The sequence below is a fragment of the Thalia democratica genome, chromosome 4 (genome assembly GCF_965202585.1).
Source record: "Thalia democratica chromosome 4, ktThaDemo2.hap1.1, whole genome shotgun sequence".
NCBI lineage: Eukaryota > Metazoa > Chordata > Thaliacea > Salpida > Salpidae > Thalia > Thalia democratica.
Genome location: NC_139168.1, coordinates 36,774,348 through 36,918,526, shown reverse-complemented (window position 1 = coordinate 36,918,526; position 144,179 = coordinate 36,774,348). Strand labels below are relative to the sequence as shown.

Genomic DNA, 144,179 nt, shown 5'->3' with positions numbered 1-144,179 from the left:
AAACCGTTTTTTATTTTTAAGTAATTGAATATTTTTTTTCTAGTGCATAACTTAATTTAAAATTATAAGAAAACACCTTTCATTTCTATTTTTTAAGGCAAAATTGTATCTTACTAAATTAAACTGAAATAAAATTATATTGTAGTTAGAAAGTTAAAGTTTAAAAACATAAAATAGCGTAATGATAAAGACAAGAGTAGACTTTAAAAATTAACTAGATATTAATATTAAACAACTTTGCGGCACAAAAAAAAATTGTTAGATTAAAATCCAATTAAAATAAACCAGCGATAAAAACTAGAAATAAAACTACACTTTTCAGAATATTTACGGAACCAAATAGTTGAAAATTACATAATATAAAGCTTTTAAAAGTCTGTTGATAAACAAACTTTTTCTGTTTACATAAATTGGGTCTTGAAGATTGAATGCATAAGGCTTCTAGAAAATGTAGCTGAAAATATTTCCCCGCTCTCATTAAAACTGAAAAGTTCTCTTCTTGGTAATTTCTTGAACAATCATGATTGTCCAATAGCAGACAAGTATTTCGCAGGTTTCTCCGAACGATCATCGAACCAGCTTTTTATGATTTTCGAATCATGCTGATCAATTTTTACGTGAAACCTTTAAGATGTTACTCCCAGGTAGTCACTACCACAGTGACAACTAAATTTATAGATGAAGTTACTTTTTTATTGGTTGGGAGAAACATCTTTGTAAATTCCATTTAGAGGTCGATCAGTATACAAAATTGTTCTTTAACGAACAGAGCGGAAAATCTGTAAAAAAAACTGATAAATATTTTATTTAAATAATGATTGCGAAAATTCAACTAAAAATATTCAATTTAGTAAGATAATTTTTTTACACTGGAACACAGCATAATTTTTTGTTTGTCTAGGTTTAGCCTACTACTTTAGTAAGAACTTACGTTCAAACACTTTTTAAGCAACACAAGTTTATTAAATCTAGTTAACTACGGAATATTTTATGTTTTGATTTAAAAGTTTTAAAACTCAGTGCGATACTATATGTTTTTAATTATTTCGCATGATAAAGAATCTAAAGAACAGAAAAATATTTACTTTCATTTTTGAGCAATTTATATATGTTTTTAGTTTCAAAACTTAGTTTGTCCAAAATACAAACAGAATTATTAAAATTAATATAGAAACAATGTTAATTAAGTATATAAAACAATGTTAGAAATAGTAAGTTTTTTGATAAATTAATTATAAAGTTTTAATCATTTATTTTTATGTAAGATTTTTGTATAAGATTATGTAAGAAGTTGAACATTGGGTTAAAAGTGCGAAAATGTGCGCAGGTGGAAAGAAATATCTAAACTTTTAAAAATTAGATAGAAATCTTAAGATTGTTCTGAAATTGCGAAAATGTACGACAGGATAAATTATACAGATGCGAAGTTACGCGGAAGATTACTGTATACCAGGGGCGTCAGGTGGGGTGTAGCACTGCCGCAATTGCACCACCTTAAAAATTTTTAAGGAAAAATTAAGTATTTATAACGTTTTAGTTATTTTTTAGAACAAAATCTCTTGCAAAACTCCAATTTAGAAAACGACCATTTTGTTCACTACACTGCCGCAAACTCTTAGCTGACTGTCGCAAATGAACTCAAAAAAGCAAAATTTCTTCAAAAATTACCGCAAAACCAATATCTTGCGGTAAGTAAGCTAAGTTGAAAATTCCCTAAAACAGTACAGGTTTAAATATCATTCCACAAGCGATTGTAAACAAAAATTGAAAACAATGCTAAACAGAGCAAAAATAACTCGAGCAGGGACAACTCGAGCACAGGCAATTCGAGCAGAGGCAACTCGAGCAGGGACAACTCGAGCACAGGCAACTCGAGCAGAAGCAATTCGAGCTGAAGCAACTCGAGCAGAGGCAATTCGAGTAGGGACAAATCGAGCAGGGACAACTGAAGTAGGGGCAATTAAAGCACCGGCAACTCGGATTTTTTTTCTGGACCATCTAAGAAAATTTCTACGCGACGCCACTGCAGTGTATACCAATAAAAGTATAACTCGCTATTCATACTTAGCTTTAGAATTTATTTATGTTTAAAGTACTAATACAATACACTATTGTAAAATACTTTTTACGCAACAATATAAATTTCGTTTTGGTTTAATACAATTTTCTGTGAAAATTTTCACTTTTTCATAAAATCACATTACTAAATTTTAAAAAAGTTTTGAGGATCTTCAATTATTACTGTAGAATGTGGTGACTCTCAGCTTTAAAACTAAAGTTACGATTAAGTTTGATTTTTAACCTTTAATTGAATTAAATACACCTTAGCTGAACTTTCAACGAACAATTAAAGTATTAAAACTTTAGTTTGAATTATTGTTTATTGAACGATAAAAAAGCGCTCAAAAAGTTTGGTCTAAGGACCTGGTTTACGAAAAAACCTTTAGGTTATTTTACACCACATGCATTCACAGTTTCTTACAAGCTAATTGAAAAAAAAAATTCTAATCTAAACTTTTAAACCTGAAGAAATAAAACAATAAAATGAAAGAATAGAAAAAAAAACATAACAAAAGTTAACTAAATTATGTGTTTACTTTAAAAAGTTTTATTCATAATGTACTCAATAAACTTGTCCTGGAAAGACGTTAAAAGGTATCCAAGTGGTGTGCGACTCGGTAACCGAAAGGTTTTTTCGTGCACCAGGTCCTAGGACCGAGTATTTTTGATCGTCTTATGTTGTCGTTCAATAAATATTATATAATAACATAAAAATGAAAGTATAGTCTAGGCCTAAAGCTTAAAAGAATAAAAATAAAAGTAGAGAATATTTTTAGACCTGAAAAATTAATTTTAACTTAATTTTAAAACGTGATAAACAATACTATTAACAGATATGAAAGTACTTTAAATTTAGGTCACAACTTTTTTAAAGACGGTAAAATTGTGATAAGCTGAAATACTTTTACGTTGAATTTTAACAGTATTTTATGCTGAAAGTTATTTTTTTTTTAATATTGTTTGAAGTACTTAAAGATGTATATTTTTGAATTGAATAAATAAAAATAATATACACATTTTATTACTTTTAAAAGAAAATATCTCAACTATGAACTCAACTTACACACTACAAGCTCTTAAAACTTTCAATTTTGATTTAAAAAAGTTAATACTTGACCTAGACACAAAAAAAAAAGCTTAACGCAATTATTGTATTACTACTTATTGTATAGTGAGAAAAATAAAATTTAAAAAAATCTATTATATAAGTTTTTTTCTCATTTTTTTTAATAAGAAATCAAGGTTGTCTAATTTTTAATTTAAATTTATTTTTTTAACTGTTTTAATTATATTTTTTAATTTACATTTACAGGATAATACTATAAATTTAAATTCAAGATTAGTTTATTTAATTTAACACAGTTTTTTTTTATTAAACTGAAGACAACATTTGTTCCTCGTTTTCAAGAACTTCTCTGGTGTAAATGAATTTTGACATACAACTTGTGTGATCAATACTTTAGTACTTATTAGCTTGTTTAAAAGTTTTTTCCGATAAATTATTTCTTTGTAAGTTTAGCAACAAAAAGATTTAACTACTAGATACTTGTTTTTAGAACTAGTAGAAATTTGAAATATATGTATATAGTGTGCTGCTAAAACATACCTGCTAAACTTTCTTCCTTAAAAAGTATGGGCATCACTAACTCAGACTAGAGCTGTCGCTGAATCAAAAAAAAAAACTTACACAATGAATTTTCGCGTTGTACCGGATAGTTAGATTTTTTCAATTACGGCAATTATTAAACTAAACTTAAATTATGATATGGTATATGAAACATATAATGCTATATTTATTTTGTAGTTTCTACTGTTAATAAATAGTTTTAGTAAACTAACTTTGATTGTTTAAACATTTTATTATATATATTTTTAGTTTTACATGTAAGAAAAATCAAACTATTTCCGTTTAAACTCAATCTAAACAATATTTACTCATAAGTTCTTAAAATTTGTCATACATTCTGTTACCAAACATAAAGTTTATGAACATTTAAATTCTTTTAAAGTTATATTGTGACAACAAACAACTAATTTTATTGAACAAATATAAAACAATAAATAAAATAAAAAATAACAATCTATTTTCTTTCTTGAAAATTAACGAACTTTTTGTAGAAACTTAAGCAGTCAAATAATCGAAATGATTATTTGACTGCAAAACAAACGTTTTTACGAAGGGAAAATGCCAGTACAATCGCTAAATGTTTATCTTATAAAGTTTAAAGTAGTTTTGTCAAAATACATAAAACTAATTACATGAGACCAATGATTTTACATATTAAAAAGGTCAAATGATAGATTTTTATATAACTTAACTAAAAGTTTTAGTAACGATTGAATTTATGTTTCTCAATAATAGTAAAATTGACACTTTTTATTTCTAAATTACAAATAAAAAAGTGATACTCAAATATAAATTAAAGAATATTTAAAATAAAACTAACTTTTGTTTTCTTTTTTTTTAAATCTTTGTTTGTCGAATTTGTATTTTATTACGTCACTTTTTATCATAGTATCATTCAATTATACATTTTATTTTAGTTTATTTTATAGTTACTACATTAAAAAAAAATCGTATATATGCATTATTCTTATTAAGATGATGCTTTTGTTATATTAGCTTAACTCGTTTAAAATTATATTATGATTTTTTAAACGATAATCCCATTTATTATCGATATTTAGTGCGTACCTCTTGAAATGCGTGACTTATCTATGTCCCTACTGTATTTTCCAAATTTCAAAAAAATACTTAAAAATTTAATTATACTAAGAAAGTTTTACTTTGTTTGAGTTTGTGTTTAATTTGTGTAAATAAAATAGTATAATAGTTTAGTTTTTTTTATTTCAACAGACAAAAAATATATCAAAACTTTGTAAAGATATTTTATAATCTTTTATATTTTTGTTATATTTAAAAACATTATACAAAAATATGTTTGGTGTATATTTTTTGGTATATTTATAATTTTTCAATAAGATTGTAGTCGTATTTTATATATTAGTTGTAATCATTATTGAAACTAGTTGTTAAAAGTGGAATAGTTCTAACGATATTTTGAGTAAAATATTTCACGGTTAAAATTCAACTTAGTAAACACAGAACACTTTTATAAAGTTCATACGTTAATTGAAAGATGTTTTGTTAGCCATTCGTAAAGGAACAGCTGATTTTTGAAAAAAAATTATTTCCTAGTTACCTTCAGGAAATGATAACAAAAAAGATAAATTTCAGAAGGCTGTAGTGTAAGCACTAATTTATTTTTTTAATTCTGTCTAACTACTTTTTAGTATACAGTCAGAAAAACAAAATAAAATTATGAGTCAACAGAAATTGATTCTTAAGATTCAAAAGTTTTACAGTAATGCTGTTTTCTTTTGCTTAAACCTATTTTACTAAGGGTGTCTTTAGAGAATAACGTGAATACTCAGAATTTAAAAAAAATTGACTTTATCTAACTAACTTTACAATAGTTTTATATTTTGATGTAAATAAAAAAGTGTAATTACTGGGAAAAAGATCTTTTCGTAATGTGGAATAATAAGGTTTCTAAAATTAATATTTTTCTATATTTATTCTGCAGAAAAATTAAGATTACACGTGAACAATAATTTTTTAATTTATGAACACTTTTAGATTTCCAGCTATTAAAAAAAAAAATTTAATTAACAACAAAGGTGTAAATATTTAAAAAATATATTACAGCTTTTAATGACAACCAAGCATCATCAGTAATATTCGAACAAATTGTTGTTAGGTAAAACTATAAAGCTGTTGAGAAAAAATGTGACCTCTTTTCTGCCCAAAATTTACAGATTAAATTTTCAAAACATTACCAAAAAACTACACCTCTTAATGACCAATTAAATATCTTAGTCACTCTTAATATTCTTATCATTTTTAAACGACTATTATTTTTATAATTTTAAAGCAGTTCTTGACAAAATATTTTCTGCAAGTGCGAGAAGAAAGTCAGCAAAAAACAGAAGTTTTTCTTTACTATTTGAAGTATCATTGTCTAAAATAGAACTTTTTTTTTAATCTTAACCCTGATATTCTAGAAATACCTTAAACGATATAAACGTTAGACAATATAATTACAATCATAGAATATATCTGATAATAATTTTTGTTGTTTTGATTACGTTTTATAAAAGTTATTAATTTTTAACCAAATTAAAAGTTTTCTTAACTAAAGATAAAGTAAGTTTACGGTTAACAACGAATTTTTTCAACGAAAATTTAGAGTCAAATTCTTACTTTTTAATATTGCATTTCAACTAAGCTTACATAACAAAGCTTTAAAACTTAAAAAAAAAATCAGATTAATCATAGAATATATCTAGAAATAATCTTCTTAAGCTATTAGAACAGAAGTTTTAACTATTAGAACAAAAGTCAAAGTTTTATTAACGGGTGGAAAAGAATTACCAAGCATCAGGGGCGTATCTAGACTTTTTTCAGAAGGGTTGCTTATTTTTCTGTTCAATATCAGAGTATTTTGTGCAGTAGTTTAAAATATATATCTGTCTAAAATTTCTCCGGTACATAAAAATCTTATAACTATTTTTAAATACTATAAAAAAATAGAATGTAAACCTTAATAAGCAACCCAGTTCTTAAATTTCCAGTAAAATAGTTAATATGAGTCCTGTTATTACCCTATAAAAATTTCGATTTACATTTTATTGCTAATATGTATAACTAAATATTTTATACATGACAAACTAAAAACGAAGTAATCAACATTAGTAATTAACTTGAATAAATAATAAAATCATACTCTATGAAATGTAAATAGATTACTTAGTCAAACAGCTCCAGTCAAAATAGTTTAGTCAAAAATTAAATTGAAATCAAAAACAAATTAATGGCAGACGTAAATAACTTTTTTAAAACTTGATAAAAAGTTTAAAAAAATGTAGTTTTTTAATCTTGTAAAAATAAAGACAACATTTGGTTTGTTCAAAAATTTTCAAAGTTAGGAAACCCTTTGAGGTGCTTAATTATTCAAAATCAACCTTTCAAAACTTTTAATTGACTAATTATGTATTAAAAGTCTCCTTTGTCAAGTTATGCAAATTTCGTAATTATAAAATTTTTATATAGTTTATAAACTTTTTTCTACATAAAAAGTACGTCATTTTTGACGTAGTTTTTAAAAAACTTGAACTAAACCTTACTTGATATTACAAATCTAACTAACATATCTAATAAACATATAAATGGTAAAAAAATTAAAATAGAATAACTTTTATTTACGTTTATTCTATTTTTCAGGGGTCGCACAGGAAACCAGTCAAAAAACGCCCTTGCTAAGAACTTTTTATTGTATAACTCAAAAAAAATTCTAGTTTTTACCTAAAATATCAAATAGTTAACTTTTGTTTGATCTTTTATTTTAACAAATTGTTTTTTATATACTACTTTTTACTTGTTAAAAAAAACTTATAATTAAGTTTTCTGTTTTCATAAGACTATTCATTTTATGTTTACAAAATTTAGTCGTACGAAAGTGTTAACCAGGACTGTTTTAATTATTTAGAAGTAAAATTTGAAATTGGCAATAAGTTTAGAACAAAGTTCAGGATTTAAAACTTTTTTGAATGTTGCAGGAGTTTTTATTTTCTTTACGTATAAATTTTTAAATTTGCTTTACTACTTGCAAACTATATTAATCATTAAATACTTTCGTCTTTAAATATTCTACATAATAATTGTTTTTAACTTTGTTTTGTACTGTGTTTTCAAAAATTTTTTTTTAAGGAACTTTGAATTTTTGTGTAGGATGTGAAGAAAGATTTATTCTTAAAATTTTACATTATGTTTATTTGGTAAACTTTAAACATTAAGTAACGAAACTTTTAGAATCTAGATGTAACTCAAATATAAAGTAAATAATAATTTTTCTGAGGTACCGTGTGTAAAAAAAGTATTTTTTTCAGAACTCGTAAAAATGTCTAGTTAAACACCTTTGAAATTCAATAGTTATTTAAATGATTGTATCAACTATACAGATCTTCATTGGTAGCCAATATATATTCTTTTTTAACTAGAGCTTTTCTGTTAATTTTGTACTGCGTATAACGTTACTCTTTTTTGTGTTTTCTAGTGTAAATGACTCAAATTTTATTTTTTTTAAGCATTTACACAACAACTAGGAATTACAATGAGGACATATATTTAATTGTTTTGCTTAAAAATTGAAATTAATTTGATATTTATTAATGTGTTTACATCATAACGTGGGCTTTATCTTTGTTCTAAAAAAATATTTGCTTAAAATATGAATTTGTTACCATATTCATATTTCATGCAAAAAAACAATGTCATTTCTAGTTTGTCTTACATGACATTCTATTAATTCCAGTCATAAATCTATTTCACTCACCATAGTTAACCATTGTTCTTTAAATTTTATTTGTAACTTTCGTGCATAAGTATCATTTCAATTACAATTCAGAAAAAAAACCTTGTTGAAGTAAATATAAAAATGTCTACTTACTTCAACAAGAAAAAAATTTAAACCAATACTAAAAAGATTAAATTTATTCAAATCACTTATTAAAGTCAATAATAAAAATGTAGCTGTTGACATAAGTTTATAAAAATAGATTTTCTTTTAATTAAATAAAAATAACATACTTTGAACTCGTCGAACTGCGATAATACAATTTTTATTTCTTATTCACTCGTACGAGGCAACTTAAAAGAAGTTAATCTAAAACTACTTTTTAAAAAAAAATGACAAAACAGTAGTTCAGATAAAATATGAAGATACGAACGGAGAACTTTTTATTGCCATATTAATCTAATAAGTTTTTGAAACACGAAGAAGTTTTATTTAAGATAACTAATCTAGAATCCCGTTTATAAACTCTACGTAAGTAAACTAACTTTTTTAGTTTAAGCAGAAAACTTAAAATTAATTTGAGAATCAAAACTTTTACAAGTATAAATTATTCAAAATTTTTATTATGTAAAACAAAAATATTATGTTAAACGATCTATGTAAAAATAAAGTTCAAAATTTCTTCTACTTACCTTGAAAAAAAAAAGAATATTTGCAATGTGAACAAAACTTTCTATAAAAATAAACGAAATTAAGTTAATTTTAATTTACAATTTAATGTTATAATAATAATAAAAAACTGATAACTAAAAAAAATCATTAAACAAAAACTAAATTAATTAATTAGCAAGGTAATACAATGTGTATAACATAAGGTGATAAGTATTTATTAATAGCGTTAGATAATAACATTTTGAAAAATGTAATAAGACTTCGATTATAAAAAACAGATGCAAATTGCCTTGTACTTAAATCTTTACATACTTCTAATAAAAATAAATTATGTTCTATTTAATTTTCTTCAATAAAGCAAATTTTGTTAATTGAAAGGAAGAGTATTAAGCATATCTACTAAAAAAAGGAACTATTAATTAACAGAGTAGATATATTAACTATAGGAACTAAAACTTAGAGAAAATACTAAGAGCTGTATTTTTTGTATGATAATTGTCTAGGATATTTCCTATTTATTATACTATTAATAGTAATTCAAAATACAAATTTATTAAGAAGAACATTTTAATTTGACCTAAATTATCTTACCACTCGTGGAAACTTTAGTTCTGCTACTGGATATTACTAAACTCATCATCACTTAAATCGCTTAAATGAATCCCTCCTTCATCACTTGTGTCATCTGAATATTCTTCATATGATTTAAAATTTTCCTGATGTAAAGGTTTTGAAGGAGAAACTTTTTGTATTTTGTTTAATCCATTTCCTAATATATCTGATTTCCTTTTAAGTGGCACATCGCCACAACTAGCTGGTTCTTCTTCAATCTTGGTTTCCTGATCAATGCATTTACTTAAAAAACTATTACTTTCATTTTTGTAATAACTATAAGGTATGGCTTCCTTTAAATCTTTGTTATTTAATGCATAATTATTTGGACTAAATGGTTTATTACAAGGCTTGTCAAAATTAAACTTGATCTTTTTTTCAGATTTAATTTTATTTTTATTATCAAGTTCTTTACTTATATCTTCTTCTAATAAATCTTCGACTGAAAACTTTTTCCACAGTGGTTTTACTTCGGACCAATCAATATGTTCCTCATCAATCAACTTATCAAATGGAAACTCTTCATTCATCAAATATTCAATTTTACTAAAATCAAACATTAATCGCAACTTATCTTCATTAGGATTCTTGCCATAATACAACAATGAATCAGCATGTAATTTTTGAGCTTCAGTAACTGAATGGTAACCCTCATTTTCCTTTTTTAAAGTAGCTTCTTTTAAGGAACATGATTTTTTTAGTGCGTTTTTATTTAAAACTGGGTAGCTTAGCATTCCTGGAGTAGTTTTAGACTCAGGAAGTTTAGAAAAGCTTTCAGACTTCATTTTGTCTTTTGATTTTTTACTTGAGAATCTTTTATGGCTTTCTGAAATTTTTGCCATACTTTCTGAGCCATCAGTGCTACCAAGAACACTTAAAGAGTCTTCTCCACAAATCACAGACACTTTACTTTCTAAAGTATTTGGAGTCTGACGATAGTTATGGATGTTTTCCATTTCTTCTAAGTCATTAACTTGGGTTTTTTGAATTTTTAAAGAACTATTAAACAAAACATTTTGTTCTAACAACTTATACTCTTCAGTAGAAGGTGTCTTACTTTTATCTAGGTGGGTAGAAAGATTGCTTAGAATATTCACATTTTTATTTCTTTCATGAGAGGTTGAGCTTGAACCTTTTATACTTTCATCTACGTTACGTGAACTTGAGTAATGTACTTGTTTTATTTTCTTTTCATTTTTATCTCTAATTTTATCACTTAATTGGCAATTCATCTCTTGTAATTTTAATGATGGCATATCTTCATTACTTTTTGGTAAAATTGAATTTGTAGTACAATCATCTGTAACATCCATTTTTAAAAACAATTTATAAAACTTGCTATTTTAAAACAAAAAACAATTAATTAATTAATTAAAAGCACATGTAAAGCTTTATTTAAAAGTTTTGTGAAAAAAACTCAATACTTCTTTTTTTCTAACATTTTGTTTAGAATATATAAAAAATAACCTTAATATATGATACGTATCACATTTTTTTATTTAAATTTCTATAGCTTTTTGTGGATAACAAAAAAGTTTTCATAATAATGTGCACAAAAGTATCTTTTGAAATTTTTTTTTTTTAATTAACAATAATGGAAGGAAAAACAATTGACTTTACATTATCTTGATGAATTTTTATACTTAGTAGTCAGGTAAAAATTAAAAAACTATAATATTCTTAGTACTGTTATAAAACAAATACTTTGTCATAATTCAACTTTCCATGGTTATAAAATTTTTACATGTGATAAAAACGTTATTTCAGCAATAAACAATTAAAAGTATTTACATTTATATCTAAAACTTTTAAAAATAACTACATCTTAAAAGTTAGTAAAATATTTAGATTTATTTTTTTTTTTTTTTTCTGGTTCAATGATATATCAATTGAGCTTTCAAATAAGAGACAATGATAATTTTCAAAACAAATGTTGAAACCAGCACGGTCTGAAAATCTAATTGATATGGAATTGAACAAATAAAATTGAATAAGACAAATAATTTAGTTTTATGAATTATTTTTTTACTGTTTGTGTAGCTTTCAAAAGTTTAAGCTAAAACCCTAATAACTTTTACTTTTTATAACTTCTAATTATCAAACTTAATTTACTTTATTATTTACTAGCTAACTTCAGTTATATAAAAAGTAACTTAACATAAATGTTTAATACTTTTGTTTAATAAAGTATCTTGTTGCCATTGTATTGTTATAGACTGCCTAAAACAATAAAATATTGAAGTATGCTTTTATTTTACTAATAGAAAAGTTCAGCTTTTAATAAACTTTAAAAAAAACAACATTTAATATTTTTAAGGATACAAAATAACAAGATTAAGTTATAAAGAAAAAAAAACATAGATTTTGTTTAAAACTATTAAAAATATTCTATATATACTTTTCTTATATATAGAATAGTTTAATTAAAACTTAGTATTAACTTTAAAATATTTATTGTAAAAAAAAAATAAGGTCATAGGGGAGTTGGAGTACCCTTTATAAAGGTTTACAATGGCTCTTCAGTGACAGCTTTAGTATAAATGTTTGTCAGTTTTTATAAAATTGAAAAACTTTAACTAACTTTTAGTTGTTTTTAATTAAATGGAAATCTAATGTTTTTTTTCATTTTAACACAATTTATCTTAAATTTTCAAAAAGGTTCTATGCACTATAAGAAAATATATATTCTTATTGTATTAAAAATAATATAAGCATTTTATGAACAAAAAACAAAACTTTAAAAAAAAATTGTCTTCTTTTTAATCCTTAATAGAATTACTTACTATTTAGTTTAGATTGTAGTGAAAAAGTTTGAGAACAATGGACTAAAAAAAATAGAATATATATTTTTTTTTAATGACTTTCCATAAGGAGCTTACTTAACCAGACTTTGTACCCTTATATCTAAAAAACAAATTTCAATGATAAAGGGAAACTGTTAACTGAGTATAAGATCTTTAAAATGTAGTCAACATCTAATAAAAGTGCCAATCCTTCCATTTACCCTTTAGAGTCATAAAAATTGTTTAGATGTGTAATTATCTGTTTTAATTAATCAACATTGTGTGTAATTAAAATTTAGATAAAGTATTAACATTTACAAATTTTATAACTGTAGTATAAAAATAGAAAGCTTCTATATTATAAGGAGGATTACTAAATTGCTACAAATACACGTATATTACTAGTCTGTTTTAATAACTTTTTATAACTTTTAATTATTTGTTCAGTACAAGAATTTTTAAGTCATTTAAAACAAATTTAATATATGGCAACTGAAGTTTTTTAGTTTATCTTCAGTTAGAAAAAGTTTTAAAAATGTAAAAGGAAAATAAGAAGAACAAAAAAGACAAAGTTTTTTTTTAATGAAAAGCCATTTATTAATCATTAGGTGTTTAATAAAAAAAGTATATTAAAAGTTATCAACTTACTTAGTACTTGCTAATACCAGGGTTGCCACTCATTGAATCAAAAACACTGTCTTGAGTGACCTTAAACTGTCCTGAATTATCCTGAGTTTTTTTCAAATCTTTAAAAAGTTTTAGCAACTTTTAAAAATTAATAAAAATTTAGTTCTGTCAAAAATTTTGTAATTTGTTATCAAATTACAAAATGTTAAAACTAAATCAATTAAATCTCATTCAAATTCAAGAAAGAATTCTGTCCTGAGATTATCATAAAAACCTAAAACTATCTGAAGTTTTTTTCTTTTAACTGTCCTAAGTCAGTCTAAGTTTAAAAATAAAATTCCAAATACCCTGTGTTATCCTGAGCGTATGGCAACTTTGTAATACTAACTTAAAACTGTTTTACTTTTGATTGTTTTAACTTTGGTTAATTTGATATAGGGTTGCCACTATCTTTTTAGAAATTTTATCTTTTTCTGATTTCCTTTAACATTCAGAACAAGATCTAGTTTTTTTACTGTATATAAAAGTAATTTCTTAAACAATATATTTTGTTTTTTTTAAACTCTAAGTTTTCATGATTTTTGTTCAAAATTATAGCTTTTTTTCAAAAAAAAAATTTTTTTGATTTCAGATTTTCCAGGTACAATGTCTTCCCTACCTTATTGAATTAAAAAAAACACATCATCTATAATAGCTTCAACTTTAATAATCATTTATATTGTAGTTATATACAATATAATAAAATAAATTAAATCTTAACTAAAAACATACTTAATTTAATTTTATTTAACTTAAAAAAAAAATATTTTCATTAACTTATCTACCTATAGTTTTACATCAGAAAACTTAATTGGTACAATTTTTAATTCTAATATAATGCCAATAAAAATTAAGAAACCTTATGTAACTTTTGGTGGGTTAAAAAAATATTTGTTATAATTTTATATTAGACACAAAACTGTCTGATGAATATCAATTTAGTTATGTAAAAATTTATATTTTTTTCAGAACAATTACTTGTAGACTAATAATGCTTATATGTAATTTTATTTTTGAGATTTTAGATAACTATACATACATTCTGTTTTAAAATAAATTAGTTTACAGAATATATTTAGCTTTGAGTAATGTAGCTAAACTTCAATTGTATACATGTAACCTAAATTCCAATTTTGAAATATAAGTTTAAAATATTACTTTTGATTGGGTCGATTGGCATTTCCACAAATTTTTTCTAAGCTAATAAAAACGCTCAAAAAAATAAAATCCCCTTTAGTATACAGTAAACTAAAAACATAATAAAACTATAAAACCAGTGCAAAATAAAAATATTAAACAAAGAACAAATGGAAATAACGAAGTAACTCTTCGAATAAAAAATTAGTGAAACTATACGATAAAAATTTTATTGCAAAAAGTTTATATTCAAAACTCATTTATATCGAAAATTTAAAACTGCAAGACATAAACTGGTAACTAAGAATTTTTTTTTAATAAATTGTGCTTTAAATGAGAATTATTAGTTTTATTTTAATTCTGTGTACGGTAAACTAATAAATAACTAAAAAGTAAAATAAAATTACAAATCTAATAATAAATTATAAATAAATCTAATGTTTTTTTTTTAACTAAACCAAATATTTTAAACTTATAGTTTGGAAAAATAATTAAACAAAAAAACAAATGCAAATAACAAAGAACACTTTGAAAGAAATTAGTAAAATCGTACAATAAAAACTTTATTCAAAAAAGTTCATATTCAAAACTCATTTATATCAAAAATAAAAATTGCAAGACACAAACTGGTATCAAGGATTTTTTTTTATAAGTTGTCCTTTAAATGAGAATTATTAGTTTTAATTTGATTCTGTGTAAACTAACTAAACTAACTATGTGAACTAAGTAATCTAATAAATAAATAAAAAGTAAAATAATTTAACAAATCTTATTATATACTTAATCAATATTTTTTAAATTATATTAAATATTTTAAACTTTTAATTTTTCATAGCTTTAATAAATTTTAAAGTTGCTGATTTATCATAGAATTTTATTTTACAGCTATCGAGAACTAAAAAAATATCGAAAAAAAAATTGCAAGACATAAACTGGTAAAACGAAATTTCTTTTTAATAAATTAAGTATTAAAGGAGAAATATTAGTTTAAATTTAATTCTACGTAAGCTAACTAAAAAACTTATTAAATTTTATTAAACTTTGTTCAGTTTAATAAAACCTGTAAACTTTATGTAATTATTATAAAACTAATAATCTCGTTTGATGTAGTTCAAACGATTGAATTGCATTGTTAATAGCATTTAAAAATTTGTATTGATCATTCTTCTTCTTATTAAGTCGAGAAATGATATTGTGATCTATAAAGTAAAAAGTGCACAATTTAACATAGTATATAAAAACCAAAAAAGTTAACAAAATGCAATAGATTTTAATTAAAATTATTTTTAGTAACTTATAGTTTGGAAATTTTGAAAATAAGTAATTGTTAATACTAACTAACTCAAACTTATTAATTCTTTAACAAACTTTTGACTATAAATTTTTATAAAATTATATATTCTGAATTGTTTAAAATATAAATAAAAGTTGGTCCATTTATAATAAAAAAATTGTTCTCTAATTAGCAACTTTGGTTGAATTCTACATAAAAAGTAACACATATTCAAAAATTTGAGCTACATAATTACGACAAAGTTTTTATTACCGTCTCACAACTAACTTTATGGTAGCGAACATTTAAAAAGACACTAAAGTTGATGTAACTTAAATTGTAAAGCTTTTGTCTTAAAAGATAACAACCAAAGGTTTTAACTTATTGCTAAGTATAATAATATAAACTCGAACAATTTAGTATTTTATATTCAAAACAAAATTTCACTCAAAAAATTTAACTAAGTTATTGATTTTAATTTAAAGTATAAGATTGGTAAAACATAATATTAGACTGATTCTTTTCTATTTGAGTTACTTAAATTATTGCTTTTCTTTATATCTTAAATATAAAAACACTTTTCCGTTCATTAAAATGCTTGTCAAATTTTTTAGAGCCGACATTTAAGTGAAGAAATTAGTTGCGTTAACCAGCGACCAACTCGCTGTAGGGTAGAGACTAGAGACTGTATGCTTAAAATGGACTTCAACTTGTTTTTCTTTACCCTTAGCCAGCGCATGCTTGGTCATGTTCTAAAGAGGGGTAAAGATCACAAAGTATTTGCTATATTTCGAGATTGTCGTTGGTAAATGCAACTGCAGTCGTCTAATACAGTGCTTATTCACTTACCCGGACATCACTTACTGCATTATATGTAGCAGTTATAATATTATATAAAAAAATTGAATATTTGTACTTATTCGGAATTTTGTTTTTTGATAAGTGAATAAGCACTGTACAACGTTTTAAGAACTTAGCAAACGCTAACCTAAATGTCAGCACTAGATAGATATTTTATCTTAATATGAATGCCCTGTAGCTATCTAAGCAACTAATAACAATTTAATATATTGTTATAGAAGATATTAAAACTAAACATAGGAAATATTAGATTTATTAGTGTTCTTAAGTTAAATAACTTTTTTTTTTGTTGTTAGAAAACCTTATATGATATTTTATTATTATTCTTTAAGCTTATAGCATATAGTGAACACTTTATGCTATAGCAAAATTAAACTACGTGCAGGAGTTGTGTTCTGGTAGATCAATTCAATACTTACGATGTTTTATATGTTATACTAAATAAATTTTTGACAACTAAAATACTCTTTTGATTATGCCTAACCTGATACAACCTTTAACTAAAATATACATTAAACTAAAAACTACTTGAAATGAAACATAACCTTACAAATTTCAACTTATAAAATCATACAAAAATTGATATTAAAATATTCTTGTTGCTGTAGCAACAAAAATATTTTAAAAATCACTTTATGTTTTGCACTCTGAAAAGAGGTGCATATAACTATAATTTTATTTTTTAATTTATAAAAAACTTTCAATTAACAATCAAAGCAACTTAAGTATAATGATTCTAATTTTAATAAATTTTACTTAAATTTCATAGAAAAGATCAAAGGAAATTTTTAAATTCTACAAATTTTTATTGCACAGTACACAATTTTGAAACGTTTTAAGATTTACAATCAATAAAAACTTTTTTTAAACTAATAGAACTAAAATACATTCATGCAACTAAGTAAAAAAATAGCGAAAAATAAATTATGACGTAATGATTCAAAACTGTGTATAAAACTAATATGTAAAAAGCTATAATATTTTAAGTACATTATAATGATATTAATTTGTAATGATAAAATTTGTAACAGAAAATAATTACAAATAAATGTCTTTTTATGTATAATTGATATTAATGTGAATATTCATATATAATTATTATTATTATTATATATATTCAAATATTGAATAAGGCCTGAAGATCCCTTAAGGGAGAAACATTGTTGCCTTGTAAATAAATAAATTAAAAAAATTAATGTGAATTGATAAATTCATTTATTTTGTAGAAAATCATTTTAAATATTATGAGAACTCATTCAGGTTTTTATAAAATAGATTAACAAAACATATTGATTTAAAACAAAAACAGTAAAAATAGAATTAAGACATAATATAAAGTTATAATTATTAGGATTTTATAAAACATAAAAAAATTTAACATGTATTCACGTATCCTTAGAAAAAAGCAGGTTTGTTAAAACTGAAAAAATCAGCTATTCTAAAAACAAACTTAAAAATAAATATAAAACTTGTTGTATGTCGTAAACCAAAATCATTTTACTGAAACATACTATGTATAGACTCATTATTAAAAAATAATTAAATTAGGATCACTAAAAATAAAATACCATAAAATTATAGTTAACGGAGAGTGTTTAGGTATTCTAGTCCATTCTTTCCACAAGTTCTTTTCACAAACGGGCATTTCAGTTCTTGCCAATTGTAGTCATTGAGAGAGTAGAATATCTGCCTTGTCATTGACTGGATTTTCTAGGACTTTTTCCTCAACAAGGTCATCTTCTTCTTTTTGAACTTTTTTCAACTTTTTCTCACATAACTTTTGTCAAAGTCTACTTTCAAGGATCTTCATTATGATTAAAGTGAACTCCTTGGCGATTTAAGTTTTCTGAAATTTGACCTCGTCTTCTGGTGGGTCCATGTTAAAAATATTTTATTTTTAAAAAGTCTGAAATTTTTTTTTAATCAAAATGTGTCAAATTTACATTAACTATTATTTTTTGAAGAATAACATCAGACTAATTTTTTATCAACAATAGATGGTGATTTTAAAACAATATAATCATCATATGTTAATCTTCAGGGCTTTGAAAAAAAAATAAAATTAAGCCCAAAAAATCTTTAAAAAAGGTGGTAACACCATATGTTAATCAATTAATTATAAAAGTTACCTCATTGAATTGTTGCTAAAAAACTATATTATTTAAATCATACAATTGATTGGTTTAAATTTGACTTGGAGATTTGTCTTTATTTAATAATACAGTTTTTTTTTTGATTATTAATGCTTGTGCATAAACAATTTGGTTTGTTACCTATAAAATTAAGTATCTTAAATTCTTGGGTATAGAAAACCTGCATAAAAAATTTTGAACCACAATTAGGGTGATAAATTCTACCAAATAAAGTTATTGTTGTGGGATATATATCAATTAAATCTTTTTTTTGGCAAGTTTAGCAATAAACTTTTTTGTTTGTTGGTCAAAGGTTTTAAAAAAAATATATTTTTTATTATCTGCTTTAAATTAAAACCATTTACAGAAAAAATGTGCGTGATTGTAACTATTATGGGTTACAATCGTTTTATTGGATATATCACTGGTTAATTGTCTTCAATATTAAATGCATTGGTAGAATTTAAAATTATCTCCATAGCCCTTTTAGGTTTAAGTTGATGGCTATGTGAGCTACTTGTATAAGTTTGGTTATCTGGAGTCAACAATGTAAAACTGTTATTAGAAGATTTGTTCAAATAGTCTGAAGGTAAACCTGAAGTTGTTTCAGTTGCAACAAATGTATTAAAAGAGCTTGAGGTATTGGGAATTTTTATAGGTAAAGAAATAGGTGAGTTATAAGTATTGGGAATAGTTTTATTACAGCTATCTTTACGTTTTAGTTGTTTTTTGTGTAAGCTACTTGTAGAAGTTTGATCATTGGAAGTCAACAATCTTAAATTATTTGGAGAAGATTTGTTTAACGAGTTTGAAGTTAAACCTGAATTTGATCCTGAAGTTGTATCAGATGTAAAAATGCATTACAAGAACTTGTGGGGTTAGGATTTTTTTTAGGTAAACAAATAGTTGGAATAGTTATGGATGTAGAAAGTGGTTTAAGTGGAACAAATAACGGATCAGAAAAATTATCAAGTGCAAAAGGTTTTTGTTGTGTTTTAAATACTTCAAGGGGGCTCTCAAACGTTGCAATTGAAGAGTTTTTGCTTCGTTTACAAAATTCTATAAATTTATTAACTTCAAAAATATTTTCAACTGTATTTTTAAAACCTTATCTTTTTTGTCAACTCCTTTGAAAACTATCTCAATCTCTTTCTTAGCACTCTGTAGAAAACAAAAACTAAAATCAATAATATTTTAAAAGAATTTCAAATAAAACACTAAATTAAAATTAAAAACATAAGCAATAATTCATTCTTAATAAAAGAAAAACATAAACTAAAACTACTAACCATTTTGTGTTAATCAATTTAAATTGTATTTAAAAGCTAAAAAAAAATATTATAATTTTTTTATTCAAACTAAAATTAAACAAAACAAAAGGAACACTTTAAAATTAATTATACTCAACCTCAAACAAAAACTTTATAAATAAACAACAATTACTCTCATTACAACATCATAAATGAGAAAATAACTGTTGTTACTTTAATTAAATATTTAGCTAATTGTTTCTTGTAACTAATAAGGAAGACTAAAAAACTAAAAAGAACAGGGTTGCCACTCTTTGAGCCACAAAATTTTCCCTGAGTAACCTTAAACTTCCTTGAGTTTTTCTTAATCCCCCGAGTTCCCTGAGTGTGTAGCAACCATGATAGAATTAAAGGTCTAATAAAACCTTTCAATACATATTAAAAAATTTCTGAATACACTAAAAAAAAAAATCTTCTTTTGTAAATCTTCAATTTGTAAACAGCCTTGCCTTATGCCTTATGTCAACACATTAAAATCATATCTATAAATTGTAATACATTTCGTAGTATTTTTCAAATTTTTGTTCATATTTTATTTTACTTGTTTATATTAGTTTACATTTGCTTCAGGTTTATATTAGTTTACATTTGCTTACATGTTTTACATGTTTATATTAGTTTACATTTGCTTACATGTTAGCATCATCTATTGCTATAGAATCAGTTATTGCCAAGTTGTAAGCTTTTGATTAGCTAAAAAGTAAGTTGGCTCTGATTGGCTTAAAAGTTAGTAGTGGAAATCTCAATCGACCCCTTTTGATTTGTTGAACTTTTTGTTGCACCATAGTAGTATAGTATTACGAGCATAAAGTTAATTTTATAGGCAAATTTATTAATTTTTCAAAAAACATAAAACTTTAATGTGAATTATTTTCCTTATTGTAAAAGCTATCTAAAAAATTTTTTTTTTATTTTAGGGAACGCACCTTTGTCTTTAATTAAAAAAATAGTATTTGGTTTGGGGTTGGAATTATTTCATGGGGTCCCTCCAAAAATAAAGGTTTTTTTTTTGTTTTTTTTTATCATATGGTATTAAAACCAAAAATAAATATTTTTTTTCATGTTTTATGAAAAAAAAAAAAAAATATTTATTTTTGGTTTTAATACCATATGATGAAAAAAAAACAAAAAAAAACCTTTATTTTTGGAGGGACCCCATGAAATAATTCCAACCCCAAACCAATTTTTTTTTTTTTAATTAAAGACAAAGGTGCGTTCTCTAAAATAAAAAAAAAAAATTTTAGATAGCTTTTAAGATAAGGACAATAATTGACATTAAAGTTTTATGTTTTTTGAAAAATTTATAAATTTGCCTATAAAATTAACTTTATGCTCGTGTATAGTATTCCGATCCAAGCAGACGAGTCTACATTAGGCTTTCAATATGTGATTGTGGGTAGCCATAAAAGCAATTAAACATTGGTATGCAAACAACTTTTAAATTATTTTTTTTGGTATCAGTCTTAAACAACATCAGAACATAAATGCTGAAAAGTGTTGTATAATTTATATAGCTTATTAGATAAAAGATAAACAAACAACTGATAACAGTTATATTTTATTAACGTAAAATTAAATATGAACAGTTCTTCGTAGTCTATAAAGTTTATAACACAATTTGAAATAACGAAACAAGATAATTGAAAAAAGTGTACAAAATGTAACAAAACTCTATCCTTAAATATACAAAAATATGACACAAGACAGTACATGCTTCTTATAAAAGCAGCAAAAGCAGAGCTTTCTAGTAGCTATCATTTAGATATCTTAACAATAACTGTTGGACAAACTTTCTTACGTTTTAAAGGGTAGTTTTTCAAAAAACATTGCTTATGCATTAAGGTACAGAGTTCGTGATGTGTTAAACTTACATTAAAAAAACAACTAAATTTATGCATTTGTAAGGCCTGCAACAAACAAACTTTGCAGTTTCAATATGCGAGAATGCCAAAAAACACAAAATTAGACACATGCTTTCAAACAAATTTCAAAATTAATGTATAATTAATTGAAATAAAAAGATAGACGAGCCAGTAAAAGTATGTATTAAACTAAGATAACAAAGTAAACGTATAAATATAATTAAAATGTGTTTTTGTCTATAAGTAAAACTGTAAAGTGAAATGCATATAAGTGTTATTTTAAGAAAAACAAGCGAATATTTGAACAGACTTTCGATCAATCTTTCTTTTTTTTAGTTATATTTCGATGTTTAGCTGGAAATGACTTAACTTAAAAAAAATTAATTTTCAAAGTTAATCTAAGTTATTTATTCTATTTATTGTATGATTTACTTACTATTGACTGTTTGTATTTAACATATTTTTGAATCTAAAGACTAATAATTGTTTTTAATACAATGTTTTCTACTTCTGCTGCATTACTATTCTATTAATTCAACACAAATAGAGTTTGAAAACATATTGAACAGTTTTGACTTTTGCATTTTTTTAAGTTAGAACTTTGTATAAATCATCTTTTATTTACTAAATAAATTTAAAAACGATTCTGACCTTTTATAATTAACCTCTACAAGTTTGTAGTTGTAAACCAAACGTCTACATATAACAACCACCCTTATCAAGTATTAACGCAATTAACTATAACTATTAACGAGAAACTAAACAATTTATCAAGTAACTAAGAATCATTTAACCGTATAAAACATAATTACCAATCAGCACTCAGACCCGCCAACCACAAATTCAATCTAACATACCAAAAAGCAAATATAACAACAAAAAAGCAAAGAAAAAGAAAAGTTATTTGTTTTAACCCACCTTTTTCCCAGACAGTAGCCACTAAAATAGGCAAAGAATTCTTAAAATTAGTATAAAATACTTTAACGCAAACCAGCCATACCACAAAATTTTTAACAGGAATACACTTAAAATTTCTTATAGCTGCATGGAAAACTTCAAAACAAAAATTCTTAAACACAATAACAAAATATTTAACAACCTAAACCTCAAACAGCAAGAAAAAACCTGCAACTGCAGGAAAAAAATGCCCTTTAGACAATAACTGCCTTGCAAACAATATAATCTACCGAGCTACTATAAAAACAAACAATATAACAAAATTTTACGTGTGTTCAACAAGCACAACAATAAAAAATAGATATAGTAATTATAAAGCAAGCATTGAAAACATTTCAAAAGAAATAGTACTGAGTTATCAAACTACACATGGGAGTTAAAAGACGCAAACAAAGAGTGTAATTTAAAATGGTAAATATCCTGCAGACAAACAAAACTGAATAACAAGAAAAAATTCCATTTAGGGTTGTTTTATATAAAAAATAATCATAGTTTTAAATCTAAATCTGCAATGAAAAAGAAATAAAAAATAAACCAAAGTACATTTACTGTTTTATACTTTGAATTAACTTCAGTTTACATTGTTGCAAAAAAAATTCAAACTCTAAATTTTTTTTTATAGTGTTGGAGCTTTTATTTTTTAACTTATTCAGCAAACTTAATTTCACTCAAAGATCTTGTCAGTGCATTTGATTAAAAAAAAAAAAAAATGTCACGGTAGGAAAGAAAGGTTTTAATTACGCAATTAGGTAGTTTATGTATGAAATTAAAATATCCCTATTAGTTAGTTAATGACAATATAAACCAAAACAAGCTGTTATCTTGCGACAAAAGCTAAAGGAAAAACATACTTTTTTAACAACAACTGTAAGTTAAATACTATAAAACTCTGAAATTAATAGCTTCAAGAGCACACACTACGTAAGTTAAAAATAAAGTAAAATTCCAAAAATATGCTTAATAAATAAATATGTTCGTGTTGCTTTGTAAATTAAATTCAATATCAATTTACTATTTAGTTGTAGATAAAAAAAAGTAAACATAATAGAATGATTGAAATAAAACATAGTTTTAGCTTCTTTTTTAACTTTAGATGTTTATAAACAGTAAGAACATATTCTAGTGTGGCAATGCTTTACTATTAAAGGTTATAAAATTTAATGTTTTCATAAGATACTTAGTCTATGGAATATCATTTAAATTTCGAAATTAAATAGACTTTGATTGTACTTACATGCTTTGAGTTTGAAATTTCAAGTTTACTAAAATATTAAAAAACTATTGACTTTTCCTAAGAGTTTTTTTAAATAGTGGTTACAAAATAAACTTTATATATACTTTTAACATGAAGTATACTAAAAAACAACAAGCTTTAATTTTTAAACTTAGCTTTTAAAGGACAGGTGTAGAAAGTTTGTATCGTCCCTCCTATCAGACTTCGTAATTTTTTCACGATTTTCTCAAGGTTGCAGGTGCTACAAATACTGCATGTATTTTTAGTTTCTCCAATGTGATGAACTTTCAAGACTGTTTTAAAGTTTGCATTATTATTTTTAAGTTTCAGGTATATTTTGATAGTTCTGTTCTAATCTTTATTTTTAGTTTTAAAGCGACTGTTATGATTGTACCATCTTTTCTACCGGATGTTGATTTAAAGTAGTTTTTCATTCTTTTGCTAAATTATTGTTTCTTTGTGTATGACGTTTTCAACGAAGCATTTGTATTTTAGGTTGCAGTTACTCGACAGCTGGACAGCAGCTTGTTTTCATCTAAATTTTGGTGTTTTTCAATATTTTTTTCTGTGTTTTCGGATTATTTTTTTTTAATTGAAATTTATGCAACTGGTAAGATACTTTGTAATTGTTCCTGTTTATCATTTTTATTAGTTTTTGCTTCAATTTGAAATATTAGTCTGTTAGTTGTAAAAATAGGGTGGATTAAAGATTTTTTTCTGGTCAGTGCTGGTTTTTTTTTGTTCTTGTGTATCTTGATGTAGAGTGTAGACAGATCAACGAAAACATTGGCGAGCGTTGGCAGTATCTAAACCTAGAATTTCGTGTGACAAAAAACTAAAAATTTTGCAAGAGTTAATATCTTCGTGTTGCGTCTTAAACTTAATTATAACTAACTTAAAGTTTAGTTGTAAATGAATAAAAATAGTAAGATTAATAGAATAAATTACATAATATGTATATGTTTCTTTTTGTCTATCTAAATGTTGCTTGTGGTCTGATGATCGAATTGGTATGACTAAAACTCATGTTAACTTGATGTAGATAGGTCAGGGGTTATGTAATTAATTTATTGAAGTATTTCTACCTTATGTCATTTTAATAATATGATTAATCAGAAACATTCTAAAACCTAGACCTTAGTACTGCAATCTGCATCTGACCGGTGCAAAATTTATGTCGTTCAAAATTGATGCTTTGTCTAACTTGTGGCATCTCGCTGGGTTTTATGGCTTCTTCTACATTCGTTTTGCACCAGTGCGGACCACAGTCGTGTTCACTTTTCGAACTTTGTCCTCCTCGTGGCTGAACTCTGACAAAAAGTTCCCTGGACAAAGACGAGAGAAACAAGCGTTTTTTCATGACTTTACCTTCGGGCAAAGGCATGAACAAACAAAGTCTCATGGCTCTTTTCTTTTTGAAAAAGCCATTCTTACAAAAATGACACCCGTGCATATGCTACTCGTTCTTTTCAGAATAACTAACTAACTCTACTGTACTTAAATCTTTATTAAGCTGTTTTTATTGTTAAACACAAGTAATGAGTTTAAAAAAAAGTATATAAGATTAGAAAAATAATACATGATTTTTTTTTTGCTTTATTTAAACAAATTCAGTTGTGCATAAGTATTAACTTGATTATAAATTTATTTCAAACATTGAGCAAATTTTTTGCTACATAAAACCAGTTTTATTTTAAATTTAAGACTAAAAATTATAAAATGACACAGTTTTATATGACTAATTTGAAACTAAAATTTTTATAGAACTCAAAAAGAAGCTTAAGTTTAAACTAGGAAGTACAAACTTTTAATAAACCAATCTAACATTGTGAACAGCTATTTTAAAATATTTTTTAATTCCCTGATAAAAGCTTTTTTTAAATAGCTTAAATTTATTATTCTTATTTTGAATGTGGCACCCGCTGAACCTATATAATTCCTTTTTCGTTTACTGAGGTGATTGTTGCTTTATAATTGTTTTTTTTATTAGGGGAAATATATTTTTACTCGATAAATGCAAAGCGTTTAATTTCCTTTATCTTTATCCTTTTTAAGTTTTTTCGGTTGTGTTTTTGGATTATCTTTTTAACTGATATATCAATATTTAAGTTTGAAATTAATTAACATTAAATTTAAGTTTCCAAATTACATTTTGAAACTTGAAAATAACAATATTAATTTTAAAATATACTATGATATAATTCATCAAATTGAAAAACAAAAACCCACACAATATTTGTAGCACTTCTATACTTAAAAAATTGCGATCGCCAAAGCCGATAGAAGAAATAATCGATACGAATTCTATGTGACTAGATAACCGAAAGGTTTTTTGTGCACCAGGTCCTATGACCAAATATTTTGAGCGCCTTTTTTTGTCGTTTAACAAACTATAATATTTTTGTCTACAATTGAGAAAACTGCTCTGTAAAACGTATTACTTAAGTTGTCTATAACGTTTGTATCCTACATGTTTGAATTTTTTTTTCTGTAGGTAATATTTTGTACCTTCAGGCCAAACCTAAACTTGTAAAATTTTCGATAGCTACGTCATAATTTAAAAAATTGTATTGCAACATCTTTAGCTCAACACATTTTAGCATATGTTCATTTTCATTAAATCATTGTTCACTTTATGAAATTTTAAGATTCTGAGCAAAAATAAATCAAAAACTAGCTTTTTGTTATTTTATTATTTTATTTTTTATTTAAAACTTTTGTGGCTACTTATTAATAAGCTGCAACTTCTGAAAATTTAAATTTGCGTAACAACACAAAAGCATTTAAAATACTAGACTTCATATATATATATATATATATATATATACAGACTTTTTATTTTTTTAGTTATTTTCGTTAAACAGCTTCTAATTTTTAAGCAACCGATTAAAAGTGAAACGTTTAACTTAAAGTATGCATGTTTATCAACAATTAATTAATGTTATATACCATTTTTTTCTAAAAGTAACGATTTCATCATTCGTTACTTAATTATCTACTTGACTTTATTAACCTCATCTCATGAAATCAATTTGATTTTGTTTTGTTTTCAAAATAAAGATTAGTTCTTGTTTATATTTATGTTTTTTGCATCTCAGTATTTTAACTAACCTCTTAATTAACATCCACTTTCTATGACTTTAAACATTTTTTTAAAAACTTTAGCTTAAGCATTGATAAGCTCTTAGAGCAAAACACTGTATGCGGAAAAGTTACTTAAAGGTCAGTCTGAATTGCATATTTGATGAGTCAGCATTTAAAAAACGTTTAATTTTTTTGATACCCTTATTCTTTACCCAATTTAATATTTAAACCCAATTTAACCAAACATATTAAAAATTAATCAAAAAATTATGTTTTTTTGATTGAAATAAAATATAGCATTAAAATAAACCTTTTTTTGCTGACTCAGCAAATATACAAATCAGACTTACTTTTAAGTATATTATCTCTGTCTGTATGCGTATTGCGTTATATAACTTAAAAAAACTAAACAGTATAAAACTTATTGCATTTTTTTCAGCCTAAAACATTTTGTTTACGTAATTTCAATTGACAATTGCTACCAGATTTAATATTTGTATATATATAGGATTTTATAAATATTTACATACTTACGGACATTATTGTTTAAAAATATTAAATTAACTAGTAAAAATATGTACATTAAAAATGCAACATCAAATTGAAACAACTTCACCTGTCGTAACTTTGGCTACAAGGATTAAGTTTTGTATTTTATATAGATGTGTGCATGTTACAGCTACGCTTGAAAATTTCTTAACGGAATTATTAAAAAAAAATATATATATTTTAAGCTTCTGAGCGTAAAGTAGTTTTTAGCAACATAACAACAAAGTATTCACGAAAATAACTAATAAGTTTAACTTTTTTTAATTTTTGAAATTTAACTGTATTAGTTTTTTAAAGTTTTATATTTTTTGTGCTTTTATTTGACTGTTCAAAAATGATTTTTGTTTTTACATGTTTTTACTGTTTTTTTGATAAAATAGTTTCTACAAAATGGTCAAATTACTTGTTTATCAAAAAGTTACTATAGAACAAAATGGTCGTTTATAAACTGTAAAAATGAATGATGCAAATAAAATTTGTTGAATATTTCAAGAAACACCCAAGTATGGTCCCAATAGATTTTGTAAATTTACCAATTATTATTTATGATAAAATTTTTAAATAGTTTTCTACTCTTCTGTTAAAAAACATTTTTTTTGTTTGTTGTTATTTAAGTATTGCATTCCTTATTTTAAATCTTTACATGCTCTAATTGCATGCATCAGAATCTCAAAAAAAAAATGTAATACAGTTAAACTAATAAGCTTAAAAAAATATATAATAAAAACCACATTAAACATTCATGTTTTTGATGAGTTAAGATTGCTTCTCATACTAAGATGAATTAAAAAATCCTGCACAAGTTGATTATTATTTTTTTGATTTATAAAAATAATTAGGCTAGTTTGAAATAGTTAAAGATTTACTTAAGATTATCATGATATTAGACATGTATAATGATTTTCATTTGATTATGTGTCAAAAATCTATCATAAACAATTTTTTTCTAATAATTAGGATTTATTTTACAGGGTGACCAGTAAACTTGGAATCTAGGAAAAATCTGGAATTTGACAATATAGGCCAAAAAAACTTTAAATTTAAGAATTTGAAAAAAAACTGGAATTTTCAACAAAAATCACTAAAAAACCTAAAAAAATCTGCAATTTTAAACAATTTTACATTTTTAGTAGTACAATTTTGTTTTGACATGAAAAATATCTCATAGATAATAGTTTCTTCATCATCAAATATTTTTTTTGTTGAAAAACACAATTAAAACATGTTTACAGTATAATTTCAATGTTATTGTACTATGTAACACAGTTTGTTACCTAAAGTCATAACTAAAAATAGACCTAAAAACATGTTTTTACAGAAACCTGTAAGAAATTCAGAAAACCTTAAACAAATTTCTCAACACTTTGCATTTATTATAAGACACAAAGAAAGTAGCATTACAATATCTTTTCTATATTTTTCACATTTTAAAATATTTTTAAACCTTAAAATTAATTTATAAATGGATAAAGAATATTTTATTTTAAAAACCTGGAAAAGACTTTCATAAAACCTTTTGCAAATCTAATAAAATGAGTTTAGTTACTCATAAGTTTCTATTAAGTAAAAGGTAGTCTTGACTTATTATCTCTAAAAACCATTTTGCAGTGCAAAGGAATCATTCTCATGAAACATGATATCAATTATTCTCAAGTTGAGTTTTATTAAAGCAACTTCATTCATGTTTATCAGTGTGTTTTAAAGTTTTAATTTATTTTATTAAAAATACTATGACTAACTATAAGTTATTCCCTAAACTAGTTATATAACTTAAACTATAAGTGTCCCATCTAACAAAAAAAAAACACTTTCAGGTGCTACATCATCAGGCATATTTGAAGTTGTAGAATAACTAAGGCCTACTTAGGCTTGTCTTAAGTATTTCCATATTTTTTCTAAAACTGTGTTAATTGAAGTATTTTTCTAATCTCTAGTCAATTTTTGATTATTAAGTCAACAATTTTATCTAACAAGTATTTAATAGGAACTCAGACTCGTATAAAGTTTTGATTATTCATTCAAATTTTTCAGCTCCATACTTGTATTTTGTTTTTTATAAAAAAAAAAATTATATATAGACTGATGAATTTATTTATAGACTAGTTATGTTTATATATCAAAACATAACTGTAGTGACATATTAACTTTTCTAATAAATTGTCATCTTATATCAAAAACTAATGTACAGCAGCATCTTGTTGGCAGATACACTTTAAAAATTTTTGTAATAAAAAATAAATAACTCATTTTTCATTTACACTCATTTTTTTAGATTTTAAATGTGAATCCTGAAATTACCTAACAAAAAATAAAAATAAAACAGTTGAATAAAGCATCCAATTAAAATAAAACCAACATTTTTTTATTCTTTAGTCTTTTACTTAGATTTTTTTAAACTTTTATGATAATAATGTACTTAATAAAGTTTTCTATATTGATTAAAGTCGTGTCAAGTAAAAAACTAAATTACTAAAATTAATATATATTTACTACCTATATGCTTAATTTAAATTTATTCAGTTTACCTACAATTAGAAAATTAATTAAATGTGTTTGAAACAAATTAAACAGGGTTGCCACACTTAGGCTAACTCCTGTTAGGTTAAAATTAAAAATTCCCATGTCAAGTCAGGCTAGTTTGATTTTTTATGTAAAACTCAGCTAGTTGTGTTTTTGAGGAACTCTGGCTAGTTTTTTGTTAGATTTAAAATTGTTTTTAGATGATTCATGCAGTTTAAAACTTTTAGACAATTTCATACATAAACAATTACAAATATAAATCATTCACCTACCACTTATGGCAAAAAAAAAAACAGTTTGAATGATCAAAATTGTTTTTTTGTTTATTTTTTATCTAAGTTTTTAATTTTTTAATTTAAAAAAAATTCCTTGCGACAGAACTTTCTAACTATTGCAAGGAACATTTCCTGAAAATTTGAGGTAGTTATCTCAAAAAACTTGGGAAAAGATAGATTTTTAGTGAAATAGTCTGCAGGGTTCGTGCGCGTCAGGCTAAGTCAGGCTAAATCAGGCTAAATCAGTTTTTTTGAAAAAAGTTGAAAAACGTCAGGCTAAATCAGTTTTTATGTTTAAAAATTTGAGAATCTCAGTTTTTGTCAGTTCAAATGCATGAAATTTTTTAAATTAAGATCAAATTGAGATGTGAATTTATTTCTTAATAAAGATTTAGTTATTAAAGACAAAATTAGTCAGTATTTGTAAAAATAAGTGCTTTAAACCTTTTGTTGAATCTCTAAAATTATTTTAAGAATCTTCATTATTTTGTTTTTAGTAGATTATATACGTCATAATTATAAAAATTCATAAAAAAGTACAGTTTAAACATTACAGTTTAGTTCAACAACTTAGCTGTTTGTCTGAATTTGTTTACATGAGCTTTGTTTTTCAGAGCTTAGTTGGTTAAACTGTTTTAATTTCTAATATAAAGGCTTTATAACAAATACTTTTTAGATTAATACTCTTAGCAGTTTGTTAATATATTTTATTTTCTGTTAATTCAAAGTTATTAGAGATATATTCACAAGACTAAAACTTAGCTTAAAGATATAAGTTTCATAATTAGTAGAATCATATTTTGCAAGTTAATGAGTTGATAGTAATTTTTATTTTACTCTTTTTAAATGTTTCAGTTTATTATAACGCTTAGATAATTTTACGTTTATTTTTCGTTCAAAGACATTTATTTATTATAACAGTTTTAAATATAAAATTATTTTTAATATAAATGTTTTTTTATTCATTCGTTTATAAAGATTTTTTTGAATAGTTTATGTAGTAACATAAAAAGCTTAAACTGTTTTTTTAGTTTGAGTAGTTATTTTAAAAATTATGTTGTTAATGAAAAGATAAGTTTTAGAGTCCAGATCATGTGTTTAATACTTATCTTTATGTATTCGTTTTAAAGGATTCTTTGAAATAACTTATGTAATATCATGATTAGTTTAATTAGTTATTTTAAAAATTAAGATGCTTTAATGATAACATAAAGTTTTTGAGAGATGTGTTTAACTACATTTTGTTTTTCTTTTACAGACTTATTCACATTTCTGTTTTAATAAAAGCTTCTGGTCCAGTCATGTAACTTATAATTGACGAATTCAAGTACTAATTGACACTAACCCTGTATATGGGTGATAAGCGGTGGATGTAACTAAGCCCCAAAATTTAATAAAGGTATGAATTCATTGAAGCAGAAATTATAATGACCAGTTTAAAAATATTCAAGTTGCTGGGTAAGCGATTGATAGATGTTGAAAATAATTTATTTAAATTTAAATTTTCTTCAAAAATAGTCTTTGTGAATACTTTTATTGCGTTAATTTGCTAATTAAGACCCTCCGATACCCAAAATGCCTTCTGAAGGTGATTTTTTCTACTTTGAAAAAATGTCAGGCTAAATAGGTCTCTGTCAGGCTAAATGAAAAGGAATTTTGCGCACGAACCCTGAGTCTGTTTACGCAGTTTTAGTTTTAAGCCTCCCATAAGGACACCTATTGTAGTCTTCAACTTTTACCAGCATGTTGTAGCTTAGTAAAAACTAAATAAAATAAGATCAAATTGTGAAAAAAGTGATTTACCCCCCTCAGGGTTGCTACTTTACCTGGAAAAACCTGGAATTTAAGAAATTTTGAAAAAAAAACCTGGAATTTTATGCAAAAATCACCAAAAAAACCTGAACTTTTACAATTTTCACATGTTCAGTAGTAAAATCTTGATTTGACACAAAAAATTTATCATTTAAATAAAATTTTTTTGTCATTATCAAAATTTTTTTTTATTAAAAAGATATTTAAAGTAGCTTTACAGTATCTTTTCTATGTTTTTGTACTATTTAACACAGTTATTTCTTACCTTAAACTTGACTTTAAACTACAAATAGACCCAAAAATGTGTACTTTTAAAAACCTGGAAGAAGTTTGAAAAACCTGGAAAAACCTTGAAATAACAAGTGGCAACCCTGCCCTATGCCCTTAAGTTATCCCATCTATTGGCTTTGGCAATTGCAACCTTTTCTAGTATGCAAGTACTGCAAACACTTTTCATTCAATAATCTATTTCAATTTGAAATGACATATTAAAACCACTAATCATGATTGATTATTATAAATTTAAGTGGCTGCAGTTGTTCAACAAAGTTTTGAACTTTATAGCCCTGGTATAGAAGAAAAATGTATAAAACTTAAAAGTTACTGTAAAAAGTTTAAACTTTGTTGAACAACTGCTGCCTCTAAGTCACACTAAGGCAATGATTAAAAAAGATAAGACCAAAAATACAAATTTTAAACACATTTTTTCGATCTACTAAGTTGATGCATGATGCACACTTTTAAAAAATAATTGCACTGAAGGTGGCAATTTTTTTTGAGATATTGTAATAAACATTAAACTCAGATGGTTCAAACTAGTTTTTATTGCTCAGTTTAAGTTTTGATCACTCAAACTGTTTTTTATTTTGCCATAAGTGGTAGGTGAATGATTTCTACTTGTAATTGTTTGTGCATAACGTTTTTCAACATTATACAAGTTTACCACTCTAAAACTAAAAAAGACCAGCAGGAGCATTAGTTTCATCAAGCTAGCTTAAGCTGGCCTAAGCTTATAATAAAGTTAAAAAATAACATTTATTGACCTAAAAACTTAAAATTATTAAGCTTAAATACCTACAAGTACTGAAGTAGGACAAAGGACTTAATAACAGCTTATTTTTTTATTAAAAAAATATGTTTAGTTATAAATTAATGTGTGTCAATCTTCATATGAGAACTCTTCTTATGTTTATGTTTGCTTAAAAAGCTTTTAACAAAGCTGATTATTTCTCATAACTTATGTGAAAGTTTTTCATATAATTTAAAAGTCACTTAACCCTAATAACATACTTGTTTTGTACAAGAGACAATATTAAGTGAATAAAAACTAATTTTTAACTTTCATTGCATTACGCTGTTTCACTGCAGAGCAGCTCATCAAACACAATAAAAGCAGCTTATTCAAAAAATAAACATTGTTTGAGACCTGCTTTAGACTGATACTAAAAAATAAATAGTAAACTAATATTTTTTGTCTCTAATATAAAGTGTTCATACTACTTTTGTTTTAGCTTTAATTTTTGTTTTTAAATGTTCTTAAAAAAAGAAAAAATTATAATACTTTATATCCAATATATTGAAAAACATGTATAAAGCTTATGTGATGTAAAATGTATAAAGTTAACATAAGCTGAAATTATGTCAAAGAAAAAAAAGTTATTATGTTTAAGTTTGAACCTTTAAATTAAACTATACAATAAGACTGACATACCTTTTATTTAAAATTTATCTTATAAGTTTTAAAAAGTTTATAATTTTATTTTAATTAAGTAATATTTATTTATTAAGCTTTGGGTAGTTTGTACTTTGATTTCAAATAATACTTTGTTAAATTATGTTTTTGATTGAAGTTTAAAAGAAAACAAAATTATTAAAGGTATTTGAATTTTTAAAATGACTACTATCAAATTTATTGTTGAAAAAATTACAATATTAATTTTATTGTTTTTCTTTTATAAAGTTTAAAAGTTTTCTGTAGTAACCAACTTGATTTTATTATAACAGAATATATAGTTTTTTATAAGTTTTAATAAAAGATCAAGTGGATATGAGTGAATCACCATCGAAACAAGTAAGCAAAATTTGTGGTTACATAATATTACTAAAAAAGTAACTAAAGTGATTAGAGTAAATGTTAAAAGTAAGAAAAATATACAATATTACATTATGAAATTTATTGGTTTAAAAAATTATCTGCTTCAAAGCAGATTTTAAAAACTATCAAACTATAAGAATATGGGTATACCAAAAATAAATAATAATATTAAAGTGAAAACTATGAAAATAGTAAGTACAATTAAAAGTAATTTTCTTTAAATATCATTTTTATAATATTTTTTTAGTGTTTTTAATATTTTTTGTGTTGTCTTTTGATACAATTTTTTTTGGTAATTTTATCATTAACATTTATATTCTTGCTGCTTTTTATGTTTGATTTACATATTAACTGATCCAAAAATTAATTTAATGTTTAGTTTTTTAAAGTTTTCTATCTCAAACAAACCCAATGCTGTGCCATAAATAAGCGCTTTATTAGTTAAATTATTAGTTATATTTAAAAAAATAAAAACATTATAGTCACTACTCATGTTTTTTTTATGAAAGCTACAATATAATGAGTTTTTCACTTTACCTATAGAACAATATTATTTTTTACAATAATGAACAATTTTATAGTTTTTTTGCAAATATATTGATTACTTTTTCGTATACCTGTCATTTTAATTGTTTCCACAGCTTTACATTTTAAAAAGCTAGTGAAGTTAGTAAAGTGATGCTGCTTATAATAGAACTATTTTGTATTATTTAAGTTTTTAAACATAATTCTTATGGTCAATAATAAGAGAAAAAAAATTGCTTAAGTTGATTAAAATTTAATTACAATTGATGTTGCATTTAGCATGATATTGTACACACTATAAAATTAAATTTTCAAATAACTACTTTAATTTCAAACTACTTTATTACATATGTACAAAAAGAACATTTTCTCCTATTTTTATCTGTTTCCTTAGTAGTAAATAGCTTAAAGTTAATATATGTATTTAATTCTCGAGTTAAATTAATTGTATCTGAGAATAACTTTTAAACAAATGTTATCAAAAATAGCTATATTTTTAAGAGTTAAGAAAGTTTTTTTAATTGAAAATTATAAGATTGTTCAAAAGTTTTCATATTGATATTTTTTCTGATAAGTACTTTATTTACATTTAATTAGTTTGCATAATGTTATATTGAATAAAAACTTGTCAGGTTGAAAGGGACAGTAGATCTCCATCACCCCGCAAGGAAGAACCTCGTTCTCGTTCAGGAACCAGGTCGAGATCGCGCTCTTACTCCAGGAGCAGGTCCAGAAGCCACAAGCGCTCGTACAGCAGATCGCGCTCTCGCTCCCATAGGCGTTCAAGATCGCGCTCACGTGGCGGATCTCGTTCTCGTCGCAGGTACTCCAGATCAAGATCTCGCTCATATGGAAGGAGGTACTCAAGGTCACCCATGTCTCATAGGAGAAGGCACATCGGAGACAGAGTGAGTTTATCTGATTTCAATTAATAATTTAGTGAGACATAAATATTTGTTAAAATAATTTGTCATATTTGGACTTTTAAACTAGTGGTTGGCAACTTTTAAAAATAACAAGCCAGATTTACTATAAAATCATTTACGACCTATTTTAATTTTGAAAAATACTCTTTATAAAGGCAGTTCTAAATAATTAATCATTAATTTAGCAATATAACATTTGATATAAATATGTAAAAATTACTTGTCTACACAATTTGTTTTCAAGCTGTAAAACAAAACGTGGGTCAGAGGTTTATGCTTAGCTGTTTGCTGAACTCTAGTTTCAATAATACTTGACTATTTGAGTTTTAAAGGGTTAAATTTAGCATTTAAAGACTTTATCAAGATGTATATTGTAATAACATTAATTTAATATTTCTAAAGAAAAATAGTTTTAACGTAGTAATCTAACTAAGTGATAATTTGATGTTATTTTATCTTAAGGTATGATGCTTACAATCATTTATTTTTTCTTGTTTTTTTAAAATATTTTTTTATGTTTTTTTTTTTTGAAACAAACTATCGAATCAATTTATTCAATGTTCTTGCGTTTATTTTAAATTACTGATATTTTATATATATTTTTTTAATTTTGTATTTTTTTAATAATTTGTTAAAAATATTTAGAAGTACCTGGGAGACAGAGTGAGTTATTGTTGTATTTTACTGTGTCTAAATTTAAACATAGAGTAGTATGGGCGAAATTAATATTTAAATAAAGCTTGAAAGTTTCTGTACAAGAATTATTTCATTTTTACATAAAACAAAAAGCCCAAATTTTTATTGTACAACAAAAACTTTATTTCTGAGCCTAAAGTACTTCTAATATAATTTCTTAAAATGTAGAAGTTTTGTACTACCTTTATAAAAAAAAAACATAATTGATTATTTTTTTTGTCCTTAAAATTTAGTTTTAAGGTTTGAGGTGCAATTAAAAATAGATAGCAGTTTGTATAGAATGAATTGAACTTAATTAGTTAACTTCATTGTATTTTTATGGTTTATCTATTCGTTTGCATTTATCATGTTTTAACATAATTTTAAATGAAGTAAGTTGATATCAGTTTACAGTTCAAAACTAAAAATCCTAATAAAGCTTGTTTTTATTTTTTACATTTGTTTAGATTATAATAATAATTTACATTTATTTAACAGTTGAATCCCACTCCAAGCAAGTGCCTCGGAGTTTTTGGTCTGAGTTTGTACACGACCGAACGAGAATTGAGGGCTGTTTTTGAAAAGTATGGCCACATCGACTCTATCAACATCGTTCTTGATCAAAAGGTTTTTGAGTTGAAAGCTTATCTAATGCCACAATTGAAAAAAAAAAAAGTTTTTGTAATCAAATTGCATATTTTTCATCACACGTTTTAGCTGTTAAAATGAATTTATTTTTACAGCTATCCAATTATAATCAGCTAATTTCCTGCTTCAGTAGTTTAATATTTTGAGATGGTAGTCTTGTTTATAGCCATAAGTTTTTTACTAAACCTACAAAATTAAGTTTTATAACACGTTTTACTTTTCTGCAGACCGGCAGGTCACGTGGTTTCGGCTTCGTATATTTCGAGCACCAGGACGACGCGATCGAGGCGAAGGAGAAGTGCAATGGCAAGGAGCTGGACGGCAGGAGGATGCGGGTCGACTTCAGCATCACCAAGCGCGCTCACACCCCCACTCCCGGCGTGTACGTCGGAAAACCGTGAGTTTTTGTTTTTTACTTGAGCAGTGCTGCCAAAAAACCTGGACTCCCAGAAAATCGTGGAATTTGACAACTTGGGGATAAAACCTGGAATATGAGAAATTAAGAAAAAAACCTGTACTTTTTTTTTAATGTCGGAAAACCGTGAGTTTTATTTTTAATTAAAGTTATGTTTTTTGTATATATTTGTTTTTTTGAAACCTGGACTTAGTGGGTGAACATGTAATTTTACAGTTAACATTATTTAATGAATATGATCGAAAGGTACGAGCCACCCCGCCATGGGTACCGAGGCGGGAGGTCGCCAAGTCCATACGGAAGACACCGCAGGTCTCCATCGCCATACTACAGGGGCAGCAGGAGATCCCCGAGCCCGTACTCGCGCAGGAGGTCCCCTTCCCCATACTACCGCGATCGTTAGTTTGTTTGTAAAATGTTGATGATGGCGTTTTACTGTCACTCCATCATTTGAAAACATTATATTCAGTTGTTGGAAACAAAATAATGCTAAGTTAAATTGTACTCAAAACGCATTTTTAAAACTCAAATCTAAAAACTAAAAGTCTCAATCCGTTAAAGTTAACACAGTTTAATTTTGCAGGCCGCTACTAGATGGGTGAGGACGCTGATTCAACTCATACAGAATGCACATGCTGTTATGATGTAGTGTTATACTCTTCTTTCGACCACTTTGGCTCTCTTTTAAGCCAGGTCGTAGTTAATATTGGTTCGTAGAATAAACAGTAGATTTTCGATTTTAGTTCTGTATATCAGTTAATAAAAAAGTTAATAGTTTTGTTTTTCCGATCATTATTTGACTTTTTTTTGTTAAATCTAGTTTTTATTTGGCAAAGTGTTGTCATCTTTAATTTTAAACACGTGTAAAAGTACTTAAGGTATGTAAATAAATTTCTTTCATGTTCTTATTATTGTTGTGTATTTGCTGAATTTTAAATTAACATGTTATCTAAAATTTCAGCTGAATAAAATGAAACTGTTAAGAAACTCTTATGATGCTTGAAAAAAGAAAAGCTCAAGTTGCATTTGAATTTGAAAACGAAAACTAGAAATGAAAATTTACTAGAACATCAATTTAAGACATATTTATTTTTGGCTTTAATTTTCAAAATGAAAACTACAACAAAAAGGATTAAGAGAAGTATAAACTTGAGAAACCCTTAGCTTTTGTGATAAGGGGTGTATTTCAAGAAAGTTCGACTTGACAATAATTGAAAAAAAATACTGCTCTGTAAATATAAAAATCAAGTTTGAAATATAATGATCATTGCTAGTCTTTTAAATAAGGCTGTAGAAATGATGCCATGAAAGGAAATAATCTGTTTGTTACATAAGTTAAATTGTCAGTGCCAATTTTTGTTGTAATCCTTTAGCATAAACCATAGCTGGTTTCAGAAAAAAAAATTATGTATTCAGACTAGACAATTGATTTTGAAATACTATATTTGCTTTTTTTTGATCTGTAAGGTCATGTAGGGATTTTTATCTTACTGTAAAATTAAAAGCATGTTTTTATTTTCGAAATAAATAACAAAATCAGATTCAAATTATTTTATTAATCAATTATCAATAATATTACACGATAATTTAAATAGTACAAAAAGGATTTTAAAAGTTTATTCTAGGCTAAATTAAAAAAGTTACATAGTTAAACAAACAAAGGTTTATTTAATTCGACAAATAATAAAAAAACAAAAAGTTAACATGTAATATTGCGTTTAGAAAAAAGTATTTTTACACTTAATAAAAAGAAAAATAAATTTTCTAAAAATGTAACAAAGTTCATAGCCAGCGGTCGGCAAATTGCGACCAACCAAGCAAAGCTTTCAGTAACGTGTCTTTTAATAAGAAAAACCATGCAGGGGATTACAGTTAAATTTTTTTTGCAATAAAAGTTTTCAATAGCACTTTAGTAAACTACTTCTTTACCTCCGATATATTAAAAGTTAAGACAGACTAAATGTAGCTATTTTTTGCTTTTTAAAGTTTAAAATAAGTCAAAAAATCCTTAAATTTATATCAAATTTAAGGCTTGAAGCAACTTCTAAAAACACCTTTAAAGCTTTTATACAAACACTTTTTTTGGGTGACTTCAGATTTCCACTACTTTTTTTGAATAGCTTGAAAATCATTTGCATAAAAGTAGCAAATCATACTTGCTGAGTCAGCAAAAAAAAAAATTTGAATTATAATAATAACATTTTCGTTTTTAATTAATTTTTTATGTTAGGGTAAGGTTGGTTAGGGGTAACGGTATAATTAAGAAAAACCTTTATATTTTTTGCTGACTCAACAAATATGCAAATGATTTGCATGTGTTTCAAGCTACTCAAAAACAGCAGTGGAAATCTGGAGGTACCCCTTTTTTTAAGGTTTTTTGTTCTTTTAAGTGGTAATATAGAAAAGTCAAAACTCTTTGAATACTTAGAAGAAGTATATTATTTCTCTATTAAAAAACTGCTATTCTTTCTGAAAATTTATTGGTGAATTGTTAATATTGAGTAATTTTTAAACTCAATTTTTTAAAGTGTTTCAGGTATTTTGTGTAGATATCTGCAATCAAATTATTGACAAAAACTTGTCAAGGTTGCTAAAAAGCTGGAATTTGAAAATTTAGGCCAAAAAACTGTAACTTTGAACAAAAATCACTTTAAAACCCGAAGTTTTAAACAATTTTTACATAAAAAGTAATGAAATTTCGGTTTGTCACAAAAAACCAATAATATAATTATCTTTTTTGTTATTAGTTTTTCTTATTATTAAAAAACTTAACTGTTTACAGTACTTTTTCAATATTGTTACACTTTTAAGACAGCATTTTTTCCTTAACTTAATTTTATACTAAAGATAGATCCATAAACTTGTATTTTTGAAGACCTGGAAGAAATCCAGGAATAGTAATAAATTTTTGGAAACCCTGACTTGTCGGATTAAAACTTCTAAAATATTTAGAACAGGAAAGTAATAAAATTCATTTTGAGAAAAAAAGATCTATCTATATTTAACACTTGGTTTGAGTTTATACTAAGAAAATTTTTTTTATAGTTAATGACCGCTTGATCCCCCTTTTAAGCCCACTTGGCACATACTTTAGATCTATCCCGTTCTCGTAAAAGGTTGCCGACCCCTACTTTTATGCTATTTATAAGGTTTAGATTTATAAAAGATTTTAGATTTATTTTTATTATATAAAAGAAGAAAAGTGTGTTTTAATCAAAACAATACTTGTATAATTATAATTGTTTATTGAACAACAAAAAAAAGCACTCAAAATATTTGATCACAAGATCTGGTGCACAAAAAAATCTTACGGTTGTCGAGTCGCGCACCATTTGTATACCTTTTAATGTCTTGTCCAGGAAGTTATAACTAGTGATGTACCGGACTCACTATCCGGATCCGGCCGGATATTGATATGGAAAAAAAGTCCGGTTCCGGCCGGATCCTAACAGATATCCGGCCGATTCGGATCTAGTTAGTAAATAAGAGCATACAGAAACAAATCTTTTAAAAACAAACCCTTTGTAAATTAAAAAGAGTCATATTCGTCAGTTAAAATTAAACACCTACCGTGATTTGCTCATTTTGAACACGTGACTAATTTATATTTGTTTACATTTAAACTATAAAATAAACATTTCAGAAATGCAACTCTTTACTTATGTTGTAAAATTAAAAACTTTACTACCAAATTGTTAGGCTAATTTTAAGGTTTTTTATAAACTCAGGATAGTTTTTTTTAGATTTTGAATGAGTTTAAGCTGATCCAGTTTTCAATATTTTGTAATTTTCTAGTTAATTTTGTTTAAGAACTTGATTTTAATTGATTTTAGATTGGTAAGGCTATAGGGGGTCCTCCTTGATTTTTACAAGTTGATCTTAATAAATTTTAATCTTAGCTACCAGATATTGTTTCTGTGATGTACTTTATCTTTCTATGAATTTTCCTTATACTAAATTTAAAGTCATTCATAGTTTTTTTTATCACAAAAGCTTTTATAGAAATGAAATTTTGAAACTACAAATGTAAGCTCTACTTTTTATGTGAAAGCTAGTGATGTACCGGACTCACTATCCGGGTCCGGATCCGGCCGGATCTTGCCATTTTTGTCTGATATCCGGATCCGGCCGGATCTTGATATGAAAAAAAGTCTGGATTCGGGTCCGGTACATCACTAGTTATAACACAGGACGTTATAATATTATACTTATAAAGTTTTTTCATTAAAATATAAATTGGTATGTTACTTTCTGTTTATTTCGGAAAATATTTAATTGACATTTTTCTGTTACTTCATCCTAGCAATAAAGTATCTAATGTTGTAAAAAGTCAGTTATTGTTCTATAATAACTTTAAATTGAAAAGAAAGTTACGCCATACTTCTGAAAAAAAGTCAGTGAACTAACTTTTCTTATTATCATCAAACTTATGTTATAAAACATCGGTTTCTACTTTATGTTTGTCAATAAATTATCAAAATGTTAGAGGGCCTTTGTATAGTTGGTAATTAATAAGGGTTACCATTAATTGAGAGCTATCACATTTAAAAAGATAATTGTATATAAACTTTAGATTTTTTCGTCTTAAAATGTTGTGCTTGATTTTTAGGAGAAAACACTGTGTGCCTCCGTTAATGTTTTAAACAACAAATTAAACTCATAATCGAAAAGAAGGACCTTCACGTTAAAAATAAGCTTAAACTTGAAGTTCTGATTGCTTAAAATTATAATTAATGTCTACTTTATTTTGTAATTTCACAAATAATCTGTTTTTGAACTAGTCTAAAGGTTTTTAGCTTAGCACTAAGTAAAAATTCAAATTAGTTAGTAACTAGTAAACTCAACTTAAGCCTTATTTATAATATTTTTGGGTAAACTATATACGTACGTGTAGTACATGACAAAATACTAAACAAAAATATATTGTTTGTTTAAATATTTTTTAGTAAGTTTAAATTGGCGGCCCTAAATCGCGCGAGTATAAGTTGAAAATAAGTAATTCAAATTTGAAATATTTTAAAAAGATTAAAAAAAAAACTATACTACGTAGCCTAATATTTATCATAATATTTTTAAAGCTTATTTAAAATTTACTCTTAGAACTAAAATCATAAATGTTTTTTAGTGTTTTTTTCTTTCATAGAATGAGACATATCTGATTAATTTTAATTAGTTTTTTAGATTCAAAAGCTTGTCAATGTGAAGTAGATTTTGTTGTATAAAAATACGTTCTATCTAGATTACTAATTATAAATTAAAGAAAAAAAATCCTTACAAGGTAAACATTGGGTAAAACTATTTTTGAAGAAAAGAAATAACCGGTATAAGCTCTTATTTACTTATCTTATCTTTGCTCTTTAATCTTATTGAAATTTACTAAACTTTTGTATGTACATTTATAATCTACTAATGTGTCGTTTTCATTGTATACTAAGTTATCGACGAAAACGTGCGAAAACATATTTGTTTCAAAGTCTAATTAGTCGATAAATAAATTTAACTAACAAAATTTTGAAAAAATGATTTGCAAAAATAACATTTTGACGTATTTTTCTATCAGAGTTGATCTTCTAATAATAAAGATATAAACATTTTATTAAATATTTTTTTTTAGATAGCCTCGCACCAACTTGCAGAACTTTAGTTGTGAAGGGAATTTAGAAATTAGTTTTGAAGCTTTGTATTTTTATAGAACTTTGGATTTTTGTTCACTATTGAAAAAAAAAAAACTTCCACTTAAAAATGTGCTGTGGGTAGGTAGCTAACAGACCACCAAGCAGAAATTTAGTCCCAAAACATATTCTTTTAGCTTGAAAACAAACTGTGCAAGTTAATGATGCAGAGGACTTTTATCAGAAATACTTTGAAGTGTGATCTTAATTAAATTTTTAGTACGTTGTAGTTCATATTAATTGATCATCTCATTACAATTTCGCGTCAAAATTTTTATCTTAAATAAATAACACAAAATCACAAAAGAATGCGGTCTGCAAAAGACTTTGTTTTGAGTAAATCTTGCCCATTGACAAAAAGTTGTTTACTTTAAAAAGTTTAAACGAATTTAAAAGAATATAATATATGGTCTAAGACTAGCGTCCCTAGAAACTTTTCGGTAGAAAAATCTGCTCAAAACATTTAGCTTTATAGTTTTACTTTCATAATTTTTAGTTTATATTTCGGCCAATAGAGTTACCTATATCAGAATAGTATGGGTTCGCATTTAGCTACTTAATCCTTTCACAGTCATAAAAAGTTAAAAATTGCTTGTTAGTAGATATATTACAAAAATGTGTAACTTAGGATAGTATTACAACTTAACAAACTTAACTAGCTGATAACATTAGTTTAAAAATCTTTTATAGCTACTTTAAACAAAAAGATTTTTATAGACATATATTTTTAAGTTTCATAGTTATAAAACAGCTTAGTAAAAACAAAACTTCGACTTCAGAAATTTGTTAATTACAATTTCAAACATACTTGCTTGGTTATGTAAAGCTGTTTTTCTTTGAACTAGAACACGTATGTTCTTAGATTTTCTGATTGTTCTTAAGATAAAGTATTACAAGGATTAAGAAAAGTTAAAACAAATTTAATTGAAAATGAATGGTATATACACTATACATAGATAATTGTTACGCAAAATTAGCTTTTATTTTTATTTTGGCTGAAACTACTTTTATTTATAAGATACATTTTTAATACATATAATATAATTTATAAGTTTATATTTGAGGTTCTAAATTGAACAAAAATAGTTCTCAACTTATTTAAAATTAAGGAGACGAATATACAAGATAAATTATTCAAGATTTTTATTTGCAAAACTAAGTTTCACCCTTTAAGGGATCTTCAGTTACATATTAAATCTTATTCAAATAGGTTATTAATATTAATCAAATAAACTACTTATTTAAGATTTAAATTGTAACTGAAAATCCCTTAAAGGGTTAAACTTAGTTTTGCAAATAAAAATCTTGAATAATTAATCTTGTAAATAATTTTTACAGTGAATAAGTATTTAGCTAATATAAATTGTAAATATTTTCCCAAATCATTTTTTTGCAATATTTATTAAAACACAGATTTAAAAGAAGAAAGTTAAAAAGCGAATATAAATTTAAATCAAAATTAAAATCAGTTTTCTATTGCATCTATGATAAGTTTCTAACAAGCATTCTACTTCTTGTCATCAGTGCCAGTTATTGCGTCAATTACTTTTTTCGAGATCAATTGCTGTAATAAAAAGTAATTTTGTTATTTTTTCTGTGTATTTCATACCAAAAAATCTTGTTTTTATGCTAAGACTATTATTGTTAATAAACCATTTTAAGAAGTATTGTTTTTTAATTTCTTGGAAATAAATATAAGTAAATTAATATGGGTAGCTGTCTAAATTGCACGAGCGTACAAAATTGCACGAGTGCACAAAGTTGCACAAAGATACTTTTGCACGAGGGGATTAAATTGCACGAAGATACTTTTGCACGAAGACACTTTTGCACAAGCAGACAATTTTGCACGGAGAAAATTTTGCACGGTAATTTTTTTGATTTTTTTATTAAGTTTATTTTTTTTTTTTCTATCATTGTTACCCCTAACCCTTACCCTCGGTCGGTAAGTATTTTACTTTTAATTCATTCTTTTATTATAATTTTTATTAGTAATTTTTATTTATTTTTATTTTTACTATCACTGTTACTCCTAACCCTTACCCTCGGTCAGTAGTATTTTTTTTAAATTCATTTTTTTATTAAAATTTTTATTTGTAATTTTTATTTTTTTAATTTTTACTATCACTGTTACTCCTAACCTAACCCTTACCCTCGGTCAATTACGTTATTTTTATTATTATTTTTTTGTTTAATTTTATTTTTTACACTCGTGCAAAAATGTAACTCGTGTAAAACTTACCTTGGTTCAAAATCATCTTCGTGCAATTTTGTTCCCTCAGGCAGCTTTGTGCCCTTGTGCAAATTTGGCTTCGTGCAATTTATCAACTTCGTGCAATTTTATCTTTGTGCAATTTAAACCCGTTCCCAATTCATTTATAAATAATAAAACATTCAACATCAATAAAGACATGTATAGAAATAGTTTAGTAATAATAAAGTACTGTATTAAAAATAATCGCATTTAGTAAAGTATAACTAGATAAAAAAGTTACTACTTAATTTAGATAAATCTGTTGGTTATAAAGAACAAAGCTAATCATATAATCTAAATAGTTAAAAGTAGGGCTGATAAGCTAAAATGTTAATTTATAAGTAGTTTCATACAAAATATTGAAAAAAATTAAAATTAATTAATACAATTAATTTCATAATCTTTAAAAGTATTTAGTATCTAATAACTGAAATGATGAAAAATCTTAGTACAAATCTTTCGTCTTATAAAACTAAATGCAATGTTTTTATTTTTAATATAAACAAGTAATTAAAATTATTGAAACAAGCAATTTAGAGTGACAAAAATGATAGTTTCATACAAGTATTGATATAGTAATTTGTATAACTAATTTGGCAGTAAAAAGTTTACACAATGGTCACGAGCAACTATAAATCTTGTTTAGTATAACTAATGAAAAACTTACTGGGAAGGCGTACACCATGAGGACGATAAAGGCAACTAGTAGTAACAGCAGAAGAAAGCCGATTATGAACCATTTGTACTTTCTCCATATTATGTATCTAAATGACTTGAATGGTGAACTGAACCATGCAAATGAAGTAGCTGGTCGCCTGTTGGTTTTAATATAAAGACATAAAAAATGTTGAATTATATTAAAGTCTCAAAAAAATTATATTAAAGACTTTATACTAAGAGAAACACTGCTTACAGTTACAACTATTTTTCACAAACTAAGTCTACACTTTCAGATAAAATTTTATTCGAAACTAAAACCACCATTCTGTTTTCATTTTAAATCGGTGAGAGTAAGTTTAGTTATTTAAAGCCTACTCATTTCAAAAACTAACCAGCTTAAAATAACTATAAGTAATATTTTTTTAGTTCAATATACTTTTGATAACAGAGCATTAAATTCATACTACTTATGCTTTATAAAATATTTTTTATTAGAACAAACCAAACTTTTTAAGAGCTTTTAAATAAAGTTGTTGACACAAAAATGTTATTCAACTTTCAACTAGCTAACTGATTTTAGTTACTCTTATACTTTTGTTAAAAGTAAAGTTACTAAGAATAAATAGACACCTAAAGAAATTATTGTTTTTCATCTAATTAATTTTTTTATAATTCGTTCAAACAGACTTTGGTTTTTCTAATTTTGGGTTCATGTTTGGTTCGTCTCTTGCTTTTGCACAAGGCTTCTCCTCGTGTTCCTCTTCCGTACAAATCTCAACTGACATTTCCAACTTGCCCTGTTAAATTTTAAAATCCAATTTTTTTTTAATTTTACAAGTTTTTTAAAACAAAAACAATTATCATGTTTAGCACCGATACTTCTTTAAGTAAGTATGTTACGTATTCTTTAAAAAAACAATCATAAAAAGTATATATGTACAGTTTTAATGAACCATCTAAGATTTACTTTTCAGTTTGCTTACTATGTATAAAAAAACTTAAACTTAAGTGATATTTATGTTAATTTTTGCTTTAAAATAAACAAAGTAAGTTTAAACTAAAATAAAAATGGCTTAAAATTTTTTTTTTTTAGCCCAAGTAAACTCAATACAGAATCTTTGAAAACTTACAGCTTGCACTTTTTTTCCGTCTTTGTCTTGCTTGTACAAAGGCCACCAGCCTTTAAGAAGTTTTTGGTCGAACAAACTGAGAATATCCATTTTGCAGTTTCCCTGGATGTCTGGCACGTTTTCAATTTTGCACATCCTCTTGAATTTACAGCATTTTGCCATTTTGCACAACGGTAAGCTTATTTCGCCTTTAAAAAATTTAATATCATAAAAAAACTTAAATGTTTAAAATGAAATTCAAAAAAGATTACCTTCAAGGTAAATACTATTTAACAATTGCTATTGTAAATTTTTTACTAATATGTTTAATATAAAATTTGTTTAGCAACTTGGTGCAAAGTTTCTTACAGTATATATATGTTTTTAAATACTTACTAATGTATTCATTAGGTCCAAAAAGGTCGTTATCCCACGCTTGTATGTTCAAAACGGGTGCAAACTTGGTAACTGTTTTGTCTAAAGACCACAAATGCTCTTTTTTAGTCACGTGGACCATTCTTTCTTGCGGTAGGTAGTCAATTTCGAAAACAAACCTCCAATTGAACATGCCAGTTCCGTCTAACGACCTAGTTTTAGAAATAGTAAACTTGTAGTTATTTGTATATAATTTCACAGAAAATGTTTTTTTTATTTTTTTTTAGTTCTCATTGTTTGAGTCCATAAACTTTTTCTTTTACTGCTTAAAAAAAGCACTAAAAACTAATTTTTGTTATTAAAAAAAAACTAAAATTCTAAGTTGTTACACGAAAGCAACAAATTAACTTTAAATAAAACTTGTATAAAAACTTAAAAACTTAACTAAATCGTTTTTTATTTCCTTAATATTATGCAAAGTATATATTACTCTAAGTCTAATGCAAACATTACTAACCTGTAATGTACATCAGTCTTTTGCTTCTTGTTTTCGAGCCCGCTTATCCACCCTTTCATGTAAATATCAGACATTTGCTCTCCCGTGAATGAAGTGTCCATAAAGGGAATATCAGTGCAATTCCAAATCACCACACGTACGTAATACCTGCACGTAAAATTATAAATATTAGCTTCATTTAGTTAGCAGTTACTTGCAAAGTTCAAGGTGTAAAACCTTTGTATTCACATTTTTTAATAACTGTAATGTGCTTAAAATCTAAGTAGATTTCTAAGACGTGCTTAAAAGTCGGTTAAAGATAAAAATTCGTAGTTTTTTAGTGCAAAGTAGACTATCACATTATATGTACAAAATTAAGTAATTGTATCAAAGCTTAGTGTATAGTATTATAAAAAAAAATAAACGAAAATTTGAGATTAAGTTCTGTATTGATGACTGAAAATTTTAATCAATAGTATACAATTACTTTGATGGTTTTCTCGGTTCTATTGTAAATGCACTATGAGGTTCACCGTGTTCTTTTGGAAACATATCAACCCACATTTGCAAGCGACCCTGAATACAATTAAAAACAATTAAAATGCATTAATTAAAAACAAAGTGCTTGAACTAAACCAAACGTAAAATTTTTTTAAAGAAATAAGAATTTTTTTAGATAAGCGTTTTAAAACTATTCAAAACAAGTAAAATATTCAAAAGTTTTTGTATACATTTATAAATTTCTAAACGTTATTTAAAATTAAAGAAATTCAAAAAGTCTAGAAAAAATTGTAAACTATTGTCATTAATAAATTAATATACATACCATACTTATTAATTTTCTAAATGTAGAAAAGTCTTAAAGTATTTCTGATTAATTTAGGAGTTAAGGTATGTGATGAACAAGTTATATACTACAGATAATAAGCAAATATTATCAAAAAGTATAAGTTAAAAGAGTTTTACCTGTTCAATGTTAGGCATAACATTCGTATATAAAGGTCTTGTTTCTACGTGCTCATCAATATGCGGAAAAGTTCTCAAAATATAAAGCGAAAGTCTTTCCTCTGCCTCGCCCCAAAATTCGTTAAATGCCTATTGTTTATAGATTTTAATTGTTAGTCTATTTCAGTATTAATTTAACTCAAAGTAAAGTTTTTCAAGCAATTATTCTATAAACATATAACATTGTGATAATAAAATATGATAAGCTTTTTTAATTTACTTTTTCAGATTCAAAGTCGCTTAAGTTGTATGTTCGCTTGTTGACCAGTACACTCGTGTTTCCGTTCCATACCGGATCGTCCCAGCCATTTGCCCTGCATCTGTCATCCAACCATTCTTTCGGCAACTTTTGATCTCTCCAGACAAAAGGGCCAGACCTGCATCAATATTTATTGTCTTTTGTTTTCCTTAACTTGTCTTACTCTTTAGATAAACGAAATTTATAATTTTTCGCAACAGTTTATGCGTTTTATTACTTGCATATTTTTCTGCTTCAATTTTTTATAAAAATTACAAAATTAGATTGATTTTTTAAAGACTATTCATCTGATCTGAAAATAAAAAAGAATTTATAAATTACTTTTTTTTTACATACTCTAAAGAAATTTAATAAACTAACGTGTAATAAGATTTAGGCAGTCCACACCACGCCCTATACTTGGTGTAATACCTGTTTTCAAGGTCAATAGTGGTCTGCCCTATTTTGTCGTCAGTTCCTATTAAATCCCAATCAAAAACTTGAACTGTCAAATCTTTTTCCATCGGAAGCTTGACATTAAATCTGAAAACTCTGTAAACAAAAAATCTTCATGTTTTCTTCGTTTTTCATTTAAGTTTTTTTTTTGTACAGCCTGTACAGTTTTTATTTAAGCTTGTTAAACGTTTTAATTTGCATTTTTGCAAAATGAAAATTACATGCTCGAAAAAGTAAAGTTATGCAAAAAAGTTCTGCAAACCTTCCAAAAGTTGGTTCAAGCGTATTAGCGATGTAGTTTTTTCGATCGCTGATTTTCTCTCTTCCATATTTGATTTTTATGTAAGGATCAGCTAACCCATTGTCGTCTTGAGGCGCAAGATCAAACGCTCTTACAATGTACACAATACACTGGACTTCCTGTAACATATGGTATAAACTGCAAAACCATTAATAATAAACTTTTATTGTCGTGAATAAATTTACTTACAACTGGGTCAGTAGAGGGAAGATTTTGAAAATACTTCGGAGGCATTTCAATAGTCGGATCAGAAGGCAGACTATATATACGGAAAGTACCCTGAAATATAAAAAAAAAACGTCGGGTAGCTATAAGCCTACAAAATTAGTTCTATTTGGTACATAAAAAAATATATAACTATAGATGTTAATACTAATGTGAATACGGTATGTCATGAAATGCAAATTTTGAAGTATATCTAGAAGTTAAACTTATGATGAATGTAAGTAGACTATTGTGATCAGAATACTAAAAAGTAAATTACTATTTTTATGCAGAAAAGTTTATTAAATTTTGTACAAGTAATAATTATCCTTTTTTTTTTCCGAAATACAAACCTAATTTAGATAAAACCACCAGTAACATTTTGAAATTACCTTGTTTTTTAATAATGGAAGTATTTATTTTGTTTTTGTAAAATAAAAGTCATTGTAGAAACATTTAAGGTATTTGATAAGTTAAACTAAAAATAAGTTGTTAAATTTTTGTATGTGGTAGTACTATTAAAGCAAAACATTACAGTTAGTTTTTAAGAAGCGTAAGTAACTTAAAAATTTTACATCTACACATTGATACAAACTGCTTGAAAAATCTTTTTTTATAGAGACGCATACCGACCAGTTTGAAAAAATAGTTTCATAAATTTATATCAGTTTTTTTTTGGAAAACTTCTCACTTTGAATTCTCCTACAACTTCAGGCTCCTCATCATCGTCATTTTTGCCACGGAACAATTTGAAAGTTTGAATTAAATCACTGAATTCGTTGTATTCTTCCTGGTTTTCTAACGGTCCTTTGTAGACCTTAAAATAAAATATTAATCATAGATCCTTTTTTATAAGCTTTAAAGCATGCAGTATTTTCGAATTTTTTTTTCAAGGAAGCTAGTTGTCCAGACTTATAAACTGTAAAAATTTTATCTGTTTAGTACAACAGTAAGTCGTTAGTGTATTTAAAAGGTTAATAAATTTATAGCTAATTTTACCAAGTATATATATATGTATACAAATACTTCTAAGCTATTTGATTTTGTTGTCCAAAAGTTGGAAATTTTAAAAAGAAAAATTGTTTATAAACTTTCCAGCTAAGCAGTTTAATCAATTTAAAAAAATAACCGTCTATAAGTGCTTTTAAATTTCAACTGTAAGTAAACGTAGTTAAATTAAAAGTATCTGTACGGGTAAAGTTAAAGTCTGAAAAATAAATCTAAATATCTAGATACAAATTTAGTAGGAAGTTAAAAGAAAAATACCGCTTTTTTAGGCGATAAAAAGTTTAAATTTATTTAAAGCCTTGTCTTATTTATAAAAAAAATTGCTTCTAACATCTTTAAGAAACAGTATACTTTTTGTAAAACCTATATTTTAGATTAAGAAAATATACATTTTAAAAATTATAACTGAAAAATAAAGAAAGTATAACAACAGGTAAAAGTTTGTTGAAAGTTTTATCAGTTAGTTATTACAAAAAGTAATAACATAAAGCTTATTAATCATCTAATAACTTTTGTATTTAAGGCTTCCACTTTAACTTTTTTAAAGTTTTGATTCTTCTAATATATTAGGTGATTATAAATTTCTATTGTTCTTTTGATAGGTCAAATTCAATTTGTATAAAACTTTTAACAAAAAAATAGTTAAGCTCTCTTGAAATACCGTTATTAAGTCTAATCCAGAATCTTCATATGTTTTTTCACTGTCACCGGTTGACGCGTAAAATTTTGACCACCAATCAATTTCGTCTTCTCTAATCGTCTGTTTATCAAAAGTTATTTATTTTTTCCTATAATATTACAAAAAATAGAAAGATTCAACTTACGGGTTTCGCTTCTTTAATAGAAAGTATGCTTGAAAGAAAGTTCTGAAAAAAAAATTATTTGGTTTGGTCAGTTGGTTTGGTAAGTAAGACATAAAAAAGAACTAAATTCTAACCCCACTGCTTTCCTTGGTCGCTCCTACTTTTTCAGTGGGAAGATCAATTTCAATACACGTTTCTGGAGACAGGTCATCTAGGTCATCTAAATAAGGTTGTAGAAATAAAAATAAAATAGTTATTGAGCAACTTTAAAACAAAGTCAATTTTTCAACTAAAAAAAAAGAGTTATGCGTGAGAAAAACACTTACGTATTACTTTGAAACATATTTTTTGTAATAAATTTCAAAAATTATTCTATAAGTAAAAAACTAACCAAATCCTTCATCAAACTGAATCTGAGCCTCATCTTTAGTCTTAGGAGGTTCAATTCTGTATTTTGAGCTGTTAGTTATAATGTGTTGGCCCACAGTTGGCCTTCTGCCAAACTTACGGTTATCTTTGACTCTAATTATAATTGGTGGAAAGTATAACTCTTTTACTGGTAAGTTCTGTAAAACAGTGAAAACGTCTAAACGAAATATAAAAACTACTGTAATAAAAAGGAATTTTTCATAGAAATTTTCGAAAATTTTACACTCAATAAAACAGTTATTGTTAAATATATAACTTTTAGTAGTAAAAATAATATAAATCTTACGGCAGTAAGGAAGAATAAAGGACCTTTAAAGTTTGGATTCTTCTTAACCTTTTTTATAATTTTTGTTCTAATTTCTACATCGGCCAGCTGTTTGATTTTTAAAAAAATAACAAATCAGGTTATTAAAGACTGCAAGGTTTTAAATTTATCTTAATTTTGATACATTAAACAAAAGTTTCTTTAAAAGCTAATAAAAAGTACAACTTTTTTAACAAATGAGTTGCTTTAAAATTTATTTGTATGTATAGTATACTTTTGTTAAGTTTCAAGTCGTTACATCATAAGATGAAGAACGCATTATTTTTGAACTAAATTTTATAGATTAAAAAAGTGTGCCGTTAATAAACATGAAGTCATTTTATGACCAGAAAAAATTAAACGAAACCTGTATGAGAACGCTAGGAGAATCGACACTGAGAAGTTGAAATTTTTTCATGCTCCTGACTCCCCATATCACGAATTCTAACGCCGTTCTCTGCAAAATTGGTCTGATTCCGAAGGGAACCATCAGAACTTTCTCCCGTCTTCTCGGCAAGGCCGGAAGCTCGAAATTCTCGTGTTTCTGTTGAAGTAAAATTTGATCATGACTTTATTAATGCAGTTTTGGTTTGACTAACCTATAACTAGAAATATTTCTTAGAGTATTATTAGAAAGGTATGGTTAAAAAAGAAAAAAATTGTTTATGTCTTAAACTAGTATTATAACTTTTAACTACCCATTTTTTTTAAGTTGCATACTCTTTTACCATATATATTTTGTTTAAACAAACTTAAAACTCAAACACTTTTTAGAGCCCATTTATTGCATGTATATTTTAAAGTTTACTGTCTAAACTTAATGTAGTTTTGTCAGTTAAAAGTAAACACCCATCAAAAAGTGGTTTTATTTACATATTTTAAAAGTTAAAACGTACCAGATACAGTTCAAAAGACGCAAGAACACTGCCACCAAACTGACTTCCCTTGTTTATAGTGTGCCATTGTAGCTGGGGTTTAGTCTCATCCGTTGGGTCTAGTTTTAAAAGGACCTTTCCATACGCGCGTCCCATAAACTCCATTTTACCCTGATTAAAAATAAATTAAATAAGAGTTACTACAAACTAATGAATCAAAAGACAAATGCAAAAACTGAAGAAAAAGTATACAGATTAAAAAAAAAACTAACTTGTAAAAAAACTATGATAAATTATAGATTTAAAAAAGTTACACAGTATTGAGTAAAAGTTTGCAGAATTTTTATAATCTTTTTATAGTTTTAGTCACTTTAAAAATTTTTAAAATTTTTTTCTAATTTCAAGTTAATCAATAAGTTTTAACCAGCTCATTTTTGTCGTAAAACTCCATATTGACTTCCGGACAAAAGAAATCGAGATGATTTAAATCTCCAAAATAATTTATATCTATAATGAGAGACTGGTCCCAAACAGGATTTAAAGTGTGTTCAATATACTTTGTCTTCTTCGTTTCATTCAGGAAAGAAACATAAACAAACGGATCTAGATTAGTCGAGTATAGTTGAAATGTTAAGCTTATTATAATAATTGACTAAAGAAGTAAAAAATTGTTAATAAAAGTTTTAAATTAATGTTGAAGTAATTTAAAACTGTTACAAAACATATATATTTAGCTTTAATGCTAAGATTGCTGTTTTTATTGATTACATTGTTTTGGTAATACATATAAAATATTAAACCTTGTATTAGTTACCTTTAAAACAGTTTTAACTATAAGATATGAATAATTTGCTAAACATGTAAAATTTGAATAATCGATAGTTATTCAAGTTATTTACCTGAAAAACTATCTTGATCCATAGGTAGCATGTCTCTGGCTTGATAAATGTAAGCTCGAAGTTGTAGTTTAAACGGCTCACCATAATCCAAAAACACTTTTGGAGGAGGTAATTTTACTGATTTTTTACCACCTATCATATTGATTTAGATAATAAAAAAGATTCGTTTGTTTATTTGTTGTACTAAAGACCGTTTTGAGGACAAAAGGCTCTTAAAAATAAACACTTACAAGTAAGTTTTAAGTTGTTTACCTTTTTAATTTTACTTGCTAAAAATTAATTAAAAAGTAAATTTAAATAAGCCAATTATTTTTTACTTGGTAAGATGTTGTGCTAAACACTTATTGCTAAGCTTTAACTTAAATTAAAGTTCTCATAAATTATTATTCGTGCTGTGAGTTTGACTAAACAAATTATATGCTTTAAAATAATAAATAAGGATTAATTATCTAATTTTCATTTTTATAATTAGTTGAAATCAGGAAATTAATACACCAAATTCAAAGACGTAATGTAATAACTATTAAATCTCGTTTAAAACTTGCGTTTTAATTGGCGCTTTTTCTTTTTCCCATCAGGAATTGCTTTAACCTTTTTTCCTGCTTGAGAAGCAGCTAAAAAATCTGACTTTGCACCTTCTTCTCCGGTGTCTAACTCATTCGAAGTTAAATTGTCGTCCTTTGCCGAACTTTTACCCTTCCGCTTCTTAATCTTGTCCTTCCACTTGGTTTTCTTTTTGTCTTTCTTCTCATAATCGGAGTCGTCAGATCGAACGAGCGGAGTGACCGGTGCCGTGAAAGAAGGACTCGTCTGCTTGCTGACCAACGGACTTGCTGATTGGCTGGCGAACGCGCTGGTTGGAACGCTGCGGGGGGAACTCCCTTGCTTGATCGGCGTTAAAGGTTTTGCTGGGGCGCTTTGTGATTGCTGTTGGTCGTGGGAAGAGCAAGAAGGAGATGATGTTACCAGCTCCTCTTCATCTTCTTGAGATTTTACGTCATCTTCTAACACTTTGCCCTCTGTTTGTTCTTGTTTCCTTTGCAACTCTGTTTAACCGCGGATAGTGGTGAGTAATGGTAATTTTAGAGTTTGCACTCACACTTCATGTCACAGAAGGAAACATCGTTTTGGAAACTTATCAAGCATCTCAAGTTCTGAACATTTGCAAAATAAAACTGTCAAACATTTTTTAAGCCATGGCAACAATGCTGATAAAGCTCAATTCAAGTATAAATCGGACAACAACATTTTCTTATTAATATTATTTTTTTAAATTGCATTCAAAAGTTCCAACAATAAAAACAACTTGTGTCTATGAACCCGTGAAAGTTTTGAAGTCTCAATATCATGCATTTATTTGCTTACAACTGAAAACAAAATAGATGTGCATACCAAATAAAACTACTAAAAAAACAGGCATGACTAGCTATGAACTTTTTGTAAACGAAACATTTAAGTTATTTTTCACGCATAACAATTTTTGTTTTCAATTCAACCACCTTTATAACTACTTCGTGATTTTTAGTTTTACTTAGATAATGAAAAAAATGTATACGATTTTATTGTTTTTGTTTTCTAGCTAGTAATAAAATATAGTAGAAAAAGAAAACTTTAGTTGATGTTCATTTGTTGTAGCTGTGTACATCTATCTATCTTTCTTATTTAAAGTATATACAAATCATATGGTACGAAATTAAGATTACATTACACTGATAAACTGCTGTAAAAGTTTCATGCTGGTTTTCGATGTGTAAAACTAGATATTTATTGAAAAAAAAAGGCGAAATATTTTTTTTTTATAATTAAGTTCTGAGTAAAATCAACACCAGCTTAGAAAAAAAATTAAAAAAATTAATAAGAATTAATCAAGTTTTAACACTTATGATATCATAACACATGCTTTAAGAAATTATAGTTGATTTTCAGTATGGTTTAACTATTGCAGGTTAATATAATTTACTTACCAAAAGAAAAGAAGCCTCCTAAAACATTGTTTAATATAAACAACTAAAAAAAAAACTGTTTTACTTCTATAAAGCGACAACAAACATTGTATTTATATTGTAAACAGAGCAACTGAAAATATTAACAGTAAAAACATTAATAACTAAATTTTCTTTTTAAGTAGTAGCTTTGAATTTTTTTAGAACTTTGCAGGTTTATTTGCTGTATATCTACTAGGTTTTTATGAGATACGCTGACCAACCTGATGATTCTTCTTTAACTTGTGGTGATATTATACCTTCTTCCTCTATTTGCCTCTCTTCTCCCATAAGCAGAGATTGCTCGTCTTCATTTATGTCCATTGCTTCAGCACTTACGATTTTCTAAAATTATGTATTAAAAAGGTTTAGAAATAAGATAAATTATTAAATCTTAAAAAAATCATGTATATTTCAATTTAAAATAGTTATTGTTCGTTTGATTACTTTCAACAACACAAAACCTTTTCTTTTTTCTCCGTCGGGTTAAGGTTGAAAATCGCCGCGGATCCAAGCGATCTCTCTTCGCTTTGTATTGTGATCATCTTCTTCATCCAGTGCCTCCGGCGCACAAAGTCCAAAGCGGACGGTTTGGCGTGAAACTGGCTGCCCATCGACGTACCGTACTCCCAACCTTCTTCTGCGCGTTGACCAGCTTTCTGAAAAACGAGTGACAGCGTAGCAATTTGCTGATTTGCTTATTTTCTCACCAAAAACTTTTGAATTTCAAAGAAAGCTAAAAGTTATTTGAACAAAACTTATACTGAAAGCTAATCAAAGTTGATCTCTTACAATTTATTAGCTAAATGAGCTTGAAAGTTTTATGCTACCGTTTTATATCATCAAAAGACTTAAGTAAAATTTTGGTCAAGTCAGCACAGTACTTTAGAAGTTGACAAACCTCATCTCTTCTGATGGCTTTCTTATCTGTAAGAGTTCGTTGCCGAACCCACCTTTTTCTTCTGTAAATGTGGTAAGACTTTTTTTCTTTGTTCCAGCTAATTTCGCCTGGATCATTTATTTCGTCTGCTGTGTATTCATAACCTGTTTGAAGTTAACTTATTAGAAACTATAAAACAGTTTACAGAGTTAGTCAAAAAAAAACAACACTTTTCGTATCAACTAAAAATATTGCTACTGGTGACTGTACAAAATTTTCATTATTTCATTTATGTTATTAGATGTAACAAAATTTTAAAATAATATAGAATCAGTATCTATAAGAAAAATACTGAAATAAAAGTTTTATAATATCTAAAAGTACTAGATTTTTTTTAAGTAAAGACAAATCAAGATTTTAGAAGACTCAATATAAGAAAAAACATTAAACATATATGTTTTGTAACACCTATTGAATAAATTTAGTACATCAGCAAGTACTTAATTACAAATAAATAAGGTTTGAAAAGTTGAAAATCATATACTTTTGCATTGTTTTATTTTGAACTGAAAATCAGAATGAAATAAACTTTCACTAAAAAAAAACACTAACTTTAAAAAGTAAAAGAGCGTTAAGTGATCAATGTAAATTAAATTATTTTAATACCTTCTTCGTCAACCTCGTCAGTGGTGTTTATCCACCACTCAGTTGACCATTGCCACTTGTTAGGACATTTTATGTCATCGAGACTTTCAATTTCCTTTCCCTTGCTGCTTTCAACTCTCATTCTGTTCCAACTTTCCTCTCCATCTTCAGCTTCCTCTATTGTTTCTATTTCGTAGCACTCCTAATAAGTGTAATTTTTTCTTAGAAATTTTTCGAAAAACTTTTGTTTAAAATACTGTTGAAAAATAGAAGGGTAACTTATTTTATCGGATCAAAGTGCTAAAATACTTTTCTAAAAAAGTATAAGAAGTTTGTGTTTCCTAAAAAAAAAAGAAAAACTTTTTAAAGTATGCTATAAAAAAAGAAGATACATGGAGAAACTTAAAAATTCGTTCAAATTAAAAAAACATAAATAATCATAAAATATTTGTTTAAATATAAGTATACTTATTCGTTGAATTTTACTCATCATAAGAAATGTAAAAAAATGTTCAAAATAGTACAAAAATAGTACTTTTAAACTTATTATTAGTAAAAAAGCTAAATCGCTTTCTTTTTAAAGTTTACTTACGTAGCACTTTTCAAAAAGTTTACCTCAAGAAAGTTGAACGCATCACTTTTTCCAGCGTGCGAGAAAGCAGTCCTCTCCTTCGACATTTCCCAGTCGCCACCCCATTCCCATCCGGTTGGACACGTGAACTTGTTTTTTGGCAACTCGATCTTTTAAACAAAAAAGCCACTTTATAATACTAGAAATGTCATTTAAAAATCGCCTGGAAAACTATAAGTTTTAGGCAGTACGTTTTGAGATATACAAAAAGGATCTTAAAAACAGTTAATCAAAGTATTTTGTTATAACTTACATCCCCAGTTATGTCGAAGTAACCGTCCGCAGTCCAACCTTTTACTGGTATTTTCTTTTCGACTTCATACTAGAGAAAGTTTTGATAATAAAACTTTTTTTATAAAAACTAAAAAATAATGCTCAACTAATTAAAAAAAAGTTTTGTAAACGTTGTTTTTTATTTATGTTCGTTATAATGATATCTTTGGATAGGTTTAGTTAAGTTAGTTCTAGAAAATAGATAAAGCTGTTGTCAGAGGGTATTATTCCTTAAGCATACAGTTATAAAAATTTAATGAGGAAGACTAAACAAAATAATTAACATTTAAAAAAATATGAAAAAATAAACCCAAGTTGTTTAAAATCAAGCTTCAAAAATAAACTAAGCATAGTATAATTTGCATTTATAAATAATTTGATAAATAGCTCTTACTGTGCTTGCGAAAACAGACATCTGAGCACACGTATCTAATTTGAACTCTGACTGATCAGAAGCAAGTCCCAGCCAAGCCATAATGCGAGCTCTACACGGCACTTTTTGATGCTTTTTGCTTGTTGCTTTTGGTGTTGGTATCTATAAAAAATTTAAGTTGTAAGCAAAGTAACTTACTTGAGTTAGATATCTTTACTTAGCTACTGGGTTTTTTAATGAAATTAAAAATTTTAGTATATACTTTAAATACCAATTATATCTTTTATATGCTTTCGTTGCTTTACAAACATCTTAATTTAATATGATAAAGCGTTTCATTATAGTGTATTTTGAAAATACGTGTTCAAATTTTTGAAATACCTTAAAAGTTACATCTTGTGGTGTACCGCATTGCTTTCCACAAAACTCAGGTTTCGCATTCGAGTACAATATTTCATTTGCTTGAATTCTAAAAAAGTCTTTATATAAAAAAATAAACTTGAACACGGTTGAGCATCTACTTATAAAAAATATTTTAGAGGTTAGATGTGCCTACCTTTAAACTAGAAAACAATCTCACTTTCTAAACAATGGAAAGAAACAGTAATTTTAACTAGAAATTAAGAAAATGTACTGTAATCAATAAGTTAGTAATGAAAAAAATACTATTTTTTTTTCAACACTGAAAGTTTTTGAAAATATTCATGTCATTCACTAACTTTGCATATGCAATTCTTTCATCATCTGATATCATCCAAATAATTATGTCCGGTAAACTATTCTGTGGCTGCAAGTATTATCTAAAGTTTTATATTTGTATTTGAAATTTTTTTGATTTTCGTAAATTAACTTACAGTACACCTTACTTTGTGCATTTATTAAACACAGTTGAAGTGACAGGAATATCAGTGCTTTAGATTTTATCAAATGTATCATTTAACCTCATACGAAGAAGATACTAATCTTTCGTAGAAATCTTCGAGAGCGGAAATAGCTTCCTGGGCATCCGTGCAGCTCTCCCTCAAAACTCTCGCCTCCATTCCCATTACTTTGAACAGCATGACTCTTTGCTGCCACAAGCGGATGTCCAATTGGTTAGCCATCGGGTTGCCACGCGGTGACGGAAAAGCAATACTGAAATAAAAGCAACTTAGAAAAAATAAATTACTAGTTAAATTACACTTAGCGTTAAACTCCGAGGCTTTATAAAGCAGAGAGTTTTTTTAATACTTTTTATATTGAACTCACGCAGTTTCGACCAAAACCATGTCCAGAGTGTCAACGATTTCCGCTGCAATTTGTACTTCTGGCTCCTCGTTTTTCACCAAAGACTTGATATAGTCGAGTTCTTCACGCTAGGTTTTAAATTAGAATTAAGCAATACACATTTGAGAAAAATGCGTAGTTAAACAAAACTAACTAATCGCTCGCAAAACCTCAGTATTAGATTTTTTGAACAAAGCCGGAATGTAATATCCTCCCACTCAGACGTGATCACAATGACTGGTTTTTTTGCAGCCCAGGGAATGAATCTAAACTTATGACCTAAAAATTGTTTAATTAAGCAGAATCAATAAAACGTATATTTAAAGGTAAAAACTACTAGTTACAGTGTTTGAAATCGTTTAAGTTATATTCTTCAAATCAATATATTTTTTTATTTCTACAAAACAAAGCAGGTATTAAAATTATACCAAAAAAAAACTGTTATATGTAGTTATGGAAGTTGAAGAAAATATTTTTGTGAATTTTAAACCAGTTTACTTATATATCTTGATTGTACAGAAACTAACTGTTTTGAACAGAACGATTATATTTTTTCAAATCAATAACATTTTTTAGTTCTATAAAACAAAGCAGTAATTAAAATTAAACCAAAAAAAAAACTGTTATATTTAACTATGAATATTGAAGAAAATATTTTTGTGAATTTCAAATCAGTTTACTTATATATATATATATATATAATGGTTGTACAGAAACTAACTGCTTTCAAATATTTAAACCGCTTATTCACAAAACAAATTATTTTTTGTAATATAATAAATTTTCTTATTTGTTACAATCTTACAAACAAAACATTTTTTTAGATATCTAAGTTTTAATGTATAGAAAGTATTGTTTTTATTTTGCATCACTACAAACGTACCATCTGACATGGTGTTCACTGAATCAGTGCATGATACAAACGGTGGGCCGCCTTTAGTTTCGAACTTGTTGCCAACATTACCGATAGAAACTTCAAATTCTACATCTTCGTAAGACTTAGTCATCATGCCAGCCGACTCGAAAGCTACAACCAGCCTGTACCTCCTTCTTCTCATGTATTTCTGATAGTTTTGTAGTTGATTTTAAAACATACTGTTGTTTGTTTGATAATTAAAGTAAAAAAAAACATAATATTTTTTTTTTAATAAAAAAACTGATGCGTTTGAGTTTTGAATACTAACAAGGTATTAAAAAATTTATAAGAAAAAACGAAGTGTATAAAAATCGTTATTTGTTTGTATTTTTAAATTTGTATTCGTCGAAGGATACTATTTTTGTAGATTTTTTCAAAAAAAAACCCTTGAAACCAAACTTTAAAGCTATAGTTTTTACTGACAAAAGTTCTAGGTTCTTTTCTATAGTTTTAAAACATTGAAAATAAACAATCATACTTAAAAAAAATTATGATGTCTAATATCTGAATTCAAATAATTAAAATACTGTGTAAAAGTTTAGAAAATTTTGCTTCAATGTTAACGATAGATTAATAGCTATTAGTTTTAAAGTTATAATAAAAATATTGAAAATATAACAACTAAAAGTTTCTTTTTTTGTTGTAGAACCAAACCTATAAAAATGTGTTTTTAAATTTTTTAGTAATAGTTGAATTTTATTACATGTTACACATTACTTTTACTACATCTATGTGATGTAAACTCAATTAACTTTCCCACAAGAAAACATTTCTACGAGTTTTAATTATTTAAAAGATAACCTCAACATCAAGCATGGCTTCTTCAGGTATCGGCTGAGCTTTGGGAGTTGGTTCTGAATCTTCTTCATCTAATGATGTCTTCAGCTCGACTAGAACTCGTCCTCTATACGCGCAACCCTCTCCCTTTTGGTGTTATACAAATAATCATTAAACAAGTAAAGCACGTTTATATGAATTATCATAATACATTTTTGCACCCACTTTTCCAGCATTTAGGTCATCTAGACTTTGTGTCACTGCAGAGAACTCCCGTGGTGATCCATAAAAATTAACAAAAGTTGGCCCAAAAGTTGGAAGAAAACCTACAAGGTTGTAAAAATGTCAAATGTACATATTTTTTTATCTGAGCCTGAAAAGAAAAATTGTGTGAAAAAAGACAGTGACTTGATGACACTAATTAAAGTTTTTTATCTTTTAAATGTTGATGATATTAGTTTTTATGTCATTAGCTTTAAAAAAACTGTTCTTTAAATTTAAAAATAGTTATATTTTGGACAGTTAGTTTAAATTTATTATTTTTATTTGAAGATCGTTTTAAAAGTCTTGGTTTCCAGACTACTTGAAAAACTTAAACAAGTTATAGATCTGGAGTCCAGACAGCACAACAAAAGTGACTAGTTTGTTGAAATGGTAATAATGTACAAAAAAATTACTAAAAGTATGTTAATCATGACTACTTTATTTACTTACAATTTTTAACAAATAAATCTTAAGAAAGTATCGTTTAATATAATGTTGAATATATACTTTGAAATTTTATTGGATTTCAAAAGTCGTAAAGTTTTCACAATAACCATTTACTCTACTCAATATAAGGTTAAACAGTAAAAAAATATTTTTATAAATATACTTGATTCCTTTTAGAAATAATTTTTATATAAAATATTAAAATTATTAGGCTCAGGTGTGCACATAAAATTTCTTAACGCGATCTATTTTGAAGAACTTTTGCTTATTTGTAGTACATAGTAATAATATAGACAGACTATAGTGTATAGTATTTTTAAGCTTTATAGAAAATACAAAAAAAAGATACGTCCGACTTATTAAGTGGTAGGTAAATAATTTAATAAAAATTTCACATTGAACACCTTTTATTTTACTTGTAGTTTTTAGTTTATTGTCGGTCGCCACAATCGTCCACTTTGGGCCCTCATCAACTAGAAATACGAAATAAAACACAATTTAAAAACTTTTTCTTAAAACATTTGGTAATAAGGCCAAGATTTTAGAGCATTTAAATCTTTAAATCAAATAAAAAAGTTCCGATTATAACAAAAAATGAAGAGTTTTTTCATAAAACAAAAGCGGATGTTTTCAAAATGAAAAAAATCAACTATAAAGTTAAAACTTTAAGAAAATGTCTTAAACTAAAAATGTTTGATTTATTTTTTTATTGGTTGATAATTATATTTAAAAATTTCATTTATTGAGCCTGATTATAATTTATATACTTTTAGTTTATATCAAGAGTAAGAATCAATGTTTTCAACTTAAATTTAAGGAAAATACTACAAATATTTTGATTCACGAATTTATTCAATTTTTCACTTAAATAATCAATGAGATTAATTAGATCTTCAGTTACAATGAAATTGTTAATAAAATAGAAATTGATTTAAAATTTAGTTAAAAACAAACATTTTTATCTAGTAAAATCAAAAACAAAAATGTTGGTTTTTGAATTTTTTAATCATTAATCAAGTAAATCTTAGAAGATTGTAAGAAAACTGGCTAACTGAGAAAATATAAATGAATATATCAAAATAAATCTTTTATCATGTAGATTTTGATAAATTTAAGAAAAAAAAATCTTTATATGCGACTCTTTTTATTTTCCTTATACTGTTTTAGCCGATGTTACGCCGTACATACCTTTTATTTAAGTTGCATCAATAAGTTAACTAAAAATTTATCTTTTTAATCATAAATCATTCTGTTCTACGTTTACTAAACATCTTTAATCTATTACACAATAAAAAATTAAAATAAAAGATTAACTTTTAAAAATTTAAAAAATATACAGAAAAAAATTGGAGAGCTACTATATAAAGTCTAAAAAACTTTGTTGTAATCGGAATTTTTCTATTTAATTCAAAAAGCTCAGTAGATACAGTCTTGGGCTACAATAGAATTTAGTATTTGTAATGATTTGCAAGTACTAACATTATAAAATTTTTCATTTCCTATTTCCAGTTTAATGTGATTTGGGCCAAATGTGTCGTATGCTTGTAAATATCTAAAGAAATCTAAAACTGTTTTAGTATAAGATGAAAAAGAAACACACTGTTGTATTAAATTTATATACAATAATAATTTTTTATTTCAAAAATGTTATAGTCTTTACACTCTGCTTTAGAATAGCTTAAAAGTAACTCCTACGTGCAAACAGAAAGCCCTTTAATTGTAATTTAAATTTATAATTTAAAAGTACGGGGGCTAGTAATTAAGGGTTGGAAATTGTTATTAAAATACCACGATATTTTTTAAAGCTATATAGTTTCCAAAAATAAATAACTGTTAGTTTATTGTATGTTTGTTATATGTATTTTTCCTAATTGAAGTACAAGCAATAAGTTTTTGAGAAAAAAATCATTATTTATTTCTGGAAGCTTATTGTTTACCTTACCATAGTCAATAGTTAAAAAAAATAAATTAAAATAGTTTCATATGGTCTTTAAGTCGTATGGCACTTTTTTAACCTTTATTAGCTCGCTGACATGTAAATTTACATGATAAAGTTTTTAAAACAAATATTTTACCTCCATATTCGTCATCATCACTGTCACTATCTGCGTAGAATGATCAACGAGCAAGCATCAATTTCATGCCAACAAAGGATCAACGAAACATCACACCAGAAGCAAACCGTGAAAAAAAAAGTCATTACAAAGCATGCAAAAATCTAAAACAACTTTAAATAAGATACAGTTAGTTTAAACAAAAAATATTTATTAACTCACTCAAACATAAAACGCTATAAATGTTATATATCTTAAAATTGTTGACTTTCAACAATCGATGTTCGGGTGATTGAAATAAATGTAAAAGTATCATGCTCTTAAAATTTCTTAAAACAAACCGCTATTTTGTAGATCATCGCAAGCCCCTGGATTTGAAACAAACCGATATTGTTAGATTAAGAATAGATGGAAAAATGAAGTAGATGTATTTAAAGAATTCAAACTAGTGTTTAAAATGAGTAAATTTATTAAAAACATTTTTAAAAGCTCTTCATGCAGGTGCAGTAAAAAATAATGAAACATTTAAAAATAGTTTTAAATTTTAAATAATTTTATAAATATAAATTTTAAATCATTTAAATAGAAGTCAAAATTATTAGAGTAAAAATAAATGTAAGTTTAAAAACATATTTTATTAAATTTTTTTTTTCTTTAACTTTATTAAATTAAAAAAAAACTTCAAAGCTTAAATAATTTTTAAAATGTTTGTATTAGTTAATATTATTTAATTTAACAAAGCTGTAATTAGAAATTAAAGAATATAGTTTTAGTTTTGTATGCATATTAATAGATAGCATTTTTTGACCAAAATGAACAAACCAAAACATAGTATTAATGCATAAAAAAACTATGCAACAAAATTACTTATAAAAGAAGTTATTCCAGTTTGTAAGGTTTTAAAAAATATTAAACTAACATAAATCATCTAAAAAACAGCTAATGTTTGAAATGATAGTTCTAATGCTTATTTATTTTATACCATATTTACACGCTTAAATAGAAAGGCATGGTAGTTTAGTGTTTTAAAACAGTGATAATTACAGGACTTTAGTGCTTAGTTCAATTAAGCTCGATCAAATTAACTGATTCAACCTATAAAACTATGTAAAATTTTCAAAGCTCTTGTTATTTATAAATTTTTTGAACCTGTTTCTTCTCCTGTCGATGATATTCTTGATATTAAAATATTTGCTGCTCCAATAGGTTCAGCGTTTCCGACTCGATCCCTTTTTTAAACTAATGTAATTTGAAGAAACAACAGTTAAATAAATTATTTACAATCACACATGATTAAATTTATTAAAGTTTTATAAATTAACTTTACACTGTTTACTTGTTGCTATATGTTGTGAGTTATTTGAAAACTTCTGCAAATTTCAACATTCAAAGGTTTAAAAAACACTAAAGTTCGAAATAATATTTACTTAATGCATAACTTGAAATTTTTTGTTTAATATCGACTCTATAACATTTTCTAAAATTATCTTTTAATTAAAAAAAAAAACTTATTTTGCTTTAGTTTATGCAGTGGTACTAACCAATCTTTCACAACCATTTTAAGTGAGTCACACATAGAAGGGAATTTTAATGGAAGAGACAATTCTTCATTCCATGAGGGAGAATTACATTGCTGTATTACTTTCGTCTTTGTTTTTTTACCTCCAAAACTATTGTTTAAATATTTTCATGAAGTAAAAGTATAAACACTATATACATAATATTATATACTTTTATATTGATTAAGTTTTTTAGTAAATGATTCCACATTTAAAGAATTATTTTAGTAATTTTTTAATATTTTTGTTTTAGTCTTCACAGAGTAAAATTACTTATCGTTTTTGTGATATATTTGCTAAATGAAACAATTTTACAACAGCTTAAACAACTATAAAAAAATAAAGATGTACCTAAGACTCAAATAGGGATCAACTAGTGTGCTTCCTGTTAATTCGGAGCTTGCTTTACTTGAAAATATACCTTTGATGTTTTGAAAAGCAGCTGAGTCCACTGTGAAAATGCATTCGTTAGCTTGTATCGGAATAAAAAGTCAATTAAATAAAAAAAAAAAGTTAGATTTTTGTGAAAATATTACAACTTTCATTGGTTTGAAGGTTCAAGTGAAATAAAGCAGTTTAGAGTCAGCATACAAGCTTGTACTTTTAAGCGGTTATTATGTTCTATGTTACTGCTAAGATACAAAAAAACCTTTCAAATAAAATTTAAAGCTGTGCTTTTGTGATGTTTTAAATAGAAACGTTATTTACTTTGAGGAAAGTCTTCTCCTTTGTACACGATCAGCTTGAAAGTGGCTGAACGAAGAGCAGCTCCAGCAGGTGTAAGTAAATTTCTGATTGTTTATATTTCTATTATTGTTTTCAAGTTTTGTGGTTTTATCATAACTTAAATAATATTTTAAAACTTAAAATACAGTAAATTTCTTAATTCCTTAAAGCTACTGCATACTGTAAAAAAAAGTTGTTTTAAATTAAATTAAGTAACAAAATTGTGAAATTTTCTTGATGATTACAGTTTTATTACTTTTTTGTGCAACTTTCAAAAAAAAAACATAACAGTTTAGAGAAAAAGTCTTCTTCAGTACTTGATAAGAAACAATTTTATGATTAATTAACATAGTAAATGGAAGAAAAATAAATAATCAAACCCTTCTACATCTTCATCGTCTTCATCTCCTTTGTCATCCTAAAGAATACTTATGTCTTAAAAACACTAATAAGTATTTTAAAGTATATATTTTTTGGTACACTAGCAGCTTAAGTTTTAACTTACTAATAATATTTATTTTCACTTATTTTCTACAAATGCATAAGGTGCACAGAAACGATTTAATGTCTCTGATTTCTATAAGTTAAAGCTATCTTTAATTAAAAATAAATCGCCATGAATTTTTTTTTAATTTAGTACAGCATTAGAAAGGTTTAAAATAAAATTGCCAGTTATAAACAACAACCGCAAACGCAAAACGAGAAATGATAAATTTAAAAGGTCTCACTACGCTTATTACAAAGTTGCGTACAGAAAAACTAACCGGCGGATGATCACCAGCTCCCAAGACACATATGGTTATTTTCAGGTATCCCTTCGGTGTGTTGGTAGTGTCCTCAGGCTCAGTAAGTAATATCCATTTACGAACGTAAGCGTGATCTACAAAAATTTTTTTGTATCTTTTTTGTAATTCATTTTCAATTAATTTATCTTACATAAAACACTCAACGTAACTCGGTTAAATAAGTTTAGAAAAAAAATCTTTTTTTTAAATAAAATTGTTTTTTATAAAATAAATTGAACAAAAATGTAACCTCCTAATTTTAAATTTTTCCTATACAAAAAAAAAATAATGGCAGCAAAAATATCAATTGACTAATAATTGACTGCAAACCTGGTTGGTCATATACACTTCCGACGTCAAGTTTAAAAGAACCAATTAAGGCGTCAGATCTCATTTTCCTCGAGTTGTTAACAGTAAACTCGAACATAGTCTCATACAAGTCTTTTAAAGATATGTGGCTATACTGGAACATTAACATCTGAAAATTTATCATTTTTCAAAGTAAATATTTTCTTTTAATTCATGGTACTCTATACAAGAGATATATTAACATGTTTAAAAAATTTTACTGTCCACAATAAATAAATAAGTACTTCATTAAATTCTGGCGATGATCCTTTTCTGACTCTCGTAGCTTTTGTACGCTTACCGCCTTTTACCTTCACAACTGGTTTTATGTTTGACCCGCTTAATTGTCGACCACATATTATTTTGACTCTTACTTGGAAATCTTCTGGCTTCTCTGATAGAGTAGAACGATCGGTTCTGGATTTGGTACATTAACTAAATAAATAAACGATAGAAAAGCAACAAGAAAAAATTTCAATTAGTTTTTGTATTTTTAGGCAACACTTTACATTTTAAGCATACAATTATTAAACAAAGTTTGTAAGCTAATGTTTGTAATTGATAATACACAAGGTTATAATAGAGTTTTTTTAGAAATACGGTAGAAAACTGTTTAAAAAAATTATTTAAGCACTAGTTTAACACTTACCTTATTTTTGAAAACACAATTAAACTTGACTACTTTTTTCTAAATGACTTATGACAACATGGAAAAAAGCTATTAACTTATTAGTTGGCTGCCCAGAGCTTCCTGATGGTTCCTTAATGGATCCTTCTGCAAAACCTTCATCCTTATTTTTCGTGTCGTTGTTATCACCTACTGTTGCGTTTCCTCCTGAATTATTTAGATAAAAATAAAAGAGTTTTACTTTTAGATAATTATGTTGAAAATCTAACCTTTTTCAAACTCTTTTTTGTCACCAGCGTCTGACGCAGAGGCACCTACCTTGGTATCCTACAAAATGATAATAAAAAAGTAGACATTTTGCTTTAACATAACAAATTAAAATTAAGTACGATCGTTGTAAACAATAAAGTAAATGTATTTCACTATGTCAGCCGTTTCAATATTTTTTAGTTTTCTAAAGCATCGAATAAAAAATGTTACAAAACTTGACTACAAAGCAAATATGATAAAAAACAATTATTATAAAATTATTAAAGTATGCAATTGCCTTTATTAAAAACAACAGTTGAATTTATTTTGTTGTTTTCAGCATCCCTTTTAAAAAGTTTGGTAATAGAAAAATTGCTTTAAAAATCTAAACAACTATCCAACAAATTGCACTTGATAATACACTTCTATTAAAAAATGATTTACAAATTAAATTTTTTTAGATATTTCAATAGAAAAAATCTTTAAAACAAACCATTAAAAAAATTCAATTTCCAAAAGTAAGCTTTAAAACAAACTATTTTAAAAATTTGTGTAAATAAGGTTTACTAAACATTCTTTAAAAAAAAGCTTCTATGAAAGGCAGTACCTCAACTAAAAATAAACTTAAATTTTAATTCGATTATCCTTGTTTGTCATTATGTATTAAGTGAAAAATAAATTAATTATTTTCTTACATTTTTGCTACTTTTTAACTTTTTTATTTTCTTCATACTGAATTGTTTTTTAGATACATTTTTATAAACGCTGGTTTTTTATACACAACATTTATTTCTAACTTCTGTTTACAAAATTAAGCCTAAATAAGTCATAAACTAAAAAAAAAGTATTTAAAAACTTTGTTTATATTAAAAGGTTTTATATTTAAAGAGTGTGGGCATAATACTTTCAAAAGCACAACTAAACAGTTATATGAATTTTTAAAGAAGTTAAGTTGTGTTTACTTATTAGGAGGTTTAAGTAAATAGCCTTTGTTTGTCAACGACCATCAAATTATTTTTAAGAAAACTTAAATACAGTTGTAAAAGCTTACGACCTGTTATAGAAATATTATTCTAAGCAAATAGTACATTTATATGTACATTAAAAGCATGGTTACCTCTGCGCTTTCAGTAGAACGAAACAAATCAATCTTGCCTTTTTAAAAGAAGTACAAAAATAAAATGGTTAACTTTTGAGTTGCTTTAAAGTGGTTGATTCAAAAAAAAATATTTATAAGTATAAATTTTAGAACGCAATTACGCTACGTAATATCCTTAAAGTAGCCTTAAAGGTTGCCCACACGGTAAGAGTTGTCGGCGGTACTTTTAAATTTATGGTTTTCTTTTTGAGTTTTAAAAATATTAATAGTGTAGAACTTATAGTTGTTAATATTAACTATTAAAAAATATGTCACACTAAATTTTACTCGTATTTAAAAATTTAGAATTGATAGTGTATATCAACAACAAAGTTGAAATAAAGTCTTACACTTTTTTAATTTAAAAAAAGTTAAGACACTTTTATTAACTTTGTTTCGAATAAAGTAGTAAATTCTTTTATAATTTTGCAATTGTATTTTTATTAACTTTTGCTAGGTGAATAAAAACACAAGTATAAGAATAGTAGACTAATAAAAATAGTTAGGGACACAATATTTATAAATAAAAGAAGAACATTTTCACGTAAAAAATAAACTAAATGAAGTAAAGCATTATAATTGATTTAAAAAAGTATGAAAGTAGTTGTAAAAGTATGAAAAAAAAAGAATTTGATATAAAAAATAAGACGTTACCCATAATAACATTCTCGATAAAATTTTCAAAACTTAAAAGTTAGGAAAATAGCTAAAGTGATGTTAAATAATTGTGTTAATGGGTAACGAGGAAGTATGTTAGATATTAAGATTTTAACAAAACTAAATTAAATTAAATAATCTAACTTTTTATAGATTAAAAAAAAAGCTTCAGTTGTTTTTTTTTAAGTTTTTTTTAACAACGCAACGCTTTAGTAGACTGATAAACAATGATTATAATGAATCATTGTATCCTGAATTTTACTCATAGTTTTTAACATCATGTATGAAATATATTTATAGCCATTTAGTTAATTTTTATTAAAAACTAACATAAAACTATGTTAGTACATTTCTAAATTTTTGACATGTTTTTAGCATATAAAACGGTTTAACTTATTTAAAACTTGCTGCATTTTGCTTGCATAAAACATTTCAGAACTAAATACAAAGGTTTAATGAAATGTTAACGTTAGATTTCTTACTTTAAACTCAGTTAGAAAAATAAACTAACAGGTATGACTTTTCCCTTTTTACTAACAGGTAAGCTTTTGCCACTTTTCAAGTTACCAAATGTAGTCGTAGTTGTTCCAACTAGCCTGTTTTAGTTACGATTTATAATAACTTTGTACTTGATAAAAACTTAAAACTTGTTTAATCTCCTGCTTGCTAACTTTAGTTTTCAAATATAGTTGTTAAGCTTTTGATTGAAATCTATTTAATAAACTTAAAAAATATTTTTGATTAAAAAAAAATTGAAAATTCTCAATTAGCTAAAATATAAGTAACAAAGAACTTAATACTTGATTATTGCCTAATTGCCGCTTAAATATAAAAGTTTAATAATGAATGGTTTATATCTTTCTTTGATTTTAATTCTTTATTATGAAAGAAACCAATTATTTGTTTATATAGAAACAAATTTAACTTTTTTGCTTTTTTATTATTAACATCTTCGTCTTTCTTAGCTACTTTTTTGTCCATGTAAATATAAGTTCTAAGACAGCTATAAACAAAAGAAGTTTTACCAACAGACCATATTTAATAATAAAAATTTTGATAACAAATGCTCGTCACGATTATGAGCAATGTCATTTTTTAACATAAATATAAACAATAAAGAAGCTGAAAATGTTATACTTTGTTAACCATACACCACACTGTCTTGAAACTAAAAAAATCTAGAAAAATATTACTTCAAGTACTAAACTAAATGTAATTCTTTCTAATTTTTTGCTTTTTATAACTACACCCATGTTTACAAGTATAATGGATTTATTGAAATATGGTTTGGAAAGTGATTAATTGAAGATTTTTTAATGTTTTTCAGAAAATTTTTTATTTATATAAACACTTGAAATCGTTTTGAAATTCTGCAGTAGTTTATTTAATAACTTGAATTTCTAACTTTAACAAATTATTAATCTGTTTTTTTTTGCATCTTATTTTAAGTAAATCGTAACTACTAAAACTGTTTTAATCTTTTTTCATAACTATAAAGTTTTTTAATTTCATTAAGTTCTTTACTAGTATCTTAAAAGTACCAAATAATAACGTTATGAATAAAGTTTGTTTAGGAAAGCACTTTATAACCACTTAATGTGTTTCTAAAAACTTTGTTGAACTTAAATATTTAAGCGCTAAATTAACTAAGTATGTCTTGTTTTTAATGAACTTTAAGTTCAAAAACTATTATTTACCAGTTAAAAGATACTTCTAAATAAAATAAATATACATAAAGTTTAATTTAACAAAAATTTTTTTTTAATGTGATCAATTAATACCATTTTTTAAATGTTTTTAGTTTTCAATGAAAGTTTTTTTTAAATATTTTTTCTTAAAAAAAACTGGCAACCACAAAGAATTAGTTAGTTGGTTAAAATTAAAAAAGAGAAACTTGAAACCTTTACTTTTTCCTATAATTTTAATACCTAATATGGTCCATTACAGCTAAAATAATCTGATGTTAAAATTAATTAGAAAAAGATTCGTTTGCATAAATTTAAGAACTGACTTGTCACGCATAAACTCATCTTCATAAACATGAAACTCAACAACGTCACCTGGCGACGGATCCCCATTTACATCGAAGATCAAAGTCTGTTTTGTATAATAAGTTAATTGTATGTTTTCAAACATTTAATAAAAGTTTAAAGGGGTTACTTTAGATATAATGTAGTCTTAAACAAAAAATTAATCGAACAGAAATTTTTAGACCAAGTAGTGCTTTTTTATCAAACATAAACTTCAGATTTTATTTTTTTATTGTTACTATATATAAAGTGTTTAACTACATTTTACAATAACTTAATTAAAAACTGTTTTATTTCAAATAACTTACTTCATTAAAGTCAAAAAACGGTCCTTTCAATGGGGATACTTTTGTTTGCTTCTTTATACCTTAAATTTATAACTTGATTATTTTTTGTTGAAACAAAGTTTAATAGTTTAGTTTAATTTATTAGCTTATTTAAAAAATAAAAAAGTCAAATAAATTTATTTGATATCGTTTTGCAATCTTCACGACAAAAGTCAGAAAGTAAAAATAAAAATGCAGTTTATTATTGTTTATAGATGTATAGAAAATTAAATTGGTGGCTTTAAGCTTTTGAATTAAAAACGTTTGTTGGAATTTTTTTCTAAAACTTATTTAAAAACATAAATATAAACATTTAGAAAGGATTATTACTCAATTATGCATACGAAACAATTAAAAGTTTTTAAGTTTTTAATTAGACTTATATAATAAATAACACTGTTAATTTTAAAATAACTAACTAGAATAATGCTGGAAAATTTTTCATTTATTAGAAATCAAAACTTTGGTTATTTATCGATAAGATTATGTATTAAGGAATAAAACGTCTCGAAAAATTAAGTTGATCAAGCTAATAAAGTATAGACGAATACTTTTGAAGTGTTATATATGTAAAAATCATTTAATTTTTTCTAATTGTTCATAATGAAATAATATAAACTTTAACTGTCTTTAAAAGATTTGTTGTAAACTATTACGAGAACTAATCACATATATCTTGAACTCTTTTGGTTATAGAGACAACAAATTATGCACGTTATATATTTAAAAGTGTTAGTTATATATTTTTGTAGTTCGTTAACTTAGTTCTAGTGGCATAAAATAAAGAATATTACCTAAAAAAACATACTATTTAATTTTGTTACTTATTTTTTAAAGTTTTTATGCTAAATTTTTATTCATTTTGATTTAATTTTATGTGTTTACCCCATTCTTGATAAACTTCTTTTATTTTTAGCAAAATTTGGTGTGCCATTTAAAACAATAATGATATTTAAAAGACATGTAAAAAAAATTATAAAACAAGAAATAGATTTAACATTTTTTATTATTAAAGTTTTCGTTTTACAGATATAAAAATTCAAATTTCACGATAAAACACTTTAAGGAAAATAATTATTTAAAGAAGTATTAACAACAAAATACTAGTTTAAGCTCCATAAGATGAAAACTGTTTTGAAATCATATCATTTTGCTATTTTAAATTACATTGTTTGTTATATTATGAAGTTTAAAAACCGTTAATGTTACTTTTGTATAAAATAGGTTTTCTTTTCTCTTAAACATACTTTGAATTTTTACTTTATTAGTATAGGATAGATTTTTCTGTTTATAATATAAGAATGATATACGTAGAACAAAAGCTTAAAGATAAACGCTTTTTTAAAGAACTTAAAAAAAGTTAACAAAAATTTACAAATAAGAAGTTAGAAAATCAAAAGTTAAGTGTACTAGTCATTTATACTAGACTAATAAAACTAATAATTTTAATATACTATAAAATATTTAGCTTTGCTATAAACTTTCAACAGAAAACTGTTATTTTACAAACGAAACTGATAACAACAAAAAAAAAATCATACATAGTTTACCATTAAGAAACTATTTAAAAATAAAAGTATATCTAAATCTACCTTTAAACTTGACAACTATGTATGGATCTTTTATTTTTGCTACTTTGTTTGTTTCCAAATTTTTTACCACAATTTTACAGTTTGACATGTTTATTGTTCAGGTTATCCTAAAAATACTAAATAACAATCTTTATTACATTTTACTCACCTAAAAACAATTAAATATTTAAGCGTTTTCTTTGAATAAGTATTTCGAAATAACTATTAAGAAAGTTTGTTGAAATTTAGTCAATGATAATTAAACCAAAACTTTCACTTAAAAAAAACTTTCAGCTCAGTTAGTAAATTCGATGTAGCCCAGTAATTATTTACACCTTTTTTCTTTATGTGCATTAAAACGAAAGTATTTAAGGTTATTGTATTTTTAAATGCTATTAATGTTTGCTAACTTTTCATTCAGTGTAAAGGTGGTCGCCTGTTTAAATAAAAATAATTTATAAGAAGTTACGCCCAATACTAAATCGAAGTAGTTTTGAAATATATACAAGAAAACTTCTTGTTTATATTAGCTTAGAAAATATTTAAAATGACATTAGCAAATTTAAACATTACTGTTTTAAGTTGTAATGAAACAAACTTAAACTAGCCTTAGTTGTTTTATATAATCTATCTAAAATATACTGAGACTTCAGAAAGAAAAAAAAATCAAAAGTAGTTCAACAAACAAGCAGTTTTAATGAACTGCATAAAAGTAGGGAGTTGATATCTACGACAAGACTTAAAATGAAATTGTATTTTTAGCCCTGTCAACACATTTAATCTTTAATCTTTAAAACGTTGTTGAATAATTTTTTTTTCATTATACTGTTTTTTCACAAGTAATGATAAAACTAAATTTCTGTAAGATACTAAAAAATACTTCTAAGAGCTTATCAGCTGCAAAATTCAAAATTATAAAATAATTAGAAGTTTATAAAACTATTGACAGCTCAGAACAGACTTAAAGTAACAAACATCAATAGAACCAAAAACTAAAAAGTTAAAATTTAAAATAGTTATACTTCCACTTTTAACTTTGTAAAAGCTTGACTAATATACATAATATAGAGTGCTTACAAATTTTTCACTTGATAACGGAAGTAAATCATGCTTGTATTAAAAAAAATTTACAATATATTTAAAAGTTAATTTTTTCAATACAATAAAAAACTTTATTATAGTTTAACCTTAAAGTAAGGTTATATTTAGTAAGTTGTTGCAAACGTTTACAAAGTTTAAAATTTATTTATGTAAATATACTTTAATAAACTTCATATTTTGAATAAAAATGTTAAAACTAAATTTATGATGTTTAATTTAGACTGAGACTGGTTTAAAATTATTTTATTCCCAAAAAAAAAACTATATAAAAACGCATAAGTATTACATATGTCACTAATTTTTAAGTCATTTGTAAATTATATAGCTATACAATTACCTTTTTAGTGACTAAAACTGAAAAAATAATCAAAAAAGCTTATACATACTAAACTGTAACATCTTACAACAGTAAATTTTAGTAAGCAGATTTTTTTAGATTTGAGTTTGTCAGAATCAATTTCTAAAAAATTTTTTTTAATAAGACTTGGTTATAGTTACATTTTGATACAAATTTATAACTGTAATAAATTGTTTAAAAATAAACTTCTAAAACATACACTTTCGTATGTAAAAAACAGTCATTACAAAATTTATTTGACAAAAGGAAATTTAGTTTTATATATACGTTATCAGCTTAGTTAATATTTACAAAAACTTTGGAATATATAAGAGAATTTTATAATCTTATACTACAAAACACGTAGTGTTTAAAGTTATAATAATTAAAAAATCTCTATATATAGTAAAAGTGTTAGAATGTATGAATAATAAAACTAAAGTTGTTTTAGTGTTGTTTGTGAAACTGATTAACTCGTTAAAGTTATTATTGAAACCATAAATTCTTTATACGTTAACACTTAGATAAATTATTTACTGTACCAAATTTAAAGTTTAAAACATGAGACAAGCACGTTTTTTATTGTAGTTTTTGAAGGATTAATATTTACTTTGATAAAAGTTTAAATGATAAAGATCAATAAAAGTATTGCGATTTCAAATTAGAAGCTCTTTAAAAACACACACTTTTTAAATTAAGTCAGAAAAACTATTGACTTCCAAAATATAACTAAACACAGTATCACATATCGTTATCAGAGTTTTAGTTGTATTTAGTACTAATCTAAAACAGCTATAACTTTATACTTTTAGTCTGATACAATAAAACAAAATTAAAAAAAAAAGAGTCATCGCAAAAAATAAAAACAAAATATATATATGATAAAATAAAAAGCTAGTTTTATTTAGTTATTATATATTACCTTTTTTGCTTCTAGCTGTCTAATATTACTTAATATCTGCAATAAATAATTTTAGAAACTATTAATCATGCTTGCAATCAAAAAAATTAGTTAGCTGCTCAAAACTATGTTTAATATTTTAAACAGTTTACTTATAAGCTACTTTATAAGTTTATTTTTAATAAACTCGATAACTATTTTTGATGAACTAGATAAACGAAAGGCTTTGTTGTACAATAAACAGTACTTATAAGTTTACAATAATTCAATGAGATAACAGTTTATAAAATTAAATAGACAAAGTTCCTTAGCTTAAAAACATTATTGTACACTTTAACTTACTTTGCAAAATAAATAAAGAACTTTATTATAAAACTAAAAAATAAACAAGATTCTGTTTTGCGATACATTTATTTAATTTAACAAAGTAGTAAATGCTTATTGATTCAGGAAGTGTAAAAATAATTATAAATTATATTAAGAGAAATAAAAACAGACTAAGCTTACGGTATATTGTTATTTTTTAATTCGTAATACTTAACTATTTTTTATTAAACAATGAGAGATCTTTTAAATAAAAAGTACAAGAAGATACTGGAGATCTCGTTGCCTTTGAAAACAGAATAAATTCGTACATTCCAAAGTCTTCTTTTTTTAGTCTCCTGTAACCATAAATATTTTTTTTTTATATGTATGTTGTTTGATATAAATTGCTTTTTTAATAAAAGTAAGTAATTGTACGCACACGTACATAGCTTTAATAGAATTCTAATTAAAACTAAATTAAAATGCCTGTAAAATAAAATAAAAACTACGATTACAAACAAGTTTTCAAACAGAATTTTATAGTAATTTGAAGTATTTGATCGTGTATAAGTTAATAAGTTTAGAGAATTAAATAAACACATTAACAAAACTTATGCTTTTTTCAAGAAAATAATTACATACAATAAAGTATATACTACAGCAACTGTATACCTAAACTAGATATTAATTTAATCTTTGTCACAGTAGTTAAAATAAATCTAAAAGCAAAATTTTAAATCTTTATTAAAATAAAACAAATACACATCAATTGTTTTTTATAAGATAAAAGTACATGTTATGATTTACATTATCTGTTTACTTTTTATTTTCCTACTAACACTATTTCTAGTATTGATTCCATTAGATAATTGTGCGGGCCTCTATCTTGAATCTTTGGTTTCGAATAAAAACAAATTGGAGTATTTTCTTGTTTACTGTTGTTGTAAAACAATTCAAAGTTTATAAGTTTGTTTAGTTTTTAAGACCACATTTTTATAATACGTATGTAGAAAACATTTAAAAACGATTTTTTGTTTTGTTTAAAATATACGTTTGTAATTCTTTTGTTTAACGTAAAATATTGTTACTAGTATAAACAATCGAATAACATAAAAAATAAGAAACTGTTTAAGTAGTGTGTGTTACTAGTTAAAAATCAACTTTGTAGTACATTTATAGTAGTTTTTATTATTGTTACTGTTTCACTAACACAGATGTTAGTATTTTATTAAAACCTTTTTTCAAAAATTCTTTTGAGTAAAATGCGATAATGTACAGTCTGAACATTTTATGATTTATTTTTATAAAGGTGTTCTAGTTTAAATTAGAAATATATAGTTCTGTAGTTTAAAATAATAGCTGTTGATGTATAAAACTAACAGTGAACAAAACCATCTAGGGTTTATCTCCGATTGACTTTCTAAAAATGTAAAGTCTTTGTTTTCTGTTGGTCTTTTTAATCGAACCAAACACATGTTTGACTGCTTTGTATATATATCTGAGGCATTTTTCTGTTAATGTTAATCTGGTTACAATTTTCATATTAGTTTTTAAAAGTAAAGCCTATTTTTGACAAACTAACTTGTAAAGTTTTTAGATGCTTTTTTTTGTTTTAGAATATTTAGTTATTTAGAAGTTTGTTTAAGTTTAAAAAATAAAGTCAACTAATTTGATTTTGTTAACTGTTTACTTATAATGTTTTTAAGCTTTTTAGTAACTACAAGTTAAGCAATAGCATAACTTTATTAGAAAACATTAATAAACATTAAAAGTTTTTCAAAATTTATTGTATGAGAGTGTAAGTTTTGATTTAAACTTTTTAGCAAAAAAAAAAAAGCTATTGAGTTGTTTTCTTTAATTAGATTTTAAATATTTTTAATTTGAAATTATTTAGTAAAAAACTTTTATTTTTTTAAAGAGTTTTAGCCCTAAATATTTTGTTTAAATTCAATTAACTTTTTTTTTTGGAAATGTTAACACAGCTGGTAATCTCCTTTTTTTATCTCTTATTGTACTTAACTGATATTTTATAAACTAGAGCATATATATTGATCTATTAAAATGATTTGCTTAACAACTAAAACTATTTAATTTTATGTAGAAATGAAAATTGCTCTAACTTATTAGTTTTAGTTAAACATTTTTAACTGTTATTTAAAAATTGTTCAGACGTTATTCAAACCTTTTTACTAAAAGTAAATCAAAAAATTCTTCTTTTAACAGTTTAAACATAGGTGCTACTTAAAATAACTATCTATTTTGCCTTTCAAAACTTTATAACTCACTTTATACTGATACCAAATTCCATTGTAATCAAAGACTCTATGCGATTCATAGCCAAGGTGAATCGTTGAATTGGTCCGAAGAGTTGTATTTACATTTGCGTATATTGTATATCCGTCGGTTAAACAGCGAGCTGGTTGTTGGACTTTTAAAGCTGTTTTAAAACTTACAGGTAATTTAGTTTGAACTGACAGTTAAAATTTTTAATTGAAACTTATCACGTTATTTAAATGTAAAAGTAAGTTAGATAAACGGGTAAAATATTGTAGAAGTAATAAAAATGTACTGATTTAAAAAAAATGAATTTACGTGTACTATGAGTAAAATTTATTGTTTCAGACCAAATGTTATCGTGGTAGATGAGAATACTAAGAAAAGAACTATCCCAAAAACTATTTTGTTTATAAATATTTAAAAAATCTACTTACTAATCTTATTTAATAAAAACAACATTGCCAAAAAGATTATAAAAAAATAGTAAAAATTCTACTAACATCAAAAAACAACACTATTGGTCTAAAAAACCTATGAAAAAAGAAAAAAAAAACTAAAGCGTGCTCAAATGAGAAAATTCTTTATTATTCTTTTTTGTTCTATCCACCGTATTTTACTAAGTTTATATGAAACTTTTAAAAGTTATTTTTCAATTATATCTAAACTTTTCTAGAACTGAGCAGTTAGTAATCAGATAAAAATATTTTATTTAATCAACCTCAAAAGAGTTTAGAAATAATAAGTAGTTGTGTTGATTATATAGACGAACTTATAATTACTTTTTCGTTTAAATTAAAGTTACATAATGTTAAATCTTAAAAATCTCATTTGTAACTATATTTAAATACTAAAACATTAGAATTTTGTCAGACTTAAACTGTATTTTTCCAGGCTTTTATCTTTTTTTACTAAATAGAATAATAAAGCATATCGTTCTAACATGTTAAACTAAGTCGTTTTTACAGCGCATAAAGTTCAATAACGACTACAAACAATCATCAGTAAAATTTTTTTAAAAGCAAAAAGCAAAGTAAACAATTATACAGTTAGTTTAGTACAGTGGGTAGATTTCTTACGTATAACACAAAGTTTGTAGTGTTTTATATATTTTGTCATTCCATCGTAAGTAAGAGCACAAACATAGTCCCCAGCAGATTTGTAGTCGGCGCTCCATACGCTTAACTAAATTTTTTCAAAATTAATCATCAGTTTTGGTATTTCAAAAAGAATTTAAAAGCTAACTTGTCTAAAAATTTGTATGCTTGTTAAATTAGTTTTAATAATTTAACAAAATACTTTAAAAAACACAGTTTGAGTTTGTTATGATAAAGAATTTAAGGACGATATATTAAACTAAAAAACTAACCTGGTCTACTTAAATTATACATAATTATTCTGATAGATACCAAATAAATCAATTTCATAACCAAAAAAATTAGTGTTCAAAAACAATCGATGGATAGTTTTGACTATCTTATAAAACATACATCAAACGATTCGTCCACTCTTGAGTTTTTCGGTAACTTTTTTTGTGCGCAGCCTTTCAACCATTCGATAGTAATATTACTTTTAAGTTTATCGTGCCTATAGTCAATATTCATGTTTCTATATAAGTAATGTTTTGATGTTTGTTCTGTCATAAAAAGATATTAAAAAGTAGTAAAAAAAGTAAATAAAAAGCACGTTTTTTTTTTATATACCTTCAAAAGGCATGTAACTAGAATATCCATAGTCGACATTTTTATCTACTACTGCAGTGTTAGATAGTAGAAAGTCCTTGCAACTTTCTTCTTTGAATAAACTTCCTTTAACAACGTATTTTTCCGTGAAGCAATCAGAAGGAAGTAGATCTGTACTGCGGTATACTGTCTGTTTTTAAATGTACAAACATAAAAAAACACTTTATACTAAAAAACAGAGATATAAACTTTAAAATATAGATTTCAGTCTAAAAAGTTTCATGTAAGTTTAAGTTGGCTCCATATATTTGTTACCATGAAAGGTTTATAGTGATATATATTTTTAAATTAGTTGTTTAGAGTGTTTTAAAAGCAATATAACTTTATGAAAATTATTTTTAATAGCAAAGATCTTTTTAAAATTTAAAAAATATAAAAACTTAAAACTAAATAAACTACTAACAGTAATTTTAACTAAAAATTTAGTCGGACTATCGCGCGTATAGTTACGAATTATGTACACTGCGTCGTTCAGTCCATTGAAGTGCTTTCCATCTCCCTGGTATGTCATTTTGTACAAGGTTTTGTTGGTGTCCTCGTCTATAACTTCACACTGTCATCAAAAATAAAACTTCTAGCTTTTATTAACATATTTTTCAGTATACTATGATTAGTTGTTAAGTTTTAGAAACTTTAGACTTTACTTTTTGTAAATTTTAAAATTGATAAAACAACATTTTTATCAACTAAAATAAGTATTTGATATTTTTACGCTTCTTGTATAGTTCTTATATAGCTCATCAGTTTTAAAATTTTATTTTTCATATACACCCTGAAGAAATATTTTTACAGTGAATGAAAAAAGACTAGTTTGAAACTTGTGAATACTTGCTGTTATTTCTAAATATTAAGCACTTTAATTCATTTAATAGTATTTGTAAGGTGTATTATGCGTCGAAACGTTTAGCTTTAAGGAGCTATTTACTCATAGGAGAAATAAAATTTAAACTTACCACGTTAGCAGTTGCCTTATCTCCATTAAATTTAAATTGGCCAAATTTTTTTTTGTTGTAACCTTTTTGTGGGTATTTCTTGTATTGGTTGGCTGCTTCAACATCGCGACATGATATAACGAGCGGCCAACCGTAAGAAGTCTCGAGATGACGTTCTCTATTCATATTAACACAATCTTTATCATCATCGGTAAAGTACTCAATCAACTCCGCATGCATTTTAGCTGAAGTTAAATTAGTTGTTACATTTAATCGGATGCTTTCACGTAAAGAAGGTAGTTGATTTTTTTTAAATAGCAAAGTTCACAATGAAGCAAGTATGCACTAAAAGCTGAATGAGTTAATTAGGTGGTCATAATACAATTCGGTATGCTGTTTAACAAATGAAATAATTTATTTTTATTAAAAGTTGTTAGATTGAAAACTTGATATAAAATAAAAAAATAACTTGATTGATGACAATTTGATACTTATCGTACATCTTGATAGTAAATAAGTTTTAAATATGAAATAATTTTATATTCTGTTATTTAAATGCATTTACTTCCTAAAGCTATAGCAATTTATTACTTTTGTATAGTTATTTTTTTTCATAAAATTAGAATCATTTTTGACTATATGGTAACAAAAGCAGTCAAAGTATAAAGACAGGCTTATTCTATTTCGTTAGATTTATGTACTAAAATAAAGCAAGTTATAAGTTTGAGTTGTAATTTAGTTATAGTTTTTTTGTCTATAAAGATGTAAAAAATGAAAGCAGATAGTAAATATAAACTCGATTTGTGTTTTTTTGAAATTAAAAAAAAAATTTAATGTTAATGATATAGTGTATTTTTATTAAATGCTAAATTTTTGGTTGTATGTCTAATTAAATAAAACTTTTAATGCTAAAAGTACTTTCATTACAAGATTCAACATAATAATGTTTGCTTTTAAAAAAAAGTAATTGGGATTGAAAAACAACCTATTTTAAAGTCTGAATGTTTATAAAGCACTAAAATTTTTAAAGTATGTTTAGTGAAAAAAATCTTTAGTTTATAATACAAAAAAAATATATGTATGAGAAACATTAAATCAGGATTTCCCAAACTCAATTACTATATCGCCCCCTTTTCAGAAATTTGAAAAATAATCGCCCCCAAGGATTTAAAAAAGTAGTTTTTCTCTTGAGTACAAACTTTTGAGCCTAAAAATTTGTGTTTGATATGTAATTTAGTCTGGTATTTCTTATGCACGCACTTTTGGGCTGTGTTTAAAGTAGTTTACAGGGCTTGGGATATCATGTTACAGTTGTTTTCTTATGAGCCCAGTAAAGTGTATTAAATTACTTAAATTTTAAAAAGTCTTGTTTAATCAGTAATCAATCCTTATTAAATATGAACTGTTTTGAAACTAATGAAACTTTTAGGGTTGTGGTGGAAAACTTTTGTAGTCAGCAATTCATGTTTACTAAAAAATCTTTTCTTTTTTCAACTCGTTAAAAAAATGTAATTGCCGGCTGCATAATTAAAAAAAAACAACATAGAGAAAATTAAAAAGCTCGAGCATAATTGTAATAAAATGATTTACTAGTATTGTGATCTAGGAAATATTATTGTGAACTGAAAACCAAATTGAAAGTGTATTTCAAAATCATAAGCATCAAAATACTAAATTTTGTTTATTTTGCGCAAGTAGTTTTCAAGTTACTTAGCGGGTCGAAATTTTATTGGATCTGGAACGTAGCTACCCATCTGAAATCTTAACTGAAACCTGACATTATAACTATCTCTCATTTAACAAATTTCGGACATTTAGAAGTGAATACTAAGTAACTTATTTAAGCCGCACAAAATACTTAAATTATTTTATAAATAGGCATGTTCTAAAATTAAATACCAGAGATTAAAAACCTATAAAAGAATGAACAGATTATTTACACATAGTAAAATAAATATTAAAACACCATTGCTGATCTAGTTTTAGGAAGTTTGACCGACTGGCTTATTATCTCATGAAAAGTTTTATCAATAGCTTCTGTTAATGCAGTAAAATTATTAATTTCAATGTTAAGATATATTATAAGCAAGTTAGTTGTAAAATCAAAAATTTAATTTTAACAATTTTAAACTATACTTTTTGTAGTAGAATACCATTAAATAGTATTTTACTTTGAATAACCTTTAGGAAACTAAATCTAATTTTAACATTTTTTTATTTATTTTAAATTCAAAAAAAAAAACAAATATTTTACAGTTAGTTCTAGGAACAGAAAGTAATCAATTAAAAAATTTTTTGAATTATGTTTAAAAATTTGTTTTGTCACTGTATCAGTCTTTTTGATGGCTTATTTAAAACTGTTTTATTTTATTTTTTCTCTAGTTATTAGCCTATAATAGTTTACCAGAAGAAAATAGTGAAAAACTAAACGCTATTGTTGAAATATTAAATTAAACAACATATTCTAATTCATAATATATTAAAAAATAAGATAAAACAAAAAAAGTTGTATTAATAGTTTAAAGTTATTTAATATAAAGATTTTCTAACAATAATAAATCAAGTTAGAAAATAAATTTGAGTTTAACAATCTTTTAAATAAAAAATTTGAAGTCATTTCAAATAGAGACATCAAATCTATACTCTTTTAAAACCAAAAAATAATTTTTGAAATAAAAACTTTAATAGTTATATTTTTTTTTTATACAGATTAAACAATTAATGACAAAAATATGTCGAATAAATTTCTTTCAAACAAATACTTTAACCACTATGCTATAAATTTTTTTAGTGTAATGTAAATTGACAAATATAAACTACAAAATAAACCAGGTCAAAACAAAGCTATTTACATATTTAAAACATATACCATTTTATAAATACAGTAGACTTCCTCGCACTTTGAATAAAATCAAAAAGTTTAAACTCAAAAATTGTTACCATTTTTTATACAAAATGATAAATTCAAATATGTTATAATGTCAGTTATAATATATTTAAATGCAATAACGTTATGAATAAACATGAAATCGACTAAAACATAAAACAAACATACATACATAAAAAAAGTTCTATATAAGCTATTAAATATTGTGTATTTTTTGTTTTATTAATACTTAGTTAGTAAAAGACTTTATTTAAGTTAAATTTAAGAAAATATAAATTCGCACTTTTTTTTTGGTTAAAAAGTGCGAACTCAAGAGGAAGTCTACCGTAATTAATATTTATTAGGAATTATGCAAACCTGTTATAGAAAAAATAACTTAGAATAATTTTTAATATAAAAAGACTACTTAAATACAATACAAACTAGGTTAAATAAGAAGTATTTTAAAAGATCAAATAAATAAAAAAAACTTTCATAAAGTAATGTCTGAAACTGAATTCTAATATAATGTGAAGGATGAGGTTCATGACTGCTTGCAAATTTTTCTAATCTGATTCTAAATCAGCCAAATAAAGCCTCAAGTCACCTCCTTTACAAATATCTAGATTAGATATTTTGCTCAAGATGTTGATAACTAAACTAAAAGCTTTCTCAACAACATAGCTAAAAGGAAAAACTATACACAACAATCTAAATTCCTCTCAAATGAATGGATACTTTTGCCTTAGTTTTGTTGAGTCCAATAGCTTTCTTATCGTTCTTTGGAAAAAATTACTTTAAGTTCAAGGCCAGTTTGTAAGTCTGAGAAGATTTCCTGTGAGTCGTCTACTTCAAAAACATCTGCCACGACAAGGATCTATATTTTTATCTACATGATAGCTTTTTTGTGTCAAATCGAAATTTTACTACTTAATATGTTGAAATTGTTAAAAATTCCGGATTTTTTTTTTGCTTAAATCGTCAAATTCCAGGTTTCTAGGTAAATTGGCAACCCTGTATATTTTTATTTCTTAGTCTAACTTAATGACTTTTCAAAAAAACATTTGGAAGTATCATGAGGTTTAGTTAATATAGAAAACATAAATTTTTACAAACCATTTATGATCCTAAATAACATATATTTCAGGTTAAAAAAAAGGGAGAGGAATTCCGATCGTCTATGATCTATGTAATTGTTAAATAAGAAAATATATGTAATTAACATGAAAGTAGGAGCCATAAGTACAGATTTTTTTCTCTATATTTTACATAAACACAATAAACTTTTTTGTTTAAGTTTTACCTCAGGGTCAAATATTTAATAGCAAGTTAAAATTAGTAAAATAGCAAGATAATAAGTAAAAATTTTATGACAACCCAAAATTTTAAAATCGCCCCCTTTTCGCCCCCTTACTAGTTATCGCCCACCCTTTCGCCCCCTTACTAATTATCGCCCTCCGAATTACTAAAATAGCCCCCAGGGGGGCGATATCGCCCACTTTGGGAAACCCTGCATTAAATACTGCTTCACATAGGTGAGCAGTACAATCTGATTTCTAATTTTACACTTTTATTTGTATCTAAAACTACATTTTTTTACTAATGATTTATTCAAGTATTCTTTTGATCAACTTCTTTTATTGTTGTTAGATTTTTTTCTGTTGTAAATATATCTAAAGAACAATCTACTTAGTTTAGCATAATTTGTATGTACATGTTTTTAAATTTTATTCAAATATTTTCTATCATCATTACGTAATGCTTTTTTAAACTGTGTTAAACATTAACAACATAGAAAAAATAAAGATCTTAACACATAACAAGCAACGAACCTGTACTTTCAGATATCTTGAAAGGATCGTTTTCAACGTCTTTATAATCATGGTAGTCTAGATATTCTTCTGTGAAATAACCTGGATGTCTAGTCAACTGTTCCTTTATTTGAATTGAACAGTTCTTGCAGCACCACAGATATTTAGACTCCAAACAATCGGATGAATGAAAATGCATGCATGAAACTTCTTTACAAGATTGTTTTTGACCAAAGTTGTCAATATACTTAGAATGCTTAAACTCTGTGTAGTGTTAAAAAGATCTATAGTTTTTTATGCTTTTTAAAATTTAAGATTTTAAACAGTTTATTAAATATTTTGATAAGTGTTTAAAAACCATTAAACTTTTTTTTGTAGTATTTGAGATAATTTATTTTTAAATTGTTTGGTTAATAACTTAATGAAATTTTTTATGCACTTTTAATTTTATAAAAGATGTTACAGAAACAGCAGCAAATTTGGTATAATGTAGATCCCTTACGAAACATACTAATTACGCTATTTTCTTCTTCTTTAACGAAAACTTAAGCATAAATAATTATGATTGAATTTTATTTAATAACTTCTTGCCTTTATACATTAGCTTGTATTCTTTATAAAGAGTTTCATAGGGTGTATAGTAAATGTAGTCGTCTTCGTAACTTGTAGAATTTTCATAATCGTAGTTTTCATAATAATTATAATCATTGTACTCCGTTGAGTTATTATCGTATTCCAAGCTTATCGTAAAATTTTCGAAGTCATAGTAATCAATTTCAGTAGTATTTGTTTTTTCTTTTTTTTGAATATCTTTTTCTATTGTGGTGTTATTTAAACAAAACACTTTTAAAGTGAAAACACAAAGAACTAAAAGTAAAAGTTTCATATCTGTAATTTTAAACTAATGTTTAAAATCCTTCTTTTATGTAGTGGTTTTATTTTACAAAATTATCTATGTTTAATATTATTTGAGCAAAGACACTAAGTAAGTATAAAAATCAAATAGACTATTTTAATACATTTCTTTTTCCGAAGATAGAAATTAATATTTCGATATTGTACTTCTTCATAATAAAACTTACTGCTTCCGAAATTATAAGTTTGTTTATTCCTAGAATAGCTATTAACAACACAAACATTTTGAATTTAGATAATAATTTTTACAGTCAAAAAGTTTTTATGTCTTCTTTAAATATATTAACTTAAAAAAGAAACACAAACTTTAAGCTGTAATTTTTCTGTCATTAAAAACTAAGTTTATCGAAATAAAGTTTAAGTTAAAGTTTTATAAAGTGATAAGTCTGCAATAGATATTATTCAGCATAAACACTTTATAAAATATCATAAATAAAAAAAGTAAATGTTTAGAAACATCTCAAAAAGATATGAAAACTTTAGCTACTAAAAAGTTATTGGTTTCGATATATTTCCACACAATGTTTTAAATCGAATAAAATAAGTATACAAAATATGTACATAGAAAACAATGATTAGGTTTTACATAATCTAAATTCGTTGTCCTTAAACGAATTAAATTAAAGTTTTTAATTCTAATAATAAGTAATTCATTTATAATTTTTAATACAATCTATGTAAAACAACTAAAGTAGTAACACAAAATAAACTTTCAAAAACAAAGAGTATAACCAATCATTTAATTTATGATGGAGAGCCAAAATATATTGTGAATTCTATTGTGCACACTAGCTTAGAGTAATACGATTTTACTTTTTGTTAGTTACATTTGTGACAATTGCAATTTGGATTAAAAACAATTAAAACAGTATTACTTTTAAACTAAATTTTTATTTATAATACTTCTACATTAGTATCTTGGTTTGAAATAAACTTTACTAGATAATAATTTGCTAATAAAATAGCTTAATTATAAATTGCTCTAAAGTATACATAAACAAAGTAGAACAAGGTCGTTTAGTACAAAAACTTTACTTAGATATTTTACAGTACTATACTCTTTATAGTTCATGTATTTACAATTAATGTTTATAACTCTATTTTTGTGTTCTAGCTTAATTAAAAATATTAAATAAAAAATAAGATCATAAAAAAGCTTGATCATGAATTTAGTTCTAAATTAAACACTAACAAGGTAGAACAATCTCGTATAGTACAAGCATTTAACTTGTAATTGTTTGGTTTCCAAAACTATTGCAACGTTATCTAAAACAACATATGCTATACTAAATCTGAGCATTAAGAAAATTGTAGTAGCACTTTTCTATAAATTAATTTATCTTAAAAAAGAAACATTAAGAGTACTTTATAGGTTTTGGATTTTGTGAATGAACTTAAAACTACGTTAGTCTAAACTTTATTTTTCTCTACAAAGTAACCTATAAGATAATTGTTCATAAATTTAAAGATAGTTTCTTTTGTTTTCTTAAATCTCAGAAAAATTTCTAAAAATAAAGTTAAAGTACATGAAACAGTAAAGCGTACCCGATTACAAAGCAAATTATTTGCACATTGATCACTTTTTTTTTGTGTGGAAAATATTATAAATATTTGAAAACTGATTCTTATATTTAACTATTTACGGTTACATGACAACTCAAGTTTGAACATTCAAACTCTGACACTTCAAACTCTTAAAAATATATATAAGAGGCCACATGTTAAAAAATTCAATATTAAGAAAAACAAGTATATAACCGGTTGTAACCTTATTAGTTATCTACAAATAATTTTTTACTTTTGAAAATAAAATATCTATTAAAAAAAAATTCCAAATTAATATATTTCATAACTTATTTTAGCCATATCTCAAAGTTTTTTATTAATTTTGCAAAAATAAAAAACTGTTTGTAGATTATTGATAAAGTTACAACCGATTTTTTATTTATTTATTTTTCTTTTTGACTTATCGCTTCTTGAATACTTTTTTAAGAATTTGAGGTGTCGGAATTAGAATTATCCGAATTTCAATAGTCATGCATCCCTATTTACAACGTGATAAAAATATAAAAAAATAGTAACATTAAAATTTTTTATTTTATATTTTTATGTAGTACACAAATTTTTGTAAACATTTAAAAACGCTAAATCATAAGAATATATATGTTTAACTTAAAGTATTTTTAAAAAACTTACTATTATTATGCGTCAAAGTATTTAGCACAATTTAAATACACTAAAACGTATAGTACTAACGTTTATCATAAACTATAGTTGAACTACTACCAATTTTTTTAATCATTTTTTAAAATATGTCACTTTTATCTTATTTTAGATATTAAGAAGCTTCAGCTTAAATTTAAATCAATATAATTTTAATTTTTATATCGCTTTAAAAAAGGTAAATTGACTGATTAAAATATACTAAAAATTAAAATTTACAAAGCATTTGAAATAGAAGTTCTGTAAAACTTTAAATTGTTTTAAGAAAAATCATCAGTATGGTACTTTAGTGTCTTTTAAAGCATAACGTACTCATGAAAACTGTTCATAACTCAACATAATTTTAGTATAGTTTTGTAGCTTTATCTTTTATCTTTTTTGATATAGTTTATAATAAAACTATTAAGCTGCTTTTTATTTGACTTATTGTAAGGTTATAAATTAATAGGAAGGCATTATTTTCACAAACGTACAATTTTTAAAATGCTTAAATAAGATGCTAAAAACAACTTTAATTTGTATGTTTTTTTCTAAAGAAACATATATTAGCTAAAACATTTTGTTACATTCATAGTTCCAAATAAAACACATAATTATAACTATAAAGCATAGTTTCTAGACCACCTACTTTTCAGGTTAAAAACTACAACTGTCCACAGATCGAATATATATTTCGTGGAGTTTTAAAGTTTATTCTTGTAAAGTTATTTCCTAATAAATTTAATAATAATCTTTTATATAAATATTTACTTTTTAAATATAGATTAACATTTTGATTACTTTAAAAAATCTTAACCTAAATTAACTTCGAAAACTATTTGTTTTATCTTATCCTATATAAGAGTTATCTCAAACAACGGGCTTATGCCGAAAAACTTTAGTTTAAATGTCGTGAAATCACAGAACTTATTATTTTAATTTAGAAAGTTGTTCAAACAACTAAAAACTAAATGCTTGGTTAACTTAAACACTTAGAAAATAAGTTCTTACAAAATGAATTTGACTAAAAGGGGTATCATTGGTTTAATATATAGTACTAATCTACTATAAACAAACATTATTTGCAAAGTTGATACTAGTTCCTTTAAAAAGTTTTTTTCAACTTATTGTCCTTCATTTAAGTTTTATTTTACAAACTTTACATAAAAATTACGTACAACTTTTGTCCTAAAAACTCATACTTTATTTTAGAATAAGTAAAACTGTATTGATATATTAGCACAAAAATATTAGAAAGGTTAACATATTGAGTAATTTTAAAATACGTTGTGTTATATTTGAAAAAGTTTGTTTCTATTATATCTTTTTGTTTTATAAGCAATATTTAAAACAGTATTTTACTGTTACACAATTTTTCAACAAATTGAACTAATATTTTATATAAAAACTTGAACTTAAACAGTATTTTTATGACTGTTGTTGAAAATATTCTCACTATAATTTGAGAAAGCATATACGCAAGTTTTAAAACATTATTACTTTATTGTATAAAAAAATCAATACACGAGTAAACTGATACGATAAAACCTACAAGTTTACATAATTAGTTAAACATTTTCACAGTTTAATACTTAAATTGTAATATTTGGTTTATATCAAATTTGAAAATTTAAAGCAACTGACATGCTTTTATGCTACAAAAAAAACCTTCAGTTGAAAAAACTTATCTACTAGCCTTCTTTTGTTTGAAAAAATACTAAAAAAATATTTTTTTTTAAATCATGCAAAAATAAAACTTAAATTGAATTTGAATGGCTCGCATTGGGCGATGTAGTGTAGTACGTGAAATGTTGGTGGGACATCGCACTTGGACATTGTGATTGCGGTAGGACAGTTGAGCACAGAGGTTGACTTAAAGCCACATTTCTTCCGTACCCCGACTGCAAATGGTCTGAGGTTTTGTTGTAAGAAGAAGCGGACCACTGTTCGGAAAAAGACTCGACCTGAATGTTGTTAGCGTTCATTGCCTGCCCATGGGGCCAGCAAACAACGTTGTCAAGGTGATGGTGCTGGTTGTAGTTGGACTTGGCCGCAAGTCTTATTGTAAGGTTGTCGTGGTTACCATGATAGTAGCCATGCATATAGTACGGGTGGTTGCCTTGAGAGCGCGAATGCTGCTTGTTGATTTTTTTCTCCTTTGATCGCCGGTTTTGAAACCAAATCTTTACCTTCAATGTGTTTTTGCTTGTGATTTATTTGGTTACAATAAGTTGTAAACTTTGTCAGTGTTTATTCAATTTTGAATATTATATTAATTGTTTTTTTATCAATAAGTGTGTTTATATTGTTTTTGTAGTTTCATTTTTGCTGGAAAGTTTAATTATTTATTTGCTATATAATAATTTTTGGTAATAAAAATTTTAAACTCAGCTGTTTATTTTCAGTTTTGTCTTCTTATAGTTTTAAATTACATTACAAAACAGTGTTTTAACCCATGCATATAGAATCTACTGTAAATGAATTTAAAAAAGTTCTTCAAAAACCGTTAAGTATTTCTAAGTTTAGTGAATGACAGGCCAAAAAATAAAGTGCTTACTTCGTTCAAAAGTAATTTAATCGAAATTTGAAAATAAATTATTAATTTGGCGACAGTTCTTATATCTTAAAAGTAACTTTATATCCACACTGCAGGCTGAAAAGTATAAAAAAGTTATTTAGTTACAACTTATGTATATCCTTACAAAGATTACCACAAAATCCTTTCATTATCCGTATTTAAACGTAAATTCATGCAAAACGTTTGTTAAAAATTTTGATTGACATTTTACACATGTTCAATTGGCCTTATCTAGCGTTGATTAACATTTAGCAGTAAACGTTTTTGGAATGCAAGTTAATTCCTAGGATCGTTAAAGTAAAGCATTAGTTGTGTTTTCTAATATTGTACTACTAATTGACGTAAAAATATTAAAAGTATTTTAAATAAGTACATTAGTAGTTTTTATTTTATAAATACTATATTTTTTTTGGAAAATAAAGTCAAAACTGTTAGTTTTTTTTAACTTTGAATACCATTTAGTTTTAAAACTTAAGCAACAAAAAAACACCAACGTTTTAGAGTAGGTCTATTAGAAAAAACAAGTTAAAAATCATTAAATTAAGTTTTTTCAACAAAAGTATGTTTATTTTTAACTACATCAACCTAGTAGAATATTTTTAGTTTTTATTTTAGAAGTATTTTAGTGAAGAAATACAAAATTTTAGCTTTCAATTAATTATTGCCAACTATTTAAATATGCGGTTCGAATATTATATTTGAAGTGTTTCAATCCTAGGAAACTATAGTGAAATAACTATAAAACATTTTAGTTTTTTTCGATGAAATATCAACAAATCATTACTATCAAAAGTATTAGTTTCAAAAGTATCCATAAAAGTTTAATTGCAGAATATAAATTCTTCAACAAAAAAAATTGTTTAGAAATTCTTTTTTTCAAAGGGAAGTCCCAAAACTTATCACAAAACTTTAATTCAAAATACCTGAGTTTGGGTCACACCCAGAGCTGCGGCAAGCTGGGCGCGTTCCGGGTTTCCAAGGTAGTGGGTTCGCTGGAAACAGTCCATCAGCTGCTGCAGCTGGTAGCTGTTGTAAATCGTCCTCGGCTTCCTTGATTTCTTTTTGTTTGTCGAGCATTTGTCCTCGTCCCTGGGAATTTCTATTTTTTTACCTTGCTCAACTTTTTCCGAGTACTTGTCGTCAGGTTTTAGATCAAACTTGTTAACTTTTTGGTTCATTTCGGCAGTCTTGGAGTTGAGAAATCGTTCGAGCTCGTTACACTGGACACTGGTGTTAAAAGTTAGTTGACTCGAGCCTTGGTTTGCCGTTTTAGTTTTATTTTTTTCGGAATTTACAAACAAGGTTTCTTTTTTATCTTCTTGCTTTATCTTGTTAAAGTTATTAAATTCATTAACTTGAGAATCTGAAGCCATGTCGATGCAGCTGAGTTGGCTTGTTTTGTTATCACTGTAATTATCTGCGTAAAAATTCTAAGTATAATAACTTAAATGCGGTCTAAAATATATACGCACTTGCTTGAGAAAATATATAAAATTCAAGCTAAAATAGACTAGTTTATATCGTACCTGTTTCAAGTGAAAAGTCGTTGATTTCAAACGGTGATAATTGTGATGAACAGCGCAAGTTTATGTCATTGTTTTTCTGATAAGCTTTTGTTGGTAGTGTTGATGTAAAGGATAAATGTTGGTCTAATGGCTGCATGAAATGGTGTTCGCTGCTTTTTGAAACAGTTGAAAAGCCAAAATTATTTGTAGATAGTGAATCCATTGTACGTTAGTGGAAAATACTTTAAGTTAAAAAGAATTAAGTTCTGAAAGTTTACAGCATATATTGACTGTTTTTAAACTTTAAATGTATTAACTACAATCTTATACAAAAATACATTAACTATACTAAATTTAAAAAACAAACTAAATAAATAAACCTTTTTAAGGTTATAAAACACTTAGATTTCAAAACTTTAGTACTTGCCGGCAAGTTAAACTTTTATTAAAAAAAAAAAAAAAAGGCTTTTAATTGATTTTTATCTTGTTAAGTTTTTTTCAAGTATTACTGACCAAGTCTTTTATTAAAGTTTCTAGCGTTTTTTTTAACTAAAACAGTTTTTTTGTGTTAATAACACAGAAGGCACTATGATAGCATTGAATTAAATTATTTAAAAAAAAAATTTTTTAAGTGAGATAGTTCTTTTTGAACACATTAATTTGCGAAATCATTAGGCAAGAGTAATATTTTAGGATAATTGTTTTTGTAAGCTTGTAATTTCTACCATTTATTTTCGAGCATTTTGTAAGCGTTTTATGTTTTTTTACATTAAAAGAGTATAGTAAACTTTTAAAAATTTCGAGTTTAATTTCTTTTTTCTAACTAACATGTACGAGTATGTAAGTTTGAACAATTGACCTGACAAAACTCCAGCTTAAACTATTACTGTTAGCTAGTTAAATAATCTTTTAAGTTATGTCTACTATAAAATATCGCTTAGTTTTAATTGAACAAAGTATGACTGCAATTTTTATATAATCAAAATTGATACTAAAATAATTTTTAGATTTTGTGTCGGATTTAAATAGTAAAAGTTCACACTTGAGTTATAAATAATAATCTAGAGCGTAAGAAATTAAATCGACTCACGAGATAAAAAGTAAGCTGTTACGTTTTTTTTTAAACAAATACTTGTCGAAAGAGACAGTTTAAACATTAAGTTTTATAAACAGATAAATTGTATGTTTATTACTAAGTTTTTAAACTTTAAATATAATACTTTTGAAATATTGTTTTTATCAAAACTTTTTTCTAGTAGTTTATTACCAAAAATATACAAACTTTAAAATAATTTAACTTGGAGAAGTAATCTTTACTATTTTATTTAATATCGTTTTGTAGTTTGTAGTGGTTGACTTTAATTAATTTTTCAGTGTTATTCTTTTATAGATCTGATCAGTTTAAAAAAAAATTCTTTATAAAGTTTAAAAAACCTATGTTTGTTCTATAGCAATTAAATCATTGCTATTTTCGCTTTTAAAGTTTTATTGTCATAATTTATTGTTCAGTGGATTTAAATTCGATAACACTAATGTAATTAGGTTATTTTTTTTGTTTTGTTCTTTCTAAATGTTTAATATTAAATACGTTTTAAAACTGCTCACTTTTGAATTAAAATAAACTACCACTTAATTCTTTCACACCTACACACTGTTATCACACGACTATTTTTATCAAATTAGCTCATTAAACGAAATGACACTAAATGATCAAACGAACAATGTAGCTAACCGGAGAACAATTCACACCAAATTGCCCCGCAATCGACTCTGTCTTAGAACAAACAAGTGCATTTAAATTGCGCCAATCTTCCAATCGTGCCCTTTTTTCGTGCCTCTCATCCTTTTTGCATCAAAACTTTCTGGCGAGAGAGCTTTGGGAAGTGCACGACATATGGAAAGTGGGATTGCAATTATCAGACTTGTATCTCGCAAATGAAGCAGTTTAGCTTTAATTATTCTTAGATAAGAGATCCGAAAATATGTAATATAGATGAAGTAAACTTTGTTTTGTTAAATAAACAGGAGAGAAATTAATTTTATAAGTGCAGAATTAATCTTTTTTTTTAGTTTAAGAGACCTTTAATTTACAAAAAATATTTTGGTTTTAGTAATAATTTTAAAACGCTTTTTAATATACGTACTTTTAGCTAGTTTTAATTAATTTTAATTACACTAACCTAACAAAATTTTAACTAACAAAGGTTTTTTTTAAATATTAATCGTATTTCAAAATAACTATAACATTTTAAAAACATTTTTTATAACTAGTTACGTCATTTTGTATTTGTACTTACTTAGATCTAATAGTTTATAAATTAAGTAGTGTATTAAACAAATTTTTGAAAAAATTATTAATAAATCAAATATTGTTCAAACTCTTATGTTTTTAATATGTGTTTACTAATTAAGTAGTAACAGTTGAAAAGTTTCAAAACTTTAAGTCTAAAATTTTATACTTTATTCTTGATCTTAATTAAGCTATAAAATAAAATTAGACTTACTTAATTTTTTAAAAGATTAAGCAGGATGCAATATTATTTTAAATTTTAAACTGCATTTAAACAAAGTAGAAAACTATAAATGTTATTTTATATAATTTTAAATTAACTTTAAAAAAAAAATTAATCATATTGTTACTATTGTAACTTTAAATTATTACGATGTAAATTTCAAGTAGTACTTAAACTTTAAATATATCAGATCAGTGTAAAATGGGTATATGACAGTTTAAAATACGAAAACTCAAATTCCGACAAACAGTTTCTTATAAAAACTTTTATGAGACCACATCTCTAAAAGTAAATTTTAATTCAAAACCGTAAAAAAATCACCTTAAATTCTAGTTTATAAGACTATAATGGTAAGAAAATTAGAAAAAAGCATTATTTACACAATTAGACATATTTTAGTAAATAAAAAACTTTTTTAAGCTATACTTATAAAATAATCTAGAATCATAAAAAAAAAACTTTGTATTTTATTAATAAAACTATGATGGCAAATAAATAAACGGAATAAATATTAAAAATAAAAACTCACAACAACTCATAATTAGAATTATTAGAGTTGAAGCATCGTGAAAGTTTGTAAAACTTTTTAATAAGTCTTCAATAACAAAATATAAAACAATTCAATATTTATTAGCCTTAGTTAACAACTAGTTTTGAGTTTTTAGGGCAAAAATGGCATTTAGAAAAATGTTGTATTTTTCATTCCTAATAATGTTTGTACGATTGTAAATTAAGTTATTATTTTGTTTACTACTGTTTCTATAATAAAGTTTATATACATACTTTAAACTTTTTAGTCAAACTGATTGTTTTTATTTTTTCAGTAAAATCTTACTTAAAGACTTTTTTTTTTTGAAATTGAGTCACAAGTTAAAAAAATTTTAATAATTAATAATTGTTATATTATTATGATTTTTGTTTTATCGACGTTTACAAAACATATACAAAAATTAAAAATCATAAAAAATAAACCAAAAAAAAAAATAAAGTTTATTTATGACGAAAACTCTTTTTGGTACACATGATAGAATGATTAGCAAGCCAAGGCTTCTAAATAAAAGCTTTGTTTGGAAATAAATTCTAAATGCAATAATACTAAGACTTTTTTGAATATCAATTTTGTTTGAGGAAAAAAAACTTAACTAACTCCAATTAATTTTAAATTCAAAAGTACCTAGTGTAACTATTGTTATGTTAAAACCTAACGGTAACTATTAAACTTAACAACGACAATCGGCCGCAATTTAAAAACAATTTTAACAATTTAAATTTCTAACGGATATCTGCTTGTTTCAACAGGTAACTATAGCAAAATTAAGTAATGTGGGAAGTCCGATGATAAGGCATGCGATTTCTCATGGATCCCGACTTGCATAATCCCTGCCGCCATTTTTCCCACCTAGATTCCAGCTGACTTTTTTCGAATACGGGCAAGCTGCATAGGTTGATGCAGTTAAACTTTTGTTTATGAATTAATTTTTGATGAGGCACTTGCCCACGAAAAGAAATGTCAACAATATAAAGTAAATTTTGCAAGAATTGATCATGAATAATTTATCAGTAATGTATTAAAAAAGGTCTTTGTAAGCTTATATTGCAACTATCTTTGATATTCAAGTGGTTATACTGGTTGCTCAACAGTTACTTGTTATTCACAGTTTATTTTAAACAAGTTTTTTGGAGCTAACGAAATAATTAATACTACTACATAATGAATGGTAAACAGTGTTTACATAAAAGTTTAAAAACTAATCTTTTTGAAACGGTAAAAAATTAAAGCTATTTAGCAATTTTTTAAGTTGTTAAACTCTTCTTTTTATTATAATTTAAATCGTAATTTAACTATATTTTTAAATTAACAATAAAGATACAAAGTTAATATAATCTAAGCAAATTTATGTCGATTTTTATAAATGAAGAAGACTTTTTTAAATAACTTATTGTCAACAAATTGATTTGTGAGAAGTAAGAGTTGCACTAAGAATATTACCAAATTTTACTTTTGGTATTTCAGGCAATGACTATTCTAGGGCGGTTGTAGATGAATATAAAACGTATTAATAATCTAATTAAGTTGCTTTTACACTATTTTATGAACTAAAGCTGGTAAAATATTAAGCTAAAAGAAAAGAGAATTGTTTTTTTTCTCAATTTTTTTCTAACTTTAACTTTGATATTCACTTTCAATACATATTTAACACTTTTATATTAATTATTAGGTTTTCTTAAAATTGTAATAATGTTTGCTTAAAGTTTCATGTTGTTATTATTTTAATCGTTATTTTTTCAATCGTTTAATAGTTTTTTTATTTAAAGTAGTTTGAAATCAATTAGAATTACAGTAGCTCACTCTACCTATAGCAAGTTTATTTATAACAGTTGTAAAAAAAGTTTATTAACCGTTGTTTGAAAATTATAAGTACTGAAATAAAATACTAGCTACAATATTTTAGATCTTAAATGATATTTTTATAGTACTATTTAGAGTATTTTTAAGTTTAGCTAAAGTTTAATATTTATTAGCTAAGAATTTGTTGCAAACAAACGTTTACATCTTCGATAACCTACAAATTTTAAAAACTTATGTTTAAAAATCTAAATATTTTAGACCTAGGATTAACATTTATTTATAAATTAAATAACACTTTTGTAAAGCTATTTAGAGTATTAACTTCATCAAAACTAGTTTGCAGTTTTTTTCTGTTGTTTGAACTCTATGAATCTTTTATACAAACTAAAAAAAAATTAATTGTCATTTAACACTACATTAACATTATCATTTTAAGTTAATTAAAACCCTTAAATCTGACTATTTATAACTATAAAATTAATCGCTAAAATGTTAAATTTTATAAAAAAAGCACTCGAATTTATAACAACTTGATTGACAAGCCTTGAAATCGAACGTCTACTGTCTACTGACCTTAAGTATTTCAGAAACTTACACTTATTTTTTACCGGTAGCATAGCTGATTAAAATTTTGCCACCATGAATTCAAAAGCTGCTATACGTGCAATATGATATCTGTTAGGTATTACATACTATTCAGTAGCATTAAGTTAAAGATAGACACTTTTAAATTTCAAGCTTTTCATTCATTTTTTGCTCTTTAAATTATTAAAAGCACAAGTTAAATTTATGCGTTTTTAAATAAATTAAAATGACCATACATTTCTAAAATGCTCACTTTTTAAAGCAATTCATAAATATTACATTATTTTATAAAGGTTTATTACGTGTTTATTTAACATATTTGACGAATAATTTAAACTTAAATTTTTTTAGAACAGTTTGAACTAATTCCACGGGGTACTATAACAAAAAGTTGTAATACATACTACAGTTCATTAAAATCTTAAGCATTTTTATACTTAAATAGTATAGTAACCAAAATAAGATTTCAGAAAAAAAAGCAACGATATGAATTGATTTAAGATCTACATCCCGATATTAAGACTGTTTTTTTTTAACTTGTTTTAAAAAGTTTGAACAATTATTTGATTATTTTTTACTTTAATTGTAAAAATCTTTGAAATTCCTAGAAAAATATCTTGGTTGAACTTTTTTTTTAAATATCCAAACAGGTTTTGTAAAGGAATAAAAGACTAAAACTTTTTTTTTATGTTTACGTTAAGGGTTTTCGTTTGTTATTTTTAAACAAACTTTTGTTAAATGTACCAATACTTAAGTTTAAAAACTAAAAAACTGAACAGTACTCTTTTTTTATTAAACTAACACATGTTTCTGTGTGTTAACAAGTTAACGGAGCTGTGAAAGTTGAAGAAATACTTAAGTTCTTTAAATACAAAAACTTAATAAATTTTTGCTTTTTACTAAGCTTTATGGTAAAAACTAACTAAAAAGTTTGTACATCAACTCACTAAGGTAAAATTTAATATTCTCTAGTATACTCGTAAGTTTGTATTTTTGAAACTTCGAATGAAGTTTGTAAACGACATAAGGATTATTACGACATAATAATCGCCTTGAAAAGTTAATTTTTGTGTTCACATTTGTACTGAAAAGTTTTTTGCTGTAGTTTATCACACTTTTGTTTTGTATAAAAGTTTTAAGTTAGCTAGTTAATATTAATAATGTTTGTCAATATGAGTAAGATTTATTTTTACATAATTTTATTATCGTATTTATGTGTAAAGATTTTCTAAAAACTAATATTTATAACGACATTTATTTACAAGTTTAAATGTTGTCTAACAATTTTGTTCAAGTATATAATCATATTAAAACTGTTATATTATAATTTTTATCATAATCAAAAATTAAAGACGAAAACAAAAAAAACGGCAAAACAAAATGAGCTTGTTGCATAAAACATGAATAGAATTTAAGAAAAGAATCTAACAGAAGAACAATTTTATGTTTAACCAATTTTAGAGTTGTTAAAAAATAATAAGTCAAAGCTTTAAGATTTATCTGTCTACTTTAAAACATAAAAAAGAATAGACTAGAAATAAGTAGACTTCAAATTGTACGAAGCGACTAATAAATTTTTACCAACTCAAGAACAACTTGAATAAATAAGAAAGCTTCGATAAATTAACACTGTGTCATCCTAAACTTTTTAACGTCAATTAAACTATATTTTTACAAATTTCAACAGTCTTCTTCCATTGACGTTATCAAACCACTTCTGTCTCCGGTAGAACTTCGTTTAAACTGAGCTGGCAAATAATCATTGAACTGTATACTTGGTAGGTTCAGATTGCCTCCCCTGGCCCGATAAACCATGTACAGCCCCATAGTGCATATAGTAAGCACTAAAAGTACAATGACTACTGTCATTGCTGTGTGTTTTGTTTCTGAAAAGGTAAAAAAAAAAATTATGCTAGATACAAAATAGAGTTAAAATACATTGAAAGGAACTTACTTGCTTTTTGCTGACTACTCGCACTGATTTTAGGAATTTTAGGGGTCTTGCAGATCATAGTGTTTCTTCTGGAACAAGATTCAGATGCCCACCTTCCGTTATTCATTTGAATGACATAACATTTCTTCTGTTCAAAAATTAAGCAGCCTTATGCTAGTTTTATTTATCAAGTGTTTGTTATCGTTTAACTACTTAAAGAAAAGGCATAAGGCTACTATTTTTAAAACAACTGAATACATTTAAAAAAATAATAGCTTACGCTTCTATACGAGCTTCTGTAGTTAGGTTCACCATCATCCCAGTTAGTATACGACACCGGGTTGTTGTCTTCCCACTCTATGAATCCATCATCGATAGATTTGTGCAGACCTAACCATCTAAAAAAATACGTAATTATTTTTGATAAAAACGTTAAAGGTAATAGAGTAGGGTAGGCATCGTACGATCTGCCAACAGAAGACTATTGCCCACGAAAGTTTACTATTGCCCGCGAAGTATTTGTCAGGCTGAAAAAAACTTATGCAAATAAACTTGAGTCGAGTTTTTTGATTAAATATATTTACAAATGTGCTATTAACTAAGGTTATAGTAAAAACTAGTGTTTAAATGATGTTATTAACTCTTTCTTTATCTTCTTTAGTACAATTATTCAAAAAGTATGCTGCCCCTTAAATATATTTTTAACAAGCCGGGCCAGCGACACATTTATTCTCATAAATCTTGTCCGCCGAGTAGAAAAAATTTTAACGCCTATAACGAAACGAATGGTATGCAGGTAGTCTGCCTTTTTAGATAAGGATCGGACAACTTGTTGTTGTTGCACAAAAATAAATAATAAGAAACCATTGAAAAAAAAATTTAATATACGAAAGATCTCTTGCTAAGTGTTTTTCTTTTACGAATTGAGGTAGTTATTTTAAGCGGTGACTTCAAAGCTAACTTACACGTTGGGCTGCGAGAATATGAACGAGTGGCTGTTAGCTTTTCTCATGGCCAGCTTGAGCACAAAGTTGTTTTCCTCGTCGTCCATCACCGACACGGGAAAGGCATTCTTGAACATTTTGCACTCATACGACGACTGGTACCAAGCGCTCCTGTCGGTTTCGAGCAGCTTGTAGCACGCTCCACGATGCGAAGTCCACGACGCCTGGTTTGTGGTATTTCAAAGTTATATCGAACAGTAGAATATTCTTTAAATTAGTTTACCCAGTGGTTAGTAGGAGTTTAAGCTAGTTTAGTTAGTGAAATTAAAAACGGATTTCAAAATTAGATTTAGTTACTAATTTAACACTCATGTGAAAAAAGTTTACTTTTTAACTTCGATTTAAGATACTTACAAAACAATTTAAAACAAAGCATTAGTAAAAACAGCTAAATAGTTTGATAAATAAAACCAATAATGTAAACACAATTTTAGACAAAAATTATCTAGAAATAGTATGTTCTAGCTTTTTTATGATTAAGTTAGAGTCACTCATTTAGTTTTCTAATTAATTTGTTTTTTTAATTGTTATTAATGTTTTTAACTGGCTATTAATGTAATTCAAGGTTTTCTAAAAGGGCGATATTACTCCCTTAGGGGCAATAAATAGTAATGCGACTACAAATAATTGAGTAACTGTATAATTAAGAACAATATTAAATAAAAGAAAGAATTTAATTTTTAATTTTTGCCAAGAGGGCGGCGATGAAAATGAGTATGAAAAATTCGATATAAATTGTTGTAGATAATTGTTTAACAATTTATAAGGCAGTATATAAGTATGAATACTTTACGTAACTAAAATCTTCTAAGCATTAATCATTAATACACTTTAATTTTGACTTTAAAATGTCTTTAAAACGTACATTAGGACAACTATACGATTCGTATTCAGATTTAGGGGGTGCAACTTTACTGGTTTTCTGACAAAGAGCTTGAAATTTTGTATCGCACTTTAGGTTGTACCAGTACCCATACTTTGCATCCTCGTGTGGAGTACGTTCACTTGTCTCTGTTCCATCAAATGCACCGCATTTCGATTTTGTTCCGTTCTTAAATGTAGGCTGGTTAGGTCCCCAGTTCGCTATTTCAAGTGGCCTATAACATTATATGCTCATGTAATAATGTTATACCATTGTAGCATATTTTAGTTTTATGAGTTATAGCGAATACTAAAACCTTTTTAACATTTATAATCGTAGTAATAACTGAATTTCAATTCAAGATAAGTTTTTTAATTAACTTCCAAAAACATTATTGCAAAATATTAATTATTAGCTAGGCCTAATATTACTTTTAAAAAACCTAGGGGAAATCAAAGTTAAAATAAAAGATAAACAGAGCAGTCTTTATAATACACTTTTTGACACAATAGCATATAATTAGTTTCTTTATATAACGATAGCAATGTATAACTTGTTAACAACTAAAAAATTATTAAAGTTTAGTTTTTTAAACTTATGACTCAAGTATTTAATAAAAAGATACACATCACTTAAATAAAAGTTCATATAAACTAGACTAGTACTACCATTTTTGCGTCCATGCAAATATAGATCCACCATCTTTTGCGTTTTCCAGTTTCAGACCCATCCAGCTCCTAACTCCTTTTCCTGCCGCGGTTTCCGGATTTTCACTGGGATCGCTGGTCATTGCAATGGCTACTAGCTGAACAAACTCGTCGTAGATGTTAATTAAACTTGCGTCGTTAGACTTGCACTGCTCTTGAGCTCTGAAAAGTTTGTTGTAAACTGATATATCTGTTAAGGATGTTTCTAGATAATATCTTTGTGAAAAGTTTCTTGAAAGTATGTTGAAATCTTTATTACTCCCGTTTTGTCATTTTTACTTTTAACAAACTAAACATTTATTTTACCATAGTAAAAATTCATAACACATAAAGCTAAATAAGTTTGTCTTTAAGCTTTTTGTAATGATTGTATTGTCACTGTCTCTACTGCTACCAAATAAATAAAACTATTTACTCTTGCCACGTGTACTTTTCTTTGGTTAGGGTGTAGCAGTCTCCGTCAAACTCATGCCATCCTTTTGCACATTTGTTTTCAACTGGCTGGGCTTTTTTGAAAAAGTCCAAGCAAAAATTGCAAGTTTTTTTGCATTTAAGTTTCTGCGTCGTTGTGAGGCCCTTGCAAGTAGTATTTCTCTGCAGCTCCTTTTATTTAAAAGGTGTCACTAAAAAATCTACTGAAAAGGTAAAACTAATAAATTCAATTTAACTATGTAGTTTCAAAGTAATTTTAAATTTAGGTTTTCATATCCATACACAAAGTTTTTTTTCTCCTTCAATTTTGTAAAAATAAATTCAATCAACAAACAGCGCAGTATCCCTTTTCTCCTTTGTCCTCACGATCTTCGCAGTAATCACTGAGCTTCAACTTCTTGTCCATTTCGCAGATGAACGACTTGTTTTTGCTGCAACTGTCTGTATCCCATTTTCCATACTCGTACGTGTCAGTTTTGATAAAAGTGCATTCTTCCTGTCATAACAAAAAAAATTTCAAGTAAATTATCGTGATATTTAAAAAAAAAGGATAATTTATTTGGTAATTAACCTAAAATTTTAAATAGAAGTATGATTAAAAAAAATGTATATAAAACACTGTTTCTACTTGTTAACTAACATCGCTTCGCATAACGTATCGAAGGATGGGGCTGGCAGATCGGGCCCAGTTTTCATATTTGTATGGGGTTCCATCTCTCCACTGCATACTCCACCTTACACCCATCATGTTCAATCCGTTCCAATATGATGACTGGTTGTGACTTTTCAAGCTTATCTGTTATCGGAGTAGAAGTTTAAAGAGAACCGTCACTATCATTTTGTTTAAATAAGAGTAATCAAACCATAATTGTAGTTTTGTTAAACTAATACTTTCTAAATAGCTTGTTGTCTCAGAAAGTTTTATTAAAAATCAACTGAGCACAGTTTTACTTCGTAAATAGCTGACAATAGTGAATTGTTTAAAAATTTCTCTTTTCACTCAAAACTTTCAATGGAAGTTGAATTAAAAAAAAGAAATTACCGCTACAAAAGCTTGTTGCTGTACATTAGGTATGGAAACGAGGTTACCACCGGTTGCCATGCAACGATCTCGAGCACCTGTCCATGACAGTCTGAAAACCAAGATTTAAGATTACTAATACTAAAGTATAATTTTGTTCGTGCTAGCTTTTTTCGTTCTTTCTTTGATCATAGCTTGATGCATTGTTGCTTTTTGTAAAGGCATAAAGAAAGTTAACGTTTTGATAATATATATTTAACTAAAAAAAGACAAAAAATGTTTGAAAATAACAATACATATGTTATACAATAATGGTAACCTTTTCAGAAGAAATAAAACCACTTACTTTTGAAATAAAAAACTAAACTAAATATTTGAACTAAACATTATAAGACTTTTAGTGTAGATGTTTTAAACCAAGCTACTTTAGAAGAAAACGAAGCTACTTCAGTGAAAGAACTTTTTTATTGTTTAAAAAGTTCTGATTAGGTTAAATGTTAAAACAAACAAGTAATATTTCATAACAAAATCTATAAGATGACACCATATTGTCCTTAAACCTAAAATCTAGTGCAACTCAAATAACACAGATACTATACTTTTAATATTTTTACTTTTAAACAGTAACAATTTTCTTCTAGTTGGTTATTTTTTTAGCTTTAAACTTGTGTCATTCATCTCAATGCTTTATCTTTAAAATTCTGCAACTCGATATATAAAATACTCTTATGTTCGTAATTTTCAAAAGATTTATAAAACTTTCAAAAATAAAACCATTTTATACGCACTTTTCATCATTTATTTGCAAGCAAATAGCTCTGTAGCTCAGCCAACCATAAGGGCATTCGCCAACTACGTTGTATTGAGGGGGATATGTAGGTGCAATAACACTGTTGTTTCTTTTCTTGCATATAAAGCTGTAAACAAATTATTCTAATTAACATTATAACAATTATGATGCTGAGAGGCTACTGCTGGTTAGAGTATTTATGATCCTATAATCAAATCATGTGTGTTTTTAGCTTTTGTTTCAGTTTTTTTTATGTGTAAATAAGTATCTTGCTTTATTCTATGTTCTAATTAATTTTCATAAAACTTTTATTGAAGGTACCCTACCTTGTAACTGTACCACAGTTTACATCGTTCCAAAAAGCTTCGTCTACTTTCATCTGTGTACAAGTTTCTTGCTTGTTTAAGTAATTTGGCTCATCTGTAAGAAGTGTTTTACTATGATACTTTTTTTGGCTTAGAAAAAAAAGCTCGGTTTTTTTTTGAAAAAAAAAACAAAATAAACCAACCATAAAAAAAGTTATAAAAATGTATTTCATGCTTATTTTAAAGAAAAATTTAGTGTTTAAATATACATTTTTAACAGTAAATATCTATAAAACTGTTTAACCCTTTTGAAAAACTTTAAGTACTTTTAATTTTTTTTTTTCTAAGCCATTTGTTTAAGGTACTAAATTTATTACAGTTTTTTATTTCATACAAGGTTTACAGCAATTAAAAACAAACATGCATTTTGCCAAAAAACCTATACTATTTAGAAATCAATTTCAAAGGTCGAAGTATAATTCGTTCTGCATATCAATTAGTTTCAAACACCCAACAAGTGCAAACGAACCAAGCTCCCACGCACGAAATGAAGATAGTGATCCGTCTATCCACTTGTACTCTTGATCCTTGTTATTCATATCTAGACCTATCCACCTATTTAAAAATGTATTTTTTACGGACTTTTATGAAAATAAGCTAACCTTTTTTCAACTAGCATCTTAGTTCTTTTAAACTCCAATTTTAAATAATATCACCAACACTATAATCAAATGCATATCACAAATTGTAAATATAATTAAGTTGACTAATTAGAAAGATGTTGGTATGAAACACTTTTATTCTTAAGAGTCAAAATTTTTACCACGCCGAATTTCTAAATTTGTGTGCATGGTCGTGTATAAAATTCAGCTCATCGTGGTCGTTTATCGAGGTTAACTCTCCACCTATGTCATGGCAAGCCTTCCGTGATTCGTAATAACTTTTTCTTTGGTCATCACTAAATTTACGAAGGTACATAATTATACAGTACAATAAAGAGCTTTTATAAGTAACTACCATTAATTAAATATATAAGTGTTTATTATTTTGAGTTTATTTTAAGTTTATTCTTATAACGTTCTATTAAACTTTTATATTTTTGAACTGAACCTTATTAAGAAGGAAATAATTTTTATAAAGAAATGAGTTTTTCTTGTATTTAAGTTCAAACTACAAGTTACAGTAATGAAAGTTCATTTATTTGTAAGCAACAAAGAAGTTTTCACCTGAAGTAGTAACAATGGCCTTTGTACGCATACCAAACTGTTTCATTCGTCGATCCAGAGCATTTTGTTGGGTCTTCTTTTTTAGTTTCATTAACTTCTACTATATCAACACCTCGACTGCAAATTTATTTTCAGTTTAAGCTTGTGACTGAGGCCAACCACAAATTTTCGCATTCATTTTTTGAGCCACACAAAAACAACTAACTCTACTTGGCATATAAACTGTATTTTTGCGTTACAATTTCCGTCGTTCCATTTGTTCGTCCTGCCTTGTACGAGACCGCATTCTTGGAGACCCGCAGCGTTGTTGGGCTGCCCCTCGTCCCAAGTGATGAAGTCAACTTTGCTTCTGTCTGACCATTTCCACCTTTAAAAGTTGTAAAAAATATATAAATTATTTTTAGTTTTGAAACTTTGTTTAAAATGTCTTTGAAAGCTGTTTTACTTATTATTAAACACTTTTAAGATATTTGTTAAACGCAGTTATAATTTATTTTTAGAGATAACAGTTTTACTTAAATTCTTAATCAATTGCTTTTACACCTAATCAAAAAATTAAAGCAGTATACTTTACATAAAGCACAAAAGCTAACGTTTTAAAATCAAAGTTTACAGTTATCGTGTTTCAAGTTGCCAAACTTACTTGTCTTCGGTGTCCCTTCTGTTTAAACCTATCCAGTAGTTTTTGAACAAGTTGAAATAGCCGTGCGTGTCACTCGTAATAATTTCGTTTTCATCACTTGAATGGATGCTGACCAAGCCACCATGGCCGGGGTTTCCTGGCCCTGTCAACTGTTCACAGTACATCATAGCTTCTTGCCAGCTCCTTTTCATATCGCTCTGAGTAAAGGCTTTGATGCACTTTGTAGGTTTGGTCTGAAAGTTTTACACAGATTGTAATTTTGAACTAAATAAATTTAAGTCGTGAAAGTTAGAAAAGTTAAGTAGCACGATAAGTCAAATACTTAGTAAATAGCATAAGATTAAAAAAATAATAACTAACTCATTGTTAAAAACAAACGTAATTATACTTTTTGGCCAGTTAAAAGTTTTCTCGAAATAAATTAAAAATGTTTCAAATATTAAAAAAATACTTATTAGAATAAATAATGTTGGTTTTAAAAAAAATTTCACGGTTTTCATGAAATTCTAAATCTAAAAACCACAAACAAAACATATACTTTTTTAGTAAGTGAACTTTGGAATAAATAAAAAAACAGTCCTTTAATAGACGTTTGTAATATTAAAAGTTAATTACTTTAAAAAGTTAGTGTTTTTGTAGTGAAAATAAACTTATTATGGAATGGTATAAAAGTAACTGAAACGTATTTTCCTATACACCAAGAATTAAAATATTATTTTTATTATAATAGTTTCTTACTATATATCCATCCGGGCAGCCCCCCATTGGAGTAGTGGTGGTCGGAGGAGGCGGAGTGGTCCAACCCATCCTGGGGGTGGTGCAGGCGAACTTCCTCTTCGTCTTGTCCGTCGCCTCCAACGACCAAAATCCGGGCGTGTAGCCGGAACTCAAGTATACTGGCACGATTCCTGTAGTGTTTGAATGTTTTTATGAATTTTCTAGATCAGTTAACTAAAGATTTTTTGAACGTTTTTTATTTTCGGATTCAAAGAAATACTTTTAAGTGAAACTCTAAATTTGTTTTAAATCTATGCATGCTTTTAATTACTTGTAACATTTTCAGGAAGCTTTGGTTGGTTCACGTCCCACTTTGAGTAGATTATCTTCTGTGGAGACTTGCTGGCATTGTAGTTGACTGTACCGTCCGGGTTCATCAGTTCGTCAACGTTCTGCACAAAAGTGTAGCTGCTAGAATCGTTTTTAACCAACGGGATTCCAACTATGCCGGTGTGCCACGTGTCACCGGGATTTGAATTCTTTGCTATCAAAGTGACAATGAATGCCTCTTCATATCTAATATACAACAACTAGGTTTAAATTTACTTTTTTTTTGCTAATATATATCATTAATGAAAGTACAAAATTGTTCATAATCTGTAAGGAAGTAAAGTACCGCATTAAAGTTTTAATTTTTCGTAATTCTTATTAAAAAAAGATTAGTCTGATATTATTATTTTTCTAGACAATTTTCTAACACTTTTTGGCTTACACATTATGAGGAGCCCACAAATTAGCTTTTGGTCCATAGTTTTGCCGGCAGTAACTCAAAGCACTTCCCCAACTTAATTTTACGTGTTCAGGTTTGTAACAAAAGTGCTGATAGCCCTTAAACCCTCTTCCACAGCCTTTGATAATTTTATAAAGCTTGTACTAAATGTTATAAAAAATCTTTACTACAGAAAAGTTTTAAATAAAGTGCTATTTTTATAAACAAGCAGTTAACTTACCATCGTCCAACGAAGTTGTATCTGTAAAATATTTACGTTTATAAAACTAGCCTTTCTAAGTTTTTTTGTATTAAATTAAAACTGTGTGGTGTTAATTTAAAAAGACAAAAGTAGTATATCAAAACTCTAAACTTAACTACTTTTATTAAAAAATTATTTAAAAAAACTAAATAAGATATATATTATTACTTTTTTTGATAAAAAAGTATATAAAAACAATGTTTATTCAACTAACTAACTTGATTTGCTAGCTTTGTTTTTTATACAAGTGCCAACAAGCTCGGTATTAGCATCAGCAGATTCAAATAAACGAAGTGGTGGTTTTTCACAAAGGTATCTTTTCTTCAGGGCGCACAACTGTTCGTCCCATTTTCCCATGTCGTCCGATTGACTGTCGCTATTAGCAACTTTCATTTGCACACAATCGTTCTCTCCTGTTTCACAAGTATAAATGTTTTAACCAACTGTTATACTAAACTAGATTATTAAAACTTTATGAAATGTTTGTATATTATTTGTTATATCGTTAATTTAAGTTTACTAAATATTTAAATCAAATTAAAATTCAAATTATAAATAAAAACTAAAAAGAGGTCAAAAAATGGTTGGTATTTTGAAAATATCTTAAAATTTTTTTTTGCACATTAAAAGTTTAAAGTACTTTCGAGAACTTTAAGTCAAAGCAAACGTGAAATAACTTATAAAATAAAAATAGTCACCTTAATTTTTATTAGCTAATGAACTTTGAAAACAACCTTTTGGGTCGATTGGCTGGTTGTTGTCCCAATTAGTGTACTTCGGTGCGTCACTATTTGAATCCCAAGCAAACCACATTTCATGATAAATGTCATTAAGGCCAATCCAAAGGTTTTTGTAGGCTGTTTATAAGTACATAAAAGTTTTACATCTCTAGCAGTTTTCTAAACTTTAAAGGAATCAGCTATTTTAAACAAAGCTTGCTAAAAAGTAGCAAGTTTAAACATGGTAATTATTTACTTAGTTTGAGTTTATTAAGTTTTTAGACTTTTTATTTTAACAACTTCACTGTTAAAGTCCACAAAGTAATGTTCAGGACGGTAATAATTTTTAAACACTTAAACTAAAAAAAAGAATTTTAACTCCTTTTAAATGTGAAAATGCGTTATTTAATTACCAATGGGTGTTCTAAAATTTAGTTTTTAATTAAGTGAAGATAGTTTCAAAAGAAGAAGAGCTTATCAAAGCAAAACTTATCTGATATAAAATTTAATGAAAAATTGAAATGAAAAATAAAATGTAAATACTTGTATTTATCTGAAACTTACAGATTTTCTCATTGAAAGACCCGAACCAAATATTGATGCTTTGCTGTTGCGACTTCGAGTCGATGTTTGCGAGTCTCCCACCGGCAGCTGCACACTTCTTTTTGCTTTCTTGCCACGTCTCAACTGTGCATCCAACTTTTAAGCAGGCTTTTCCAATTTTCTTCCACCCATCATCACAATGAAAATCTAGCTCTAAAACGTTGCAACAAGAATAAAAACGACGAGCAGCTACCAATAGAAAATAGTTACTCATTAATGTTACGAAAAATTATTTAAATAACAAAAGAGTTGGTTAGTTAGTTTTTTTTTTTTAATTAAAGTTGCATCAATTTTTAGGCAAGTTTCTTCAAATATCTTTTACAAACCAACTTCGAAAAAGGCTTTTTTATAAGTCTTGAAAAACAGCTCGTTTGTTCAACTAAGAGTTGTTTAAATACAATCGTTGTTTGATGAGCTAATCTTAATTGTTTCCTTAGTTTTGGTTTAGCAGCTCAAAAGTACGTTCAAAAAATATAAAACATAAACTTAACTAGCCGCTTTTTCAATACAAGAACTTTTTTTATTCTCAAAAAACCAGGAAAATAGTCAAAGATAAATACATTTTATTAAATATTTATAATAAATATAAATTATTACTTTAAATTACTAGTTTTATACTTTTTTAAAAACAAACCATTAGTACATTTTGGAATATCACAATACTCCCAAACGTCACTTAGTCCAGCCTTTGTGACGTAACACCACGGTTTCTCTGACCCGTCTGGGTTTCTACATTTGTTACCTGTGAGGCCTGTAGAACACTTTAGAATTAATTAACTAAACATTTGAAATTATATTTTTAGATCTTGTATAATATTTTAGAATCAAAGTGTTTAATACTTTTTTAAGAAACGTGTACTCGCATAATTTACGTTAGCTTGATAGTTTGCTTCAGTTTGAAACTGCATCTTAGTTAGTTATTTTGATTTTTCCAGAGAACTTTTCACAGGTTTTGAAAGTATTTAGCAGTTTAGTAGGATAACTTATGTTGTGCTTCATTTCTTTAAACAAAATAAGCTATAGGTCGTATACTAAAAATAGTTTATTGCCTACGCCTTTCAGGGTAGAAGTTAGCCGCTACATAAATGTCTTAAGTATTATTTTTGTTTGATTTCCAAAAGCTAACTTCAACAAATAAAGATACCATGAAAATTTCAAAATTAACTTACCAAAGCTTGGATGAGAAGGACTCGAATTAGCAGTCCAGTCGGAGCAAGTCAAACCGCCCATTGCCTTGCTGACATTTCCTTTGTAATACTCACCTTTTCCCGTGTAGCATGCCACATTGATAGAACTACCAGGCGCAACTGATGTTGACGGACTAGCAGTTGTTTTCGGAACGGGTTCTTAAAATTAAGTAAAGCTTTAATCACAACAAAAAAGTTTAAAACTATTTGATAGCAATTTATAATATTATTTAAAATTTGAATGTCGAGGATTTAGTTGAGCTTAACTTTGTTTCTACAACACATTATAGTTTTTAAAAATCAAAGTTTAGTTTAAATTCTGTAACTTTTTGGTAAAAGCTTGTTTTTTTTTCACTTTTTTAATGAAGTACAAATGATTTTTATTGTTTAAAACTTTTTTTCTTGCAGGTAAACATGCATTTTCTCCCACACCAGGTGTCACCCCAGTACCCAGCTTTTGTTACCATGGCACCACAGTCTTCATTTCCTCCATAACTGTTCGGCTGACCTTTGAGTAAAATGTACAATACTTACATTATTCTTTATTAACCAGCTAGATTACTTTATATGTTAGTACAAATGTTTCTATTGATAAAAGTATATCAATTAAGTTACATGTCAAAGTTATATTTCATTACAACATTACACTTATTATGTTCCTTAAGTAATGTTTAATATTTATTGTGATTTTTTTTTTATTATATACAATAACTCTAAGCTTTTTAAATAAAATACCTTACTTATATAAAGAAATTTAAAAATTAAACTTTGTTACTTTTTCAAACTAGTAATAATAGTTTTTCTTTTTTAAATGTATTACGGTTGTTTTCTCTCTTTTTAATCAACAACTAATAAAAAGTACAAACACAGCTTAATTAAAAATTCTTTTAAATAACTTTACAGTTTTAAATTTTATCAGAAATCGATAATCTGAAAATATATGATTAAGTTGAATTATTTTTATTAAGACTTAATAAATTTTTTGTTAAAACTTAAGTGCAAAGTAAGTTAGTTTGTACATAACTTTTGAGCCTTAATAACATTTTTTTTCTTTTTAATTTACATGTACTTTTATTTAGTAATCAATAGTAGTGTTAAAATGAATAAAATATAGTTTAAACTTTTTTGTAAGCTTTTTATTTTCTTAGAAGCAATGAAATTTAAATCTTGATCTAAAAATTTATTAATGATGGGTTTAAACTTCAAATATTCTATTGTTGTATCTAATAAAAAATTTAAACGTTTTTAAGCACAACTTTTTAAATATAATACTGAAAACGTAAGCGAAACATTCAAATAATTTATTTTTATCATTTATGTTATTTATTTATTAAAGTATACAATATATAAAAACTTTAAAGTCTTATGTTACAATCTATACAGTTGATGGTAACTTGTAAAATGTTTTAACTAACAAGTGACCAAATATCAGATTTTTTGTTTTTAATCTTTTACTTTTTTACTTGTTCTAGTTTCTCAAGTAGAATAGTGTATTTGCTTTTGGAATTTAAACTCTTAAACATTTTAAATAAACTTTTTAGTATTGTTTTTAGTAATTTAAGTTTAAATTAGAATATTGAGTCAACCATAAGCATACTGAATAAGTACCGGCTTTCCAGTTGAAATAAGTCAAAGGGCTCCCGTCTTCCCAGGACCATTCGCCTTCCACCGTCCCATCACTCAGTCCCAACCACATGACCACCTCATGCTGTTGAACCTTGCCTTTTGTATAAAAATATTTTAAGTCCAAACTAAAACTTTTTTCATAAACGCCTTTTTTAAAAGTTAACCTTTTAAAAAGGTTTAAAAATTTTTTGATATTTTTACTTCAGTAAAATACTAAACGAATAAAAAAGAACAATCTTTCAAGGACACAAACCAGCTATGAAGGATTGTTCTTGCTGGCTGTTTATGCTCAAGAGGGAAGAGTTTTGCTTCCGACAAAAGTCTCTCGCACCCCAATAGTCCAGCGTGCTTCCCGAGTTGAACTGGTAGCAATTGCCTTCGTGTTCTACCCAGTTGTTAGAGTCACAACCGTCTGCATGAGTTTAAAATAGTAACGAATTACTTAATTACTAGTTGAACCATGTTTTATACAAAGTGTTATTTTCAAAAAAAAACCTTATGTTTTAAACTTTATTTTTCATTTTCTTTTAAACTAACCAACAACATAGGGGCATTCCCCCCACTCATTATCAGTTGCGTAGTCGCCGGTGGTGGCGCACCACAAGAGGTCGTCGTACCTCCCCGCGGTGGTGCACGAAGTGTAGTTGACCCCTTGAAAGGTGAAGGGAAAGTAGCAGTTGGCGCCATTCGACGTTCCTCCGATTGTTGGAACTGAAATTTAAAATTATGCTGTGCTTAATAAAGGCATTAATAACATTAGTTGTTAACAACTTTACGTGTTTTTAAAGCAGTTAACTTTCATGTGTAGATATAACATGTAACTTTCTATAGAATGATTCAAAGGTATAAAAAAATTAAGTTAAGCTTTTACAAATCTGGCTACTAAGACAAATGTACTCGATGTACGCTGTTTATATTTATATTTTGAAGTTAAAACAATGTTTTTTTTTAATAAACAGTTTGTAGCAAACAAATTAAATATATATGTTATCAGCGCTTATTTAACTTTATTGTTTATAAATTCGTGACTAAAAAAAAGCAAAAAATACAGCTTTAGTAACAAGTAAAGTATTTAAACTTATATCAAAAGTTGTCAAAGTTATAATCTGACTAGTGGTAAAGAAGTAAAATACATTTAACTACAATTACTTAAACATATTGTAGTACTTTAACATGTTTGTTTATGAACTGTTGTCTTCTGTTTGGTTAAAAATATTTATATATATTACAATCCTATAATGCATTTACAAATAAATTATTACTATAAAATTTGTTAGCTGAAAAAGTTTTAATTATCCGGAATTTATTTATCAGTACTGTTTCAACTTGCAACTTACTGCCAGTCATTTCAGGTGTAATGCTCGAACTTGCTTGGACAGTTACTAAGCACATAAGGCACATTGTGGCAATGAGTACTTTATCTGAAATTGAGTTCTTTTATAGTTGTTGATTTATTTTGAAACATATCTTACTCAAGTATGTTGTATAAAAAAATTTGAAGAAGAAAGCACACAGTGAAATATTTTTTTACGTTTTTAATTTTTTGATCATTCAACTTAACTCTCATACGGTTTTTAACAACTTAATTGAATTTTCAGTAAAACTAATGAATGTCATTAAAAAAAAAAAACTATATGTAACTAGTTATTTAAGCTCATTAGTTCTTTTCCACAAGTTGTATACATTGAAATAACCGTTAGCTAGGTGTTATGTTAAACATTGATATAGATTTAATTGCTAAACAATAAGTTTCAAAAGTATTATAAAAATATTTCTACTTTTTAACAGTCCACTCTAATATTTTGTTATTGAAAAGCTATCAATATTAATATTTAAATGAATTATAGTTCATTATTTAGCTTTCTTATTAAAATTTAAATTTGAAACAACATGAGTATTTAGTTTCTATCAATTCATATAAAAAATCATGTTTTCTTAATCTTTGTTACTTAGTTTTATATCTAATACTTAATTTTTTAGTAATATTCCATTTAAATTTTTATAGCTAATTATAATACTAAAAAGTATGTAACATATTGGACGCAAAACAAACGTAAAATCAAAATTCTAAAATGTGATAACCTAAAATGATATTTTAAAGACAGCTAAAAATCCTAAAGCCTATTTCATTAGCTGTTTTGAATACCACTAAAAAATCTTAAAGTATTATAGTTTTGGTATTTCAAGTTATCGAAACTAAATGTTTTATAAAAGTTTAAACAATGTCATGAAACAATATCCACAACATAAAAAAGTTTAGACAACTGTTCCATTTGTATTAAAAAATACATATTTATATTTTCAAGCTTTTTTTTTTTTTTGTGGTTAAAAAATACCTTAAATTTAGAAAAATTCATTAAAAAAAACTTTACTTTCATTACAAGTGTTACAAATAAGTACCTAGTAAATTTTTATGACAATTACTTATACTGATAATGAAAACAAAAATGTATAAAGTTTATACTTGCGTAAGAAATTCTAAAACCGAGTTTTAAATAAACAAACAAATATTTTGACACATCCTATTAACAATTACATTTTTAAAATTAAAAGAGGAGTAATTACATGTACTTTAAATAGTCTTATTTTATTAGTTATATTTAAAGTGCTTAAAAAATCAATTAAACTATATGTTTATCTTTTAATGAAAACTTAACTTACTGCTTATGTACTTCATCACTTTGTTTAGTTTTCTTCTATTTATGCTTCTATTTATTTAGTGATGAATTGAATTACTCTAAATAACTAAATAAAAATGTTACTACATCATAAAAAGTGTATTGTTAAATCACACAAATAACAAAAGTATACACACAGTCACTACTTTTTATCCAAAAGTTGAATTTTATTTAAAATATTGTTAAAGACTAAATCGAAATGTAAGTTTTAGACAAAAATTTTGTTTATATTCTTTTAATCGTAAAAAACATTAGAATAAGTATTATCATACGAACAAGGTAAAAAAATATTTTTTAGAAATAAAGTTTAAAACAATGAAACTGAACAAAAACAACATATGACTTATTAAGTTTACGATAAACAAAATAACGGAAGTTTTTTTTAATTTATTGCTCTGTTTATAGTCTTTTTATAAATAACAAACTTCTTTTCACGTGATAACTTTCAATTTAACTATTATCCATACTTAACTAAATCATATGTTTTTTGAGAATTCCTATAAAATAAAATTACAAAATTTTAGTAGTTATTAAGTTGTTGTTTGAATAAATGTAGACTAAAATCTAAAAGTTTTAAAGAAAAAACATCTAAGTTTAATGTTTAAGTTTTTTATTGAATTTTATTAAATATTTTAAAATTTTCCTTTAATCACCTTTTTCTTTAGTACTCGATTTTGATACTAACTTATATCAATTTAGATATTCTAAATAGACCTTAATAGTATTTTAATATCAATAAACTACCTTTAGTATTAGAATATACAGAATGGAACATTTTGGTTAATGTTTAAATTTATAAATGAGTTATTATAAAATTAATTTGATATATAAGTTTTTATCATTTTATTAGATATCAAGCGCAATATTATCATTTTAAAATAGTTAACTAAATCAATACAAAAGTATTTGTAAATGCTGTTAGCTAACAATCAACAAAATAGTAATTTTAATATCTGCGTTATACGAAAAAATTCAAGCTAATCCAATTAACTTTGAGAAACTTTTAGAAATCAGTTCAAAAATTTGAAAAAAAATACTTTTAAAGTTATATTCGCAAATTTGAAGTGCTTTTTTTATTGATAAAAAAATAAAAGTTACAAGTAGTTTACTTTTAAAGTATTATATTTTTAGTTATAAATATGACAAAACTACTTTTGTTTGTAAGATATAATTTTTTACAACAAAAACTAGAGTTTTGAAAACAAAAAATATTAAAATAGATCAGTGTTCAAAGTTATATTCGCAAATTTGAAGTGCTTTTTTTATTGATAAAAAAATAAAAGTTACAAGTAGTTTACTTTTAAAGTATTATATTTTTAGTTATAAATATGACAAAACTACTTTTATTTGTAAGATATAATTTTTTATAACAAAAACTAGAGTTTTGAAAACAAAAAATATTAAAATAGAACAGTGTTCAAAGTTATATTCGCAAATTTGAAGTGCTTTTTTTATTGATACAAAAATAAAAGTTACAAGTAGTTTACTTTTAAAGTATTATATTTTTAGTTATAAATATGACAAAACTACTTTTATTTGTAAGATATAATTTTTTACAACAAAAACTAGAGTTTTGAAAACAAAAAATATTAAAATAGATCAGTGTTCATTGATATTTAGTAAGCATACTACAAAAAAAATTCAAATAAAAACCTATTTTTATCAAATGTTTTAAAAACATACTGTAAAAACTTTGCCTAAAAGTTAAATAAAAACATTTATGTTACATGTATAACTAAAATCAAGAAATAAAGTTTAGAATAAAAGTCAAAACTAGCTAAGTTATTAATAATTTGCAAGTGATTGTAAATAATACATAACTTTCGATTTCTAACAAAAATGTTATTTTTGATAAATTGAAAAATTATTTTCAATTAAAAAAAGTTTACTTAACTCACAGAACCCTTTTAAACCTATTTATTGTAGCTTATTAGATATACAAGGTTTTACACTTTGAATTTTTATATTTTAAATTAAGTGATATTAAATGCTAATTTTGTGAGTCTGTAAGACTTCTATTTTAAACTAAATAACTATGTATATCAATACAATTGGAAATTAATGCAAGATAAGTACTTTTGCATCGTTTTTAATGAATTATGTAAAAAATATTGTTTCAAACAAATGATTTTAAACATTTCGCCTTTAGTAGACTAAAAAGATCATCCGTATTTTATGTTTCTGTAAAAATTGTATAACAAAATCAGTTTTTTAATTAAAGACCTTTAGTACCAACTAAATAGAATAAAAAGTGCTAGATAAGGGTCTTAAGTTTATGTTATACTTTGTATAAGTTTATAGTTAAAGTAAAAGTTTCTAATTTTGTAGATGAACATCAACAGCTTATATTTTCAAAATATAAGTAAAATTTTACTTTGTAACGCAATATTCAATCAACATGATTTAAAGTAAAAAACATTAGTATCAGTGCTTTTATAAAATATATTATTAAAAAGTTTATTTTTTAAAATGATACTTCTTTTTTGAAGATACATGTATTACAACAAGTAGAAATACTTTAGCCGTGTGTACGAAATCTTAAAATGGTGCTAAACTATTAGTTTTCTTTAACTAGGTTTCTGATAATAAATTTCTTGATTTTTAACTAGCAATAAAAATTAAAAACTAATACTTTGTTTATTTAAAACTTTTTTTTCATGCTAGTAAAAACTTTTGCTAAATTAAACAAAAACTTAAAATTTTTAACAAAATATGAGTAGGAAATATAACCTTGAAAAGTTTAAGAAATTTACTAAAACTTAAACATTTCACTTAATAAACTATGGTAAACTAAGTAAAACTCTTCTAAAAGTGTGTCAAATTATTTTTATTCGTATAATACATTGATTTTTAAAAGCTATTTCATAACGATATAAATAAAAAACAAAAAGTTAGAAAAATTTTAAAGTTGTTTAAAAATGGCTGCCATCGTAACATCAAAGTTTGCATACTTCATAGTTTAACTACATCAATTACTTAACAGTTTATGCTTAAGGTAAAATACATTTTTATAAAGATAATACAGCTCTTTTCGAAAATTTAGTTTAAGTAGATGTAAACCTTGTCAATAATTATTAAAAAAAAAGTTTCTTCTTCAATCAACTCATAACATAGAAAAAAAAGTTCATTATAATTAAAAAAAAAAAAGAACAGTTTTGTTACTCAACTGTTTGTACTTATGACTGTTTTTAAAGTAATTAAAACTCATATACAAAATAATAAGTTATAAAAAATGTTGAACATGGTGCTATATAACAAACTTCTTGTTTCAGATTTGTTTTTTTGATACTTAAATTTAAGAAATTCTAAGAATAAAAGCAATTAAGTTGTTTTCGATGTTTAATAAGAACAAAAGTAAACAAGGTCTTAAGAATTTAATTGCACATCAAACATATATAAAAGTTTAAACAAGTTTCTAAAAGTATTTAGTTCGTTATATAAATTTTAAAGGTCTACAGTCGAAATACATATATGTTTTACTATCTTTGATCTTTTAGATTGTAAAATGTAATAATTACCTTATTAGTGTAAACAAGTTATTTTTGCATAAAACTAGAAATAATATGTATTTTTGTGATGAAAGTATTACTCTGGTTTACTAATAAAAATGTTTTAGTTTAAATAAAGGTATTCAAAAACAAACTTAAGTTATAACTAACTATCGTTTTTATGTTTTATGAGTAGATACTTATGAAAATAATTATAACTAAATGTGTTGCTATTGCTTGGTATTCTAAAAGACTTTAACAAAGCAATACATATGATACAACTTTAGAAAACAAAAGCTCTACTTATTTAAAAACTCAAATATGCTTAAACTTGAAAACTTTAAATTATATTTAGTTTACAGAGAAGAATTTTTTTTTTATAACTTTTAAAATTCCAAGTAAAACTCTTAACTGAGATATGTCAAAAAATAAATAAATTTCTTTTATAAGTCATGATCTATAAAACTTTCATGGGTTGGATAAAAAAGAGCCAAACAGTTCATGCAACGTAAATAAGACTTTGATGCTCAGTTTCTGATTTTTTTTCTAAAAGTAATCGGAAACAATTAAATTCTTTTTTTTCAAACATTCGTTTGTACCAAGTAGTGGAAGACGTGACGTAAATAGTAAACTTTTTAGTTTTAACCTATAAAACAAAAGGAAATAAATAGTGAATAGTTGTACCAACTTAAAAACAACGGCAATAATAAATTGTTATGTTTTTTATATGATGCTATAAGCAAATCTGGAAACTTTTAAGGTAAAAATAGATTTTTGTTTGTTTATTTCAAAAATAAAACTTTGAAGGTTTGTTTATGAGTATTCATCACTATGAAGTTTATATTATTTATTTTTTTTTAATAGATAACGATTTAGACACAATAATAACTAAAACAACTTTATAAAACTTTTATAGTAATCTGATTTTCCTTAGTAATTTTTTAACTTGACATAACTTTTCAATAAACTGGTTTCAGTTTAACTAATATTTAAAAATAAAAACTTCGACTTTTTCGGCTTTCTAAAATTTCTTTTTATTTTTGATGATTGTAATAATTATAAGCACTTTATTTTTTTAAATGTAACATTAAGTGCGAAATTTGAATCAATGGCACGATATTACTTAACGAAAATAAATCAAACAGCTTTGAATAAATTTTATTGAGGTAATTATATAACTTCATATTTTATTTTAGTTTTACGTGCTGAATTGAATAAAACTTATATGTATTTCATTAAATATTTTTAACTAAAAATTTTAATGTTTAATTTTCATTTTAAACATACACAAAGAAAAAAGTATTTTAGTCACTTTTTTATTTAAAATTAGAGTTTATCTTATGTTTTGTATACTTTTAACTTTCAACGGTTTGAGAAAACATGGTAATGATAATTATAATAAAATATCATTAAAAAAATAAATTATGACTAAGTTTTAAAAAGGGTATTAATTCTTTATAACTCTTTTTACATTGCATATTTCAAAAGCTTTAAAAACCTTTAAGTTACTTATAGCCTAGCTATAATTTTACTTATAAAAAACTTTTATGCGATATACATACAAACTTTGATGAAGTAAAGAATTCTGTTATACATTATTGTAAATTTTTAATTTGTCTTTTTTATAGAATTTTGTTGCTGTTAAGTAACTATAAATTATATTTTGTGTAAAATACAATACAACTTTATTGAAAATCTTCATTGAACAAACAAAAAAAAACTAGGCTTGTCTTTATCTAGAACGAAACCATTACAGTAGACTACCGCTTAAGTACGCACTTTTTTTGGTACGCACCCCGCCTTAAGTGCGCACTTATCCAAAAAGACAAAAAAAAATTCTAAATTTAAAAAAGGAAGTTATATTAGAACTTCTAAGAAATTCCAGTTTTTTTGCCTAAATTTTCAATCATCCAGTTTTTCCAGATTATTTTATGTTTCCAGGTAGAATGGCCAACCTGCTGAGTTAGCCTGAGACTTTCACATCTTTTAAACTAGGGTGAGTAATCCTGAATAGGCCTGAGATTGTGACAGTCCTGTTACTAAATATTAATAAACTAAATACTTATGTAGCGGTAGCAGTAAAATGAAAAGAGTAATGATATTTGAGCTGTAATGCTATAAAATAAATAAATCTAAATGACAAAGTTAAAAAACCTACAAATACAACATAGTTTAATCATAATTTAATTTAAATGTACACACATTGATTTTTTGAAAATGTTTGGTAAACACAATGTAGTTTGGTACTTTCCTTCTAACAAAACAAAATATGTGGCTAGTTGTAAGAAAAAAGCAAACAACTAAATTTCATATTATACAGTAGACTACCGCTTAAGTACGCACATTTTTTGGTACGCACCCCGCCTTAAGTACGCACTTATCTAGAAAGACAAAATCGAGAACCCATTCTCATTTCAGCATTGAAAATCATAAGAAGTTCCCTTATATTATCACGGGAGACATATGTTGGCTTTGGTGGTGCAACTTTACCTTTATCCTTCGACTTGTTCCATAAAATCATTTTCTGACACTTTCCATCCATTTTTCTAAATTTTTCCAAATTTTTCTTAAATTTCTAAACTTTTTTTTTCCAATAACTTTCAGAATATCTGTAAAAGAAAGGCTTATTTTAATGTGACGTAATATAAAACTAGTTAACCACAAAATTAGTTACAATTTTATAAAGTCAAAATAAACCTATATAAAGAAACAACAACAACAACAACAACAACAACAAAAAACTAAAAGTAAAAAAAATAATGAGCATCTTATCATTGTGCACTTATACTATAAATGTTTCTACTGATATAAACTTTCTTACAAAAACAGTCCTGAAACGTTTTCTTTTCAAAAAAAAAACCAAACACTTTTTAGCTAATGGAAAACTATAATTAATGTATTACTTTCTAAATTAAATGTTTAATAAAAATATCAGCTATAAAAAACAAAATTAAATTTATTCTAAACCGAAACAATTTAGCAAATAACAGAAAAATGGTTTTAAGTAATAAATAAAACTAAACTTAGTTTGACTAGCAATCTATTTAGATTAAAAAAACAATCTTGGCTCTATTTTATCATGTAAAAAGTGTGAGCTGCTTGGATTTCTTTCTGTGCGAGCCCTGCTCAGATAAGGCTACTTTGTTTAGCCAACGTTGATATTTTTCATGGGTGCTTTTTAGTTTGTGATAGAGCTCAAGAGCTATACCAAGTGCTGCTTCACTAGAGAGCTGACACTCTGTTTCCAAAGCTTCAGTGTATAGCTTGGTGTACCCACGAAATTGACATTGACTAGATCGTGCAGCCATCTCATCATTTTATTCATCATGAATGTGAATAGCACCTCTTTCTAGTTCATCGATTGCCTGTTGATTTTCAATCGCAATTGCTTCAGCATATTTTGGGCTGTTTTTTGTTGTCAATTTGCACGAACTGCTCAATTAGTTGATGATTGATTTCAACTTTCATTTCGTTGAACAGGTGTACAAGGTCTTCAACATCTACCTCCTTTGCAGGACATGAGTCACCTTCTTAATCGACAAATTGAATTTTTAGACCAGCAATCCGAAAGCAATTTTGGATCGCTTTTTCTGTCACATTATTCCAGCCTTCTGTGATGTAGCAAGCAGCATCAAGTAAGTTTGCTGGTTGGCCATGGGCAACATCAGCTGCTCCTCTTCTTAGCTGCTTGGATTAGTCTAAAATCTTATTTTTAAAAGCTTCATTCAAGGTATAAAATTTCAGCACATTGTTTAGATAAAGATACTTATATCTTTTCTTTAGCGCTTCAATGATTACTAAATCGCAAGGCTGTTTCCAGCTAGTCACATTGGGAAGAAACAGACTTACTGTGACATTTTGACGTTTGAATTTCTCAAAATGGCCAGGAGCATTATCCATAAGGATGATCACTGGAAGTGAGGTGCGTTTCCTTGGCTAGTTGTAAGAAAGAAAACAAACAACAAAATTTCATATTGTACTATGTCGTCAAAAAGTACGCACTACCCGTGCTAAGTACGCACTTTTTGGTCGGGTTCTATTTGCGTACTTAAGCGGTAGTCTACTGTATATATAAAATAGTTCTAAATGCACGTATAAGTAGTGATATATTTGTTTTTTGAGTTTTTAATTATATATTTTTTATTAATTTTTTACATTAATTAGTTTTTTTTTTTTTTTGCTACAATTCATCAATAATTACTACAATTATTAGTAAAATAATTAATAGTAATGTAATTTGATGTTTTGTGACTACTCGTTAATCGTTTTTAGTAATCCTTTTGTTCGAATATTTGTTTTAGTAAAGTTGAATAGTTAATTTAGTTTTAAAAACTTAACTTTAATTTAAGTTCTTTTGGTTTTAAATGCAACAATTAGTGCTATTAACTTTTCAGTTCAAGGACATAAATAAAAATGTTATTTTTCTAAGAATCCTGTTATAAAGCAATGTTTTACTCTACTAGAGGTATTCAGTTATAATTAAGTAAACTCTTATTCAAACATTTTAGCTAGATAATAATGAATATTAATTACTCTTACAAAATAATAAGTAAATTATAACTGATAATTTCTAAAAGAACTGAGACATTCTTTATAAAAGATTTCTTTGAAATATTTACTAGTATGTATTGTTACGTAATTTTTAGCTCCTACTCTATAACACAACTTGTTTTTTATTTCTATTAAAGTTCGTTTTTTTTTTGGTTAACTAGTTTTATAATTACAATAATATTATTTGTAATTTATAGTTTAGTCTTTGATCCTTACACTAATGATAATTAACTTAAAGTTTAATGGAAGTTAATAACAAAGTATTAAGATTTGGTGGTTGAATTCAGTTTTAGTTTAACAATTATCAGTTGTATTTTTACTTCGAACCACTAACTTAAAAATAAATTATGTAACCTGGTTTTAATTATAACTATAAATTTACAAACAATTTTTTTTATAACTTATGTACAACATACTGAACACAAGTTTTGCATTGTTTTTTAAATGTTTATTAATTTTTGTTACTTCGTAGTCCGTAGAGTTACTTATAGTTTTGGCAACGTACCGCATAGGAAAGTTAAATTAATTTCATAAATGTTAGAGTTGTTTTAGTTTTTTGTAATAAAAAAATATTTCAGAGCTTCTTTTATATTTCTACGCACGAATAGTTTTAGTTTGAAATATTAATTGTTTAGTTTTTGTTTTGAAAATTTTAATCTTAACAAGTTCATAAATTGTTTCACCGTTTAACATATACTTTTTTTTCATTTTAATCTTAAAGTTATTATTAAATAGTAATTTCCTAATGTAATTTTATACTTATACTAATTAAAATGCTTTAAAAACATTAAGTTCAGAGGAAAATTGAATAATTTTATTTGTATTAATTATTTATCAACTTTGATGATTAAACTGCAAAAAAAATCTAAATTGTAAAATCCTTAAGAAAGTATAGAATAAAAATAAAACTTTTAATATAAAAAAAAATTCAATAAGCTAACTTTTGTTAACTTTAAATTTTTTATTGAATTGTTTTATTTAAAGTATAGATTATTTTGTATAAAGTTCAACCTATCAGAAACAATACTTAAAAAAAGTTTGTTATTTAAAGCTGTAAAGAGTACGGTTATTATTAGATAGTGTTTTATAGGGGCGAGTTTTGACTGGTTTTCTGTGCGACCCATGAAAAAAACTGGAATAAATGTAATAAAAAAAGAGATTGAATATGTTTTTTTTTTTGAATAGTATGCTAAAATTTCATATCCATATGTTAGTTTTGTGGTACAAAATAAAATTTTGTTACTGTTTTTAAAGAACTACCTCAAAAATGATGTAGCTTTATAAGTTATTTTTTAGAAAAAAAATACTATATACTATATGTAATTTTTATAGTTAAGAATAAAGCACATTTGAAAAAGGAGACTTTTCGTTCAAAATTAGCAATCAAAAGTATTTTTTAAACTGATATCAAATAAATTTACATCTCTAAGGGTTTCATTATTGATTAGGAAATTTTTGGCCATATCGTTGTTTGAATAATGTTTTTATTTTTATAACATTGGAAAAGCCGTAGCTTTAAAATTTATTAAGTTTTATTAAGTTTTAATATAATTTTCACGTCTGCTAATTGTTTGTTTTCAAAAATGTAGTTTGTTTTTAATTAAAGTTTCATGTTTAACTAAATTATTGTAATTGGATCTGTTTGTTTTATAATTTTATTACATATCATAAAATATGTTTTTGTATTTTCAAAACAAATTTATAACTAATTTTGATTAGTACTTTGTTTTAAGTTTCTTGTTTATGACATTATGTTATACATGTAAGACAAATGACTTTACAATGTAAGACAAAATTCTCACATTGTCAATAAATACAGGACTTAGGTTTGTATTTAAACTATTTTAATAAAAATTTAAGAGCCGGATTACTTATTAATATTTTAAACATGTTTTATTTTTATTTTTAAACTGTTTATAGTTTGAACATCTTCATGTATCTGAGAAATTTTACACAGTTATGCAGAAGACAGTTATGTAACTTTATAAAGGGGTCCGATTTAAAATTAAAGTTGTTTCCCCTAATATTTGCTGAGTCAGCAAAAAGAAAAACGTTTTTTCATGTTATTTATTATTTTAGTTATTATTCAGTTTAATTTTTGTTTTACTTGAAGAGAACGCAATTTTTTTGTCATCGAAATCTGGTTGTAAATAAATATTTAATTTGCAATTCTTTATTTAAATAAGTTCTTTAAATTTCAGTGAATTGAGAAATCATTTTTAGTTAAGACAAATAACTATATATTTTAGTTAAGGTATTGAAAACTAATTTTTTAATAAATTTTTAAGATGTTTGGGTAAGGGTATAAGGTAATAAAGAATAATTAAATAGAAAATTGAAAAAAATGATGACTCAGCTAATACTAGGGGAGACACCTTAATATTTAAATCGGACCCTTTATAAAATGTGTTTTTAAAAGATTTTACAGAAAATACTTTATTTATTTGAGAAAAATAAATTCAACCCCACTAAAAAAGTCTAGACACGTCCCTAGTGTTTCTGTTACAAAATGTATAAACATTTTAATTACTCGTAATTATTTAAAAACGATTTCAAACGAATAAACCATATCATTTCAAAATTTTTTTGATATACTCACTAACAAAACAAAACTAAACTTATTTTATTTTAATGTGACTTAAAATATTCAAGTTTTCTTATTTTCAACTAAAAAGTTTTTGTTTTTGGTATACTATAAAAAAAGCATTTTTTATAATGAATGATACTTTTAAATCTTTAAAGGTCTGTTATTTAATTATTTTATATAAATTTTTTTCTTAGTAAAAACTTGTTATACTTAGTTTATTTAGATCTTTAAAGCTCTGTTGATTTTTTTGTAGCATTATAATTTTATATAGAACATTAGTTTTGCTATTGTGAAAATTTCAAAGTTTAACTTTTTGATTTTAAAGTTTAATCCATTCCACATTACAAGTTTGTTAGTTAGCTTAGTATAAACCTTTTGTGTATTTTAATATATTAAGAAATTTGAATTGTTTTTTAAATTACAAAAAATAGCTTACAATTCTTATCATAACCATACTCATCTTGCAAAAATGGCTAATTTATTTTTTTTTTATAAATCATTTTTTAGTTTTTTATTAAGCAGAGACGTTATAAACAAAGTTTCAATAAGAATATCTGCTTTAAAGCCTTCTTTTCTATCTTTTTACATTAAGAATAGAAGTATGATAATATAAGTTTTTTAAACTTTTTACAACCGTTAGATTTATGCCATACTCAATTTCTTGCAACTTGCAACTATTCTATTGAAACTGCTGTTAAGAGAAATTTTTTAAAGCTCAACAGCTAAATTGTCACAGTTCTAGAAATAACTAATTCTGAACACTGAAAAGCTATTAATTTGTTTAATCTTCAAATACTTTGCTCAAATAACTTTTTGCGACTTGCGCATAGCTTATCTAAACTAAGCAGTAACCTTACATATATTTTCCTAATATTTTAATACTTTTGCATGTAGTAAAGTATAGTTCTCAAAGTTGTGAAAGTTAACTTTAGTGCATGTAAAATCAGGGTCGGTTGCAGTTGTAAGTTTTTGGAAATGTTTTCGTTCGTAGCATCATGCAATTTTTTATAAATGAGGTACATTATTAACACAACGGAATACTAAGAGCATTTATACCCTTATCCCTAACCCAACTTACCCAAAATTTTAATCTATACCTTATCCTTAACTTACCTTAACCAAATAAATAAAAAATAAAAAGAAGTAAAACATTAGCCAATCAGAAGCGACCTTATAACTGCAGCATAAAATCACTTCTATATTTTATATCAAAATAATATGTAACATTGTCACTTGCAAATGTGTAATAATTGTGCATTGCTCAGTGAACACTTTGAAAAATATGAAAACCACTGCTTATAATGTTCTTTTATTAGTTTATAAATGCTTTTTTATTCTTAACCTATTATTACACTGTTAATCTTTTTTTTTTGGTAGATACACATCAGACTTCCTCTTCCCTCTACAATTTCCTTTGAAATTTGATGAAATAGTGTAGTTATATGAAAGATTTTAACTAAGTTAAAATAGTATATACCAAATAATGAAATAAACAAAAGTTTTGTTGTGCTATATTTTTTGAGATTTAAAAATATTTATAAAGCTACTCAAATAGTTTAAAATTTTAGAAAAATCAGGCTAGTTTAAATGTTTAGGTTATTTAAGAACTCAGGTTATTTGGTATTTTTTCATAAATCTCAGGCTGATCTTTATGACTTTAATCAACTATAATATATTTTGTTTCTCAGAATGTGTGATTTTGAAACTTGGTCTTAAGTTAAGTCTTTTGTTGTTGTTATAATTTTTTAAATGTTTTAAGTTGACATTAATAGAATTAATAAAATTTGTAAAAATATACAATGTCAGACCAACAGTAAGTTTTTCAGTTTTAGCTCTACTACTTTTTCAAATAATTTTGTAAGCACAGGCTAGTTTGATGTAACTCAGGCTGGCTTGTTTGCTTCAAAGAGTGGCAGCCCTTTTATTAAGACTTTTCTTCTTGTTTTTACCATAATGTCATTGAAAAGGATGAGTGGCTACTAGTGATTTGTTACTAAAAAACATTTTAATGAATGAATGGTGTGTAGCTAAAAATGGCATACTTATATTTATAAACTTATTGGTTTATTTTTTCTGCATATCTTTGATTAATTTGACTTCATTTTTAGGCATGTTTAATTTTGTTTGCAGTCAATATATGGTTAAACTAAAGAATACTACCACTTAAAGACCATTGGGTTATTTTAAGTTTAATATGTATAAAATTTTTGACATTACAGAGTTATTTATTTTAAGTGTTTATTTAAAACTGATGAAGACATTTTATTTGGACAATAAAACTCTCGGTTTAAAAATTCAGGAAAAAAACCTAGAAGAAAACTATAAAACCTCAAAAAATTACTGAAACACCTGTGGCCACCCTGACCATAGACCTTTTTTTTTTGGTAAAACTTATAAGTTCAAATAGATTTAAATAGTGCTGTTAGAAAACCTAAATCATTATGTATAACAAGAATGTTCTAGTTTATTAGTTTATATTAATATAAAGTTTTGGTAGTAATTTAGAAAGACTTACTTAAAACTGTTAAATGACCAAAAAAAGCAAGTCGTAGTTTAAAGTTATTCAGTTGATTAAGATATCTTAGTAAGAACAACTTAAGTTTTAAAAGGTTTAAATTATGTAGAAATTTTGTTTTAATAGAAAACAATATATAGTATGAATACATACATAAATAACTTGACAGATGTTTTTATTTATTTTATTCAGGGTTTAACTACTGAGTTAAAATCAAAATTGACTGAGTAATCTATCCAAGAAGAAGATTGAAAATTAAAGTTTTGTTGTCTTAAGAAACACAATTACACTGTTTCACCGCAAAACAGATTTTTAATTTTTTTTTTTTTTCAAATAGAAATATTCAGGGTTGACAAAAACCTTGAATCCTTGAAATACTTGGAATTTGACAATTTAGGCTAAAAAACCTGGAATTGAAGAAAATTTGAAAAATTTTGAAAATTTTTTCAGTTTTCACATGTAAAGTAATAAATTTTTTATTTGATATAGAAAATCTATCATGTAGATAAAAATTATTTGTGATCATAGATTAACCTTAGTATATTAAAGTTTTACCTTAAATTTAATTATATGCTAAATTTAGACCCAAAAACTTTTACTTTTACAAACCTGGAAGAAGTGTTCTAAAATCTTATGGCTATAATTTTACCCTATAATATTAATTAATTATTAATAATTATAATATTAATTAATTAATAATTACCCTGTAATTTTAGTTTGGTTATATATGTTTGATTATTTTACAAAAAAATTAAATTCAATTTACTAAAAATTAACATTTTCAATTTATTTCAATACTACTTCTATTAATAATAAATGTTTAGATAATTTTATACAAAGTACAGTATTAAATAATTAAAATGCCCAGATCAAGAAGTCCAAGAAACAGAGATAGAGGTTAGTAAATTATTATCTAGTAGCTATTTTAGTTGACATGATTTACGTTTTATTTTATTATTAGCATTCCAGTACTCCAAAATTGAAGCAGAAGGTTTTTGACTTCATTTTTGAATTTCAATAGGTACTGTTAATGTTATTTTATATGTTGTAGATACTTTTTATTTTTTTGAACAATAAACTAATAAAATAATGATTTTTTATAAACAATAAGTTTGATTTTAATAGAAAATTAACAGAGTACTTAGTAAATTAGTTTTTGTTATATTAAATTTAAACTTAATGTTATTTAATTGGGATAAACATTTTTGATATAAGTTTTAATTCAAAACTGATCATAGGAGCCAGAAGGAGAACTAGAAGCCGATCCCCTCGACCACGCAGGTCAAGATCAAGGTCTCCAAGAAGCAGAAGAGACAGAGATAGGGACCGATCACCTAGGAGACGCAGAGACCGCTCTCCTGCAGGGTAGGCTTGAACTTGATATATATTTATGTATTTAAGAATAGTACTTGTATTTTCACTATCTTTAAAATATAAGAAAAAATATATTAGTATTATCAATATAAAAACAATTATTTCAAATGTTGAATGAAATTTTTAAAAGATTTGTCAAGTAAATAACAATTACTCAATTATAAATCAAAAATTAAGGTTACAATGTAAATTAACCAGAATTAACAAATGAAGCTGTTTTGGTTGGTATAATTGATTTTTATTGTTTGTTTGCATTTTACAGTTTTCAGGGTTGCCACACACTCAGGGAACTCAGGGAATCTCAGGGAATTTTGGCATTTTTCTTTTAACTCAGGGAAACTCAGGGAAGTTTTGATTTTTTCTCTAAATTTCAGGGAAGTTTTTGAAAATCTCAGGGAAATTTTTTTCTAGATCTAGAATAAGGTTTAGTTCATCTAGTTTCAATATTTTGTTCAAAAGTAGTAAATTTTATTATTTAGGTGGTTGTTTAGAATTTTTTTAGCCTTGCGGCTAGTTCTTCAATATTCTTAGTATTAACATTGTAGTTTTTTTAAGTTTTAAATTTATATTTACTTAAGTAAAATCAAACAGCTTAGAGAAATGAAAGTTGTTGTTAACTATTCATTGAAAAGTTCTAATAAACTTTTTATTTTTAGTTACTTATGTAGTTTAAAAAACACTATGTTGTACTATTAGTCCTTTATCATTTTGCGCCACAAGATGGTTAGAGTCAAAGCAGGTAGCTGACAGAGCCATTTTAATTTGGCCTAATGTTGTTAAAATGGTACAGTACTGGAAAAAACTGCCTGGTTACAAACAGCCACCAGGTCAAGATTTTATAACTATAAGCAATGCTATAAAGGATGATGTATTTAGTAATTGTGAAATTGAATTTTTTAGCTTTGTTGCCTCAATTTTGGTTCCATATTTAACAAGGTATCAGGAAAACAGCCCAAGCATTCCTTTCATGTATGATGATATACAGAAGTTAGTATACAAGTTATGAATATAGTTTTTACTACTTCTTTCATGGAAGCCCATTCAAATGGAAAAAAGCTACTTGAACTAAATAATGAGCATTTTCAAAATAAAAGTTTTCACAAAAAAGATGTAGAGTTAGGATGTGCTGCTTCTACTTTAATTCAAGATTTGCTAAATCAAGGTAAAGTTTCTAACATTTTGTTCAAGTCATTTCACAATGAATGTAAACTTTTTTAAATTTGCTATAACAAAAAAAATTAAAACAAGAATGACTGTTGGTTTGAACTTTTTAAGAAGGGCTGCTGTTTTAAATCCGGCATGTCTAATTGGAATGGGTAAAGACCGTTGTGTCAGAAACTTTACAAGGTTAGTCCAACAACTTGTCAGCATGAAGATACTAAAAGCAAAAGAGGGTGATGACAGCATTAATCAATACATTGATTTGTTAAGTTCTTCTAACACTCAAATACTTTTTGAAATTTTTCTTGAAAAAAGTCACAGTTTAGACACCTTTTATTTTGACACACTTGATATCCCAAGCATGTATAAAGATTTAACAAGAGTCCTTGAGGCTGTTTTTGTGCTTCACAATGGCCAGGCAAGTGTTGAACGGGGCTTTAGCTTAAATAAGGAAGTAATATCAACTAATATGGGAGTGATGACAATAAGGTCCCGAAGAATGATCAAAGATCATCTTGTAGAAAGTTAACTAACAAGTTTACACAAAGTTGTGCAAAAATTTAGTTTTTAATTTTTAATTGGTTTAAACCTTTTAAGATTGAGTTTTTGAAAACAGTTTTTTTCATAAATTTAATGCAGAAGCATACACATAAAACCTTCCTTTTATTATTAAAGAAGAAAAATGAGAATGAGGTATTAATAATTTGTGTTAGAAGAGAAATTTTTTTTTTTAAGATTTGAAAAATACTCAGGGAAACTCAGGGAAATTTAAGGTTACTCAGGGAAATTTTTGGTCACTCAGGGAAGATTTTTTGGCTCAAAGAGTGGCAACCCTGAGTTTTTAGTATTTTAAAAGTATTTTCAAGGTTAAGTGTTTAAAAAAATTTTGTGTGTAAGGATTTTTATAATAAAAGTAACATTGAACTGAAAAGTAACTTTAAAAGTATGATATACCAATATGTAGGAAGTTTGTATAACAAAAGATAAGATTTTTACAATTATTTAAAAATGAAATAAAGCTACATTTACTTAATTTGATTATTAAGTTTTCTAAAGTTCATGCTGAATACCTAAAAAAAATAGTTTTAGTAAGCGTGAAAATCTAAAGTGTAAGTAAAGGAAAGTGTATTTGTTTCATTTAATGGTTTTAAAAATATTCAAGCAATGGATAAGTATACAAAGGCAATTAGTTGATTTAAAAATTATATTATAATAAAACAAAATTGTTTTTTTTATCAACTTTTTTAGTATTACTTCAAAGAAAAATACTTATTTGCATCATTGTAGTTTTGTTTTGAAAATAAAGTTGTTAATGCTAAAGTTTAACACACTAATTGTACTAATCCACTTTTTATCATAGTTTTAGATATATGACTACATTTTTTATCAGGGAGAAAAGTTATTCAATATTAAGCAAAGTTTATAAAAATATGTTATTAATTTTATAAGCTGTTATATAAAACTTACAAAGCAACATTTCTGCTAAATTATACCAGTTACTACTAACAATCAGTCAATAAAATTTGCCAACATTTCAATTAACTTCTAGCGACAAAAGAGGAGACCGCAACCAAGGAAGTTCTAGGAATGTGCACGATCCATGGAACAACCAAGTGCAAAACCTCACACTTGGTGGGAGCATGGGTGTTCAAAAAACCATGAAAAAGAAAAAGAAGCCACAACCAGTTCCTAAACGTGAGTGAAGTTTAAACTTTACTTTGTTTACAATTTTAATGCTGTTACACAGTGGACGGTATACATTATACAGTGGTATACTTAAAAGAAAATAAATATATCTACTTTAAATTGTAATTGTAATTAACTTGTAAAATCAGCTGTGATGCCAGTCAACATGGATGATGCGACTGAAGAGCAGATGATGATGCAGATGATGGGATTCAGCTCGTTTGAATCAACTGCCGGCAAACAAGTTCCTGGTAACAACCTATACGCCTCCAACAGGAAGGTTGAGAGAAAATACAGGTTGCTTTGACGTTTTTGTCATTCTTTTAGTGTTGTATTGATTTATGTTTTATTACATAGTTTAATAAATATATACAGGGTTGTCAAAAAACCTGGAATAATGTGGAAAATTCTGGAATTTGACAATTTAGACTAAAAAACCTGGAATTTGAGAAATTTTGAAAAAAAATACCTGCAAAACCTGGAATTTTTAAAATATTAAGTAGTAAAATTTTGATTTAACATGAAAAGTATATCAAATAGATTTTTTATTGTTATCAACAAAAATTTTTATAAAAAACATATCTAAAGTAGGTTTATAGTATCTTTTCAATGGTTTTATACAACTAAACACAGTTTTTAACCTTGAACTTAACTTTAAACTAAAAATAGACCCAAACATTTGTACTTTTAAAAACCTGGAGAAAATTTTTCAAAATCATTTGGCAATCTTGTACATAAGTATATTATTAAACATTATTTAATTCATACTTCTAAAGAGTATTTTAAAAGACTAGACTTTTTGGATATAATATCCGAAGCATTTTAAATTAACATCAGTGTTTAGTTAGAAACCAGATTTAAGTCCTCAATTAAAGATATATAAAAGACTTTAATGGAGTCATCTACTAAAAAAATTTTTTAACGTTTTTAGTGTTGAGTCTCTTAAAAAGCTTTATTATTTGAAGTTATTCACACCAATGTATCTCACCAGTTATTGTATGGTTGGTTATGTAACTTTAATTTAAAAAAAAAATTATTGTTTTACACTCATACACAAGTGACTAAATTTGATGTTCATTAAAAGTATTTATCATAAGTTGACTGTAAATCTAACTACAAAATGTTAATGTATTACTATAGCGTGCGTTAAAATAAATTTAACTGGTTTTTCCACCACTAATTTAAGCATTTTGATGGTTTCATATGAGATTAAGACTTTTTAGAAATTTTAAGTTTTCAATTTGACCTAAACTTTACTAAAACTATTTTTCAAAACAAAAATCAAATTTAGTTCAAATCAAAACACACTTCACAAAACAATAAAAGTAATATAATCTAAATTATTCAACGTTCAAACTCATGTGTTCTTTGAGGCAAAAAAGTCAGTATGTATATGAGTTAAAACAAAGTGTCAGTATCAATTAGCTTTTTTAAGTGTTTTTTCGCCTATATTATCTCAGTTTAACACTATTAACACTGGAAGCGTTTTTTTTTTCTTTCTTAAATGTAAACTTTAACTTAGTTTGGATATAATAGTTGTTAGACTTAAATATTTTAAGACTTTATTTTGCAAATTATGATGAATAATATATATTTTAACAGACAATACATGAATAGAAAGGGAGGATTCAACAGACCATTGGATTTTATGCCTTGAGTTAGGTTTTTTATTACTTCCATTTATACTTTTCTAAAGTAACAAAAAAAAGTTAAAAAACTATTCCTTTAAAAAGTTCTACGTTTTTTTTTTACTTTAAATACTTAAATAAGAAAATATTTTGAATAAAAAATACTTTATGTTAAAGCTAGTTTAAAATGTTTTATAACTTCTAGTCACATGAATTAAGATTTACTTAATAAGTCTATATATACCTTTTAAATTTATTTAGATGCTTTAAAATTTATCCTTAACAATTTATAATGTTTTACTTACACACTACCTTAACTTTATTGACAAAATTTAAATACTAAAAAATATTTTTTCTTAATTGTTAACTAGGGCTATTGTTCAATAATAAAAAGTTTGTGTATTTAGTTTTTGTACAAATCGCTTTTTTATTTTGTATCATAAACTTTAAAATTATTTATTTTCGTTAATATAAAGTTAAGTTATAAACTACAATATTTAAGATCTTTATGAACTTATTACTTTTTATTGATATGCTCTTACAATATTATTTTTTAATTGTTTTTTTTTTAATGATTAACTACTTGATGCTAATATGATAAAAGTCTTATTAAGATACATTAAAAGGCTGACATAACAATTCTTGCACAAATCAGCAATCCATTAAGTAACTAAAAATTGTAGACAATAATATTTTAACTTAGTAGTAAATTTATTTCACATAAATTTAATTAATTAAAAAAAATGTTTCTTTGATAAAGTTTGTGGCAAATTATTAATATAATACTACAATATTTACTAACTCGTGAAAGATAAAATTAAAATATTAACAAATTGTAAAACAATGTTTACGTTTTTTTTTTTTTCTTCTAGATCTTTCCTAATATTAGCAGACATGAAAACTATTTGTTTTCACTGGATATTCTGTTCTTTTATATAGGAAAAAATCTGCCTTTTTTGAATTATACGCATGGGAAACATTTTTAGCCAACATGTCAGATTTACAAAAAAAATGTTGATCAAACTTTTCAACAAAAGTCTTCGCGGGTCGCGTAATTTTAAACGAATGGATAAAACTATACAAAAGTAAAACTTCAATCAGGGTTGCCACAGAGTTAGGAAAAAAATGGGGGGTTTTCCGGGAAATTTGATATAAACATGCTCTTGATAAGAACGTTTATCATCACTAAAATCTGCTTTTTGCTAATGTTATTTTCTAAAAAATTTCACTCATCTTTTTTCAGGGTCTAGTTGAATGTTTTGAATAAATTAAAGTATTTGGTTATATATTTTTGTTGAGGATTTGATTTATAAAGGCAGGAATTTTTTTTCAGCTAGATCTGTGGCAATTCTGTTTAATGGAATCATTATCCAATTAACAAGACTTATGTTATTTAATAAAGATAAAAGTTAAGAGTTCATTTCAATATATTATTGCTTGAATCATAACTTTATCTTCTTTTACACAAGGTGTTTTAGTATAATACGTCGTGGGCCTTAAAAGTCTATATTAGGCCTTGCAATGCTTACCATTAATTATACATTTAACAAATAAATAAAAAATATTGTTGGTAAGTTTTATTCTATTTTTGTTGAACGTTGGCATACTCAATCATAAAAGTATATGAATTTTTATAACTGTTACTTATAATTTATACATAAGCTTTCATTTGTATACAATTTAAAAAAGGAGTTTTCTTTTTTTCGAACTTTAAAAAACTCATAAAATTTTCAATGCATTTTAGTCAAAACTGTTTGATTTTAGTATTTATTAACTTTTACACTAACACTTAACTATGATAAATATACCTTTTAATTTTGCTCATAAAAAAGTAACCAATTAATGTTTACTGTTGAAAATAAACTTAAAAGCTAGTTATTTAAAAAATATACAGCTTTTTTTATTTAGAGAAGTTGTAAAACTTTCTTTTCTGCTTCCAAACAGTTAATGTTTGTAAATTTAGAGTCTTAACTTAAAATAGAGCTTTGTACTGAAGCGATAATTAAAAGAGCATATCTTACTGCTGTAATAGTATGCTTTCTAAGACTTACAATTTTTATATACTCTTTTTAGAATACTCGTTTATTTTTAAATTATTCTAATGAACAGTATCTAAGTTTTGTAGCACATGAAGTATAAGACGATCAATCTAATAATCACAAAACTCAGAAATATCTGATAAGTTTTTTAATAAAAAATTTTTGTATGTATAGTATTTTTTCTTGATATATATGTATTAACAATTTTATTTGTGCTTCTTGAGAATTCTAAAATGCTTAACTTAACGAGAGTGTGTAACCAAAAGAGTGCGTAGATTCGCGAGAGGTTACTGTAATTAGTGTTTAGAACCTTGATGTTAGACCAAAAATTCAATATTTAAGTCATATTTATGTTATTATTTCAAGAACTATTAGAAGCACATTAGCTTAAAATCTTAGTAAATTTAATTTGAAGAATTTATTGATTTTTATTTGGATTAGTATTACGTTACAAGTAATGAATGTTTTCAGCTTTATCAAGTTTAAAGTAATTTTAATCACAAAATCACGTTAAATATTAGTATACAAAATATTACACCGTTCTTTTTTTAAGTGTGCCTAAACATAGTTCTTGGCAGTTTAAACCTTAGGTAGACGTGTAAAATAAGTTTTAGTTATACCAAACCATAAGTAAACCTTTGAACTCTAAGTAAATATATAAAAGGTACATAAGTGAAATAAATTACACAAACATTGTGGCTTGTAACTATTGTCAAATGTAGAAAAACTAACTTATCCTAATTACTTAAACATCTTTAGCTCAATACAGTTTATTAGTCTGTTTAAAAAATTTCATAACTTTAATAAGGCGTTTCAAAAGTGTTATTATTGTTTTTTTTAATAATGTCATTCACTTTAATACCTTCAAGCACGTTAAAGTCAAACAATGACACTTGCGTTCGTATTTAAAACCGGGAGTTACAGTTGATAATTTACTTAATCACTATCTTAATTTTACTATCATTTCTTACTCGAGATCATAAAAACTTGATCGTTTTCAGACCCGATCATTTTAAACTTGATCACATCAATAACCGGAAGGTTTTTTCGTGCACCAGGTCCTTGGACCAAACTTTTTGAGCGTTTTTTTATCATTCAATAAACAATATACATCAAACTTAATTATTACTAACTATTAATTTATTTTAAGTTAGCTTTTAACATAATCATAGTTTAACTTGTATCTATATCTGACTTGATTTACTTTAGCTTAGATCTAAATTTATTTTAATTGAATATACATTTTTTCAAACTTTATTAATCATTAAAACAAAACAAATCGTTAATATACTTGATTGAAAAATAAGGTACTGGCCTTAAAAATACTCAAACATTTTTTTTCTATTTAAAAGTATACTTATTAATTTTACAATGTTTAAGTTAGCTTATAATTATACCCAATTAAATTTAAATACTATTAAAATAAATAAATTTATCATTGTATTCAAAATTAATTAATAAACTAATCATTAAACTATTATAAAATAAAAATGTAAAAGTTTAGAATAGTAGAGTTTGAAATGATAGGCTACCTTAACCTATTCTTCGAAACGAAATGTCCTGAAATATTTAATTCAATTTCATAAGCTGAATAAAAAGAAGCAATAAAACCTTTAACTTACTTTTGATACTTCGTTAATGCAGTGAAAAAAGACTAAGTTTAGTTTTAATAATGGTATAATATCTTTAATAAGTACACTTTTTTGTAACTTGAAATTTAATCTAAAATTATAAAACGTTTGATTTCATAAAGAACACAAAAAACAAAACTATTTATATTTTTAAATACTAAAAACTACGAAGCTATTGCTACATTGTTTTAAACATGAAATACGTTGGCTTGTGAAATAAATAGATTTAATTATATATATCGGATGTGCAAAAAAAAAAGACTTTTTATTTTAAAGTTCAACTACTTTAAATATAAACAGATAATTTTAAGAGAGCCTAAACAGCTTTTTGTAACATTCTAAAAGATAATAAAAATAAAATGTTAAAGGATTGAAATAAACATAAGTACATAAATAAAAGTAGAACAAAACATCGCCATTTTTGTCGGGTGTAAAAAACTTGACTACAACTGCAATATAACATTATACTATTTATATTTATAGACGACTAAAAATACTTTTTAATAATGACTATTTAATTGAAATCTAGTTAAGCAGTGACAATGATTGTACATATAAGCGATTTTTAAATAGTTATCATTCGAATTTACAAAAGTCTGGGTGTTATTTTAGACGACAGTGAGGATTTTTAGTGAAGCTTAAAAAAATCTAAACTAAGCAACTTAAAAAATAAAAAGCACATTGGTTTAAAGTTTTCAAAGCTAAAATTCTAAAGGAATAACGTGTTGTAATTCCATCAAAATAGTTCACTTTCCATAAAAGTATTTGTTTGAGTTTAATTGATAAACTTTAAACCAATCACAAACTTTGAAAAAAAATATTATATGTACTAGGACTGCATTAAACCCAGCTATTTTGTATGTAAATCTAAACTAAAAACCTAAAACAGTTTAAGAATATAGTTAAAACTACTTAAGTATTTTAACTTCAAAGCATGTGAACAAGGTGTTAAGTTTTTTGCTACAAACAGATTAAAGTTCAATTTACAACAATTGCAAAGTTTTTCTATAAGTACTAAAAATTTTATAATTTTTTGAAGCTACTATGAACAAAAAAATATCGAAAATAAGCTAAAACATAAATAGCAGACATCTGCTAAGTAGATTTGTCTACTCAGTCAAGAAAAATAAGTATAAAATACCAACTGTCTTAGTTGATCAATTCCACTATAAAACAGATTTTCAAATTTAAAATGCTTAAAACATTCGATTTTGAAATTCTATTTTACTAAGCTTATTCGTTTTTATAAGTAGTGTACTTTTTTAATTCCATTTAAGGTGGAACTAGTCAACTAATAACGTTCATATAAAATAACTGTGAAAAATATTTTTACTAAAACACTGACTAGAAAGTAAAATTTATCCTTACTTATAAAACAAGTCATCAATGTATTGAATTTTCATGTATTAATTTTTAACTTTTAGTACTATATCATATCTTATAATCTCTATTACAACATTTTGTTATTGAGACACCTTAGGGCCGAAAAAACTTATATAGTCTATTCTCAAATATTATTTTTAATCAAGCCATGCAAATATTGTAAATGACTCTAATTGGCTAATCTGAAACACCGGTATTACATACTTAAATTTTTTTTAATTAGGTGTTAAAAAGGGTCAACTTTAACCTTTTATATTTTCAATTTTTTCTTAAACAATAATACTATAGCTTTTAAAGATTAACTAGAATTATTTTTATTAAAAGGATACCACAGTGGCATCTTATTTATTAAACATAGAATAGAGTGAAAAATAACTCTTTAAAATCAAAATTTATTAAGAATATGAAGCTTAAATCACAATTAAAACACGACAACAAAAGTCTTAAAAATTAAATTCTGTAAAACAATATTAAAGTCTTTTTATTATTTCTTTACGTAATTTATTTGCACGATGGTTAAAATTCCGTCATTTCAAATTCAGATAGTTCTGAGTTATTGAGAAGTATAACTTTTCTTAAACATTTCTTTTAACCTTCTTAAAAAATTTCAATTCAATTTATTTCTTTATAACGGCTTATTTTAATTTTAATCTTTATACTTACTTTAATATGGCTATACGTTTAGTCCTTGACAAGATATTGAAAGGTATCCAAGGTGTACGACTCGATTTTTCGTGCTCCAGGTCTTAGAACCAAAAGTTTTTAGCGCTTTTTTGTCATTCAGTATATATATATCAAATAAGGTTAAATAAATTATATATATATATATATATAGAATTAAGTTATTTAACTTAATAAATTAAATTTTTTCACACTGAGCCCACCTTGAGGGCTTTATTAATAAAATTCTATTTTTGCAAAAGCCGTTTTGCATGATTTTTGATAGTTTCAAAATTACGTCATAATCTATTTATGCAAAAAAATTTTAACTTTCATTCGTGATTTTGTTTTGTGCTTTATTTTAAACTTGTTTTAAAGCTGATGAGTGCATAGGCACGAAACTCGAGTCCTTTGAGTTTTGCATCTTTTAATAAACCTTTATATATATATATTAAGCAGTTTAAAAGTTTTCTTTTTATTTTTTACCATTATATAATACTATTAATAAGTGTTCTAATATTTTCTTTTGATATTGTTATGAAGTGTGGACCTTTAAAAACTAATGTAACGATATTGAACCGTGTTAAATTATTTTGTCATGTAGCCATGTAAATAATACCGAAAATATCGTCAACTAGTTTATTAAAATTACAGAGCTTAGGATGAGAAACCTCTTTTTTCATTAAAAAATTGTAATTTAAAAGAATCTGTTTAAATATAATTATAAAACAGTGTATATCATATGAAAAAAACGTTATTGTTCTTCCTAGATATTTTAAAAGCATAAAAATAACTTATTGTAGAATTATAGTATTCTATTATGTGCCTAAGTACTGTGAACAAGATTCGACTGCCTTTCACAAGTAACGGAATATTTACTAGATTTTTTTTTGTGTTTATATACTTTTTTAAACATGGTATTGTAATTATCATTACATAAGCACTGCTGTCTACTCAAAACTGAACTAAGAATTCATTTGTAAATATTTATTGTAGAAAAACGTAAATTTTCAAGTTTTGCGAAATTTATTCTAAAGTTAAAAATGCTTCTCGGAACACAGGTTTGTGTTTGGCGTTCCAAATTTTGCCGCAGTTTGTTAAGACTAGACTTAATATACCTACATTTTTTTATGCTAATGTTTCGTAGAAAGTTTTTAAAGTAAATTCTTGAAGTTCAACTTAAAATAAATAGGTAAGAAAAACTGTACGATAAACATCTTTTTAAATATTATAGATCATGAAAATTAAACTTAGAAGCAATCGTATCTTAGAAATTAAGGCTAGTTGAATTAAAATCAAATTATTTAAAATTATATGACAATTACCTTATGTTACAAACTAGTGAGTTACAAATATTTTAATTATTTAATCTTATTTTTTAATTTTGAAGTAACGATATTATTAGTTTGCACCCCTTTGTATCAATTATTTGTTACAACGTTTTTACTAAAGATAGGACAAATAAGTATAATCTTCAAAAAGTATATTTAACTTAGGTCTTATACTCCTGATAGATTTAAGAAAGCATAACTATAATCATTTTATTAAAGCATAGTTCAATGTTTTGTATAACTTAAATTAGTTACTTAAAATAGCGTAAATTTAAAGAAACAAAATTATGAAAGAACTAACATGGTAAATAACTTAAAATTACATATCCTAATGATTTTAGTCAATTAAATACTATATTGTCTTAAAATATTAAGTAATATTGTTAAATACTGAACTAGGTTCGAACTAGCTAGAATTAACTTCGCAAACATGAACAAAAAAATATATTTTTTGCTAATTGTCATAAAAACAAAATAGCATTTCTTCAACGTTTAAATTATAAAATATTGAATACAAACACAGAGTTTTTAAATACAATGCTCCGCATCGATACAAAAAAAAAAAAAAAAGTAAAAGGTCATGGTGTAACTTTTTACAAGATATCTTCTCTCGTCAATACATTTTTTAAATTGTCTATTAAATAACTTCTTTTATTAATAAGTCATGTGCTAACAAAGGTTGCAGAGCAC

At 25.6% G+C, this 144,179-nt stretch overlaps 5 protein-coding genes across 8 annotated transcripts; 2 read left to right on the top strand and 3 right to left on the bottom strand.

Moving 5' to 3' along the window:
* Positions 1–9,500: 9,500 nt before the first annotated feature.
* On the bottom strand, positions 9,501–11,015 carry LOC145834798 (uncharacterized). The gene is made up of 2 exons (XM_082942311.1): positions 10,117–11,015; positions 9,501–9,928 (listed from the first exon to the last, which is right to left on the bottom strand). Exons 1-2 carry the CDS (start codon positions 11,012–11,014, stop codon positions 9,915–9,917), a joined length of 912 nt encoding a protein of 303 aa, XP_082798437.1. The 5' UTR covers position 11,015; the 3' UTR covers positions 9,501–9,914.
* A 23,143-nt stretch (positions 11,016–34,158) lies between these two features.
* LOC145835312 (uncharacterized) lies at positions 34,159–38,177 on the top strand. Of its 4 annotated transcripts, XM_082942884.1 has the most exons (7): positions 34,159–34,227; positions 35,409–35,684; positions 36,348–36,365; positions 36,876–37,004; positions 37,253–37,422; positions 37,687–37,838; positions 38,024–38,177. In XM_082942884.1, exons 1-7 carry the CDS (start codon positions 34,204–34,206, stop codon positions 38,032–38,034), a joined length of 780 nt encoding a protein of 259 aa, XP_082799010.1. In that variant the 5' UTR covers positions 34,159–34,203; the 3' UTR covers positions 38,035–38,177. The 4 variants fall into 4 exon arrangements, with proteins under 4 accessions (XP_082799010.1, XP_082799012.1, XP_082799011.1 ...); XM_082942886.1 differs by lacking the exon at positions 36,348–36,365; XM_082942885.1 differs by lacking the exon at positions 38,024–38,177 and having other exon boundaries at positions 37,687–37,843.
* Positions 38,178–44,546: 6,369 nt separating this feature from the next.
* LOC145833330 (myoferlin-like) lies at positions 44,547–87,522 on the bottom strand. The gene is given in 56 exon segments (XM_082940514.1): positions 44,547–44,676; positions 46,034–46,181; positions 46,714–46,823; positions 47,157–47,344; positions 47,532–47,722; positions 48,028–48,174; positions 48,494–48,582; positions 48,973–49,101; positions 49,232–49,388; positions 49,631–49,801; positions 49,968–50,125; positions 50,196–50,285; positions 50,902–51,027; positions 51,880–51,978; positions 52,043–52,084; positions 52,156–52,241; positions 52,413–52,587; positions 52,737–52,823; positions 53,122–53,298; positions 53,651–53,803; positions 53,976–54,232; positions 54,529–54,660; positions 55,074–55,574; positions 56,735–56,855; positions 56,975–57,169; positions 57,412–57,554; positions 58,057–58,237; positions 58,651–58,776; positions 58,920–58,988; positions 59,334–59,474; positions 59,694–59,781; positions 60,032–60,099; positions 60,254–60,446; positions 60,561–60,667; positions 60,733–60,857; positions 61,462–61,642; positions 62,296–62,418; positions 62,497–62,615; positions 65,073–65,087; positions 66,186–66,265; positions 66,578–66,706; positions 66,947–67,046; positions 67,304–67,386; positions 67,702–67,739; positions 68,086–68,201; positions 68,437–68,584; positions 68,700–68,871; positions 69,181–69,289; positions 69,352–69,409; positions 71,638–71,722; positions 73,138–73,223; positions 73,465–73,523; positions 81,676–81,844; positions 82,118–82,267; positions 82,668–82,891; positions 87,345–87,522. Coding segments are annotated over 56 exon segments (7,449 nt in total). The 3' UTR covers positions 44,547–44,619.
* Positions 87,523–101,651: 14,129 nt separating this feature from the next.
* LOC145833329 (macrophage mannose receptor 1-like) lies at positions 101,652–123,485 on the bottom strand. The gene is made up of 31 exons (XM_082940513.1): positions 123,347–123,485; positions 116,115–116,198; positions 115,315–115,488; positions 115,031–115,189; positions 114,760–114,873; positions 113,546–113,659; positions 113,134–113,310; positions 112,599–112,715; positions 111,926–112,117; positions 111,377–111,499; positions 110,861–111,055; positions 110,622–110,642; positions 110,384–110,519; positions 109,943–110,187; positions 109,633–109,802; positions 108,895–109,127; positions 108,457–108,618; positions 108,290–108,368; positions 107,555–107,666; positions 107,047–107,140; positions 106,719–106,847; positions 105,952–106,042; positions 105,550–105,705; positions 105,244–105,405; positions 104,893–105,080; positions 104,439–104,639; positions 103,774–104,005; positions 102,870–103,072; positions 102,185–102,302; positions 101,926–102,052; positions 101,652–101,842 (listed from the first exon to the last, which is right to left on the bottom strand). Exons 1-31 carry the CDS (start codon positions 123,483–123,485, stop codon positions 101,652–101,654), a joined length of 4,638 nt encoding a protein of 1,545 aa, XP_082796639.1.
* A 7,933-nt stretch (positions 123,486–131,418) lies between these two features.
* LOC145834595 (uncharacterized) lies at positions 131,419–136,900 on the top strand. The gene is made up of 5 exons (XM_082942064.1): positions 131,419–131,493; positions 131,835–131,961; positions 134,681–134,826; positions 134,967–135,114; positions 136,420–136,900. The coding sequence occupies exons 1-5, from the start codon at positions 131,457–131,459 to the stop codon at positions 136,472–136,474; spliced, it is 513 nt and encodes a 170-aa protein (XP_082798190.1). The 5' UTR covers positions 131,419–131,456; the 3' UTR covers positions 136,475–136,900.
* The last annotated feature ends 7,279 nt before the right edge of the window (positions 136,901–144,179 follow it).

Coding starts and splice junctions, on each gene's coding strand:
- LOC145834798 (XM_082942311.1), bottom strand. CDS start 11,014: ATGGATGTTACAGATGATTGTACTACAAATTCAATTTTACCAAAAAGT.
- LOC145835312 (XM_082942884.1), top strand. CDS start 34,204: ATGAGTGAATCACCATCGAAACAA. Junction 37,005..37,252: donor ACATCGTTCTTGATCAAAAG/GTTTTTGAGTTG, acceptor ACTTTTCTGCAG/ACCGGCAGGTCACGTGGTTT. Junction 37,423..37,686: donor GGCGTGTACGTCGGAAAACC/GTGAGTTTTTGT, acceptor TATGATCGAAAG/GTACGAGCCACCCCGCCATG.
- LOC145833329 (XM_082940513.1), bottom strand. CDS start 123,485: ATGGATGGAAAGTGTCAGAAAATGATTTTATGGAACAAGTCGAAGGAT. Junction 116,199..123,346: donor CAATGCTGAAATGAGAATGG/GTTCTCGATTTT, acceptor ACTCAATTTCAG/ATAAAGTACTCATTGCCACA. Junction 102,303..102,869: donor ATATTCTCGCAGCCCAACGT/GTAAGTTAGCTT, acceptor GTATTTTTTTAG/ATGGTTAGGTCTGCACAAAT.
- LOC145834595 (XM_082942064.1), top strand. CDS start 131,457: ATGCCCAGATCAAGAAGTCCAAGAAACAGAGATAGAG. Junction 131,962..134,680: donor AGAGACCGCTCTCCTGCAGG/GTAGGCTTGAAC, acceptor ATTAACTTCTAG/CGACAAAAGAGGAGACCGCA. Junction 134,827..134,966: donor GCCACAACCAGTTCCTAAAC/GTGAGTGAAGTT, acceptor TTGTAAAATCAG/CTGTGATGCCAGTCAACATG.